Source organism: Telmatherina bonti (genome assembly GCF_933228915.1).
Source record: "Telmatherina bonti genome assembly, chromosome: 12".
NCBI classification, from domain to species: Eukaryota; Metazoa; Chordata; class Actinopteri; order Atheriniformes; family Telmatherinidae; genus Telmatherina; species Telmatherina bonti.
The window spans coordinates 23,299,218-23,421,113 of record NC_136610.1 but is presented as its reverse complement, the minus strand read 5'-3'; the positions used below and the strand labels follow the sequence as shown (position 1 = coordinate 23,421,113).

Here is a 121,896-nt window from a genome sequence, read left to right as displayed (position 1 = left end):
GACGTGTGAAGCGTGTTTCTTTTTTCCCCCCTTACTTAAAAACAAAAAACAAAAAACGGAACATGTGCGTTTTGAGAAATTCCGGTGCGGTTTTACAATGAAACTAACAGTCACACACACAGGCTGTAGAGGAAGAGATAGCGCGGTGGAGGGAGGGGAAGGGCCACTGACATGTCAAACTGCTTCACTTGACACAAGATGGATACTCGCTCTTTGATTTACAGAAAAAAAAACACAGTCTTGACAAGTTTTTGTAATTAGTTGTCCACTGCAGTGTTCCGCAGCTCTCGTAACTCAACAATGGACTCCAACATTAAGGAGATAATAGAGGAATTCATGGGAAGTGCGCTGGCACAGTGGGTATGTCATTTATCATTTGTCACGTTGAGTTTGAAAGTCATTTCTAGAAGCAAAATGACGGGTGTAAAACATGTAAAAGTGATGTAAAAAACTAGGTAGACTCCGCCCTTGGTTAGTGTACATAAACAGCACATTGGCCTGTTGTTTATATTGAGTAATACTTATATATTTTAGTGCGTAAAATATAAAATATTTAATGAATATAAAAGTAAGAGTCGAATAAATGATTTAAAAAGGCCCTGATCTGCCTTCTTGCTACTGTGCAGAGAGAGGCAAACACTACTTCTCCTTTTGGCAGCTTCCCTTGCCTCTTCATGACCAGCTTAGCCTTCACACTTCCGTGTCCTTGGGCTGATTTGAATAGGAAAATAACACAAACTTATCTTCAGTGCGTTGGAGAAAATATAGTCTTCCTGAAATCACTTGAGGATTTGTTGGATCTGTAAGTGAATTTCCGGCTGGCATTTCCACATGTGAAGCTTCAGAGGATTTCAACCCCTCTGGTCGTTGAGCAGCATTTAAGATAACCTATATTGTGATCCTGAGCTGAACCTTGTGCAAATGTTCTCATTGGTTGTTGTCCTCTTCCAATAAACATTTCTGTGAGAAGCCAGGATGCCCAAAGCTGGAAGTTGCTTATTATTTGCTTAAAGGCACTGAGATGAGAGTTTCTGCCCTGGTTCTTGTGTGTTATATCCATCTCTAACTCCCTGTCACACCAGGGCTGGAGCTGCTCAGTCTTACCTGAGTCTGCGTGTTAGAAACATTGCAGTTTTTAGAAAGGTGCAGGTGGGGGGAAAACCTCATTATATTGCAGTTTGCTTTGGCACAGCTTGTCTTAGCTGAGAGAGACCTTGGCTCCAGCTCTGCTTGGCTGCCTGTCACTGTGAAGTGCTTCCCAGTGTGAGAGCACAGATCCCACCTGTTCGGACAGGTGCACCAACTCAAGTGGCTTCCTGTGTAAAACTGTTTACCCCATACCATCTCATTCGTTGTCCTGCTCTTTCTGTTTCTATTTTCTGTACCCATGTCTCCCTTTCCTTGCTTTTGATCAATCTCCCCTGGTCTCTTGCAGGCTCAGCTGTTTGAGAATATGGTGGAGAGTGAGGATGGAGTCCAGCTCTACAGCCAGTACATGGAAGTGAACTCAGTGTCCCAGGGTGCCCGAGACCGTTACATGAGACTAACCAATGGGATTTTCCTCAATCAGGTCATGAGGATCATGTAAGATTAATAAAGATTTTCTTGCTTCATTGCCTTGCAGCTATGGACAGGCTGCAGTAACAAGTGAGCACAATGAGAAGAAATAAAAGCGAGTTTGATCAACTTTTTTCACTTATTAAAAATACTAAAAAATATTTTTAAAAGCAAGCAATTCAATCCAGCACTTCAATGCAAAAATTAACCATAGATTTTAATTATTATTGTCGTAATACGTTAATAACACCACAACATATTTTTAGTTCAACTCTAAGGTACTTTTTTGAATGAAAACCTTTAAAAGGCATTAAGACAGAACACCCTGGTAAATAGATTAGGTGTTAATAAAACTGTACTATCCATGGCAGTGATTGCTGCCAACCAGGCCACGTTATACCCATGAACACATTTTACATTTGACAGCAAGCGCAGAGAAAACACCTATTTATTTGAATGAAAATTTCTGATTGGTCCCCATTTAGACTTTAGAGTTTGGTAAAGTGATAAAAACCAAGATCGTTCTGGAAATTTAGGAGGTTTTACAAACATGAATTTGTTATTTGTAATAAGACATGTAAAAACTAGCTTGCATTTAGATTGGGGAAGGATTATTGCAGTCCTCTTTGTAACAGATAGCTAAGATAAAAGAGGGCAACAATGAATGGTGTCTAAAGGGAGGGAAGGTTATTGTCTTTAAAATGCAGCCCTGTTGTTGGGAATGTCAACACCAGGCTTCACACACTTGATCTTGGATTTCAGTGACACCATTTTAGCTGAGTTAATATACCATCAGTGATGTTATTGTTTGTATTTCAGTTTTTATGGAGACAAAACAACAAAACATACTGGTGGAAATAAAGCTTAAAATAAACTGAAATGACACTTGAAACCCCTTAGAATTATAGTGCTTTAAATTATTGTTGCCTTCCTTGTTAGTTGATGATACAGATGCAGAATATTCAACACAGATGTCAAGGATTAGTGTAAAATAGTCTGAACCTTGAGAACAACAAAGAAGTACTTACTATGCAAAGCTATAGAGGTGTCATTTGTTTTTGTCTTTTTTTTTTTGGTTTCACAAACAGAGGAAGCTCACTCTTCTTCTGTGTGTGTTGTAATTCAAGTTGTCCTGTTCTCTGTTTTGGCATGGGTTTGTTTTATACATGTGATCCCAGTCATGCAGTCAGCAAACTCATGGACTGTCCTCGAGTGAATAATAGTTCACTTTAAGCTGAAGTGACTCCTATATAACAGCGACAATAACAGGGTCAAGCATACTCTGCTTCTCCTGACACACTGAGGTCCACAGCTTGCTCCAAAGGCTCAAATTAGGTGTTGCATTGCTTTTGGACTTCTACTCTAGTGTTGCACCTGGTAGTTTTGTAAAGGTTGTAAACTGCTTACTGGTGCTTAGGTGTAGTGCCACTGCAGCCATGAAGACACACATAGTCAGTTAACATATTGTCAAAGCAAACTGGAAGTTTTAATATTCAGCCTGCCGATGTAATTTCTTGGAATAGATGGTCATGGCCACAACAAATACGCGGCAGGTGTAATAAGTATCAATATTTTACTGTGACTGGCCAAATGTTAGAAACACTCTGCTGGATCCAGTCCTGTGAAAATGTTCATACCTGTAACATGCATTTAAAAAACAAACAAACCCCAATAATAACGTTTTGTACGGATTAAAGAGTCTGTCACATATAGAAATACCTGTCTTATAAATGATCCCTGCATGTGTATATTTCTTATTAACTAATGTTTACAACCTGAAACACTAAACCAAGATGGTAGACACACTCATTATCACAGGCTGCTGCTCTCTTATTCCCTGTGCCACCGCGCAGCCTCGGAGTTGCAAGCATGGCAGCAGAATCTTAATGTTCTTTCCTCACATAAAATGTGATGTAACATTTATCACGCTCCCTTTCATAACCTCCTATTGTTCTGCAGTTTGTGTGGAAAGATTGCCTTTGTGTATGACACACTAATTTCTAGTAAATCATGAAATACATTCTTTGCACATATGCCATCTTGTTAGTCATTTATAGTGAATTTCTTATCCTCAGGAGAAAGAATTTTCTTTGCTATCAGACGAGACAAGATCTCAGTATTTGCCGAGCAGCTGGTTAATTTGGTCTGGCCTAAGCCATGCTATTTTAGCAAATAATGGCATGTGGACTCTCGCTGCCTGCCTCTCGGACTCATTAAGATTTTATTCACTTTCTGCTTAAATAAACTGTTGCATAAGATTTTTTCATCTGCAGAGACAGGGTGCTGGTGCTGTTTGATCAAGTTGCGGTTGACACCTCACAATGTTTTGGTTTTTTTTTTCTTCTGTGTTTGCCCAGAGATCCAAACCCCAAGGTGGAGCGGCTGTATGACAGCGAGAAAGATGACCACATGCTGCGAGTCCAGAACTTCTCTATTTTAAATCGACACCTCAGAGCCTTCTACCAGGTAGGGGGCTTTCCTCTGGGGGTGAAGGAAGAGATTAAACTGTTAGATTGAATCATCAGGAGGGAAATCAAGATGATTTGCAGTGAGTCAACAGAGCATTCCATGAATGTCAGGAATAAATGAATGACAACAGTACCAATGTATTCTACTTTTCCACTTTACTTTGAGACAGCAATGATTGTTGACTGCCTCAGATGAAACCCTGTGATCACACACGAACAGTTATTTTAATTTCATGACATTTTAATTTGATTAAGGAAAAGTAAACAACCTACCCATCAATAATATCGTTTGGTTATAAGTAATAGGCTGTACAGTATATCAGATCATTTGTGATTGCCAGTTTGTAAGAAAGTAAATTGCATGACTATATGTAACATGAAAAATATCAGTGGAAGTGGCAAACCTCATAGGATTGTCATTCAGCTTTGTTCCCCCTCAGTCCCGCAGGGCTTTATGTATTACAGCTCATCGTTTGGTTTTATAGCCAGCAGCTTCACTGCGCTGCTTCACCTTCAGCACTCTCATCAACCCGTTTCCAGCTGAAGCTGGCAGCTGATTTCATTTGCAAAGCCTTTGATTAACCGAGTGTACAATTCACTACCTTTCCAGCTTCAAAGAAAATGCAGACAAAGTTAGAAAAACTGTGAACACAGTGAAACATTCACTGCTGCTAAATATTTCCTTAGGAGTTAGGTTGTTACCCAAACATTTCTTGATGTGAAAGTCATTTTTGACTGATATTTCTTTTTGACTAATTCTCCAAAGCTACTGAATCTTATGGTTCCCTATTATTACATGCACACAAGCTTTATGGTCAATGTGCTGCAAGATTGCAAGAAGCTAAAGTTTTTGAGTTTTCTGTTAATTTTAATTTTCATGAATTTATACAAAAGACTTGTGGAAGACTAGCTATTAATTAATTATTTTGTCATTGCTTTGCAAAGAACACCTTCTAGATACATAGATATTGATAATAAAACTAAATGAAAGAAGAACAATACTTTATCAGTTCCTTGAGGAAAATTATAGATATAAAAGTATATAAGGAATCAATAATAACAAAATTAGTATAGTTCTGAACCTCTGGTGGAAGGTGTAAGCCATAATTTCTTTTCAGTAACAGTTAAACTATTCACATTCATGGGTGACATGATACGGTATGGACGGTCACTTTGCAGACAAGGTTTCATGGGGCTGTTGTTTGCCTGTTTAATTTGTGATGATGACGATGATAATGATGATGATGATGATGATGATGATGATGATGAGCATTATTATTGTTATTATTACCTTAAATACTTTGTCTTTAGTAGTCTTGACTGAGCTCCTCCAGCTGTCTTGAATAACCGTAATCACCTCAATGGTATATACAGCTAGTGCATAAACATTGCAATCAATTTTTTGACAGACAGAAATAGCAGCGGAAAGGTTTTATAGAAATGCTGAAATATCCTTCTAAAACATAACTTCTGGCCACACCACATGGTGAGAAAGAGGGAGTGACAGAGGAAGGAAGAAGAAGCCATTGCGTAGCTTTAAGGTGCTAAAAACAGAGAACAAGATGAAGCTTAACTATCAGTCACAACATGAATATTTTGCCCGGGGATATTGTATAAAGTTTGCAGTGTATGTGAGGGGGTGACAGAGAATTTGCACGAAAGAGATGAAAACACAGAACATTTCCATCCTCAGCAGACATGCCCCTGCTTATTATCAGGCAAATAGGGTGAGGAAAAAGTGGAGGAGTTGTAAGCTGAGTTTTCTTTGCTGAGGCTGTGGTTAAAGGCTAGAGAATAAAAAAAATCTCTCAAATACTTCTCAGTATCATGCATTTCATAACATGTGTGGTAGGCGCCTGTGGCATTTGAGGAAATGACACAATTCTTTCCCCGGAGGAGGATTCCAAAGCCTCTGTTCTCAGCATAGAAAGCATCAGAGAGCACAAGTCAGGTGGACTGAACATGCACCACTTAACATGTCACAAAGCATAAGAACACGAGTCTACAAGGATTCACTTCCTAATTTTCAGTGAGTCACTAATGTGCCTTGAAAGCTCACAGCCTCAGAAGACACTGGCAGTAACTGGAAATCTCATATCAGTCACACCAGAGTTTCACCAGGTGTACTCAGAATTAGCTCCACTCTTATCCTGGATGTTTAGTTCAACATAGACCACAGTTTTACTTCCCACTCATGCAGTTTTGCTGTGTATATATTAATGAAAGTGTGTGCAACTCAAAGGCACAATGAGCTACAGTTAAGTAACAGAAACAGTGTGTACCACAGGAAAGCTTCATTTTCTCTGCTGTGATCTCAGCTTCTCAGATGCAGCAGCTGAGCTAAATGAAGATGATCAGGTGTGAAGATGTGATCAAATTATATTTACTGTCAAAGCGTAATTTAAAATTAGTCTGAAAGTTATTTGCTGAATTCTTTGGTAGTTTTTTTTTATTCAGTACTATTGGACTTGTTCTGTTCAATTTTATACTGAAACACTGCCTGGTATTCTCCTCTCCTGTTTTTAAAAAATGTCCCATTTTTGGAATCCATGTAAAGCCTATAATGCCACTCATCCACAAAGTTACACTCTAACCTTCTGCAAATGGGATTTTAAATGTTAATGTCACCTGACTTTTGATTTGTTGGCCCTTTAAAGGTCCCTGTCCTCAGTAAACCATGAAACATTTGAAGGTGGTTGAACACTCAATAAATTATTTTTAAAGTAATCTGGTTCATTCAAGAGCAAAAGGAAACAGAAAATATAATAAGAAAAGAAAAAACAAGTGGGTGAAGTGAAAGCAAGTCCTGAGAAAATGATGCACAAAGAAGAATTTTGGAAAAGATAATGTGTCAGATGGCTTTTAGTTTTCTCCACAAATGCTGCCAGCAGCCTGATTGATATATTCCTTCCAAATTCAGGACGGTTGTATAGATTGTTCTTCCTCTTCTTTTCTCAGATTCACAAAAGCACTAAATGTTTTTCATTCCTTCCTTTTCCTGTAAGTAAGGAGAAGGAAATGGTATTTACAGGGATGTTCACCATGGTAACAAGTTCACTTTTACAGCTGTCTGTAGGTTGACGTTTGATTTTACAACTGCTGTCCTAACCACTTCTAAACTAGCCTGGAGATGACATATAATTCTAATGTGCATTGCTCATATTACTGTCTTATGTATTTTGGTGGGTTATATTACCGTATGAGATGATGATGTATAAATTATAGTGCAGGAAAGATTGGAGCAAACATGACCCTGTACTGTATGTGTATCTTGGCTGTACTGCCAGACAGGGAGTGTTCGATGCAGGGCATTAACATGCCAACAACAACAACAACAAGCTATATAATTTTCAGTCTGTGTAATCTTCAGTCTATTTGGCATCAAGAACCATGAGCTGCTCAATGACTATGTCATAGCAGCAGGGGCTATTATCTAGTGTGCCCTGAAGGAGCAGAAATTTAAGGTTGGCTGCACATGCCAGTTGCTGAAAAAAGTCCTTTTTTCTTGGTACACTGCCTTGCCTGCTGGACAGTTTATAAATTACAGTAAGCAACTGAAAGAGAGCTGTAATTGTAACTTGCTACTACACTCTTGTGAGTTTGTGTTGATGGACTGCAGAAGGATATGAACAGAAGTCCAGAGCAGTTGGGAAAGGAGCTAGCCAACATCAATGTGTGGCTTCTTGACAAAAATATTTCTAATTAACATAAAGGCTCTTATGGTGTGTCCTGAGTTTTTAACCAAATAAAGTAATAAGTAATATGAAGCTCACCTGCTACACTTCTGCTGGACTAGACGGGAATGTTGGAGGAGCCCAGCTCTGCAGATCCATATGATAAATACTTGCTTATTGCCAGAGAGGCCAGGTTTTTGGATGGAGAATGTCTGAGACGTCTGCAGTCCTGCTTGATTCAGTGTCATCTAAGAGTGCCAGGAGATTTGTCCAAGAGCTCAAAGCACAATTTACAACTTGCTGAAACAAGCTGACCAGTGTTGGACCTTCTGCTCGTCCTGAAACTCCCCATTTACTCTAAAATATGTTAGAAGGGTTATAGAACTGAATCACATAAGAAGCATCCACAATTCAGGGTTTATTCTGCCTCTGATAAAGGTGAAACGTTTAATGGCTTCAGCAAGGATTGTTTTTTCAAAGCCCTCATTTTACTTTCACTTCATGCATGCTCAGGATGGGGGATTGGATCGAAGTCAAGATTCAATGCAATCTGTTGGTTTCTCTTTGCTAGGCAATTTATCATGAATTGGCTTAAATTGCTGTGTCTGTAAAGTCCCCTGAGATGACACTGTTGTGAAGTGGTGTTATACAAATATGGCTGAATTGAATTGAATTGAATTGAATTGAATTGAATTGAATTAAATTGGATCAGAAATGAACAAACACCAAAAAGCTTTTTCTGAAGCTTCAGATGTGATCATACAGTGATTTCTGAAAAGTTATGGTAATTACCTTGATTTGAGACTGAAATATGCTGTGGCCTGAACAACGGCCACAGTCCTGCAAAGGTTAGGAGTTTCCCTGCTGCAACACAACTGACTCAAATCATTGCGTAAGTAGTAGATTTTCGTGTCCTTTACATTGGAAGACCATAACCACTGTTATCTTTTTCGGTCAGTTTGTGGCAAACTACAGAAATCCTAAACAGCCAACATCATCTGTGTGTCAGGTGTACTGCAGCAGGGAAACTCCTGACACTTGCAGGACTGCAGCCCTAGCAGACTGGTGTTGCTAAACCCTTTATAATATAATATATGTCATGATCTAATAGACACAGGAATCTCAGTAAACATAATTATCTATTTTTGTTATGCAGTATGTTTTTACTTACAAATCCGGAGAGAAAAAAAGGAAAAAAAAAAGAAAGAAAGAAAGAAAGAAATAATGAAAGAAAGAAAAAGAAAGAAAGAAAGAAGGAAAGAAAGCATCAGACTCCACGGTGCTACTTGGAAGCAGGACTGCATGGTTTGTTGCCTGTAGTAGGTTCTGATTGTGGATGACGTCTGTAGTGATCTTTGTGACTCTGTTAATGTGTCTGGATTACTGTCCCATTACCCACATTACCAACATGTTTTGGCCACAGGGGAAACGACCAAAACGCTTCAATGATTTTATTGCAGGTGTCATCCATCTAATCTGTTTTCTTTGTTTCGATTAAATCAAGAGAATGCTGAAATTTAAGATACCGTATTATATTAAATCCAATTTGTGCAAAGCTTCATTCACCTTGAAGACTAAACAAATAAACTCTTATCAGTCACCTCATCTTTTGTATACACAACAAACTGCAGCAGGGTGGTGGAAAGTTTTGCTGTTATTGCTCATCCAGTCTCACTGTGGGTAAATGACAGCAGAGACTAGATCTTTGTACTTAACTCTTTCCATTCATTTTTTTTTTGTACCGCAGGAAGACCTGCAGCAGCTAATATTGATGCCGCTTCCAAATGTTGCCATACTGGGGCAGGACCCCCTAACAGGTACAAGATAACATGATCGTATCAGCGGCAGGCAAGAAAAACTGATTATACTTTATGCACGAGTCCATATCTTGGCTATCTGTGAAGCACATTAAGGTGATAATGATAAGGAGGCTGGCGACAGGGGGTGGAGATGATGACGATAATGATGATGATGACAGTTATTCCTGTGTCCTCAGAGGCAGCTGTGGAAGAGCTTAGGCGACTGCTGCTGCTATTACTGGGGTGTGCAGTGCAGGTGATCACACACACACGCGCACACACAGGGTGATTATACCAAGACCAATAAATAACAATACTGCTTTTATGTAACTTGTGTATAAAATAAAACAAATTTCCCTTATATAAACCTTTTTGTGATGCTTCAGACAAGTCGATTAAATTATTTCTCCTTATATCTTCGCAATGAAAAACAGTATGATGAAAAATCCTAAATTTTAGAGTTGTTTATTTTAAATGTTTCAGTAATAAAAAAAATTTTCAGGAAAAATGTTGAAAAAACTAAAACAGATGAAAGAAATGAAAGGGCGCATAGTTGTCTTTTTCTCGTAAAAACCTTAAACTTGCGGCGGGGGGACAACCATTCCCAGGCCAACCAAAAGATATAATCCCTCCATTGTGTCCTTCGGTCTCCCCCGGGGTCTCCTCCCGTAGGGACGTGTTCGTGACACCTCATCAGGGAGGCATCCAGGAGGCATCCCGACCAGATGCCCGAGCCACCTCAACTGGCTCCTCTCGATGCGGAGGAGCAGTGGCTCTACTCTGAGCTTCTCTGAATGGCCGAGCTTCTCACCCTATCTCTAAGGGAGAACCTGGCCACCCTGCGGAGGAAACTCATTTCAGCTGCCTGTTTGCCAGATCTTGTTCTTTCGGTCGCGACCCACAGCTCATGACCATAGGTGAGGGTAGGAACGTAGATCGACTGGTAAATCGAGAGCTTTGCTTTTTGGCTCAGTTCCTTCTTCACCTTGACAGACAAGCACAGAGTCTCATCACTGCAGACGCCGCACCGATCCGCCTGTCGATCTGACGCTCCATCCTTCTCTCTCTTGTGAACAAGACTGCAAGATATTTAAACTCCTCCACTTGAGGCAGGACTTCACTCCCAACCAGGAGAGGGCAATCCACCCTATTCCGGCTGAGGACCATGGTCTCAGATTCGGAGGTGCTGATTCTCATCCCAGCCCCTTATAGCTGAATAATCATGTAGATATGGCTTCAGAAGATGAATTACGTGTGGACCCTCAACTAACTACAAGATCCTGAACACCTTGGAAGAGGTTTTCACTAAATACTGTTGCATTTTATTTAGCTTTTTAGCTGCATTCATTTTTCTTTTAGTCCTAGTCTTGTTTGACTGCATAGACGGTTCAAATACGATGATGCTAACTCCCTCCTTACACACTGCTGTTTTTGATTTTCATTTGAAATGAGTGAATAAAAAAAGGCGAATGGAAGTTATATGAATGATGTTTATATATATATATATATATATATATATATATATATATATATATATATATATATATATATATATATATATATATATATATATAGACCCTAAATGGGTTTCCTTCCCATTTAATATTTTTTGTTTCAGCTTTTTAAAAATTTGTTTTCACTGTGCTTTATTAGTGGATGGAAGTAGATTGCACCGGCTGTAATTTACATTTTATATTTATTATTAACTTAGTTTGTTTGTTTTGTTTTGTTAATTGGCCTGTATGTTTATATTTTATCCACCTAGATTTGAAAGAACCAGAGTTTCAGTTCTCTGTTTGTCCTCTACATGCTGCAGAGTTGACAATAAAGCAGACTTTGACTTTGTAAAACAGCTACTGTTGGAAACTGTCGTGAACAGACCAGAAGATTTTGGCATCTTCTGGTTTAAGAGACATCTGATGTTTTTTTTCTTTTCAAATTGCCATTGTGCTGTCATGTACCATTTAGTGAGGATTTAAATCCATCTGACTTTTTTGTTGAAAATTCCTGATAAAGTGCTGCACAAAAAGTTCTGTCATCTCCACAAAGGAACTCTGGATCTTATTCATTATTTTGATGTATTCATTTTTTACTTTAAATAAATTAACTCTACTTTGCAAAACTCTGTTTTGCTTTGTCATAAATGAGAATTTTGAGTAGTTTGATAAAAAGAAGCAAATTGTATCCAATTTTAGATTTGTTAAAAAAAACAACAAACTAAAGAGAAAGAAATTTGTTACTCTGTCAGTTCATAGAGCGGCAGCATATCTTTCTCATATCAAGCTAATTGAATATTTACATCTTCATATAAGATTTAGTATATTAGCCTCTGAACTTTACATTATTGGGTTTGTATATTTTGATCTATTATGAATATAAACACAGACTTAACCCCCTTTTCAACCTCCTGCAGTGTGAGAGGAAGGAAACGTTTATTCAACAGATCCAGTCTCTGCACATTGAGACCCAGGCAGCCATCGCCAGCTGTATTCAGCAGGTATGTGCAGAATTAATTAAATCAGGCCCCTCCCTTACATATAAAAAGCTTTAACTGAAGGATATACTGTCCTCAGGAGACATTTACAAGAATATCTTAGTTTCCAAGACTTTCCTAAATGTCGGCCTGTAGGCAGAGAGTGAAACTATTATTGCTACTATTGGTGCTTCAAGTAAGTATGAAAATGAGCTTCTTATGATTCTGCTGGCAGCCTTGTCAGGACCTCTGGGTACCCCATGTTGATGAATACCCCACCCTTTATGTCCACCTCTCCACCTCCACCTCTGTCACATCATCATCTTTCTTTCATCTCTTCGCTGTCTCTCTCTGCGGTCCTGTCCAATAAGTCATGAATGCCAAATCTCACTCTTTTGAAAATACACCCACCCCATGAATAACTGCCAGCATTACAAAAGCAGCATGTTGCATACCGGTGTGGCTTATTTTCACCAACAATGTGTTGCCCACTGACTTTTTTTATGCCAAGTTCCACAGTGTAATAAATCAAAGAGGTACTCTTCTTGCGAGGATGGATGCACCTCCTGCTTCCTGTTCATATGGTTTCCACCTGAGGACATTTCAGACCTGTCAACATGATCATTAGTTTTGCATGCATTAGTCGGGCATTTTTGGACATATTCCCTAGACGGGAATGTGAAGATATTTTTTGTTTGCATTCCAGACAAGTGCTTGATATTCATAGAGTGATCGCACTGTCTGGATTGTGTGTCCCCAGATCTGCCGTTTGTGTCAGATTAACATTGATTTTATCATAAAAACGGAAGAAATTGTCCTCGCTGCAGGTTACTCAGGATCCTCGTGTGGTACTGCCGCTTCAATGGGAGGAGCTGATGGAGGCCGAAGGTGCAGACTTACAGCTTGTCTTCAGCTCCATGGCCAAACAGATCCAAGCCTTGCTGGCACAGAGAGACTCACAGCTGGAGGTATGCATGCACACCCTTCAAGGAATACTTAGTTGCTTTTTGGCCAAGACCTATGTGAGTACATTCAGGTTTTGGTGCCAACTTCTATTTGCATGTAATTGAGGTGACATGCATATAATCAAAATATCAAAAATAAGTAGCTATAATATTTGTGTATTATTCAAAACAGTCTTAACAAAAACAGAAAAGAAAGAAACATCATGCATGCTTTGAATTGACAGATCACTGGTTTAGTGCCCTTAAATATGGGATTACCAGTTCTTACCCTTTTCATTTCTATAAACAGCTGAAGTGCCCTTGAGCAGGGCACCCAACACTCCCACTGCTCCATGCAGAAAGATCAGCAGCTCCACAAATCTGGAGTATTTTATCCCTCTTGTTAACCTCTTAAGTCTTAATTTATTTTAATTGATATAAAAGCAAAATATACACAATAAAAATCTAAGGGAATAACAAATACTATTAAAAGGCTGGAATAAGAGAAAATATAATTAAATATTAAATGCATGAATAACTGCATAAATCAATATATATATATATATATATATATATATATATATATATATATATATATATATATATATATATATATATATATATATATATATATATATATACCCCAGGTTGATTTTCTACCACATACTACATCTACAGCCAGATGGAGGATAGTATGACTCATACAGGAATGGAAATGACGAAAAATGACAAGAAAATTCACCTTAAATACAGTAATATTATACTCAGCTCTGCAACAGCAAAGCCTTACTATTTAAAGATACAAACGTTAGGATATCCATACATGAGCAGCCATTTTTGTAATAAATATCTATAAGTTATCAACTCCTATTTTTTTTCATGTTGATTGTATGATGATATACTGGTCACATTAATTTGAGGTGTAAATAAAATATCTCTCTCTCGCTGTATGTTTTAAATACCCAAAAAGCTTCCAAGTAATTTCTAAGGAGAGGTCTTATTCTATGCCTGTTTTTCTTCTCCACATCTTCTATTATGCCTTTCTCTTTGTCCCCCTGTCACATCCATGCTCATCTGTTTCCTCCTTCCCAGAGGATAGCTGAGCTGTGTCGGGAGCGGGAAGGCCAAGTTGATCCAATGACAGGCCCCGTGGGTGGCCACAATGAAGAGCCGCCTCAAGGTCTGACGCTCCAGCTGGCAGACAGCAAGGCCAAGGTCCGCCGTCTCAAGCAACAACTGTGAGTGTGTGTGTGTGTGTGTGTGTATGAGCCATAAAAAAAAGAAAAACACCAGGAAAACCTCTTCAGATTTTTTGTGATAAAGGTCGACATGAATTGTAGAAAATATAATCACACTTTGCAATGTACAAATATGAATTGAAATTTTGCAACGAGGCAGGAAAATTTCAGGTATTTGATTAAAAAATCCATTTAACATGTCAAATGTTTAATAGTGTATTTATTTCTGTCAAACATTATCTGCTGTATTGTACTCTCAAACACAAAGACAAAATAAGAAAGATTGTTAAAAACAATGCATTTGCAGTGCTGATGATTGCATGTTGTTTTAGGGAAGATAAAGGCGATCAGATATTGGATTACATGCAGGAGATACAGACCATGGAGGATCAACTGAAGAAGCTTCAAAAAGAGGTAACCATCCTTTTGGAAATCCACAGAATGGCTATATAATGGACAAAATATGCGTAACTCAGCAACTATTATAGCTCATTCACATTACATCTAAAAATGATAAAAGAGTAGTATCAGCACAAAACACTTTATCTGCCAAAAGTTGGGTTCCTTTTAGGTAATGTGTTCAGTAACAATTAGATGACACACACTGGAGCCCGATGAGTAACAGCAGTGCTTTAAAGTCTTTCTCACTTAAATGTGATTTGTTAAGCATGTCATGCTCAAAACACACTACAGGCATAAATACACACATCCAATAAACCACAACTTTAAAATTCCCTTCCCAGTTTTTTTAAGATCTTGACGTCTGAGTCCATCCTGTGATGTTTGAAAGTGGGGCATTGGTAGTGGGTGTTTTCAAAGTGACCTAAGTTGTTTGGATTTATTCTGCTGGATACTGAATTAGGATTTTGGGAGGTTGGAAACATGGTCAAAACCTTGCACTCTTTGTAGCCTTGCTCAGAGGGAGCTATTATTTCAGTATGGCAGCATGTGCGTAGTCTTCCTGGGGAAGCCTGCTTCTGTCAAAGGATGCTGATACCATGTAAGTCTACAGAAAATTTTGGGAGAGTACTACATATGAGAGTAACAGCCACAATAATGCTGAGTCTAGGGAGCCATTAAGAAGATGATCATTGTTATTCACCTGTCAGTGGTTTAAATGTTGAGCAGGTCATGATGCCTCCACACCTGACTCATTCAGTGTCATTTACTTATGAAAGTATCTACAACTGTACTGAATATAAGGATTGGGGGAGTGAAATTGAAGTCACATACAATTAGTCTGTTCAAGATTCTACAAATGTTTTAGAACTTTTGACATCGTTTTGGAAATTGTTGGACGCCTTCCCCCACCTCCACACACTCACACGCACACAAAGACAGTTCCTCAGGTGGCCTTGCATTGAAAACAGGAATGATTTATCTCACTGCATTGGTTTAGGAGCACTTCCAGAAATCATTGTCTGTGGGTGGTTTGTGTCACCATCTCCAAATGCAGGTTAATGATTTATTATGTAAAGAAAAAGACTATTTATGAACCTGCCTCAGAAACATTATCACTTTCTCTTTTTCTTTGAGCCAAAACCCATTTAAAATGGATTGAGGCAAAGTAGAAGACAGTTCTGTAGTCAGACAGCCGTCGTAAAAATCTGTAATTGTGTTTAGAAATGATGAGCAGTGCTTGTTGGAATGGAGATACATTAATGCTGGTAAACACATCTGGAAAGGCTCCACAACAGCTGAAAGGTACACAAATGTTTTAGAGCACTATGTGCTCCCATTCAGAAGAGGGAAGGCCTTGCATATTCCTGAAAAACAATCCTAAAGAGCATACTGCATCCATTATAATAGCATGGCTTCGTAGAAGAGGAGTCCAGGAACTGAACCGGGCTGCCGGCAGTCCTGACCTTTAACCAAGTGAAAACATTGCATCAAGAAATAGAAAAATTGACAAAAAAAACCCAACCAGAACTGTTAACATCTTGTTTTTAATGACAGTCCTTTGTACAAGAGGGCAGAATGACATAATACCAGAACAGAAGATGTTTGCACACACTGGGAGCACCAAACAGCACACATTGCCAAATATATTAAAATTGCTGGGAGAAACGAGTAATCATTGACATCTACATAAATCACAACTTAAATTGGAAACAGAACATAAGAATTAGAACATAAGAAAGACATGAGAACAGCACTGTCTTCTTTCGAGCTTCTGCTAATTTCTCTATTTTAAGCAAACCACACAAAGAAGACGTCATATGAAAGCAGAGGATCTTCTGATTACGAGGATGTCTAACTCCCCACTGAGTGATAAGAGCTCTGAGCTAGCAGCCAAAGAGTGACGAACAAAAAAATGACAAAATTATAAAGAATGTTTCACTGTTTCTGTTTTGAGGTCAAAAGTTTTATTCCACTTTAAAAAGACGCTGCAAATGTGTTTTCTAATGACTTTATTTAAAATGAATTGGGAGAGTACATTAAGGTTCACTGGGAGTTTTGTAGTGAAGTATTTACTCATGCTATTGTACAAATTATCTCTGGTTTCGGGGTTCTCATGGTGTTTTTAAGTGAAGTTTGGTGCTACTGACGATGGATGGCAGTATTGATAACCAGCATTTGCTGATGGGTTTCTGAGATATTTATGTATGAAACACTTCTATTAAAATGTGTGTAAAACTACTCAGGTTCACTTTTTAGCATCTACTTTTTCACAGTTCTTCATCAAAAATTACTTTAATAATAAAATGAGCTGTCATCCACTAGTTTTTAATGCAAGTATTTTTTATGGAGATGACCATTTAGATTTTTTTCCTGTGTTCCAAGGGAATTTATGCCAACACAGTAACACATATCTTGACTCTGACACTTCTGCACTAATCTCACATGTGTCAGTTCTCTTTTGAGACCAACAATATGTATACAGCCCTGGTAGTTGTGAAAATATACTAATTTTATTTCATTTTTGGTATACAATATCAGAAAGGAAGTTGAAAATAACAAAGACAAAGTTTGAATCCGCTTTTAGACAAGAAAGGGACAACGTTTCTTTCTCAAAGTGCAGAAACTGATCTCTTTAGTTTTTATGTGTTAAAAAAACCACAATATTATTATGTTTACCACTGTATTACACAGTAGTAAACATAATTCCTTCCTGACATTTTTAGATGAGTTACCATGAGACAATACATTACATAGAAACTAAAAATGTCTCATTTTCAGCATTTGATTTGTTTTCGATGTTGTGTTGTAAATGAAACACAGATTTAAGAATTTTGTCAATAATTGCATTTTCTTTTTTTTCTTTTCTTTTTTTTTAAACACCCAACATGTTTGGAAGTAGTTGTATTTTGATCAGTAATTTAAATGAAGATACATGAATAATGCTTCATCTGAACCTAGTAAAAATAACTTTAGAAAATCAGCTCAAAAGGAAGACGCTGAAGAAGATGCTGTCATTTTCTTTCCTCCACTGTGAGGACATTTTAACACTATACACTCTCAGGTTTTCTTCTCATATCCTACATTGTCAACATTTGCTTTATAGCCCATCCAAGATTGGCTAAATGTTTTTCTACCTCACACTCTCTGATGTATATGTGTGTGTGTGTGTGCGCGCATGTACGTGTGTGCCTGTGCCTGTGCCTGCAGAACCGCTCTCTGCAGGGTGAAGTAAGGGGCATGCGAGCATTGCGAGATGAGCTGGACTGTGCCCGAGAGCGAGCTGCACGGACCGAGCAGCTCCAGACTGAGCTTCAGAGCTGTAAACACAGATTGCGAAGCCTGGAGCTCACACGCACTCAGCTCAAGGTGCATACACACTCAAACTTGCAAGTACACAAGGGTATTTATTTCTTTAAGACAAAAAACTAGCTGCACAGCCATGCGTATAAACATTTCATTCATTCATTCATTCATTTTCTAAACTGCTTAATCCATTCAGGGTCGCGGGGACATATAATGTTAAAATATGTGTGTTTAATATTCTTAAAAACAAGAACACAAACTGTACAAAGCAAAGGTTTCTGATGAATATTACCAGAGAAAATCAGAAGATTCCTTTTAAAATCTGAGTAGCTATTATTGTTGCAGAAAGAAGCACCACTTAATCTTAAAAGCCATATTATCCCCTCTCACAGCCCTGAGCGCTTCAATCACAAATTAGTAAGAACATTTCAAAGCTGGAGAACGATGTTATATTGTGTGATGTCATCTGGATTTACTGCTCGGAGCTGCTTCGGAGATGAGGAGCAGAGTACACCCTCAGTTATTGGAACTTTAAACTCCCATAATTACGTTTTTTCTGAAATAGTTTAACTGTTCCAAGGCAGAAAATGTGCTCATATCCTTGTAAAACACCAAACAGTGTCCTCTCTGTCACCTTGTATAGCTTTTTTTTTTCATTTCCCTTTAACAAAATGTCCCTGCGACAAAGTAAGTTACAAGATTAATTTTTTCCCTTATTTGCGTTTTGAGAATTCCTATAAATTACCGGTGAACTTGTGTTAAAGCCAGAGGAGCCATGGTTGAATGTTAAGTTGGCATGATCACCCGGAAGACACTTCGTAAGGGTCTATTAAAGTTTTTTTTTCTTTTAATTTGTTTGCTTTTGTTTTGGGCAGCTTTTGTACTCAGCAAGTAATATAAGTAGTGTATGAGGGGGCCAAAAGCAGCCAATCAGAGACAGAGTTTGCATTAGCAAACTATTTCAGCTTGTCTAATCTGGTTGTTACTCTGCCATTCTTTGTTAGAAAAGTTGTGTTTTCGAATACCAACAAGAGCTAGCGCAGTATTATATTATCATGACTGGTAGTTAAAAATGGTCATAACTCTCAAAGAAACAGAGAACTGTTTAAGTGGTGGGGTTAAGAATAGGACGGATTGGTATGGCGTCACGACAATGTTAGTCTCGTTGCTTGCAGTGTACGTAAAGAACTCTGTGAAATACAGATAAATGAATAATATTTCCTCAGAAATGACTAGAAATGTTTCACTTTAATTATGATTGACTGAACAACTTGACATTGTCATGTGGCTTTCCCCCTGCAGGAGCAGCAGCAGCTGTGTGCAGCACTACAGGAGACTAAAACTCTTCTGGAGGAACAGCTGGCGGATGCACGGGCACGCTGCTCTTCGCTACGGGAACTGGAGAGGGACAATCTTATATTACGTCAGAGAATTATGGATGTGGAAGCGGTTGGTTATGCAGATTTTACATGCACATTTCTTTTCAAAGAGTTGCATTTATATGTTTTTTTTAAGTGTGTGCATGTTGTCATGGTGTCAGCCATGTTCTTGTAATGTGTCTGTAAGTAGATTATAGTCTTCCAGTGGATGAGAACAGAACCTGTTTTGGAGCTGCATTTCTCTGGAATGAATGAATTGTATAATGTCGGGTGTGTTTTGTGTAGGAGCGAGACACCGAGAGGCAGCGGGTTGATGAACTCTTGGAGATGAACATGAACCTCGAGGCAGACTTACGGCACAGCAGCACCAGCAACGCATCAGTTGGCGCGATTCACCAGGAATTCCTCCAATCAGAACTGAACTTTGATGAAGAGCTGAGTGAAGTGATTGGTTAGAAGACCTGCTTCTCTGCACCTTCTCATTTTATAGGTTTTATTTTACTAACAAGAGGAAATCAGTTGAGGTAGAACTTGCTCACAGGGTGTACAGGTTTACATGCTTGATCTTTTTCTTCATTAGTTTCCTTCCTTCAGTCTCCATCTTGATTTATCTCTTGTCTTGCTTTCTTTTATTTCTCTTGCGTTCTTCCTCAGATCAAAAGCCATTGAGCGTGGAAGTGGGTGAGGCTTCGACGCTGAGGCTGTTGGGAGCTGAGCAAGAGAACGCTGAGCTGAGAAGACGATTGGAGGAACTGCAAGCTCAACAGGAGGTTAGGATTCAGAGTTTGAAGGTTTTTTTTAAATTGTAAAAGTAATCAAAAATGGTGCAATTTTTCCCCTTTAAAAGGTTGAAGGTCAGATAGGATTATACTGCAAACTCTGGTATAAAAGAAATGACAATGCAAATGTAAATCATGCTATAAGATGACACTAGAGAACCCGCATGATCTGAAAATATGGGATTTCTAAGAATTGTACATCAAACAAAAACAAACAAAAACACAGGACTTAATCATAACCATTTCCTCTCATTGCAGGCTGATTCCCCAGATGCAAAGGATGAGCTGGCCTGCCTGGAGATGGAGCACCAAAACACACTCAGGGAGGTAAGCAGAGAAAATGTCATGGCAGATGATTGTTATGTGCCTCATTTCAAAAGATGTCATTGTAACGCTTTTTTTTCTTTTGTTCTTTTTGTTTTTTATGTTTGCCCAACACCCAAGTATATACAAGTTTTATTGGTTTCACTTTGTGAAAAGTGAGAAATTAAAAAACTTTATAAGGTGATGATATGTCAACAATGTGTGTTCAGCAATCACCAGCTGCATGTTAGGTTTACAAAAAGTACTTTGAGAATATGCAGGAATTACTGCTTCTTTGATTTACATAATAAAATGTTTCAGAGCTTAAATGACTAAAACTTAAACAAAATTGCAGTTAAAGCCCAATTAAATATTAGTATTTTAGTGGTTCAGCATTAGAACTCCCACAGACGCTATATACCTGAAAGAATCATGCGATTTTTATTTCTTTTTATTAAATTTTGAGATTAGGTTAAAACATATTAAAATGAATTTTTGATGCCTACATTAAAATTGCTTTGCAATATGACAAAAAATCCTCTTCTTAATCTAGAAGTCTGCATTTCTGCAGCTGATGGTTTCCATAAAGTAAGCTCATTTAAATATTTATATTTGATGTAATTTTTAGTTTAAAAAAGTGCTGAAATTGGACATATTTTGGGCGTTCAAACTCTGATATTGGGTTTTTATTTGCAAAGTACGACTAATATCTTATGGCTGTCATGTGATGGGGATTTCTGTGATTGCTCTGGAAAATGCCATGGAGAGAAATATTTCACTTCTGTTCATGTGTACACAGCTCAAGATGGATTAAAGGAAAGCCATACTAATGCAGTAAATAGCTGAAGTGTTTGAGTTAAACTTCCAGTGTTCAGTCATACACTTCCAGTTGTACACTAGTTGGTGGCTACGCTGTTGCCTGGAATTTGTTACCTGAGTTGATCTGCACCTAGAATACTGTAAACCTAGAATACCCTGCCTCTCGCCCAATGAATCCTGACATAGGTTCCAGTTTCCCACAACTCAGAATTGGAATAAGCAGCTAAGAAAATGGATGGATGGAAATGTAGAATATTGATTCATTATCTATACCAATTAGTCCAATTAAAGGTCGCAGGGAAGATGGAGCCTATCCCAGCAATCATCAGGCAAGTCGCCAGTCCGTCGCAGGCCCAACACAGAGGGACAAGCAACCATTCATGCTCACATTCATTTGTAGGGAGAAGTTAGATGACCAGTTAACCTAGCATGCATGTTTTTGGACGGTGGGAGGAAGCTGGAGTGCCCAGGGAGAACATGCAAACTCTGCACAGAAAGACCAAGGTTCAAACCTCCCCCCAGCTGAGGCTTGACCCAGTGACCTTCTTGCTGGGAGGCCACAGTGCTAACCACTGCACCGCCGTGCAGCCCAAGAAAATCTAGATTATTTTTTTAACAAGGTTTTGGTCGTAAATACCATGAGTAACTAGAAAAACACTCAAGAGAGCGCAGACCTTCGCCAAGCAGCTCATTTCCACTAATACTGAAAAGAATCCTTTTAAAAATCCCTGTGTCCACAATTCCTTCCAGATCATTTCCTAAATTTAATACAATCTTAAGTTTTACAAAGATCCATTCTCATAGGAAAAATAAATCACAAAAACTAGGTTTTGCATAAAGTTGCAAACAGACAGAAACTTGGTGGCGGTAATTATTATACAGTCACACAAATGAATATTTTGACAGAGACAGAAATTTCTTGCCACTGTGCACCACCACAATAGAGCTGAATTGAAGCAGTCACGATTTATTTTATCTTAATCATTTATTCAAAAAGTGTAACAAAAAGTTGCAGCTATTGATACATTTATAAAAACTGTTTGAACTATAAGTGAAAAGTGACACTTCAAGAACATCTTGATTGCTGCATTTCAGATCTATTGTGTGGCCGCACAAAGGCAAAGTAATAAAAATTCAATCACTGTCCAAATACAGAATACCCATTAGTTGCAGCCCTGCTCATGAATTAGCAGAATATAAAAATATATACCTAATAAATGTACTCTTTGTAATACTAACTGATAGTTCCCTTCCCTTGTGTACAAAGTTACTATGTTAATAAGCTGTAACTCACTTTGCTGCATAATATTATTTCCACAGCAGCCACATTAGCTGTATTGGATCAATAATGGCTAACTTGAAAGTGGATAAAAATCTATTATAATATGAATTTATAACAGTTCCCTCCTGTATATTGTTTGAATCTATTTATTCTCTGTGTTACACCACTATGTCATATTTTCTTTTTTTTTTATTGATTTCATGTAGATTTAAAACATTTTCAGTCTGAACTGTTTGGATTTTTCTGCGTTTGTTGATTTTTTTCCCCACTTCTATTTTACTTGTTTGTATTAAAGCTGGGCGCAGTTTGGGAAAATAACAAGCTTTCTTATTTGACACTCCTTCAAATTCATTCATTCTCTGTATATGTTGTGACCAAAAATAGGAAACAAAAATGAGCAAAGAAAAAAACCTTTAAATTTCTCTCCCATGACACTTTTCAGTTTCAAAACTTGAAGATGGAAAATGCCACTCTAAAGCAACAACTGGAAAAGCTGCTGAGTAAACTTCAACATCTAGAACCCAAGAGGAAGGAGGAAGGTGTCAATAAGTCAAGTCAAAAGGAGGAGGAGAAGATGGTGAGAGGAGTCCAGGGTTCAGAGTCCTGCAGGGGGGAAGGGGAAGGAAGGGTGAGGCTGATGGAAGAGAGGGAGAAAAGAGGAGAAATCATTGGGACACAGAGGGAAGCAGGAGTGGGCGAGGAGGGCTTCCATGTCCTTGGAGGAAAAGAAGAACAGTGTGATGAGGAGATCCAGATCATAAGGAGGGGAGAAGCAGAGGGAGGGCAGAGAGAAAGGGAGAAACAGGAGAAAGAAGGTGAACCAAAGAAAGAACAGACTGCAGTGACCACAAGTTCAGAGATCCCAAAGCCTCACATAGAGGATAACACCAAAGACACAACTACACACCTGGCTGTGCGCTCCCTGTCTGGTCCTGATGTGGAGCTCCTGACAAAGCAGCTCCGTGATGTTCAGGAAGAGGCTGATCGACAGGCAAAACTGGCCCAGGATCTGCATTTAAAGCTGGGAGAGCAAAGCAGGAAAACATGGGAGGCTGAGCAGAAGCTGGTGCTTGTGGAGGCTGAGCTGCAGCACCTGAAGAGAGCAGCAGAGAGTCTGCTGGAGGCTCGCAGGCAGATAGAGGTATGGATGGGTGGGTAGAGTGGGGAAATTTCTAAACATTTATTATATAGACACATACGTGGTGCAAACATTACAATACTGAATATTACAAATATATTGTACTACGTGACAAACCGGAAAAGTAAGACTAGAGTAAGTGACTAGAAGAAAACCAGAAGCTTGGCATATTTACCGCCACAGCACTTATGCTCAGTTGTTGTTTTCCAGTAATTTTTTATTTTTAGGGAAAATCAAAGTACCTGTAGAGATGTAGAGTTACTGCTAATCTGTTTTCTGCTTTAGTAAGGGATGTACAATATGACGTTCATTGAAGATGGGCAGCACCACAACCTAATGCGCTTTCCACTGTTTTCCCCATAGGTTCTTCAGTCGGAGGGCCTGGTCATGGAGGAAGAGCTTTGTCGCCTGCGAAGCCAAGTTGAGCTTCACAGGATACAGACTACAGTCATCACCACCCTGGAAGGAGAGCGGGCTGCACTAGAGAGAGACAGGGACACGCTGCGCAGCACAGTAGACACCCTGCGTGCTGCCCAGCGCAAGGTTGGAAACTATATAGACACAAACAAAATATTTCCACAGATATGGCAGATGTTACTTTGAGAAGTTAGAAGACGAGCAGATACAAAATGCCAACCAATGAAAGGAAGCAGTCTGTCCAGTTATGGTATAATCGCTCTAAACAATGACATTACACAGGGGTTCCACTCGTCAGATGGATTTCTCTCCACATCTGTAAAAACTAATTAAGTTACTGTGAGGAAAAAATGTCCAGCAGGAGGTAGACTTGACAGCATTAAGTGAAACCGATTTCTGCACATAAAACATTATTACACACCTTGTATTGAGCAAACTGGTCTGATTTGATCTTCAATATTCAGAGAAGAAACTCATTCCACTCAGATCCAGTTTAAAGCTTCAGTCAGGCTTATTTAGGACATTTCCTTCAGAGTACTGTTGAAAAGTTTCATGGAAAAAAAGTCACATTTTCTTCTTTTTTTTTCTTTGTTTCTTTTTTTTTTAAAATCATAAATCTACTTTTTAATAGCATGAAGTCATAGTGAATGTTATGTTTAATGTGCTATTTGCAGTAAAATTCCAGGATATAAGAGAAATTGCAAGCTAAGAAAAAGAGCACTGCTTTGTCAGCATTACAGAAATATCATAAAAGTGGTTCATGAATACCTTCTCCACAGTAAGAGCTGTGTTGTCACAATGAGTGGTGGTGGAGGTGTGAACCCAAATGCAGGACTGGAGGCAGGAATGCTGAATCTAAATGTTTAATCCAAAAGACTTGACACAGGAATGCAGGAAGCTAACAAAAGGAACCAGCAATGAGGAACAGAAACCAAGGGGTATGAATCCACAGGAACAAAATGACACACAGATGAAGTGAACAAACTAAACAAGACCAGGTGAACTGATAAACAGGGAACCAGACGTGAGGGAACTAAACAAGGGAAACTACAAACAGGAAATCAGAACTAAGATAGAAAACAAAAGACCAAAACTACGATTACAAAACACACATCATGACATGTGTAAGAGCCTTGCTGTGATCTTCTGGTATTCTCTGAGACAACCTGCCTCTCTTCAGAAAGAGAAGGTTCAAACTTTACTGTGGATGTTGCATCTGAACACATAATTATTAAACATAATTTAAATTTACTGAAAAGTAGCAAAGTAAATATATTTAGTCATTTAAGGGAAATTTATGTTTCAGATGCTTCAAGTAGTTTTTATTTCAGTACTTTTAGTGTTTTAACTATTTAATTGAGCTCTGTGTATTAACAATGGAAAACAGAACTGCAGCAGGAAACAGTTCACAATAATAACGGACAACAGCCGTCAAAACATACATGAACTTCAACAAAATTCTCTGATAATCTGTGTTCACTGTTGTTGAATCCCTAAAGTAAGTCAAGTCAATTGTCCGAATGTCTCAAGTCAGCTGTCAAAACAATTTTAGTTTTTTATTTTTTATTTTTTTTTATTTTAAGTCACTCACTCTCAGGCAGGACGAGAAAGTATCTAAGGTGCACCCTTAATTTGGTTTACAATGGGTGTTGTATGTGTCCCAGGAGGTGGATCTTGGATAAGAAGAAAGGTAAGGTTGTCGTCTCATGGCGATGACTTGGACAAATTGTCCAATACTTTGAGGAACTACAAGGTGTACCATCAGAATTAACATCCATGAAAGGCGCTAGCCATTCCACGTCTTTCTGGGTTTTTGTGCGAGAAACAATCTCTTCTTATCTGTATGCTAGAATAATTCTGTTTATAGCTGCCACTGTTTTTCTTCATTAACTGCAGCTCAAGACCACATCCTTCACAAAATGGTGAACTATAGGATTACATGTAATAGATCAAGTCAGATTAAGAATGTCTTCCGTCTTCTGAAAAGAACAATTATTTTAAAGGGAGAAAATGAGGAATAAACCCAGACAGGGATTACAGACGGTTGGTGCACATTTTTACAACATGAGGTTACAGGATTTAAATTCTACTAATTTCACTTCATAATAAAGAGAAGCTGTACTGTCTCATTAGAAGCTCATTTTATGGGCTTAATGCTGAGCAAAGTCATTTACAACGCTGTTCAGGTCCAAGATGCTGCTTCATTTGTGGAGCAAGCAGCCAAGCCACCACTAGCCTCCAGTGGGACATAAGGTTTTGCTTGGGTTGCCTGGCTTTTAGGATAAAACTTATCTAATTTGGTCTTTGCAACTTCGTCATCATCCTGCTCTTTTCTATCTTTGTTTTGTTGCCCTCTGCTGTTTTGTGTTCCTTGTCCCATACCTGCCACTCAGCGTTACCTTTCCAGCCTGCCTCGAGCTGCAGAGGCAACTAACCATTGGCTAAGTCCTACAATGATGTGGTGAGCCAATCAAAGTGTATATAACCATCTTCATACACTCGTTCTCTTCATGTTTGCTCATCGGAACACTTTAGATGACTCCAGATTTGTTCTGCTATCAGGTTTTTTTGTGCTTTTGAGATAAACAAAAAAGGTAAAACGGTGTGCATAAAGTCAAGATTTCTAAAAATTTGTCCAGTAGTTTCTGTTAAGTTTGCTGAAATACCAAGAGACAGGCAGATGCTGGCAAAAACGCAACCTCTCCCACCTCCTTGGTCAAGGTAGTAAAATTCTGCAGAAAAGAGAGAAAAAAAAAAAACTTAAATCAGGAAGTTAAATTCCACCGAGTTACAGTTTGGTGTCACTTTGGTCCGTAACTGAATTCATATCACTTTTACATCAGCAAAGTCCCAGATAAAATCTGATAAAAAGGTACTTTTTATGCTTTATGTCAGAGACAGAAAAAAATATATATTTGAGTTGAACTTTGGATCCTGATCTGAAGAACGAGAAGCAAACTCAGAACTTGTGGTGATTACTTCTCTGGCTGTTAGATGAAACATGAACTAAACTTCACTTCTTTAAGCTTCAGGGGTGAGTAAAAGTCCAAGCAGAAAATAACATCTCATCCTAACTACCCCTGATGAGAAGGTCTGCTGAACTTCTCTCTGATAAAACAAAACTAAAGAAGTTGTACTGATCTAGTCAGTTCATGCAGAAAACTCGTGGCATTCGCAGTTTTTGTGTGTAGACTGATCAAAAGTAATGTTTCATTCAGTGTGTCTCTGCAAATTTAAGTATGCATATCCTTTATATCTGACACAAAATATGACGACTATGTCCATGTTATAAAGCTCTTCTTACCACGGCTTTTGCACCACCTGTAGTCCAAAATAATTAAATTACCTGGCAGGGAACCGGGACCACTGTTCCACTGGAGGGGTGGAGTTGTTCTTCAGGAGCTGGGGTTGGCCCTTCAGTTCCAGTGAAAGGAACTCTGAATGGTTCAGTGTGCAAAAAGATTTTGGACAATTCCCTGTTCCTAACTTTATGAGACCAGTTTGGGGATAGTTCCTACTTGTTCCAACATCTCTGCACACCAGGACTCAAAGCGAGGTCCATAAAGACATGGATGAGTGAGTTTGGTGTGTAAGAACTGGTCTGGCCTGTGCAAGGTCCTGATAGTCATAGAAAGGATAGTCATAATTTGTCATAATTTGTCATAATTTGTCATAATCACCCCACGTCTTCTTGTTCAACATCAGTGTCTGACCTCACAATTGTGCTTTCTGGATAAATGGTTAAAAAAAATCCCATAAACACATTCCTAAACCTTGTGGAAAATCTTCCCTGAAAACTTGAAGCTTCAAAGGGCTTTTGTAATAATAATAAAACATATGTTGGACTTAACCTTGCAGTATACTTGAGCACTTTTAAACTAAAATATTGAGAGTTTCTTTGAAAACAAAAAAAAGCAAAAAATTTTCTTGTTTAAAACAAGCTTGTTTGCTTGTTTACTTTAGTGAAATATCAGAATTGTCATGTATCACCTTGCATAGGATAAATAGTTGGGTTTTCCCCAAAAGCTAAAGCTAAAAACTAAAATCTACTTATGCTTTATAATGAATTTGGTGGTGAGACCCAACCACACTAAAATTTTTATGTATGAGTTTAGCAGCAGCTTCACTCTAAATCACTTTACTGTTAGGAAACACAGTGAAGGCTTGCTCAAGGACTTTAAACAAAGGTTTAAACTTTTGACTTTCTAGTTGGTGGATGATGAGCCACAGAATAATCCATTTGGTGTAAAAACAGTCTTGAATGTACCTGCCATCCGCAGATAAAAACATTTTAAATTGTCACTTTTGTGAAGTAGCCTCGAGGATGTTTTTTTTTCCAGACATGCATCATGCAAGACATGAACTGTTTTCTGCTCCTCCTGGAAGTTGTGTCAGTGCGGCTTGACGTCACGGATTAAGAAACTTGTATTATTTTATTTGCTTTGTGTGAGTTACACCAGTTAACACAATCTCTTCCTCTTTTGCCAGAGTGACCAGTTAGAGCTCACCACCCAGACTCTCAGAGCAGAAGTGGAACGTCTGGGGCGCAGTTTGGAGACTTCCCGTCATCGGGAAGACCAGCTGGAGGTAGAGCTCCGTGAAGCCATCCTTGAAGCTGAATCGCTGACAAGGGCACGAGACCAGGCGCTGCTGGAGGCTTTACGGCTGGAGCAGGAGAAAGAGGCGTGCCAGTCGGAGCTGGATGGCCAACGGAAGGAGGGGCGACAGAGAGAGAGGGAGGCTGCAAGGTTCAGGCAGCAGCTGGAGAGCACAACCTTGGCTCTGGAGCACAGCAACCAGAGAGCTTGTGCTCTGGATGCTGAACACAGGTGCACACACACACACACACACACACACACACACACACACACACACACACACACACACACACACACACATTCAACTTCAATCACACAATTAACTTTACAAAGCACCAAAGAGACCTTTTTGATTGTGCCACACATTTATCTGTGATGTCAAGCCTGTCTTCGGTCAACCTTTGTCTAATCTGGGTTTCTGTCTCTATTTGGTGTGTATTTGTAGACGTGTGTGTCAGCAGCTGTCTGAGTCCAAGGATCTCTGTACTCAGCTGCAGGACCTGGAGAAAAATCTCAGGACTCGGCTAAGCTTCATGGAGGAAAGTAAACAGCAGCTGCAGGATCAGTATGCAGAGGCCAAAGCCAAGATTAGCTCACTGTCCCAGGTGTGCATGTGTGACAGAGACATGGTGATTTCTGAATATGTAACACTGCTACATTGTACACAGTGCAGGGCAACTTTTGACCCTCACAGAAGAAATGATATCTGTTTGCATGACATACATTCATGTTAAAGTGGAACTATAATGTGCATTTCAGGCTAATTTATTTTTATTTCTGAGACCAGGAGGGCTGTGATTGATCAAGTTATTGCCACAAATCACTTTATTTACTTCAGACCAACCCTCTCCGTAGGCTGTCAGATCAGCCTGCGGGCAAAACGAGTGGATTGAGACCCTTCTGCATTAAGCCCCGCCTCCCGCCACTGCACTACATCGGGAGCGCGCACCGCACCTGCTTTCACCGTCATTGTAACGTCTCATAAACAGAAGGATTAGGCTAATATGAACTCAATAAAAAAAAAACAAAATACAATGTCAACACATAGCATACAGCCCTACATGTTGGAACCTGAATCAGACCCTGAAAATGAAGTGGAAAACAGCAACCCACAGCAACGAATGCAGCAGGATGTCTCTCTTTGGTAAACTCATCAGCCATCGTTGGAAATAACTTTATCCCACGTTTTCCACCCACCTGATGTATTTGTACATGTCCTTGTTAACCAGTAGAAGGTAACCAATCACCGAACATTTATCCCCCGGGACGTCACAAGGATTTCGAAGTAGAAAAAACTCTCTAAAACAACGCGTTTTTCGTCGCCATGGAAACCGAACGGAGAGAGTGCTGGAACTCAAACTCAAACTCAAACATGCGTTTAGGTGATAAAAAACAGTGCCGGTCACATGTCTGATGAGGATTCAACACTGTAACATTGTAGAAAGCTCAGAAAACTAAAAATACCATAATAGCACCCCTTTAAATAACAAGTAGAGAGCAGAAGATTATGTCACTTTAAAAGGTGAAATATTACAAACAATGCAAACTTCCACTAAAGATGTACAACATTTAGTTATCCGATTTCAGAGTCAAATATTTCAGTGACTTACAGAACTATCAAAAATCCCATAATGGAATAATGGCAAAAACCACAGTCTAAATTAGGGGTGGGCAACTCTGGTTTTCCAGAGCAACAAGTGTTATGTGTTTACCTGCTGCAACAGATCTGATCTAAATCAATGAGTAATTAGCAGACTAGGGTAGAGTTTCATGTCAAGCTCTGCACAAATGTACTAATTAAAGGGGATCTATTATGCTATTTCTAGTTTTCTGATTTACCTAGTGTTGAATACTCATCAGACATATAGGCGGCGCCATTTTTTTTCATCTAAACACATGCTTGAGTTTTCCAGAACTCTCTACTTTGGTTTCCATGGCGACAGAAACGATTGGTTTTAGAGAGTTTTTCCTTCTTCAGAATTTTAGTGACGTCCTGGGGGAGGGGACTCAGTGATTGGTCATCTTCTCTAGGTTGTGCACATTCACAAGAAGAAAACAACACCCACCTTCACTGCTCAGGATAACTACTCCTTGCAGTTGACCAATCAGACGCAGCTCGCCGCGAGACATGGCTTTCTCTGTTCACTTGTTTTTGCAGAGGCTGATCTGAGAGGATCAATACAAAATCAATGAAGGGGTTTGTGAAAAATGCTTGATTATCTCTTGCCCTTCTGGATTAACATGTTAAAATAAATTAGACTGAAATGTGCATAATAGAGCCACTTTAAATGGGATGTGAGTCAGGTGTGTTGCAGCAGGGAAACTCCCAACACATGCAGGATTGTGACTCAGAAGTATTGAAGTTGCCCCCCCCCCCGGCCTTGAGGATTTAGACGTCTTTCTACAAGCAATCCAGAAATGCTCTATATGTAAAAGATGCAATTACAGCTATGGTTAAAATAATTTTTTTATCCTGCACTGGACTGCATTGCCAAACAAACTAAATTAAACATCTGATCTGAGATTTCATGATTGTGTAGACATTATGATTGTTTAACCCAAATATTAATCTATGTAGGCTTTTGCCTCCATTTCCTTGTTTCTTATCAGGATCTGTCCAATGAGCAGGCCTGCTCTCAGAAGCTGGCTACTGAAATTGAGCATCTGGGACAGAAGATCCAAAGATCTGAAGCTGAACTCAAAGCAGCCACAGATTCTCTTGACCACTCGCAGTCTCAAATTGAGAACCTCTCGCAGTGCCTCAAGAAAAGTGAATCTCTTCTCCATTTAGAGAAGAGGAGAGGAAGCTCGGAGGTGAAAGCTACATCTAATTTAAATTCAGAATCATCCCACGCACAGAAGCCGTCACCTCTGGATCAAAGCCCTGAAACTGGCAAAGATTGTGGCCTTTCCATGACCTCCCACCATACTGTGGGAGAGACAGAGAGGCAGCTGAGTGAGAGGGTGACAGAGCTGGAGAAAGAGGTGTGTCTTTGTGTTTGACTGTATTTCTATGAATGATATGTGTAAAAGGTTAATTTGTATTATGTTGAAATTGTTGTTCTGGAGATGCTTGGCAGCTATCAGCTCGCACAGGGTCACTTCCCCCAAGTGTGGTGTTTTATTTCCAGAACTCCTGTTTTATCGCTGTTAATCAGTTTTAAAATGTCACCTCAGCTACTGTTAATCTTCCTTATCTCCTTTGCTGCTCTCCTGCTGCAACTCATGCGGTTCCTCTCCACCTCAAAAACACACTTTAACTTGCACATCAAGCTGCAAGGGGTAGCTGCATCACTGCCAAGGTCAGGAATGTTATTCAGAGCAATTCGCCATGCTTTGTTGTTGTAAATAGAGGAAAATGAACTCTTAGTTGGTGCTAATCTAAAAATAATACAACATTTAAATCAATTGAATTGGCTAAAGCTATTTACTAAGTAAAGTACAGTAGTATAGTATTTGATTTAAAAAAAAAAAGATTTTCTAAAATGCAACAAAAATGAGTATTTAACAATGAAATTTGAACAAATTTCATTGAAGAACAAGTCCACTGCCTGTCTATCTGAAACAACACTTTTTTCCACAATAGTGTTTCCACAGAAAACTGAAATTTAGCTTCTCTTTTGAGTTGTACCATTTCTGTAGCAGTAGATTGTGTTGAGTGAAAATTATTGTAGCTATTCCTGAGCAAAGCTGGCCGTATGGATCATGGTTGTATTTTTAAGAAGCTGAGGATTTGGTCACACACACCTTTAAGCATTGGTCTTTAAATATCAGATGGCTTTAAATACAAGCTAAAGTTCTTTTAAAGTTTTCCACTGAGGATTTATTATTTTTAAATCTTTGATTTCTCTGATAAAGTTTGACTTCGAGTGGTGAGTCCTGACCGTTCCTCGTTCAGAAGGGCAAAGTCTGGTAAATGCTCTTTTTATACAACCTGCCTCAAAATGCACCAAAGCAGATCCTCAAATAACCTGAAGGTTGGCGTGTTGAAAACCACTTCACCACAGTCGCTTCTTGGGCATCCACCTTGCCTCTGGCGTTGGCAACACTGCATGAATGTTTAGAGATGGTTGAGTTTATTTGTGGCTGCTATATTTGTCAACTTATCACACATGTAGTTTACTAATGTATGAATGGAGAATGATTTGATGAAAAGTACCAAATAAATACGTCTAGTTTTGATAACCCCAAATCAAATCTTTCAGGAGTATATTACTGTATATATAACATATTCTCAACATGGATTTATACTTATGCAGCATCTGCATATGTGAGGGTTGGGTTGCTGATGCAGATTAAAATGTGCTTTTGCACTTGAGCAGAGCATTACGGTGTTGTATTGCAGTGTCTCTTCTGCAGGTATTGCACAAACTCAGCAAAAAGCTCCAGAAATCTGGAGCCGACCAATTCCAGATAATCATGCTACAAGCAGACGTGTACTGAGTCTGGAAGAGGTGTGTGCAGATGCAGCACATAAGACAGTGACACAATAACAGACCTCCCGCAAACGCCGCACAAGTATACATCCAGAAGCAATTTTTAGTGCTTTTTTTCTTTTTCAGCAAAGTGGCCCACTTCATCAGAATGTCAGGTGACATGGCTGAAGGTTGCCTCCAAACTCCCAGCTGGGGGTTAACCCTACCTCCAGCTATGTATGTCTGGGTAATCAGGCAAACAATCTAATTTTGTTTAAAAAAAATTCACAAATGTTCCCAAAATTTGTGTCTGCTTGCTTGTTTTTTTTTTTTTTTGTGCCTGTTTTGAAGATATAATGTGTATCCCAGATAAAATATTGAAGAAACTCTCAGAGATTAAAGTAATTATTACAGATTGTTATGTCTACTGCAGGTGTATTTGTCTTTTCCTGTCTTAGTTTCTGATGCTAGGGCGCCTACAACTTGTGCTGAATTACAACTACAAATGGAAGTTCCTGACTTGATTCTCATCCAGGCCTTTCTGTGTGATGATTACATGTCCTCCCCATGCGTTCATCATTGTGTTCTGTTTTAGTACTGCAGCTTCCCGTATACTGAAAACAAATTATATATTTAAAGATTTTCACCAGTGATGAGGATTTAATATTGAAAAACTTAATTGTCATGTATGTTTTCAGATGAAGTGGTATGAAATTCTCTACTGAAATCAACATACTCCAGACAATCACGACAGCATACGTACAGAAAGTGCAGTTTCTTTAAGACTCTCTATCTAAATTTTAATGTATTTTACTAAAAGTTTTACCAGTGGAGGAATAACAAAGACCCTGTTGTAAATAATAGTCTGAATAAAAGTTTTCTCACAATAACACCCCATATCGCCATCACGGTTCATTTTAGCCTGCATTGGTTGGCACAAGCTCCTCACGTTAATGTGGCAACACTGCAGCTCTCACTCAATAAATCTGTTAAATTTATTCCAATATATTTATGTCCCTACCAACAATTCAGACCTTAAAAATACATAAGAATATAACCATAGTTTTAGATAATCAGAATTTCCTTTAAGGAAAATTGTGACATTGCATTATTTTCATCACAAGGGACAATGATGTTTAAAAAAAAAAAAAAAAAAAGAAAGTACAAGTGAAAAAGGGTAGAAACCCTTGTGTAATATTCAGTCTGCAGTGTGCTGGTATGAAACATGAAAGAATCTATGTTTAAAAAAGGGCTGTCGCACACCAAAACGTGAGTCGCAGACTCTCCAGATGATGCACACATGTTTAGTAGGTGTGTTGCTGCTCTGCCAGTACTTACAAAAATGCTAATTTAAAGTTGTGGTGTAGTGGGGGCAGGCCTGTATTAGGATCTGCTGCATCAAGTCAACTTGGGGAAAAATAACTCAGATTTTATATCCTCAGCCATTTTCAGGAGAAATTTCCATTCTATTTCAAACAATACCTAATCAACGTATTCCTTGATTTGTCTGGGTGGATTGCACAGTCAAGTGTCTATAATATATATGCAGATTTGCTAGATATAAAAGCCTGTGCAAAGATCATACTGAGACTGTTAGCATATATTTTTAATATTTACATTATCTTTAATGCATAATGAATTTAATCTCTGTAGTTATCAGTTGGTATAATTATCACTTACATACCTCTCAAAGTGCTACGTGATGGGGAGCACAATGAAAGGTCAGCTTCTTTTCTTTTCCTTTCATTTCATTCTTCGGGTCTGATAGTTGTCATGGTCTTGTTAGTTGTTACTTTTGTTCTTTTTTATTTGGTGTCTCCTTTTGTACACCTACGTTGAAGCCCCCCCCTTTTTATGTATATACATCTACAAAATAGAAAATCTCATTACTTTTTTATTTAATTTGTATATTATGCATTTGTACATCAAATGGAAGTGAATGAAAATCAAGTTGTCCTCCGAAGAGGGGGTGGTGGGTTTAAAAAAAAAAAAAAAAAGAAAGGTCGGCTGCAGATTCAGAGTGTGAACACAAGTCATCCCATGATGATTCATCTGCTTACATGACTGTCAGTATGAAAACTAAAAGAGAAATTTCTCTCCCCTATCAGAGAGCAATGGCGGTTGCAGGGCAGGAGGCTTTGCTGATGAAGTTGTCTCAGTCCCAGGAGGCTTGTGAGCACCTGAAGGAGCAGCTGGAGGCTCTGCGTCGACATTCCCTCAGCCTGCAGGACTCCTGCACCAGTCTGCAATCACTCAACACCCAGCTTCAGGTGAGCTAACACACAGACTACTTGTGGAGGATCAGTTTTTGGGGACAAGGTAAATAAAGCTGAAGTTTCTGTGAAGCTTGTTTTAAATTCTATCTGTGCCCTTTACTCAAAATTATACACCCATGCTCAGGTGGAGCAAGCATCACTCTCCTCCCAGCAAGCAGCTTTGGTGGCGCGCTGCAGCAAGAGTGAGGCCCGGTGTGCTACCCTGGAGGCTGAATCCAAGGTGTGGGCACGGGAACGTGAGGAGTCAGTGGCCAGGATGGAGGCTCTGAGGCGAGACCATGAGCGGATGACAGCTCTGCAGCAGCAGCAGGAGGTGGAGCTGGAGGAGCTGCTGGACAAACATTCTCAACTAAGGAGCAACAACCGGAGCCTGGAGGGTCAACACAGGGAACTGGAGGGCAGGTACAAACACACTCTCACTGCATGAAATGAGACCAGAAATGTGACATATTTGCTTTTAATCTTTTTTTTTTAAATCACTAAATTCAATTTGAACTTTCCTAAAACTATTAAACATGAAATAATTAAGAAAGAATCTGCTTAAAAACACAGAGCTCATACATTTAAATCTTTTGTTGAGATGAATTTTGTGTTTTCATTTTCAAGGTACAAGGAGCTGCTGGATGGTAAAACCCAGCTGGAAGAGAAAGAGCGAGAGATGAAAGCAGAGCGAGAGAAGATGGAGAGAGAGGCCCAGAGGAGGTTAGAGAGGGAACAAATGCTAGAGAGGCTGAAAGAAGACTACGAGAGGTAACTGCTTCAGACAGCTTCTACGGCATCACGTTCATGAGATCTGATCACCCTGTCATGGCACTCGTGTTCATTTGAATGCAGAGAGCAGCAGCAGTAATGCCCCTGTATGAAGCACAGCGAACAACAACATGGGAATTGATCTGAATGCAAATGTTCTCTGTAATGCACTGAATGCTTTTTGGCCCTGATGAAGGACCTTTAGGTTGAGCATGGAAGAGACACTCCATAAAACACGTAAAATCTAGAAGCAAGAGACAATTTTTCATCCATGCATTTAAGCCTCAAACCAGGCTTACTTAGCATAAGTATAAAAAGTATAAAAGTAATTTCTAAATCTACTTCCTCTCAAAGGTCAACAGTACAAGTATACAGTATAATTATAACCATCACTATCATGAGATTTATATTCAATGTAACTGGATTATGATGTGATGTTTCTGACAATTTCTGTCAGGCTTTTAAGGTGAGAACAGAGTGGCCTCTTTCACTGATTTTCCAATAACATCAAACCAAAAAATATCACATAAAAAAGATACACATGCATTTATAGAATCCATACAGAGATAACAGCTCCTTGACTCAGCTAGCCCCGGGTTCAAAGCCAGGCCTCACATCTTTCTCTGCGATCTCTTAACTCCTTTTTGTGTCATGTTAGAATTATAATAGAAGGCCAAATTAAAAAAGCATGTTTTTATATCAGCCCTGTGCAATGTAACAGCTCACCTGAAAAATGGTAATTAACCCAGGTAACACCACATATGATGATGTGTAGATTATTATTCCTCAGGAGTTTTAAACTTAACCTAAACAACATTTCATATGTTGTCGCCATAGTGATGAACCTACACAGAATTATCACCTTAGTCTTTGTGGTACGTTTCATGAAGCATCTGATGCCTAAAGCAACACAAAAGTATACTAAAGGCAATAATTACTCAAATGGCGGCTTGAGGCTGGTTTCAAGTCATTTTTCCAAGATTACAGCAGAAAAGATCATTTAGATTTTTTTATACAAGAGGATTTTGCTCAATATAGCTATTTTTACAATTTCAGCAAAGCACTTTTTTGTTAATTTGCCTGCTTGACTTGTATTAATGATGCATGAATTCATAATTTTATTATTACTGTATAATTTTGCATAAGCTTATATTAGATGCTTTATCATTTTCTTATGGGATAAAAATAGCGTTTTTCCTTAATTCAAGTATTTGTTAGTTATTGTCTAGCTATATTTGAATTAATGATGTTGTGTAATAATGTAATACAAGCTGTTTTAAGACAGCAGTTTCTAAACTGTGACTCAAAGCACTTCACAGGACACGTAACATTGACTGTATATGTTGGTGCTGCAGGCTGCAGGCCCAGCAGAAGGAGTGGTTGGCATCACAGGCGGAGTTGCTGGCTCAGGGCTCAGTACTTAAGTTGGAACTAAGTGCCTCCCAGCTGGAGAAAACTCGACTGGAAGGGGAGCTGAGCGCCCTGAGAGAAACCAACCAGAGTCTAGATCTCAGCAACGCCAGGCTCACCAGCCAATACCAGGTAACAAGACCCAGACATGCAAACTCACGCAGAAATGCAGCCCTCACACATTTAGTAGCTGTCAGTTGACCAGGCGTAGTTTCACTTGATTTCACATTTCCCACCGGAGACACTCGGATGCATTACCCGCTTAAAATACAGTGTGATTTATCTGGAATTTATTGCAGGTTTAAAGTTTACAGGTTGCAGTTTTTATTTTACACAGGAATGTCTGTGAAGAACATCTGTCACATCATCAGGAGGAGAAGCTGGATAATGTGATACTGGAGCCTGTTTCAGCCTGACATTTCAGACAGACTCCACATATTAGTTCAAACAAAAATGAATACAGAGTAGCTCATAAGAGGAAATAGCATCTTTTGCCCTCTAACCAGCTGTAGTCCTCTGTGTATTATCTTATACAAACACTGACGGTTTCAAAAAATTAATTTGCTAATTCAACTGACTTCCCAGCAAAAGCATTAGCTCTGTTTGGTTGACAGAGCTAAACATGTCAACCAAACATGTTTAGCTCTGCTGCTTCTTCCAGCTGATCACAAAACTGTCCGTTAGTGGCCTGATGCCATAAAAATGTTTTTTTTGTTTTTTTTAAAAATGAGCTAATTCCTGTTTATTCAATAATTTAATAAAGCAGTTGTAAAATTCTTCATATTTCAGGGTTTTAAGGTAGAATTTTGCAAAATTATGGCTGAAAGTACAGCCTCTATTTCCATGAAGTTGTGCAAAACAGAAATAAAAACATAATACAATCCCCGGCAAATCTTTATATCCAATTGAATACATTACAAAGACAAGATATTTAATGTTGAAACTCATTCTTTCATTCATTTTCTGAACCGCTTAGTCCAATTAAAGGTCACAGGGAAGCTGAAACCTATCCCAGCAATCATCAGGCAAGAGGCGGGGTACACACTGGACACCCCGCCAGTCCATCACAGGGCTAACAGTGAGGGACAAACGATTAATCTTGTATTTGATCACCATCAGTGATCAATTAACCTAACATGCATGTCTTTGAACAGTGGGAGGAGACTGGAGCGCCCAGAGAAACTACCCACCAAAGTCCTAAAACGGATTTGCAATCATTGTATTTGGTTTTTATTTGCATTTTACAAATCGCTCTGAATTGAGTTTGTAGATTAATTTATCACTCTTTAACTTCTCACGATGCAGTTTTATTTCTTCATTTTAAACTTTATTTTGGGATTTATTATAGTATTTGTTGTGCTTACAGTATATCAGTCAGTGCTGCAGATTTTTGACCTCTTGCTTTACAGGTGTCTAAAGTTTTTATGAAACAAGAGTGTTACCAGTACCCCGACAGTTCAGTCCTCAGCAGCTCATCTGATCTCTTCATACCTGAGGTCACATTCTGTGCTGCTGCCTGCCTGCTTTTCAGCTAAACTTGAACCAATCTGTGCAGAAATCTTTCATGTTTTCTTCATCCTTCAACGTTTGCTTTTCTGTCTTTGTCCAAGACTGGCTTTCATGAGAGTGCATAGAGTTGCAACTGACCCAGGCGCCAAATTATGAAAGGAATCCATCGATTTTTTTTATTTCAAAACCAAAATGTTACGTCAGGTTTCCTACATAGTTGCACAACTCTTGTATCAAATTTTGTCGTACCAATCTCATGAAGAAATAATCTGTTAGCATTTACCCTGATGATTATGTTGACAGCGACACTGCTGATGGTATTTTTCTGTTCCTACAAAACAAAATCTTGTTAACTGATAAAAATCAGTGTGTTCCGCAGCGAGTGTTGGAGTATTTGGTTCAGCTTTGGCTTCTGTGAGAAAACCTGGTACTGACAGACAGTTCTCATCTATGTTTTGCAGAGCAATATGATACTAAGGAATTGGATGATTTTTATTTAAAGGTTTTCTTGTTACTGTAGTGAAAGAAATGTTCTTTAAGCTTTAATTGCCTTTAAATTGTGGTTACATAATACTGCTGGTTGAGATGCAAATATAGTGTATTTTCATTCCTGACAAAGCACCAGGAGCACTTATAAAATTTCTGATTCATATATTTGCAGCAAATGTATGGTAATAATTTGCGTCTTAACTAATGAGCAGCTTATTCAAATGTAAACAAATAGTGTATGTAGGCATGAACACGTGAGATATGTTTTAATTATATACCGATTAAAATGTTGTTTTTCATGTTTTCTTTTTGTAATTATATAATATGCAAGACTTATTGATTAAATCAAAGCTCTGCCGCATCTGTCAACAGGTCTTCATGTTCTGTGTTAACTGTCTAGAAAATGTTGAGTAAACTGATCTTACGTCGTTATTCATTTCATTACATTAATGGTTTTGTTTGCAGCTCTTGAGCCAGCTGAAGGGAAACATGGAGGAGGAGAACCGACACTTGGCGGAGCAGAATCAGGCTCTTCTGAAGGAGAACCGGGCCTTGCTGGAGCAAAGCTTGGAGCGCCGTGACCAGCACTATTCACAGCAGAAGGAGTACCAGTGAGGACACATATATACAAATTTCTTAGCAGAATATCAATAATGCAAGCCATAATCACAGAGAAACACGTTTACATTAAATAAGAAATCCAGTTTCTTAATGATAAAACAATGTACCCATAGAGAGAAGCTGACTTCTGCTTTTATGTGTGAACAATCTGGTCTCATAGCAAGTGCTTAGAGAGATTTAGACTTAAAAAATGATTTTACAGCCCAGCAGCACTCGACAGTCACCGATTTGACAGACTGAGTAGCAGGAGACTAACCCAGAGATTGTTCCTACAATCTAATAACACAATTTTTTTTGTCATATACTTTTTGTTTACCTTATTTTACAGCTTGAAAAAAAAAAACACACTTAAAAGACTCTTTTCTTTTTTAACTGCTTAGGATTTATTACAGATTAGAATACCAGTAAGTGTCGCAGCATTCACAGAAATCAATTTGCATCTCTTTTCCTTTCTGTCATTACACTTAACAAGAAAGAAAGTAAATCAGACCACGAGAAGATCGTTATTTTGGAAGACCTTAAATCAAGACAGACATACTGGAAGCAATGCAATAAAGCACAGAGGTCGCTGAGAAAACATGGATGAGGGAGTGAGATCATTTTTGCGGCTGAGTTACCAAAGTACGTAGCAACAAGATGAGCCACAAGAGGAGGGAGAACGAGGAGCAGGTGAATGTCGGCATCAGGTGACTGAGACCAGGGAGGAAGTCTGTGGATCTAGTTAAGGGAGAAGAGCAATTGGGAGATGTTTAAAAAGAAATGCCTGAACCTCGGGGAAATAAGAAGCAGCTGCGAAGAAAAAATTAAGCAGCTGAAAATAAATTTTTTGATTAAAAGTGAATTGCAGACTAAAAAGGGCAGAAAAGAGGAATTCATTAGGTTGTAAGAAGAATTAATAAGTAAATGTTAGTTGTGCTATATGCTATGGTTGCAGATGATTGAAACAGATATGCTCCTACGTTTGATACTAGTATTAAGCAGTTTTAATGTAGACGTGACTCTTTAAAGATTTTGTAATGTCCCTTTTAAAAAGAAGAATCTCCAAATGTTTCAAAGATACTTTTCTGACAGTTTGATTCAGTGTAGTTCGGATCAAACTTGATTTGAACAGGTAGGGTTGTCTCCTTCCTGCTGGTAAATGCAGCAGTACTGGGATATAATATTTAAACGTGGTGTTTTTAAAAAAACATTTTTCCATTGATTACTGTTGAGAGCAAAAGTGCTGAAATGGAGCCAAACTCAAGACTGTAAGCTCTTTTAATCTTTGATGATTTCTCTCCAAATTTGAACTGATCCATCTTTTCTCATCTGAAATATTTGATGAGGTAAAATGTGGGGATGGGAACACATTAATATTCCTCGCATTGCCTAATAGTTTAACTGCATCACAGCCAGAGGAGGCTCCTTTGTATTTAGCTAAATCAGTCCAGTTAATTTATGATTCCATGTAAAAATGAAAAACTGAAAATGCACCAAAATCCCCTCATTTCTACTCTTTCAGATTAACTGCTGTTGCAAAGCATTTAAAGGTTTAGTACACGTTGCAGAATTATTGTTCTTCTTATTACTTTTTTTTTTTTTTTTAGCAAAGAAGTCTTACTGGAATATTTTAAGGAAAAAAAAGTTGTTAATCTGATAAAAAAAAAAAAGAGGAAAATCTGAATTGTGTCATAGGCTTTAAAAAATCAATGAAAAGATTTTCATATACCTCTATACTGGTATATCACATAAGTTTGATATTGCAGACATACTTAAAGCATCTAATAAAGGAGGAGTTCAAATAAAAAATTTAAAAAAAGAGAAAGGGCATAGGGCCACTTTGCTAACATTTATAAATAGCTAAAAATAAAAATAGTAATATATCACCTTTTAGGTCTGCCCCAGTGTTACTCTTACAGCAGATTCTACTCTCTTGTTGCACACAATATTATTTTATATAAATTAACGACCCTTTTTACAACAGTTGCTAACTTGTTTTGGTCAGGACCAAAGTGGTGGGCTGATAGAACAAACGTCCACATCTCTACAACTAGCAGGATGCTGTCATGACTGCACACGTTTGATATAAAATGCTGCTTATCTATACAAACCCCTCTGATCTACGTGTCAGTCAGGATTTACCAAACGGTGTGTGCATTGTTTTTATTGTCTGAGCACACAAGCTGCTTTCCAGCGATGTCCTGCTTAGATCTGTGTGCACTGCAGCTAAAACTCTGCTCACCACCAGCCTTCTGACATCAACACTTCTCTGATATACATTTGTTGAAAAGGATTCCTGTTCAAACGTTACAATCGGCTTCATTTCTCAGTTGTGAGGTTATTTCTGAATCACACACCTGCAGCCATGTTTCTTAGAATAATCCCATTACCACAAACTGATAATGTCTGCATGAGGTGAATCAAACTGAATGGAGAGCTTCTGCTTTCTTGTGTCAGCAACAGAAGCGGCTGTCTCTGATTCTTCATGTGCTTTCCGTCAGGGAGAAGCTGAGCGAGCTCCGGCGAGAGAAGCAGAAGTTGGTGGAGAAGATTATGGATCAATACAGAGTCCTTGAGCCCAACATGCAGCCTCCAGCCAGCAAGGCCAAGTACTCTTTTCAGCTATATTTACAGCTACACATGTAACGCAGCTAACCTTCATGCACACATGCAAGACAAAAAGGCTGTTTGAAAGTGAATCATCATTAACTTTGAAATGTTTTCGGAGATGATAGCAATCAGATGTTACTGAAGAGCAAAATCAGACAAATAATGCCAAACAAGATCATTCTGAGATGTCCTTCCTTCACCAAAGAATAAAAACATCCTTGGATCCAGATCTGACTCTGGATCCACATCAGAAGTTGTTTACCCAGAAACTAGGACACAGCTCACCTCTTCAGCTGATAAGTTTGGATCATCTTGCTTCCAAGCAAATAAAAAGCTGTACTAACCGCATGATCATCTTGCTTGATTTAACTCAGTTTTTGAATAATTGGAATAAAAATCCTGTTTTTTGCCGCTGTCTGAAAAACTTTACCAGAACAGATCTTTTACGTTTTATTTTGTGCAACTTGCATCTTTGATCACTAAAAGGAAGGCGTAATGTTAATAAAAATGACATATAAAATCAAATGAAATGCAGCTTTTAAAGTAGTGAAATTTCTAATATTTTATAATCAGTTCAACCATAAATTATTTAAAAAGCTTCAGACATTTTTTTAATAAGCATGTAAATGTAAGGTTTGTTTCTTTTTTAGGTCATGGATGAAGGCGACGTTTTAGCCGTCATATTCACATACAAAGAGGAGGCAGAATATTGGAAACAGCTCCAAAGATAATGACATTAGATTTTATTTAATGCAGCAATGAACTCAGTCTTAAAATATGTACAGTAATCACTTCTTTTACTTGGGAATCGTAAAGTCACACTTTACTGCCAAAGTGTTTAATTAGTTTTTGATTAAATAAATTGTTTAAAAACTCAAAACAATTAAGTTCAGGTTGTTAAAAAGTAATTTAAAACAGCTTCTAAATGTTGTTTCAAACAAAGTCACTCCCCCCCAACCACTTCCCCATAGGCTACGGTTACAGTCCAGGTAAAAGTATCTCATATTTGATTTTTTTTTCTACCCCCTCGACACACTTCTTGTATTCAATATTTAACGTTACGATTTAAAACTCCAGGCAGCTTTCACATGTGGCACTGAATCACATGCATGACTTTCAAAGTAACTTTAGTCTGACTGGTCACGTTGCGCTTCATCTGAATGTTATGTCACTGAAGTGAAACATACATCACAATCCCGCATGGGAGGTAGGTGGGCTATAGACTGTTCACACTGCAGTCTGGTGGTGGTTGCATTGGAATTATAATGTAAACAACCATTCAATAAAATTGTATCCAAGCAAAAAAAAAAAAATCAGAATTAAGCATCAATACACACAGCCTGAATGTAGCCTAAGTGAAAAGCAAAGAAAAATGTATGGTTAAAAAAAAAAAATGCCTGTGTTCGTGTATAAAGGACCTGAAATTGCGACGGCACAATTTATGGGCAACACACTGTTGGATAGAAGTCTGATGGTGGTCATATTTGATTTATAATCTGAACAACTTTGGGGAAAAAAATTGGATCTCTGAATGTAGCCATAGACTCCCAAATGCCCTGGGACTGTATCAGTCTCCTTCTGAAAGAACATTTCCATGACACTTCACCTGGAAAGCATCCAAAACAGATTCACAAACAACTTGAGCAGGATCTCTCTGAGCTCCTTCTGGATGACTGAGCTCCTCATCTATCTCGAAGGCTGAGCCCAGACACCCTTCAGACAAAGCTCATTTTCTCATGCTCCTATGTCTTAAAGTGACCACTACTTTGATAAAACACAGTTAGACTGCAACGAGTTGAAGTTTTAATAGCTGGTTTCACCAAGTGAATACCAAAAAGTTACCTTGATTTAACATTTTAGTAGAGGTTTTATCTGCTTAAAAGACAATAACCTTGAATACATGCTCTGAGACTGGTGGGAAAAATAAAAGTATAAATGATTTATCAAACTTAAGGAAAACATCTCTGCCAAAGTCAGTGCAGTCGTTTGCTGATCACAAACAAACTGAATACTTTCTTTCACTTTGCTCCAACTATCCAAAAATGTTGTTTAGTACTTTTTGTGTAGTAATGATTTAGTAAAAAGAGCACATCAGCAGCTGGGCTCCTGTTTTGGCTGGGCGGTAAACGCTACATGACACTGACATTTGGCATCCGACCAGTTTCAGGAAAACTAGGCTTTTTACAAGATGTGCATGAGTGTGCAAGCAGATGCTCAACCCTCTGTAAAACATGCCCGTCTCCTGTGTCCTCTCAGAAAATCTAACTGGATTGCAGACAGAATGAAGAAGCTAATCAAACCCAAAGGAGGAAGAGAGGGGCGCGCCATCTTCACTGCCGCAGGCAGCGTGGAAAACCTGGCCGACGGCGCTGAATTTACATCAGACACGCACACACCTAACCCTGGTGAGACTGCACACACACACACATACAGAACCCAACACAATAACGCTCATTCTCATAAACACACAAACATCAGGCGACTGGTTTTCACAAAGATATGCTCACATGCTCACCCCATCAAGCGAGGCTACAGGCATGCATACAAATCATCTCATGACTACCAAGTGTGGTCGGCATTGATACGGCTCCCTTCTGCTTAGATCTCTCCCTGTAAAAAGCCAGGACTTATTGAAGCTGACATTCTCCGCTAACCACATGTTGAAAGCAAAAGATTTGTGAGACTTCATTCACTTTTAATGCATTTGCTGACTGTGTCAGACAGAAATACCCCTGCAGACATTTTGAAAGCTGTGAAGTAAGCCCTAACCTGCGTTTGTGATGATTGTTTCTCTCTGTTTAACATAGAATTATTGTAACACAATAAATTTCATGTTCTGTTATCGCCTTTAAAACTCTGATTTGTTAAATTTCTTTTACTTGTCAAGAAGACTGCTGGTTTTTCTTCAGTGGATGTCAGAGACTATACAAATAGAAGAACTGAAGAAAGTCAGGAAAGACATTCCTTCCGAATTTAATTCCTTCCTGTTTTATATTTTTTGGAGTCATTTAACACTGAAACTAAACTGATTTATGGCTGATCAAAGTCTCACATTAGCTGGGTTTGGATTATTGTTGTGGTTTAAAAATAATCTGAAAACATTTTATTTTATAGAAAAAAATAATTTGGCATCACATTTATTTTTTTCCCCCACAAACTAATAATTATTTCTTAACCATGTTGTCGGCACATTCACACTTTTTTTTTTTTATGATCATGGGTATAATGATGACTTATATTTGAAATCCCATGCCGTACAAGATAAAAAGGAAGAAAAGCCCTGCTCCCGGTGAGCCCTGAATTTATTGAAACTATGTCTAACTCAGCATGAAGCCTGAATAAAAAGGTGCTGCCATTTCATTTTCTGAGTTTCATGTCTGAAATGTGGTAAAATCAGCAGTGTTACTGCTGGTTATTTGTGCAGGAGTTTTCTGTAGCATTGTAAGTCTTTATAAGCTTGTCACAAAAGAAACCCTGCTCTCTGATGATGAACACAATTAAAAGTAAAAGCAGTAATGACCCAGTCCCCGCTCCTCCATGCATATCTAGTCCAGCTGTGTTAGTGTAGTTCAGGCCTTTTTTTCACACTAATGGACTCTTGTTGACAGCCATTAGAAAGTGGTTTTCCCAGACCTTATATCATAGTGTACTTGGAAAAGTACAAAAACGGAAAAAGTACAACATTTTTACAACATATATTTAAAGACCCGGACCCAGTCACATACACAACTCATATTGCTGAAGACGAAGTGTCTCATTAAATATGAAATAACCAGGTTAATGTCATATAAAAGTATGCACCCCCCCACCTTCACATATTGGTGGATTTGAAGTGTCATCATGATTTCAAAAGTAACATTTTCTACAAGCTATGGCAACATTGCAGTGACAAATGTCTCCAGTCTAGTCAGTCTGGAAGCTTTTTCTCACCCCGTCAACACACTTCTAGGATTTCAACTTAGAGGTGAAAGGCTCTCCCCCCAAATCCTCTGATTTTCAACAAGATGCTTCTTGCTGAAGAAACACCTCTCCCATTCTAACTGGTGCCCATCCAAACTTCTTTAGACTTATGATGGTGGCAAATTAAATCCACATATCGATCATGGATGAAAGTAATTATCCTGTGTCTGGTTCTGTCATTGCAACCTCAGGTCTGTTCAGTGTCATCTAAATTTACACCCTACTCTGCTGGAATCCAGTAAAATGTCATTGCATACTGTTTTCCCAGTTTCAATATTCATTGTTTTTTGTTACTCTTGTAGTTTTTTCTGTAAATAAATCAGGTTGATTTGTTCTCTCTGTGGGCACACATTGAGAAGTATTTAAGAGAAAGAGGAAATGCAAACTCTAGATAATGACCCAGTGATTGCTAACCTATGATATTCCACTGACTCTGTATAAACATGGGATTTAAGAAGTAATGTCTCAACCCCAAATTGATATAAAAACTTTTTCAGACCCCCGCAGTGCTCCAGTTTCTCCTTCTCCTTTGAGAAAAGCTCCATCGCAGACTGAGCAGGACGTTTCCATTCCCGGGACTCCAGCCATGCGGTCTGGCTCCGGGGGCCGTCGCAAGCTGGGCTCCCGACACGGATGGGGGCTTGGTTTGGCCAGAGGAGGCTCTGGAGTGTCCCAATCTTTTAGTCCTGGTGACCAGAAGACACATCCTCGCCAGCGTCTTCGCTCCAGCCAGAACACCACGGCTGTTGTCTGGGAAGGTGCAGGGAGTGAGACGAATGCACCGCAGGATGCTGATGCATCGCTGGCCAGTCAGGAAAGAGTTGAGGAGGATGAAAAGAGAGGTGAGGAGGAGGAAGAGGAATGAGTAAAATATACAAGTAAAATGTTTTATTTGAAAAGGCTAAATGAATGTCCTATCTATGTCCATATTTGTATAGCTTCTGTGGGATGAGATGATAATTTAGACTTTGAAGTAACTGTGGTCATCTGCAGGATGAACAAAAATGAAAGAACCGATCCAGTAATTTTAATAAAACCTGCACGTACTTATTAGACTGTGATTTTCTCTGTTTTCCAGACAATCAAAACTCCAGTGACGACACCACGACAGTCCAAAGCACGAGCACAGACTCGTCTCAGTTGCACTGAAACAACCCCACCAAACTTGTTTGATGCATATATGCATTTCTGAATATTTTAAATAAAACATCCATGTAGTATTTTTGAATATTTTAAATAAATAAATTCTTCAGTAAGATGAAGTAATTAATTCAATACAGCTTTATTTGTATAGCTCCACTTCACAACAATGTTGTCACAGGGTACTTTACAGACACATAATTTCAAGCCAATTCATACGTGGCCTATAATAGAAACCAACTGATTGCCTTGAATGATGACTTTGATACAATCCCCCATCCTGAGCATGCACATGGCGGCAGTGGGAAGGAAAAAACTCCCTTTTAACAGGAAGAAAACCTATGGCAGAACCTGGCTCAGAGAGGGCAGCCATCTGCCTTGACTGGTCGGGGTGGAGACGACAAGAAAGACAGATCAACATGTAAAACTGCACTAATTTAGGAAAACGTCTCAGTGCATCAGGTGACTCCATGACTGATAATTAGCAAACTTCACTAACATTGTCTCTCAATCAATACATACATACTTGAAAACCATTTTCTAACAGAGCTAGTGTCCTGTCAGAAAGTAATCTGGATCCACATCGTGCAGGGTTTTTGTGCATGCTTCTTGAAATATGTCCTGGTTGTGAAAATGATGAAAAGAGAATACATAAGATGAGATAGGATTAGATGAGATGAGATGAGACTATTTGTTACAACTGGAATAAAGAATAAGATAATAGAAACGATTAATAAATTTCATATACAGAAAACAGAATTCTAGGGAATAAACATTACAAATTATATTTAAAATAAACTCAAGACAAAAGCGTCCAGCATTCATCTTACATTCTGTTTCTCCTCTGACCTCTCCCCAGTCACTCAAAATATTAGTCTGAATGTGTCTCTTGTCTTATTCATTTTTCTGTCACTTTCTCTCTTTCTTCTCCTTCCTTCCTTCAATAACATCCTATTCTGTTTCTTTGCTGAATCAGCCATGTTGCGTGTCCAAAACAACCAGCGCTGATATCTAGTTGGTGCGTGTGATGTGTCACTGTAAGGCAAAACACAGCTGCCATGTGATGCCTTGGGAAGGAGAAAAAATATCGTGAAGTGCAGTTTCTCAGTCGCAGGACATTTGCAGGCCAATGACATGTCCAGAAATGTGCATAACAAATTTTAGAAGTGCAATGTTCTCTTCTTATCTTAAGATTAGAAATTGATGTTGTAATCCTTTTAGACATCACATAGGAATGTATACCTGGAGACGTATATAGAAGGTTAAGTGTCAAACAGAATTAGTGATCCATGATGCATGATTATTAATTAGGAGAACTTGTGGTGAGAGTGATGGACTGGTGACCCGTCCACGGTGTATCCTGCCTCTCCTCCAGTGTTTGCTGGGTTAGGCTCCAGCTTCTCCTCAACCTTTAAGTGGACTAAGCGGTTCAGAAAATGACTGATTGTGGTGAGAGTTGTTGTGAGAGAGTCAAGAGTTGTATGTGAGAAGCAAACCCTAACTGAGAGCAAAGCCCATCACACTGAACATGTTTGTCAAACAGTTGTAGTCAAAATGACTTAAACCATTCTTACTCTCACACTAATTAAAACATTAAGAGCAATGTGTGGTTTAATAAGTTCTCCTAAACTTCAAAATGCAGAAAGAGATGGAAGAGATTACTCCACTAATCTTCCAGATGTCGTTACCATTTGATAACTGATTTATGTCGACCCAGAGTTGCCTTTTTCCTTATTCCTCTTTATTAGTAGTTTCATATGCAAAGCTATCTTTAATCAAACTGTTGCACAATCATAAGAAAAAAACCCAAACAATCATAAGAATTGCAGCATCATTACTGTGTTGTGTTGTTGTGAGTGTTGCGGATGGACACTGTTTAATTTTGTGAGTTGTAATTGAGTGCGCCTGTGGGAAGTTACAAGATTAGGGCCTCTACTGGCCAAAAGTGACTCGGTATCCCGTTTAAGATTTCATAGTCATTTTCTGTTCTACAGTCATTTATCAGACGCTTTTCTATCAAGCAACTTGAATCTGAGAGTGAAAACAATACAAGCAAGAAAAGAAATAGTAGGGGACATTATAGATAAATGCTGGTTTGACTGCAGCAAGTCCAGCTGGACGCAGGTGTTGCCATGTAGTGCTAGAAGTAGTGCAATTTGCTTTGTTTGTTATTCCCTTTCCTTGTTGCAATAGTTCCTTTGTAAAAAATACGAGAAGCAATGGATCCCACAATATTGTCTTGGGCGCAGCACAAAGAGCTGGAGAAATCCCTTCAACACAAATAGAAGAGGTAAACTAGTGTGGAAATGCTCCTTGAAGAGCCGAGTCTTTAGCTTGCCTTTGAAAGTAGATAAGGACTCTGTGGATCGGACACAGATTGGATGTCGACCATGTGCATCCACATCCCACACGGTGGAGTGTTATTTATTAATTCATCAACATAATTCACTAATATATTCAATTTATGTTTTTTATATGTACTTTGTCTGACTTTTAAACCCCCCCAGCTGATAGTTAAACAGCAGCTCTGCAGAGAGTGTGTAACATTTTAATTACACATGCATTGAGAGAGTATTCAGGAATGACAGAGTAGATTTCATGTGGTACATCATATATAACACACATGGAGCTCAGCTGTGGAGAAAAGTGGAGCAAAGCTGGAAGAACTAAAAGCCCTCATATGCAAATTTCATTTGAGCATTACACTTCATCCCGTCTCCTATAAACCTTTAACTGGAAATCTTCTTGCTGGTTTTTTGGATGACCTTCTGTAAGAGTGTAAGCGTAAAAAACAAAAACAGGTCAGATTGCAGCAGGAAAACAATGATAAACAACTTTTAAAAACCCAGATCTAGCATGAGTACAGCCGGATAACAAGGAAAAACCTCTCTATCTGGCTCAGAATGGCTGACAATCTCTTTTCATTTCAGGGTTTCTGTGTAGCCATTGATCTAATTGGAAATGATCTGAACCAGTGCTTTAATTTTATCTCCGTTCACTGTTGCACCAAATGGTGTCAGTGTAGAGCCAGCCAGGTCTCTGTCAACAGACAGACAGACGGACGGATGAAGAGGGAGGAATTAGCATGCAGCTTTCCAAATGAGCAGACCTGAGAATTCATCATGAAACTAAAAGTGCCCTCTTACAAAACAAGCAGCTTCTGCCTCCCAGATTAGGACGAGGATACATCAGCATATCCGGCTGCCTTTTTTTTTTTCTTTTTGAGTGTATTTGAGTGCAGAGGGATAAAAGCTGGCCGAAGCTCTCTCTCCAGCCAGCCCTCCCTAAACACACATCCTGAATAAGGATTTGCAAATGACAAATGGATCACTAATACAATTCATGAATTATGTAGTTGTCATGGTGACATTAATCAAAAAACAGGCTCCTTCTCTCGGCTCCGAAAATTGTGTTTGTGGAATTGAGATGCATGACGGGAGCTGCACACCGAGCAGCCTGAGTGAATGCAGGGCAAAGCGAAAGCAAGATATTGGTTCTGCCAGTCACTCAGAGGCTTATTATGAGTGCAATTCAACAATCACACACCCTCCGGCACACAGACAGCGCCCACAGACAAAACGAGAAGTGTGAATCTATAAATTCTCACCAGTGGAGCCTTGTTCAAGTGTTTGCTGGATATTTTTCTCAATTTATACACCACCATGTGTTGTCAACAAAGTCTTGAAGAGGGAACGCTAAAACATGAGGATAAAAACATGAATAAATGGAAATCTTGCTTATTTATCACTTTTTTTTTTGTCTCCTGATAAAAAAAAAAAAACAATAATTTTTAAAGGAAAGCTCCATCTAAGCCAGAATAACAAACAGAACTAACACAAAATCTGAAAAGCCCTACAAAGAAAAATGGTGTGCAGGAAATGAGTGATTAAGTGTTACCTCCAGCTCTGATTCTTAAAGCCTGAGTGATGGATGGATGCCTTGGCTGACATCATGGTTGGATCTCTAGAGCCTGCTCAGCTGTTCAATAATTGAGCACCTGAGGGGCGTCAAACTATCAGAGAAAATCACTTTTTCAAACCTCCTTTTTCATGCTTTTGGCCTTCCTCTGCCACTAAAGACCTTTCTCCTTCGTAAGAGTTTTTCAGTTCCCCTTTTCATGGTGAAGGCGTCTCACTATTTTCCTGACTAAGTTGACTCACTGCACCTCTGTGGCTAACATGTCTCCCTTCCTCACCCTCCGCTTCCTTTTTACCTCCAGTTCTGGCCTGAGCTATCAAATTTTAAACACTATGTCTCGCTAAAGAGTCTCCAGTGACCAAAAACCTCGCTTGAACCACTTAGTCTTCTAACTGAACGGGATAAGCATCCTAAATACTTGGAGGTGCATTAGGCTTTTGTTTGTGAGCCTCTGAGGTGAATGTTTGAATCCAAATCAAAATCAGGCTCTTTTTTTTTTTTATTTTCCTTGGCTTAAGACTGTGGTTTGGCTGATTTAGAGACACCAAACACCACCTAAACATCACTTTGGGTTAATATAAAGTTATAACTCCTGGATTGTTGTTCGGCATTTTCTCCCTGCTGAAGCTCCTGATTGGACACGCAACGAAAGAGAGCAGAAAGGTGATATTGGATTAAGAAGTGGTGGTGTAACTCAATTAATATTTTGCTCTTGGCAACAGAAATCAGGGAGGGGATCATTGAAAGAGAACATAATGCAGCTCAGTGGAGAAATAACAAGTAAGACGAGTGCATGCACACACTGGGAGACTGACCCCGCAACCTTTCCTTCTCACAAAACTGTCAGAATCTCTGTGCTTTCACCGGGCTTTTACTCAATGAGGTTAACTCAAAGGTGAGTCTGTTCATCTATAACTTTCCCCCATCGGCCTCCATCCATCTCGCTGTCTTCCTCTTTACCTCCTACTCCCCCTCGCCTTTATTTTATCCTCCTACTCCACTTTAGCCGGTTCATTCAGGATCCTTTCTCCTCTCCTTACAGTTTGTCCCAGCTATTCCTCCCCCTCCTCCTCCTCCCCATGCACTCCCTTTCTCTCCCCTAGTGTATTAAGGGGCTTTGACGCTCTCAGTAAAAGCTGATTTATTCTCTGGATGGTATCGATCGGTTTCTGCATTAAAGATTATAATTCATTACCCCGGCCCCTTTTAATACATTAAACACTCAAAATAAAAATAAAACACACCCACTGACTAACACACTCATACGCGCACACACCAGACTTTTGGTGTCCCAGAGTGCAGAAAACACTGTCGAGACATCCCTTCTGTTGTCCTTTGGGTCCCAGAGCTCCACCTGACTGTGAGTAGGCAAGTGTTACTCATGTCGTAGGGACCTAAATCAGTTCATACAGTCTCATAAAGCAATTCCGCCTCATGCAAATGGCGGGATTTCTAAAATAAAGGTATGCCCTAAGGACTGGTCTAAATAAGCCATGTTGGTTGTGGTTAGCCACCAGAAAATGAATGCAATTCAGTGCCATGGAAACATGACTGTACATGTCTGTGTCACAGACTCAGAAATAAGAGATACACTCAGAGGGAAGACACCACACAGGTATGTGTTTTTGTTGTCTGATATGTATAACAGGTATACACATTGTTGTAAACATCACATGGTCTCTGATGTCAGAGGCAGAAATAGATCTTTTGGTACTGCAAATACTCACCCAAATCCACCAGTTGGCAGGAAATTCATCTGCATTATCTATGCTGAGAGGTCATTTGTTGACTCCCTGGTTCCAGGTTTTACATAATGTGAACATGTTCTGTTTTTATGTTTCAGAGAGAATCTCGGTCAGACAAAATTAGATATATGAAAAGGCAGTATGCACTAAACTCTCAAGATATATCACACAAAGCAAGTCCGAGTGAACACAGACATTTCATGGTAATTAGCTGATTAATAAGAAATCCAAATTATTTAGATGATCTTGCGACTGTTACTCACAAGCCACCAGCTGGTTCACATAAATAATTCAACAAAATATTGAGCATATTGGCATGAAATTTGTTGCAGACTTTTGTGTGTGTATAATAAATTATACCAATAAGACAACTTCTAAACTATTAGATCCTGCCTATACAACAGTTAAATAATTCATTTTGCTTTGAATGTAATAATTTAGTCGCAAGTGGCACAGGAGCCCATGGCTCCCAAAATGTAATCCTGTTGTTGACTTAATGCGAAGTCTATCTGATCTATTAGGTTCAAGATCCATTGTCAATATGCAACACCAGTGTAACAGAACTATGGACTGTGATCCTGATCCTGTTGGTCTATTCACAAAAACCCATGCAAGGATAAAACTGTCAAGTCAGAAAGTGAATGCTGAAGCAGGGTTGAGAGAATGAGTTCAGCTCGCAGCGTGAGAAAAGGAGCTGCTGGTCTGTGTGTGACGCTGTCTTAGCATTTAAGTAAAAAGGCACGTTTTAACAGCACAAAATGCTGCAGTTAGAAGATTTCAGAAAGCAACAATGTAAACATGATGCCCCCCTCATTGTATGCATTAAGTTTGTGGAGGTAATTATGAACACAGTTTTGAAGTTCTAGCTTCTCTCTGACACGGTATGAAGAACGCACCATCAATTAAAGCTGGTTTCACAGTGTCAGCAAGACTGTTTGCAGAAAACAAATGAGAACTTCTACAATGATATGAATCTGAGCCAGTCCAAGGCACAAGTGAATCAGTTGCTTGAGGCCCCCATGCCACCCCCCACCTCCTACAAGTGAACTTATAATTTCAACATATCTTGATTTTTTATTATGGATGAATAAAATGAAAATACACATGGAAACTAAATTCTATACAATTTTCATCCCGATTGCATGCCAAATAATACAAGTTTAATCATTTTCTGTTGCAGGCTGCCACCTTTGTCATATGATGCAGATAGTTTTCTGCACTGCTTTAGAAGTCTGAAGCTCATTAATGTAAGCTGCCAAGGACAAATCAGATATGTTTTCAAGCTAGTTTGTGGTGGAAGATTGTATGTTTTGCACTAATTAGACTGGTTAACTTGTTTACTCTAAATATTTGCTTATATTTCCATTACTTTCTATACAAGCTAAAAATGCCTCCTTAATACAGCACTTCTAAAAATAAAAAGTGAAAATTAATTTGCATAATTAATTTCTCTGCAGATGCGAACGCCAGTAAGGTTAAAAACTAAACTGGTATGATGTAATCCCACTTTGAATAATGCAAATGAATAGATGTGTTATTTTCACAATGTATGAAATGATCATGTACCAGGAATAGTTGTGTACCAGTCCAGCTATGGCAGATTCTGCTTGGGACCACTTAAAGGATCAGACTGGCTCATTAATGACAACTAAACCCCAAACAGGTTGTCAATAAAACCAGTCAGACTTCCAAAGAAAAAAAACACTTTCAGCCCTATAGTAGCTGAAAGACAAATCAGCTCCATGCTGACCGCAAGAAACCAACCAGTTCCACAATGAAGATGTTCAGAATAACTCTTTTTTTTTTTTTTTTTTACCTCATGAGGAAAGTTGACATTTTTTGACTGGCTTTTATTTGAAGGCAGTGATGTAGTGGCAATGACATCAGTAAGCCTTCAGTGATACAGCTTTTTAAGCCTCCTCCACGTTGAGTATTACAGATGGAAATTCCTGCATGTTGTCCCAGTATAAGCCCAGTATTTATTTATGCATACTAAAACTGACATCCATGGTAAAAACATGGTGATTCCTTCCATACAACTGAAGTTAAGGATTTGTGCACTGCTTACGTACACTCCCCTGTTTGTCGATAATCTGGTCTCTGTGGGATAGTAAGGGTTTAAGAAGCACCATGTGTCCCTTATTGATTTTAGCCCAAATGGCCACACCAATTCCCTGCACAAAACAAGATTGCCCTTCCCCACTGTCTTGACTGATTGATTTTGTATCTAGGTTGTAAGGGCTTGAGGAGCAATCCCTCTGATTTTGCCTCCTTGCTCTGTCACTCTGATGGACAATTTCCCTCTCCATCCTTACCTCTCACTGTCTCTCTGCTTTCTCCTTCCATTAAAGGACTCTTCTACCTCTAAGCTCTAACTTCTCTCGGTCCAGTCCCCCCCAGCCCCCGCTCTTTCTCCTCCCGCCCCTAGTTCCATGCCTCCATCTCCCGCTTCTGCTTCTCTTTCCCTCTGACAGGCTTTCAGACAGTAAATCAGAGACATTGATCCAGCACAGCGCCCAAGTGTCCTGGATTCTGCTAAAGAGCCATTTTCATTTCACAAGCAGTTTACAGGCCTCGCTACCCCCCCACCATTCCCTCACCCCACCAGTAAACATCGTTCTCCTCCCTCTTCTCTCGCTCCCTCCATCATGCCCTCATCCATACACATCACACACATCCCCTGACTGCAGGATCCTCATCGTCTCTGAGTGCTGGCCGCTGCTGCCCATTTGCAATTTTCTTAGAGGAGAAAAGCCTTCAAAGTCTTGAAATGTTTCACTAATACTGAATGCAAACAAACACACAAGTGAATACCATACCACAACTGTTTCACAAGCAGGGCCCCACCAGTTACTGTGACCGGCTGTAACGCGGCCTGACTTCAGCATGAGCAGTAATCTTCTGTCATCAGTCTGATCGCAGCACAGTGAGCAGCTGAGTACTTTGTAGATTTAAACATGAACCTGGTAGGTGTTTAAAAGGTAGCTTCTCCTGTTCAAAGTTTTATTACTTGGAAGCAGTGCGAAAAACAAGCAGCAAAGATGAACTGTTGATTTCCATGATTAATACAAATCATACAATGTAAATACCAGACGTTTATCTATCAATTCTGGAGGAATAGTTACAGAATCCTTTTTATTTTACTATCGTTACAAGATTGTAAAGTTATTTTTTAATGGAGTTCGGTTAATGTCTACATTCAAGTATCTGTTATTTATTCATCAAGCTGCGAGTAAATGTTTGTGTGATCTGAGAATCATCTTCCTCTCTCAGTGGATTACTCATAATGCAGTTTGAGCTTCATCTAAGACAAATATAAACAGAGCGAAACCGTCTGAATTGACGGAAAACTCACAAGCAGTTGTACTTCTGTCCAACTGAGTTATCACTCACTGTCTAAATTAGTAAGATGGTGTGAACCTTTGAACTCGGTCTCATGCATTACCTCCTTCAGCTGCGAAGACCTTCATTAAATGTGCTGCCAGCGAGACTTGCATAATGATGTGGAGGAATTTCGGATGATTCCTCTCTACAAAAACTGTTTTAGTATATTATTATTTCTGAGATGAGTTTTGTAAACAGTCTTCTTAAGGACATGAATAAACAAAGCAATGATCTTCTAAGCTTCAGGATGTTGAGCCGCAGCCCTGACTTTCCTCTGTTTAAATCTTTCATGAAGATTTTAAATTTATGCTCCTCTTGTTGTCTGCAAAGTGTTCAAAAACAGCCAGATCATGATGTTACCACCACAAGGTTCTGCAGTGGGGTGGAAGTGTTGGCAGCAAAATCCTACAAATGAAACTTTCCTCTCTGCCATTTGCTCATATCTTTGAATATAACTTCTTATTCCATCCCTGTAAAGTATTGCAGCCTCGAGTGACTTAAAAAAAAAAAAACATTTCATATCAGCTCTCCAAATAGCTGGCATCAGTCGATTGTTCAACAAACCACAAAGTCTTTGTAAGCTGAAAGGATTTGATTTTTAATTAGAATGAGAGTAAACAATTTCCCCAGGTTTGTTCTCCTGTGTTCCACATCACAGATGCCCAGTACGGACAAAAAGATGCTGTTCTGTTCCTGAACCATACTCGATTGCATTTAAACTGCACAGTAAAAATAGACCGTGGGCTGAACTGCAGAGTGAGCAGTATGCAAACTCTTTCAAAACACAGATGACTGTTGACTCTTAAACCTCATTACACTATTTCAGGTCCACTGTCTTCACTAAAGAGACAGTGTGGTGGAAGATGAGTCACTAGTTGAATACAATGTGAGAAATGAAGCATATTTTTATACTGAAGGAGCACTTTTATGTGAAATATTCTTTTCTTCTTTGCAGCATCTGAATGATTTTTTGTGATGAATACAAGCGTAAACAGAGTCGTTACTTGGACTGTCATAAACTGAATTAATATTATCTCAAATTTATTATTTTAAGTACAGCTGCCATTTTGGAAAGGGATTGAGTTTTTCTTAAAGATCACTTATTTACAATATAAATAAACTCAGGTGACTTGCTTGTTTTCTAATGATGCACCATCACATTGCTAACATTAACGCTGATGTCACACACCTGCAGCAGTGTTTATAACTGTGGTTAAGTGTGATGAAGTATTTACAGTTGTGCTCATATTTATTCATACCCTTTCATTAAAGAAGGAAAAAAAACAGCTGCCTGTAAAACAAGCTGAAATTGACTAAAGTAATAATAAATAAAAATTTGTTGAAAATCATTACCTTATTTTCTAAATCTTCATTCTAATTCTTCGCTCAATAGAAATATTTTTTTTAAAAAACGAACAAATAAGAGAATTTATTACATATTACATCACTCATAAACTAATATTTTGTTGAACAATCCTTTAATGTTTCCGCTACAGTCAGGTGTTTTCTGTTCCTCTCAGTCAGACTTCTGCATCCGTTGACAGGTATTTTCTCCCACTGTTCAACAGAAAAGTGCTCTAATTTGTCCAGGACCAATTTGTTTATTTCTTGTTTCTTCAACTCAACTTAATGAAAAAACAGTGTCTTATATTACTAAATTCTATTTTCGCCAATTTTATTTATTGTTCCTTTTTTTAAGTCTCCAGTTATTTGAGTGACTGTTGTAAATTTAGCCTTTTCTTTAAGTATGAATACATATGAGCACAACTGTATGCTGAAAATGGTCATTTATGTTGTTGATTATCTTTCTTCATTAAGGATGACGCAGAAGAAATAAATACATCAACCTGCTCTTTTTACAAAGTGAGTTCAAAGCTTAGCTTTTTGGAAAGGTAGGATAACCCGAACTCTAATATCTTGAGTCGTAAGTGACAACTGTAGATTTCTATGCTTGTATACTACAGGTTCGTTTAGGCATTTAAGCATTATGTTGCATGCAGAAAAATGTTAACAATGCTAAATCTACACACACACACACACACATACATATATATATATATATATATATATATATATATATATACATATATGTCAGGTATATATATATGTGTATATATATATATATATATATATATATATATATATATATATATATATATATATATATATATATATATATATATATATATACATATATTCATGAGTACACAGCAGAATTCAGTCCAACGGCATCCCCTTATGTGGTCGCAGCTTACAAGCTTGTTCTCTGCAAGGTCACACTTACAGAAATCGGCTCTCTAAGTGCATTTAACCCTCAAAGCATTGAGAGTGAACATGCAGCTATTTATTTATCTTAGCAGGACCATTGTTTATATTAACAATAACCTGTATAAAAACCATAAAAATACTTTAAATGATATTTATTATTTGCTTATGATGGTTTCTCCTATTCTCATAGCCGCGGTATTTTAATTGTGCAGTCAGATATTTTTGAAGGTTGTATTTGCTGTAATATCAGGCATGACCATAAATTAATCTCATTATGATTGAGTCACATCATTGACTGATTCACAAGGTTCTTAAATTGTATTACACATAGCAGAAGACACTGGCAGCTGCTGAGAAAACATGGAAAATATCATGACAAGTAGCAGGGACCACACCTCCTGTGCTGTGTTGTCTGATGACTGTGGGAGAGGGGGGAGCAATCATTTCTGTGAGAAAGCATGAGGGCAGTAAGAGATGTATGCTTGCTGGCTGGTCATCTGGTCACTTTCCTCTCCAGCAGTCATTTGCCAAGGCGCACAGCCATTGCTGAGTTTACAGTTTCATTCATCCCCTACCTGTGTTCCAGCATGAATGAAAGGTAGATAGAATTGTAAGTGGTAGTCAGACATGAATGATGGGAAATCTGGTGGAAGTCAGGTTCAGACTTTCTTTGCAGTTTTCTGTTCGTATGTGTGCTTCACAGCAGGAAAGTCTCCATGAAAGAAGCACGCGCACTGTTGGAAATACTCAAGTCTAATTAAAGGTCGCACACCAGGCAATGCTGCAAACAGTATGCTGAGGACATTAGCTGTTTGCGCCTACAGCATGCTGAACTGATGGATGAGGCTACCTGACAAATCCTAATGGTTGTTTTTTTCTTTATATCAGTCCAGTTGTGAAAACATTCAAGGCATTGATGAATACATGGAAAGCACACCACAGGCCAGCAGTATAGAACATGAAGCAATAAAGCATGTGCACTGACTCTACATGATACATGTTACAATCTGGTTCTTCTGAAATTAATATTACAAAATAATGAATTTGTAAAAAGGTTTGGAGTTGAATAAGCAGTGCATGAAGTACTTTTTATTACACAAAAAATCTTCTAGAAGAAACTAAATTTCACTCCCATACATATTGGCTCACAGCAAAATTATTTTAGCTTTTCTTTTGTCTGCTTATTTACCTATTTGTTTATCTATACTAGTTTCTATCCTACAGATGTGTCTTCCATGGTGTTGTTATTGCTACATATTTTTGTTAGTTAGCATGCTAATGCAGAGCCCTGCAGCGGGCTGTGGAGCGGCAGGTACTCAGAGTTTAAAAAGGACACATGGAGCACAAATCTAAATAAAACTAAAAAGAAACTGACCTTACAATTTAACTGGCTAAATTGCAGCAACCCATATTCATAAAGAATGTAACATGGAATAACAGCATACCAAGTCATCGTCCACACCTCGTATCTTTGGAGCAGTGCAGTGTGCAGCCTCAATCAGCTCCTTTCGCATTAGTTTTACCATTCTCTACGAGGCATCTCTGATTGATGAACTACAATCCAATGTACATAAATCACACATACACATAAATGGGGTAAAGTACACCTCCTAAAGAAGTGGGTCATTTCTCAATCTATCTAGAAATCATATTTTTAAATGTGCTCCTATTCTGTTTGATGCTCCACTTTGCATAAGACAATGAGGTTCAAAGTTATGTTTTATATTTATCCCTATCATATTTTATGTGTAAATTCTATGTTTAAATGAGAAGTTGAGTAAATCTAAATTCAAATATTTCCAGATTATTTTGTGTTTATACTGTAAAAGTAAATAATGATGTAAATATGTATGTACTTTTTGCATAGTTTAGGTGAAATAACTCATCACAGGCCTCATTGCCTCTAGAAACAGAAAACACAGCAACAAGACCGCAACATACAGTAAAATGATACATCTCTGTAATGCACTTTTGTCCATCACAAAATAAGCATACGATGAGCCCAGTGCTAGACTACAGTGCTTTTAGGCTTAACAATAGAGGATGCAAGCCAAACCCACTGCTCTGAAACAGAACATGAACACTTTTTTTCAAGGAAAAGGTTGTTTGCCTGGTAAACATTAGTACTGATATACATCAAAGACAGACAACTTGAAACTGGCAAAAAAGTGACACTTTTAGCACTGGGCTCTAAATATAGAAACAAAAAGAAGCCTGACATACTTTTCCCCTCAGCACACTGTGGGGTTAAGTAGCGGATATAACTTAGGAGGAGTGTGTCCAGAGTCAGACATGCACGCACACACATGGGATGCTCACTTCACTTGGTCAGTCATCTTGTAAGAATACGCCATGCACAAGCAAATACTGCTGTAAAACCTACACACCATCAGCTGTTTCCTCCCTCCTGCGTTTTCTAGACTACCTTATAGCTGCTTCGCTGCAGGGCACGTCAGGGCAGTGGGTTCTTGTCTATGTGGATCAAGTGACCTACTGAAGGGAGATCTAAATGTTATTTTGGGCAAAAAAAAACAACCATTCAAACAACACACCCATACAAAAAAAAAATAAATAAAATTGTGGACAAAAGGGCACTAAGGGGCAGGCGCTCCATCATCCCCAACCCTCCTTCTGCATGTGTCAGTGCATATGTCCTGATAATGTCAATGGATTATAACTTGAATTGTTTGACATATAGCTTTTTCTGTTATTTTTCTGGTACCTGTCTCTCTATATGTTTTTTGTTGTTGTTTTAATGTTGTTTTTAAATTGTGCAGCACTTTGGTAAATGTCTATTGCTTTAAATGTGCTTATAAATAAACTTGACTAATGTCATGATTTTTGCAAGTTATCTGAATTATTTCTTCATATTCTGGGTTCTGAATGGTTTTTAAAAAGTAAATATTACATACTGTAGCTTTTAATAGCATCAATAGATTTTACAGTGCACTTACAGTTCTCATATCTTTGAGTTACCTGAATCAAATAAAAATTGTATTAGTACTGGGTTAGCAGCCATTTTCCAGCATCCTGACTGTGGTATTTTCAGTTAATTTTTCTGTGAACTGACAGGTCTGAGACGATGCTGTATGCCAAATGGATAATTATTGATTTTTATCCTTATCTGCTTATCTGTGTGCAGTTAGTGCAGAGGAGAGGCATGGCTTTACAGTTTTATTTCATGTCTAACAGAATAAAGTCTCAGAGATTACTCAGAAATGTGCATCACAGATTCTTGTTAACTCTCTCTGAAAAACCATTATGTCGTGGCAGAATCTTTACACAGGGAGTCTTTATCAAATCAAAGTAAAAAAAAAAAAAAAAAATTAGGATTACAGTAAATAAGCCACAAGTGTTACCTCTTCATCAACTCAGAGGCCAGCTATGTCCAAATTCCTTACAATTGTTCATCAGTGTGCTTTCCTTCATCTCCTTCTGCATTATATAAATCAAATTGTAAAGAGGCCTGTCGTGACATTATACTATTTTAAATGAGGATATGTCTAGACTTTGAATGCAAGACGTTATTATTGTTTGATTAGAGCTCTGACGAAACCAGAGGACCAGAGTGCAAGTACTGATGAGGATAGAAGCAGCTTTTGGTGTTACAAAGCCAGTCGGTAAAATACCAGTCCAGATATTCACACTGATTAGTTTCTGCTTCATCTCACTTTGCAATCAAATATCTTTGTGATATTTGTCCTGTGGCCCAGTGCATGAGCACAACCGTAACACGTCGCACTTTACACTGCATGCACTATTATTATGCCAATTCTGTTCCTCAGGATTAATTTCACTGTTGAAGAAATACAGCGTCCTCAGCTAATCCAAAGGATCACTCATCTGTAACTTTGGTTGTTAAAAAGCAAAGTGAGCTTTGTCCTTCTGATGGGAAAATATGAAGGGGTACAATTATTAAGCAACTAATTCAGCTACTTAGAGTTGGAACTAAATTAATTACAAAATGGATTATAATAACTCATATTTATAACTAAGTGCACCTTGGTTTCATGTCATAAGCTTTCTGTTCACAGAACATCTGTTTGTTGCTGGACTCATAACCAAACTTTTTCACTGTGACTGAATGTCAGGTTTAAGAATCTTCCACAAGTCTTCTGGGATCTAAAATCTTTGTTGGCAATGCCAAATACTTCATATTCCACCACCATTTGATACAATCACTAAATGCCGTTCCTTGACCCGATCATGATTCTTCCTCTTTCACAAATATACTGTCTCTGAACACATGTGCTTCTGGATGGTCATTTTAGACTTCACTTCTGGTTGTCCTGAATGATAAACAGCTCCTGCAAGGTTGAGGTAGAATTTCTCTTAGTTTTTTTTCTCTTAATGTGTGTGTTTGAGTGTCACAAACCAACAGCTAAGCTTTAAAAAAGAGTGCTGCATCCACTTAAATGGTAATTTACAGTAATTGACTTTTGTCAGTTAAATTTTGCTTTTTAGGCTCATTTATTTTGAGCTAATGAAACATTCGAATAATTATGCACACCTACATAAAATGTGTCAACAACTTTGGACTCTTCATCATTGAACTATACTTTAAATCCAATAAGCAATTTATGAACTGAAGCTAAGAAAATATGCACAGAGATAATAAGGCAAAAATAGTCACTTTTTTTAATAGATGCAATGTACAAGATGAACATGTTGCAGCGGTGCTGTCAGTTTGATCAGTGATCAGTCGACACAGGTAGGGAGATTATGTGTATGATATATCGTTCTGACTACTTAAAAAGTAAAAATCTTCACAGTGTTTCAGTCTAGCCTGAGGAACTAAATATGTTTGACATTAAAGGCTGATGTTCTTTAAATAAAACTTCAGAGTCTGATGAAATATTACCAGCTGGGAATGACATTTTTTGTACATGGACTGATAAAATCTTTGAGCAGACTATAGCAGTCTCCTGCAGAAAGACACTGATTCTACACAGCAAACTGCAAAACAGAGATTTTAATGATTTGTTGTCCTTTCTAACAGAAAGGACAACAAAGATCACACAAAGATAAGTTTAAAAGGACTGGACAATGAAGGTATAACAGTGAAGATGTGATCGGATGCAGACTGCTTGATTACAGAAGCACTGAAAGCAGAATGTAACTGCAGAGTTTAGTTTTGGGGAGGTGTCGGGATGTTTCAGGTCAATATGTATAAACGTCATAACAAGTAACTTAAAGATTTGGCTTACAAGACTGGGATGAAGTTTACATTATATCATCACTTAACTTTCCTCTTTCTTTTGGAAAATTTATGAAAGATTCCACCTTAAATAATGAAATAATTCAACAGGCATGATTGTGCAATGTCATTCCCAACTTGTCACATATTGCTCCTTGCTCAAGAGCTCGTCATGTTAGTTCCCACTGTACATGAAAAGACTTGTTGGGAAAGACCCCAGCTTCCCCACAAACCTTAACTAGAACAAGTGGTTAAGAGAGACAATAAGTGAATGGATGGATGGATGGATGGATGTCCACTGGTGCATATTGTTAGCCCTTTCTGTGGTGGTAAATGAAGCAACATCAACACAAACGCAGTGCTGAGTTATCAGCCATTAACATGGACCATAAAAACCCATCTTGTGGGCAGGACATGACATGTTATACAGCATCTAAATGCTACGATTCTTGAAATTTAAATGAAGTCCACCATACAGGTTACAGCAATGACTGCAGATTCAATGAGTTACTTTTTAGTTTTGACCCACTGTAAATGCAATTTATGTTTAAAGACATACTCTAGTCAGTCGCAGATGATACGGCAAGAAAATCAATGCTGTTACACCAGCAGGGGTCCAGTAAAAGCAGTCCATGAAACTACGTGGTCCACAACAAGTCATTCAGCCATAAAATTGCAGGATTTTACGGCCAAAGAGAGAGGGGGGGGGGAAGGCAATTTTGTGAACCTTTTCAAGCCTTATTGTAGCTCACTTATTTCTTTTTTTATTTTGTTTGTCCTTATTCTTGCTCTACTACTTTATTATTTTGTAAGTGATTAAAACTATGTTCTTAAAGTAAACAATATTTATATAACAATAATGGTAATAATAATAAATTAAATTGTACAATAAAGCACAGTGCAAGTTAATGCAAAAGTTTCCCTGCTCAGGAAAACCTCAGAGGACCTCTAAAGTTCCCTTTGTTGACCTTCCAAAGTTGAACTTGCCAATAAATAGATGATTTAATCTCGCTGGGCCACAGGCAAAAATTCACAGGTCCTCCAACCACCACCCAACATCTTTCTATTACAATGTCATATACTTACAATAACATGTTAATATAATTTAAGGAGGCTTTTTGGTTCAAACTGATACTGGCTACTGTCCACATCAAACAACGTATGGTGTACCATCTAAATCTAAATATATATTATATTTCAAACCAGTCCTAACCCAAAGCAAGTTAGGAAGTGAAATGCTATGAAAACATTCAGCCTAGATATGAAAGTCTCCTGTATTGTAAAAAAGCTAAAAATCCCCAAAAAACATCCACAGCTGAAAAAGAAGTTAAATCTTTTTAAGTTTCTGTTCTCAAATTTATTCTTTACTAAGCAGAATAAGTCTTAATCATGATGAAACCAGTGGGAATATCATTGACATTGAGCCTTATGTAGCTGACATTGTTATTTTGGTTTAATGATCAGTTTTCAGCTAAAGATTACAAACACAATCAATTTGAGCAACAGGATGCTGGTGTAAACAGCTTATGGTTAAACAGACAGTAGAGTAATAGGTTGAATAAACAGCAAAATACAGGCAGCAACTCAACAGTCGATTTTAAATAAGCAAAATCAGGTGTTCAGCATGGTTAACCTTTTTTAGAGGAAGGCTGCAGCATGTCCCATCCCTCCTGTCAGGTCATCTCTTTATTCTTTATTTCATCAGCAGCAAATGTTACTTGGGGAATAATCTAATCGATGACGATGCAGCTGTCAGGTTGCACATATTTTATCAAGATAAAGACTTTAATGTAAAGCACTTCTTTGCTTTATAAAAGTGCTCGGTCGATAAATCTTTATATTTACTCGTCTGCTGCACAAACTCAGTTTTGTGTCACCTTGTGCAACAGCTGACATTTTGTACCATTATCTGCATATAAATAATCTTTTCAAACTCTGCCCAAGCATGCCTAAACACAACGAACAGCTGAGACACAACACAATGACAACCAAATCAAGATAGTTTGCTGCAGTAAAAACAACCGCAAATGACCAGATTTACCACATTTCACATACAAACAGCTTTCAGCAGAATCTGAATGAGAAAGGAAGCACAGCGCATGAGCCAGCAAAACATAACATGCAAGCAATTTGGCTTATTATTTGTGGAAAGGAAGCAAAAAGGGACAAAAGCAAATAGAAATATGATCTACTGTTAAAGCATGTTGCCGAGACAGAACCCCATTAATCCTCTTTAGTCTGCTGCAACTTTCATCAACTAGAAGGATTTTTCAGTAAGAAATGCTGGAGAGTTCACTGTTATCTCATATTAGATAATAAATAAGAACACAGATGCATCTATAACCACTTTCACACAAGCGTTTGCAACTGGAAGTACTGAAATTATGCACAGGCACACACAGGTGTGCTGCTGGGCCGTGGGCGGTGAGTAATTTCTCGGACCAACAGGATTATCAGTGTATGTTCTGGAAGATGGCAGGGAATCAGCCTTCAAGTTACCGAAACATTTAGCGTTAATTGGTCTTCATCTGTCATCTCAAACAGAGCTGAGGACTGTTTGAGTCCATGAGAGAAGGGAAAGAGAGAGCGATTACTGACGGGACAGTGATGAAAACTGGTCGCAAGATAATGAGTCTCGTTGTCTTTTCATCCTCTCATCCCGCGTGTCTCTTGCTCTCATTATTCAGAGTGACTGGTTGGAGAGAAGCTTCACAGTCTGCTGCTTATTAAAAAACCCAGAGCGCTTCTAGATGAGTTCATCAGCCTCTCCATCCCTCTTTTCCCTCCATCCTTCCATCTCACCGCCGGCACTGCATCCTCTCATCCCTTTATCCCCTCCTCTTTCCCTCCCCCTCTCTCAGTTTGAATTCCGACATCCTTCCTCTCTCTGACTCTTTATCCCTCACTCTTCCATCTGTTTATTTTTCCACCATCCTGTAGAGTGAAGCAACAAGACAGAGAAACGAGGATGAGGAGGAGGAAGAAGACACTGAGCCCCAGACAGGCAGCAAATCAAAGAGCTGAAGAGAGGAAAAGACAATCCCCTTTGTGACAGATGAGGCTTTTATATAAAAATGGGGCCTTCTCCCAATTTCCTGTTGATATTCTTTGTAGCTCATTTCTTCCCTTACAACTGCTCTTTTCCTTGGGCCCAACTCTCCGCCCCTCCCCCTGTGCGTCTGCACCACCGTGGCAGATTGTTTGGAATCAATAAAGATGGTTGTTGGCAGAGGAAAGTCGTGGGGCGGGACGGTGCCTTGCTAAACGCTCATTTCACTTCACACAAATCACCACCTGCCGACATGCGACGGCCGCATCCTGCAACAATTAAAAACTCATACAAATGAGCTGTAGGGAGAAGCATAATGGTGCTTGCATTAATGTACATATGGTGGATTCTGCCAGGCGGAGGTAGCTTCACACAGCACAGAAAGGAAATGGAGGAAGGAGGGTTGATTGGACTGAAAACGAACAGGTTTTGTATCCGTCTATAAGAAATAAGCCTGAAAGCTGATATTGCTGGCAGATAGGACAGGAAGACTTGGTTTTACTTTAATCATATTTAATGAAAAATTAATTACGGCTTTAGGTTCTAAGTACAAAAATATGCCGACGCTAAAACCAGAAAAAGCAGTTTTCCTTAAAGCAACAAAGACACTCGTACCAAACTAATCCTGACCTACTACAAGTGTGTGGTTGGTGTGTGTCTCAGCAGGTATCCCACCATCTTGTTGCGTTATTTTTTTCTGTCTTGTTTTACTGCACTCTGGATATTTGTCAGCTGCAGTCTTTGAGCAGACAGCAGCTACCTGCAGCACTCAGGTGGGAGACATATAAACTCACAGCGCCAGCTCAGACTGCTGTCTCCTCTATCCTGTTAGCATCTGACACATATGTTCAGGCTTCCTCAGCAGTTGGTAACTCCATATTATATCCAGCAATAACACATGGACAGGTGGAGGTGTGGATTTGTGCTTTAGAAACAAGTGGAAAGTATATTTCTGCAAACAGACAGGGTTCTCTGTGGGTCCTCCAGCTTCCTCCCACCAACAAAAAACATACAAAAAAACCAGACAAAACTGGCATGTCTAAATTCTTTCTAGGAGTGATGGTGGGTGTAAATAGTTGTTTGTGTTTCTGTGTTGGCCCTGTGATGGACTGACGACCTGACCAGGGTGTACCCTGCCTCCCGCCTAGTAGCTATCAGTTCCCCAGCACTGAGATAAGCAGGTGTAGAAAATGAATAGCTCGCTGGCAGCAAGGAATACTTACATCACATAACAACAATTAGTATTCGACAAATTATTATTTTTAACATCCTTGTCTGTTTCCGACCAGATTCTCACAAGTGCTACATCTCCATTAAACGCTTTTCACAAAAAAACTCCCATTGGTCAAAACAGATGTCAATCCACCTGGTTCTGATTTCTGGTGTGTCTGGTTCTGATAGAGGTTTCTCTCTGATAAAAACATGTTTACCACCCACCAGCCTGTACATGTGCAGGACAGGGGGCTGAATCGAGGAACAGATTTAATGTGATGACAGGACTGTCACATCACAGCAAGAAGATTTCTGGTTTTGGGTTTCTTTGTGAAGTTTGTATGTTCTTTCAAGCATGGCTTCTTCCCACAATCCAAGTTGTTAGATTAATCAGTGTTTCTAAATTATGTCAATAGGAGTGAGAGTGAGTATAAGTGGTTGTTTGTTTCTGTTAGAGTTGTGGTGGACGACCTGTCCAGGGTGTACCCTGTGATTGAAAACATCATCCTCATTTTTATCCAGCAGCTGATGTCTCACAGCCACACTATAGAATGTCACCAGAGCCGGATTAAAAGTGCCCAGGTCCCTGGGCCCAGAATGTTCCAGGGGCCCCCTTCCCCACCGCAACATTGTGAAAATTGTGAATGATACACTGTGAAACATCATTTTTAACATCTGGACACTGTGGTGTAACTATCTGGCTTTTATATACATTTTGTTATATGTCCAAACTGCTGGTGTTTTCCCTACGTGGGGCCCAAGTGGACGTGGTTCCCTGGGCCTGTGCCCATACGACCCATTGGATAATCCGGCCTTGAATGTCACTCAACTTTCATGACTGTTACAGTCCTACTTGCTAATCATGTAAGAGGCAGGACAGAAAAGTGCTGGGAGCAGAGTGAGACTGTTTCACATCTGAAAGCGACCTTCAGTTTGTCGCCTACTTTAACATCTCAACACTGATGCTGCATTACTGAATTCTTTTCAGAACCTCAGTTTTATTACAGAATGCTTGCAAACATTCTGATTAGTGGCCAAGTTGGCTTCTATAAGAGTATTTTTAGCTAAATGTGATGTGTGTAAAATGTGTAAACTTTCAGGATTCATAGCTTCACTTTTCTGTTTCTTAACATTTCACTACATCCAGTCATATTTGTGTTTTTTAGGGCATCAAATGTTTTTAGTGGCTTGAACACTCACAGATGTTCAAGTTAATTACGCCATATGCACCAATGCTGCCACATGTCCTTTGATCTGTGCACTAATAAAAAGCCTCGTGGTCTTCTTTTTAAAAAACAAGAAGTCAGATTGTAATTTGTGAGACCTCCAGAAAGTGTTTCACTTCATCACATCATAAATGAGCTCGGACCCAGAGAGCACATCAGTGAATCTGGATCTTGTTTATGTTTTTTTTTTTTTTTTAGCATTTCCACAGAAGACTTTTAACTTGCATTTCTGGGTGAAGGAACCAACCGACACTCTCACAGAGAAATGCTTCGCAGCTGCTGCAGTGATTTTAATTGACAATTATATCTGATTTTAATGAAGAGCTGCCTTAGAGCCTGAAGATCTCATCTGCTCAAAATCAGTTTTCAACCTTTGCCTAAACTTTCTGACATTCAAGGTGAGCAGATATTATTCAAGACAAATTTATTGTATTTATTTTATTTTTAATTGGATTTAAGGCTTGAATGACTTAAATAACAACCCAAACTGAAGACTGAGCTGTGCAGCAGTTTTATTTTCTATATTTTGACTTAAAGATATAAATTATATTAAGTAAATTTTTATCAGTGTAGTATCTTTTGAAAAAAATGTGTTTTCTTTTTCTGTATAAACTAGGGATGCTAAGATACTAACATAAAGTAAAATATCAAAGTTGTAACTAGCCCATTATTGTTCTTGCTTGACTAAACTATATATTTGCTTTGCTCCAGTCTAAGTCTCCTCTGCATACAGATGTAAGTGAACAAAGAAGCAAATATTCTTGTGAAGTGTTCCCTAGTGCCCCCTCAACTCATTGACTCACATCACATCCAGAGAAATAATCACTTCTTACACAAGAGGCCGTTGAGATTTGTTTTAATAAGCTTTTGTCATGTTTCTCACACACATTGGAATCCGAACATCAGCACACTAAAGCATGCAGGACACGTAATTCATGGGAGGTTGTAAGCTTGATGTAACGCTACCGATCACAGGTTTAGTGCAGCTTATGGTTCAGACGAGTCCATTTTTCATGAAAGCTGTCAACATCATTTCACATCCTCATCACAACATCTCTCTTAACCTCAACCAGAAGTGGGGAATGCAAAGAAACTAAACATCTGCAGGAAAGTCAGTGTGCACTTCAAAAAAAGCAATCAACCATTTATAGCTTATCTTCTTACTGAAGAAGGTTCTGATCTGCCTCAACAGCGAAGAGGGGGAGGAATCTGGATGTCGCGTGTAGCGGTGTGTATCCACAGCAACCAAGTCTGACAGTTACGCTCTCTCACAGCTTACTCTTGATGGTGGCCTCTGTGGGATGAGACAGAGAAAAATGGAAACATAAAACAAGTGGAGAGGAGATTTTACCTTGATCACGGAGCTGTTAATAGCATTTTGGCATTTTGAGCGTCTGTTTGGTTCAGACGGAGCTGTTAGCAAGGATTAGTCACTCACGGTTCAAAATGGTTAAGGACACACTCAAAACATGCAGACACACGTGTGCACTCATCAAACAGCCAGCCTGTGCAGGCTATGCCAGGTGTTGGAGACACATTAGGTTTATGGTGGAGACTTGGAGGCCTGCCTGCAGCAGCTCTGTCACACAGACAGACAGTTCCGGTTCATCTACCAGCCAAGCACCACTACTGCTCGCTCACTGCTGCTACAAAATCTGCTGCACATCCATTAGAGAAGAAAGATGCCAACAGCTTTTTAAAGAGACAAGCCTGCATATTTGGAAAATAATTTCCTCAGTTCACTGCCACAGTGTGAAGATGCAAAAGTTCTGATTTCATGCTTCAGGTGTAGACTTGATGCTGAGGCGCACTTTGACAGCTAAGCGTGTCTACTGGAAGTTTATTTCCTCAAAAAACTCAGAAAACAGATGTTTTAACTGAGAAGCAGACAGTCAGTATCAACTAATATCATCCGTCAGTCTTAACGCAGGCTTAATTGATAATCTGTAAACAGGAAAATATCTTCTGAGCTCTAAACATCGTAGCAAAAACAGGTCAAATGCTTTCATTTTAGTCTTTCTCTTTTAGTATGCAAACAGCTGAGGGAAGTATACATGGGATAAATGTGTGGAATGTTACACACGATCAATCTGAACACCATTCTCCTGCATGAACTACTTCTTAACCCTTTATAGGGCACTCAATGAAATACCTTGAAATGAGAAATTTTAACCTAAAATTGTCCTTCTGGTATGTACCAAGACCTCCATTATGTTGTCACATTAACATTAAAAAAAAAAAAGTTTCATGCTGAATATGTAAGAAAACGAAGTGATCAAAAACAGTCACTTGCCCCAGAAAGGGTTAAACAAGAAAATTGTAGGATAAAAATGTACATGCATCACTTTTACTTCAAACAACACACATGTTATTTTTCAAAGGCAGTAAAGTCTGATAAAATGATGAGGAAATCTAGTGAAACAGAGTTCAATATAAACCAAACAAGCCAATTTCACAGAGCTTGGATTTAATATTACTGAAGTAATGTCTTACCTTTTAATTTTTTTACGAGTATTTATACACATGCATCATTTCAACATCTATAAAATGTTAGAAACTTTATTACAAACTTCAGCAAAAATAAATGTTAACTCTTTTAAAGTGTCTGTTTGAATTGTTTGGTTGACTTTATTAAAATTGTGTAGCTGTGTCTCATTATGCAAACTCTAGAACCGTAAAAGGGTCTTACGAACCTTTTTGTAATCTTAACATTTATTTTCCAGTATGCCATTGGCCTCTGAACTTTGTTTTTCTTCATTACATTCAGTTTGTTTTCATTCAGTAGTTTTTTCTATTATAGTCAGAAGGCCCCAAAGCAAAAAGTCATTTCCTTTTTCTACTTTTATAAAAAAAAAAAAACATCTGAATTTAGCTTTCTGTGAGTCGGTCAAACTTGTTGTCTGTCCTTATGGCCAAGCCTGAAAACTTGTTTTTTTTTTTGTGTGGATGACTGAGGCTAAGGTGGAGGCACATCTTAATACATTTACTAAAAAGTAAGTGTATATGCATATTTCTTCATTGGCATGTTTTATTTGAGGATCTACACACAAGTATAAACTTGAACGGCTGTCATTGGGAGCTGTTTGTTTCCAGAATTAGGTTCCAGTTTGGTAACAGGTAGACAGAACAGAGTGTTTTTATCAATGGCCTTTTTTCCACACTTTTTTCCCCAAATTTTGTCCTAAATTAAAAACCACTTGATAATGATTGGAAGAGCATTTATTCAGTGGAGTTTTTGACTGATGTCAGAGTTTCTCAGCGGTCACACACTGAAAACTAACCTCCTTTACACAACTGCTTTTTACCTTGAGGCCAAACAGAAATGAGCTGCTGCCATGTTTCCAGCTTTACTTTACAAATAATTACTTTTTTAGTTTCTGACTGTTTGTGGTGCAGGAGGCTGCATGTTACACACTGAAGGAGGAAAGCTGATGTTGCTCACTGAATTTCTTACCATATTGGCTAAACTCATATTGAGCCAAAGTGGTTCCAGCTGAAGACAAATATAAAAAATGGGACATAAATTATGTATATATATATATATATATATACACACACACACACACAAACAATCAAAAAGACTAAATTAAATATCTATGCACCACAACTCTTGCATGTGGCACTGAAGAGCAGAGTGTGCATAAGGGACTACTTTTTGCAGAGCATTAATACAGATGGCTATAAAGTGAATCTGCACCACAGGATATGTTGGAGTGACCAAAAATAAACTTGCATCCTCACATTAAACTGTGTGTCAGTGTGATGTGGACACATCTACTTAGTCACCATCACATTTTTATCTACAGAGAGACTTTTTTTTTTTTTTTGAAGGGTACAAGTGCATCACAGTTGGAAATCTCATTATTTTTAGCCATTGATCTTTCCTGAGGTTTGAGACGAAATAAAAGAGAAACCCCTTCTGGTGGAATCGGTCCACAAAATGAATCTTCACACTGTGAACTTTCTCAAATGATGAACAGACCGCTTCTCTCTTCTCTTACTCTAACTCCTTATCAGTTTAAGGCATATATGTAATGCAAATCATCACTTTATGGCATGGCATCCATGTGGTCTTGAACTATGAGGCAGAATACATATCAGTATTATGCAGAGTGAAATATTCAAACGCCAGAATAACTTGTCTGCAGTGGAAACCATGAATCATCTCCTCTTCATTTAAAATCAGACTCCATTTCTGCTTTAGATTGCTAGTTAAGTTTCCCATTGTTGATCATTTTAGCTTTTTTATTCAAACTAATTTCAGTTCAGTTTTATGATTTGGCAACTGGGAATGTATAGGACCAGTTCATACTGTAGTACAGTAAGAGTTTTAAAGCTGCCAGTTCTAATACATGTTATAGAGCATACTATAAACATGAGAGATCATGATATATAACAAGCAGAAAGCATGAGACTTTTGAAACCTCACTTTGAAATAGTTTTAGAGAAAGGCTGAATTTGATTTATAGCAGCGGTAAAAGCAAGGCACTAGGGGTTAAGGCTGTTGTTGTAATACCAGCACTTAATTTGAATAATTGAGGGAATGAATAATCATGCTTAGGAACCACATTGCTTAGCAATGTAACACGATAAATCACAAGCATAATCAAAATAAATGTGAGAAGTCATCACGTCGCAGAGTAAGCTGACATGACTTCCCATAAAAGTGACGATATTTACTAACTTTAGTCAACCCAACAGATCAATCTGCAGTGCCAGCATCATACTTGCCTTTTAGCTTATTTTTAAGGAGGAGTCAGACGGTACTCGCACAGCAAAGACAGAACCTCCTTGGTATTTTTTTCATTCAAATCAGACACTTTTCACTTAAGTTAGACTTTGCAGCCGCACGTTCACGAACTCAGCATTATGCATAGTTTACACAGAGATTAGGGCTGCCTATCTAACAAAGAAACTGAATGTAGTTAAGCATGGGGCAAACACCACACTGTTACCTGAACAACAAACTGCCGCCACTGGTCAGGCTACAGGGATGGATGAAGAAGAATACAGAATCAAAAAAGATCTTTTAAATCACACTTGGAAAGTATTCATTCATTCATCATCCTTAACCACTTAGTCCAACAAAGGGTTGCAGGGAAGCTGGAGCCTATTCCAGCAGTCTTCGGGCGAAAGGCGGGGTACACCCTGGACAGCTCTCCAGTCCATCGCAGAGCCACACAGAGACAACCACTCATACTCACTCCAATGGGCAATTTCAGAGTAACCAATTAACCTAACATGCATGTCTTTGGATGGTGGGAGGAAGCTGGAGTACCCGGAGAGAACCCACACATACACAGAAAGAACATGCAAACTCCACACAGAACAGCCACTGTCCAAGCCCCGCCCTAGCAGAGGATTGAACCAGCAACTTTCTTGCTGTGAGGCCACTGTGCTAACCACTATCCCACCGTGCAGAAAAGAAAGAAAAGAAAAAGACGTTGGCTTTCTTTATTCTTGAGATCCTACGGTCCGGAATAAAAGTATTGTCACCCCTCCTTCATTTATATATTGCCATGGAAACAGGAATATGTCTAATGATTTACCAAAATTCATGCAAAGCTAAATGTAAATACAGTATATAAGGCTATGACAGAATTTGTACAATTCTATTGAGCTTGAAAGTCAATATTTGATTTATTCTTAGACAATCTGTCCCTACTTAGACAATTGTCCTGATCTCTGTCAATAACTGCTTCAATAATGTTGAGGTCAGAAACCTCGGATTCATCACAGCTTTAAGGGGATTCCTGTTGCTGCTGATTTTCAGTCCATTTGTAGTGTCATTTGGCATATGAGCTTTCTCATTGTTTTCCTTCCTTATTCCTTATGCTGACCATTACTGACAATGCTTCAGTGAACAGTAGTCATCTGAAGAACCATTTGCATATCAAATTTTTGATACGGGGCCTGAAATGATACTCTGATACTCTGTTAATGGTAAATGGACTTGTACTTCTATAGCGCTTTTCTAGTCATGCAGACCACTCAAAGCGCTTTACACTACTTGTCAATTTAGAACACACTCATACCCCGATAGGCACATCGGGGGTAGCTTGGGTTTCAGTGTCTTCCTAGGACACTTCCTAGGACACTTCGGCCTGTTAGGGGAAGCCTGGAATCGATCCCCCAACTTTCCAGTTGAAGGACAACTGCTCTTCCTCCTGAGCTACAGCTGCCCTTAATCAGCTTGTTGGCACACACAAGCCATGTCTGTCAAGCTGTGTAATCTTTGCCATGTTTTGTAGATGAAACTAAAGAAAATCATGTCTTTTGAAAGGTGTTTTTAACAAAGTATCTGAAGATACCATTTACAGGTTCCTATAGGTTTTCAAAAGTTAGATTTAAAACTTCATAAGAATTTTAAAACCAATAAAAGAATTTAAGGCCCATTTCATGGTAAAAATGAATGACTCCAAGAATTTGGAAAATGCATGTATTTACATCAGCAGTGACTGATTATTACACTAACCTGAATGTGTAAAGTGTAAGAGTTTGCTTCACTTAAACAGCTTGATCACAAAAACATGTTATCACAACACAGGTCCCACTACAATCACATGGATATAATGTCAATGGTGTTTAACATCTGTGACACTTTGGCTCTGAGTGTTGTGCAACACTAAAGCCTTGATCCTCAACGTTCCCAGTTTGATGTTCTTCGTGCACAAGGTGCATTGACCTGTAAATGGGTTCAACTGGGTCAAGAGGGACCCATTATCTAGCCATGTAATGTTCAATTGACATTTTTCCATTTTACTCATCAGATATAATTTTCAAGTCTCTTTCAGGTAGCTTTCTTTTGCACATAAAACGGTTTACGTGGGTTGAGTTAAATGTTCCCCAATCATATCGCCTCACAATCTCAGAGACAGTTGGTTCCAAATTTCAATATAGTTTAAAGGTATTAAATGTAGATTTGTAAATTTGAGACTTTTTAAGACCCTGCAGGAACCCTGATTTAAAAAGTGTTATTTTCTAAATTATTTGCAAAGCACTGGACCCGTCTGTGACGGCTACGCCTTAACAACTTTCTTTTATTTTTGTCTATAGGTAGGTAGGTGTGCTATGGATGGCTCCTTTTCATCAGAGCACCTGGTCTGAATGCACCTATGCTATTAAAGTTTTGTTTCCTGCATCTCTCGCTTTCTCTCTCAGATTGTTTTTTTGTTTTTATCCAGACACTAACAACCATTTGACACCACTGACTTCCACTTCTACATGATGCACACACTTATTTTCTGTTTCAGAGGACTATTTTTTTTAATAAATATATTTTTGTAGTAGACAGCTTGTCCTTCTCTCATTTTTGTCATGGCCTCCCACGCGGGCCACAACACCTTCTGAGGAAGACTGCAGATGTAGTCGGAACATGTCAACGTAACAAACAACTTTCTGACAATGTTTTTCTGATATTCATGACAAAAAAGGGAATTGGTAAGATGAGCAGATAATATGAACCTGATCTGATTCCACTACACTGGTTGATCTTTTGACTTAGGTATCATATCTATGATTAAATGATTCATAGTTCAGTGTTAAGAAGCTGAAAGAACTAAAACACACATTCTACTAGAAATGGACTGAAAAAAAAGTGAAAAAGCAGCCAAAGTCCAAAACAGACTTCATCAGACCTTTCAGAGATACAACTTAAAACATTTTAGTCTAACTCTTTAAAAGCAATATACTCAGAACGGAGGGTGGCTCAAAAGTTTTGCATAGTGCTTTGGTAATAATAAATTATTTCAATAAGTAGAAAATGCAGGCTTGTGTGTCACTAAATAAATACAGTAATGATCTCCTCCTTTACAACAGAATCCTGACATTTATTTAAATATAATCCCCCTTCATAGTTTGCATTCAGTTCAGTGTTAACTCTGTGTCACAGTTCCTGCTGCGTTGAGCAAAATAACTCAATCAAACAGAATAATAAGATAGTTTTTCACTTTGTGTTCTTTGGTTGAGGCTGTGTAACTATTTATGTGATTTTTGTCAGTTTTATCTCTGAATGAGCCAACGAGTGTTTGGGCTTCACTGACATGAGGAAAAAAAGTCATAAACATACGTGGTCCAGGACTCTGTGTGTGTGTGTGTGTGTGTGTGCATGGATTAAAGCAGATGTTTACTCAATCTAATTAAAGACATTTAAAAGGCTATATTTACACATTTTTGCATGTTTATCGGCCTCCTGCATGTGTCAAGTGCTTAACGTGGAAATAACACAGTGGATGATGAGAGTTTTTAACACACCACTGTATGTGTTAACAGTGTGTACGTATTTGAATGAGCTGAGCTGTAATTGCTGTATACAGGCATGTGTGTGAATGATGTGTGTGTTTATGAGAAGACAGCTCACCCGCAGGGAAGTAGAGAGGGAGGTTCTGTAGATACAGCTCCTTGTCCTTTGGCAAGAACACGCAGAAGATGACTCTGTCCAGCTGACACACACATACACATACATTAACAGAGATACAAAATGGCCTTTATTACATGCATATGCAGTTATTGTGAATTAATCAACTGCAGGAGGGAACAATGTGGTTGAGATTATGCACCAGCAATACCAGAAGAATGCAGCTAATGCATCAGTCCATTACTACACTATTAGCTCCCCATTATGATCATTCCACGACAAAGTGCTTATTACCCTGCATGCTGGGCACACAGTGCTGGAAATGAGAGGAAAAGTGTGTGAGACAGAAACAGAGGGCAGGGAGAGGCTTTTTTGGTACTCCTCTTGCATAAATCTGAGTGTGTGTGGATGTGCACAGTAGAGAAAACACACATACATTTTCAGAGATACAAACATAGCCTGTATGTGTGCTTGCTCCTAAGTGTTACGCATTGTGTTTATGTGTGTGAAACATTCATTCAGTCATTAATTTTCCTAACCGCTTAGTCCAATGAAGGGAAGCTGGTGTGTGAAACACTAGTTGACAAATCAGTCCACCACCATTAACACACGTGGATAAAGTACACACACGACCATAAACACAACAGCTTAAGAATTATGTCGGCCCAGTTTTTTTGATTACACTAAAATCTTAAAGTTGTGAGTTCCTGTCTACCCCGGTTCAGCTGTTGTTCTCTGCTTTGGTGCATCTGAACACACAGTTGGATGTTAAACATCTGCACATTTAAAGATTAAAGCTACTTCCCAACGGTAAAACTATGTTCTATAATGGTTTTGAGTTCATTTTCATAAGCAAGGCGTTTCAATGTCTGGCCAAGCTGTTCTGCCTGGTGAGGGACTTCAAGTCTTGTTGCTTTCAAAGACAGTATTTTCAGCAGCCTGATAGCCTGCGGCCCACGGCTTTCAGTCCAGGCTCGCTACACAATTACCATCACTCACCAGGATTTGCATGCATGCTAAAAGGTAATATATGGAAATGTGGGGTAACTAACTACATCCCCTGGGCTAAGGTGTAAGAATCTAACCTCTGTACCAAAGTGCCTCCACTGGCAGCAGGAAACAGTAACATCAGGAAACTAATTCTTATATTGCTGCAACATGGAGCCTGGAGATGCTGCAGCTAACAATAACATCAAGTGGTGGTAATGGTTCTCTAAGGAATGCCCTTCTTTAATGGAAGCACATTAGACAACTTGTAAATATTCCCTTCTCAAACGGAAAATCTAAAATACTTTGTACTTACTGACCTATTACCGAAAGTAATCCGGTGCCAGAAAAATTTACACACATTGATTACTTACTATACTCTATTGCAGATATGCATGAGGCAAACTCCGAGTGTCATGACTTTTTGTTCTCCATTTTTCCACATAGGGTCACATACCACACATTTTGCATTTACTCATCTTTTACTCTTTTATTCAAAGAACTTTCAAGGAGGAGTGACTTTCATCTTGGGTTATAGTAAAACACTGTAATATAACTGTGTAACTATTAATACTAAATTTATTCAAATGAAACAGCACAAGAAGAACAGATTAGTGAGTGCAAATTACGTGAAAGTTGAGTTATGATAGGTGGTAACTTTTTAAATTACTGTTGAAAGAGAAAATTGTACAAGTTCTCATAGCATTTGACAGCTCATTACTTCACCCTGGAGCCAAAGATTACTAGCTTAAAAGACAATCTAACAAAAACGTTTGTTTAGCTGCTGTTCTGTATCTTACAGTTGTACCAGTTTGCCAAGTTGAAACTGACAAATTTCTCATTTTCTCGGGACTTAATGTTGATCTTTACTTGAGATCTGAAATGCTGAAAACTACGTACACCTCAACTCAAAATGCTGACTAACCCATTTTGCAATTTGCTCCTAAACCTTCTGAAGTGCAGCGTGTTACGCTTTTACAAAATTACAAACATTAGAGCGAAATCCCCCTTAACCACCCCTCCACACCAACAAACACGTCTGGATCCAGTAGGTAAGAAACTAATGGATTTGGAAATTTTCCCCACTGGAATTACCACTAACAATCTCCCTCTCCTCCCAGAGGTTCCTGAACACCCTGCTCATCCATTTTGCTTAATTTTCTTTAAATAAACTCTGTTTTGTTCTCTGGATCGTCTGCATCTGAGTCTTTTACCAGACAGCTGGGCCTAACCGTAACACTGCATGGTTCTTTAGTAAAACAGAAAGAAACATTAACATGTGCTGCCAAGTAGCTTAATACAGCTAAATATGAGAATTCTTTCTAAAGGTATTACTTCTATATTAGCCCATCAGTAGGCAGAAATATTTGGAGTTACTGATTACATAAAAAAGAGCTTTAAAGTCACTTTAGTAGACAGACTCCCATCTCTCTCTAAATGGGAGGTTTAAGGTCCCCTTGGAGGTGAACTGCGTATTTCCAGTTTGGCATACTGTGGTTGGTTTAAAATTTGGATCCGTCATGGAAGCGAATGGTTGATTAGCACATGCTAAACTGCTCCCCTTATTGTTTTTTGTCTGTACTGTTTCAGCCCCTAAGTGGGTGGAATATCTACATGGCTTAAAGCCGCCACATTTGTTTGATTTCTTTGCACTAATAGTGTTGCTTTTATTGTGGAATAATCTGTTTTTTCTTTATTTAAAAAGGCTGATGCTCCAGTAGAGCCTGTTAATGGTTTCTGCCTGTTGTTTGAGAAGGTAACAGTGCATCATGTCATTTTTGTTTTAAAGATTATTTGTTTATAATCAATTCTGTGATCCTGGGGGAATATTTTAACTTTTCCCATCCTTTACCACACATGCTCTCAAAATTTGGACCTAAGGATTTACTTAACAGAGCAGCCAAAATGGTTAGTGTACTGGTGAAACTGCACATAGTCTTAAGGCCATTTACCCCCATGGGCCGGCCACACTCGCATCATTAGCTCTGTGCAAATAAAGATGTCTGCAGCAAAATAGCGGATCTCTCAATCAGGTTAAAGAGACCAGATAACTAAAGCTAAAACTGGTACGACTCCCATTAGCTGCTCAATGTCACTGAAATGTCCGTTATCTTGTAAATAAAAAAGCATAGTGGTACATAAGCAACTAAATTAATGCGCACACAGGGACATGGATTATTTGGATGAGGTTCTTTCAGCTCGCCCACTAACCGGTGACACCTTGCTAGTCTATGCAGTACAAGGAGCAACTTCATTGAAGAGACTTGTTTTTTGCAAGCTGTATCTTCTACTGTTGCATTACCCATGCCTGCATATGCTGACGCCAACAAGTCTGCCAAGGACATCTTCAAAGGCCTGGTAAAGCTTGATGTCGAGACATTTCAGCTGGTGGATTGTATCTGAAAACATCTGGATCCTCTAAGACTGATACCAACAGAGCTGCCGGCAGCTTAGAAAGTACGTACAAGCGGGCATAATATGGCTCAACCTTCTCCAAAATCCACAGCGCCATTGTTGTTGGTTATGAGGGATAGCTTGCTGTTTACTAAATTAACTTTGACACTTCCAAATCCAAAATGACCCAAAGCAACTTTGCAACTGGGTTCAAAACAGGACACTTTCAGCTACATATCTAATGTCAATGATGGAGCTGAGTTTGGTGGGTCTATTTACTAGACGGTGAATGACAACATAAGTACCACGCTGGAAACAAATTATGATGTTGTCCTTAGGATCGCCTTTTTATCACTTGATTTCAGAAATCAATCAATCTTTGAGATTCCAGTCAACTTGGCATGGACTGCTGGTAGCAAAGCACCAAGGAATATAAGAAAAATGTCTGTCCAACTCAAACTGGTGGCAGATACATCTTGGAGAGATGGAATCAAAGGCTACATCAACAAACAAAAGTACCATTCATGTTGATGCTTTTGTCACTGGTAAATTCCACCTTTTTGTTACTTTTTACATTGTAGCTGCAGGAATCAGGAGATGGTTGTTAGCACATTATTTATAAATCCTGTCATTGTTCCTTTTTATCACTGCCATAATAATTTGATCAATACAATCCCTTGGTTTGTCAGCAACTCTGTGTGGCTTCATTGTGATAATGCCAGATTCTTTTCTTTGTGAAAACATTGTGGATTTGTGTGGTGAGTGTTGTAATACTTTTTTCTTTGATTTAATTTTCTTTTCTTTATTCATGATAATCTGATATTTTCCTGCAATTTAATGCCATTCCTACTTCATACCATCTAAAATACTTAAAATGTGTTGTTTTTCTCATTTTTAAATACTGCTGCAACCTTTCTCCATATCTTCAGAAGGACACTTATGTTGTGGTTTGTGTTGACGATTAAAGTTTGGGATTTTCTGGAGCAACTACACACGACCTTTCCTTAAACTTGGCAGTTTTAGGGTCTCTCAAAGATGAATCTGTAAGTCTGAGAGACACCTGCAGTCATAGTCGACTAATCAAGAATTAGTCTGTGTTATTTCTGTGATAACAGACAACAAGGAGGCACACAAGTTACTTACAGTAATGTCAATGACTCCACCTAGAACCTGCTTTGCTGTTCTGGGTGGAGTCAGAGCCAACAGGAAGTCATGGAGGTACATAATGTACCTGATCTAGACAGACAACAGCTCGAGGTTGCTGATTTGATCCCTGGTTTTCCTCGTCCATATGCTGGAGTGCTCTTGGAAAAGAAGTTCACTTTTCCACCCACTGTGCTCACTGTGTGTGCTTGATAAAGAAAAATGCTTAAAAAAAAAATGCAGTGTGTGTAACTGGGTGACTTAGTCTTGGAGTGAAAAGGATTGGAAGTGATGAATAGCAGCAGACCAAACAAGAAGATATGTAAAGAGTTAACTGAACTTACATACATTAAATCTGAAGAAATATCAGAATTGCTTGTTGAACACAGATTCATACAGACGTGGCTGTGATGATAACAGTAATCAGTCAGCTATGTCTTCTCCCTTGTTGAATGTCTTTAGCAATGCCAATTTTCCATGATTCAGGCAAGTCTGCCGCTGTAACCCCGAAGAGGGCAGCTATACCTGATAGAATGATAGAACTTCCCCAGTACGATTCCCAGCCCATCCATGTTTCGACAAGTATTCTGGTAAAACACTAAACTGGAGATCCTATGTCCTGGTAGCCGATGGCCAGTGTCCTGCAGGTTTTAGAAGTTTCCCTGCTGCACCAGATGTGATTCAGACTAAGTGCAGGGCTGGATGTGAAGCTCTGCATAAGTCTGTAAATTATCCCCTGATTTCAAACAAGTGTGTTGCAGCAGAGAAACTTCAAAAACCTGCCGGACACCGGCCCTCGAGGACTAGGACCAAGGATCCCGGTACTAAACCTTACACTGCTCCCGATGCATTTATGCTTGGTGCCCATGAAATAGGAGGAGTCTCTTAAACACTTCTTGTTTGGTGTGAGACTCATTAGCTGGATTTTTTCATATCATTACATACAATTAGGATTAGGTTTAGAGGTAGATTCGAGCCAATCACATCTAATTAGTGAGAAACAACCGCTTTGACTGAGGAATGGCCATACTGTCTCCTGCAGAGACTCTTTACTACTCCATGTGGATTAAGAAAGATTATTAATTACAACAATAAGGAATCAAATAAAAAGGACAAAAAGTTACAATACCAGTATTAGTGGGCAGTGCTCTGGGCAACTGAGAGGATTTCATTTGTTAATAAAGATTATGATATGATCTGAAAGTATCAGGATATCTGCAAAATGAACAGTTTTGTATAAACTTCCTGGAAGAAAAAAACTCATTTAGAAAAATATAACAACTATAAAACTCACGAGCAGCCTTGGGTGGAACATTTTTGCAATAATTTTGTTGCTGTTTCACAAATAAATGATTAATTTCTTCTATTACAGAGCGTTGGCACATTGCCTCGTGTCTGGAGTCCATTTTGTGTCCTACTGTGTCTATAATTTCCAATTCATTTTCTATATTACAGCATTGCAAGCCAGACAAGGCCTGACCAAACACGCTGTAAAACAACATAAACAGAGAGGGTTCAATTAAAGGCAAACTCCCATTTCCTCTGGTGAATGCTGCTACTTAATATGCATGCCTGAAAACCCTCACAATCTTAATCATTTACAATATTTTTTTGTGCTTAATGAACACAGTAGAGGTACATGTGGGCAGAATATAAAGAAGTGCCTCGACGGTCTGACTTTGTGGTCTTGCATCAAACATCAAGGCTTGTTGTCATCTGTGGTGAGACATGTAATGTTTTATGTGTATTTGTTGTGCTCACAGAAGGCTGATGGCATCAGTTGACTGGTATTGCTACAAAGCCTCTCGAGACGCACTAACAAAAACATTGACAACACCCTCTGTTAGAGGAGATTCGTACGGAGACAGAGTGATAGGAAAAAGGAGTGGGAGGAGATCAGTAACGTTAAAAAAAAAAAAGGAAGCAGGGAGGTGAACTCAGAGCATGCAAACAACTGATTGGAAAGTTTCCGCTCTCCTCCAATCATCCCCATCTCTCCCGCCATCCTTCTCTGCTCCTCATCTATTCCATGATTTTGTCTTTTCTTCTCTCGTTATTTCTCTGGGGAAAAATGTGTGTGCATATGTGTTTGTATGTGTGTGCGCTTTTTGTGTTAGTCCCGCAAGGAGCCAATTAAAGCGCAGACTTGGCCATGAGCAGGAGAGCCAGAGCTTGGGAGAGCGTGCTTAAACATATTTGTGTGTCATTGTGTGTTTTCTCAATGCACCTTTTCCTCACGCTCACCAGAAAACAAAAACAACAGCTGTGAAAGAAATAATACCTGGAGGAAATGGTAGGGGAAAAATTGCCAATCATGCAGACACAAACACACTCACAAGCACACACAGATATAGATGCTCACCTTGTCAGGATGGGCATCAAGAAACTCCCTCACAGTTGCCAACACTTCGTGCACAGCCTGTTCCGATGGATAACCTACACAAACACACAACATCAAAAATGTCCACACGATTTGCCAGAACAGCTGCGGTGACAGATCTGTGTTTTTATGTGAGTCTCACTCTTCTGCTGTGTGTTTCCAGACAGGTGTGTGTGTTTCTCCTTCCTCTACTCTAACACTTAAAGCTCTGTGTTTTCTCACTTTGTTTCATCTCAACCCATCTAAGCCGGCGAGATGCCATCACAACACACTTGTTGGTTACAAGGAGACAGATGGAGAAGGACTGCAGTGCTTCTTGTCAGTTGCTGAACCCTTTCTCTTCTGGAAATGCTCTGAAAAGGCATCCTTTGCGTAAAATGCTGAGTTCAAACACAAACAGCGCGATCATCCAGACATTGTTCTGTACATCATAAAAGCTGAGTGCGTTACCAGACAAATACAAGAGGACGCAAATTTACACTGAAGGAATTTTTGTTAGGATGACTGATATTTTATTTAAGTATCTACGTCCATGCATTAAATATTTCAGAACCAGTCATGGGCTTGTTTTCACTCAGCGTTGTGCGAATGTGAGCTGGATCCAGATCTGGTCATACCACACTTCTGGTAACATTTATATGTATTTGACTGTAGAATGACCTAGTGTTGAAATGATTGCCCTCCAATGATTATCTGGACCCAGATCTGGATAAAGTATTTATTTTATTCAGTGTGTCAGAGGTACACAGGCATAAACTCCTTTAGTTCGGGGTTTTGAGTGACATTTTACATTTCCTGTTAATAGGAACAAGATGTTACATTACACGATAAAAACTGCCTCTCATATAGTTCTTTGTTAAAATATTTCACCCAACTCACAAAACTCTTTAAAAATAGTCCTCACAGTTGCATAGAAACAGGAAATTACATTAACTAGGGACTTGTCCACTAACACACCACACACCATCTTCCTGCTGTATGTAAAATAACATCGATTCCTGTTTTCCTGTGTTTTGTTTATTGCTGTTGCATTGTGCATCTCTTTCACGGTATGATGTTGACTAAATCAATGAATAAAAAAAAAGGATGCTGTAATTTGCCCTCATTCGACAATGAAAACAATGAAAAAATTAAGACTGAGTTTAATTTATCTCTAAGCAGCTGCTGCTTTTCCATAAAGAAAAAACAGCAGCTGCATGAGCTGGGCTGACTGACCAAAGAGGAACGTGCATGAAGCTTTCCCTGCGCTTGTCCACGCTGTTAAATGACTGCTTCAGTCTGCTGAAACCAAAAGTTCAGCTTTTTAGGAAACACTGGAGACATATAGCTGTGCATGTTTGAGTCTTGGTTGATGACTCTCTTGTACTGCCTTGTACCGTTTACTATGTGAATAAATCCTCTCGCTGGGTTTCATCTGCAGGATCCGGCAGTGACCAGCTTTTGCATTTGCGAATCATCATATAATTAAATCTAAGATTTTAGGTAAAAACACTGAAGAATAAGAACGTGAAAACGGCTTTCGAGAGACAGCAAGAACATTTACAAGAACCAAACAAAAAAACAAAAAAACAATCCTTAAAGGGGTTTTGGTGACCTATATTTTGTGTACCTTGTGTGTGTAGTAAGATCCAAACTATTGTTTTTTGTTTTTTTTGCCACATACAAATTTGATTCACATTCTTTCGTTTCCAATTGCATTTCCGAAGAGGCAAAAGCTGCTTATGTGGGCTAAGATTACGTAACTTTTCATTACACTCCAAAAATCCTGACCTATAAAACTCCAAAGAGGAAATAAATGGGATGACGATGAGAAACAGGTGCAACAGGAAACAGAAGACAAACCAAGTTAATCAGGACTTTGTTCTTTTCCCCATGCTGCAGAGGTGTGAACAAGTGGTCCTCCCACCAGAACCAACCCAGGATGTGTTTAGGCTTTGTCCTTTTCCCCTCTTCTCTGCCAGCATGAAAGGGATTACAGTCAATCTGACACAATCTCCAACCTAATCTATATTAATCTGCCGGTCATAATCCAAGGCGTTAATCTGAGAACCACCTCCAGGTTGGAGGATATAATGTGGCGAGTGGCACAGATTTGCTTCGCATTCTGGTTAAACAGACAGCAACAGAAACAAGCATGTGATGGAGAACTCAACCGAGAAACGAAGCACTAAAATATGATCACAAAAATGGACGAAAATGTCATACATTTGCTCTTATCTGAGGAGGAAACACACACACACACACACACACACACACACACACACACACACACACACACACACACACAGATACTGACCGTAGATTCCAGTAGAGATGCAAGGGAAGGCCTGCAAAGCACAGAAAAAAATTAACCAGTTGTTCATAGTCTGTTGCTGTGAGAGCAAAACAGTGAGAGCACATATAGACACACTCACACACCCACACACAGACACATTTGCATGTTAAACTCTTATGAGGTCAGTCCCTGACATTATGAATTATTGAAGCTCTTACCCTGACTGTAATTATAAATGCTTTCAGACTGAAGGAATCACTTCATAGTTCCTGCAACCGCTGGAGTAGTTTCCCTCTTCTTGTAGTTTATAAAACTGCTTTTATAAGGTTGTTTTTAGCTCCCACACTAGAGTAAGATCTGACCCATTAAGAGCCATCAGTGAAGTAGCTCTAAAGTGTTTGAGCAAAACAACATAATACTGAACATGGTCCAGATGGTGTGTGTCTATAGTGATAGGCTAAACGTTGGGACAGCTGAGATCTCTTTGGGCCCTGTGAGTTTTGTTTTTGTTTACTTGAATATATATTTTGCATTGATGGCCTCAAATTGGAGACAGCTGGCCAGGGTCTCCATACACTATAAAGGTCCTTTCCTGGGTGGAGCCTGTCCCATCTAATCTCGAGGGTCTGGCCCTTTAACTTGTTATAACTTGTTATCTTTTTTGTTCAGCATTTATGTTGTTTCAGTTGGTTAATAAAATAAGTTTCCTACATCAGTTCTCTCACATCTTTCCTCATTTTTTACGAGGCGACCAGAACAACACACAAGTGTAATATAAAAACTCAGCTGGAACAAGTGAACATCTTTAAGCTGACCTGCTTAAAACAGAGGAATGGAGCAACAGTGGTGCCGTCATTTTATTGAGCCTATGTGATGGAGACATTACAAGAGGACTTTCACTCACCTACCAGCTGCTGACTGGCCTTAAGTCTTTAAAAAAATGGAAAGAAAAGTCCAGTTTCTTTAATATATGGTTAATTTTTAGCCTTTTAACAAAATTTAACAAAAGATTGTGTTAATTTTTTTTTTCAGCTGGGATATTTACCACTTATTATCATGCAATATATGAAAACTCTTCTAGTGCCATTTCCTGTTTGATGGTATGGATTAGGGGACAAAAGACAAGACATAAAATTATACCTGATATTGCATAAACTGTGTGTATCAGATAAGATATGTTTGGCTTTATAGGGTTAATACTTTGCTTTCCAAAGTGCTTTGTAAAAGCTTAAAACAGTAAAGCCAAGCATGACGTCTATTATAAAACAGGAAATGATTACACTTTTTGAGCCTTGGAAGCTTTGCAGGCAAACTACGAAACAGAATTACCAAGTTTGTTTGGTTTTTTTTTTTTTACAAGTAATAATCTCCTCTCATGTGTATCATTTTGTTCGGAATTTTTTTAATAGCAGCATCAACAATAGTTTTTTTTTCCCCAAAAAGTTTAATTGCCTGAATAATATAGAAAATGAACTTACAGATTACTGCATGTAAGCCATTATACTATTCTTTTTTAATTTCACATGTTTTTTTTTCTTTATTTGGTGCATAAAACTGTGTCAAAATAATAAGTTCAACAATACATAATCATAATTACAGCTGAATCAACAAAGCATTATAATGATGGGGCAAAGAACCTGATGTGCAGAATATATATAGATTTGTATTTTCTTTGCTCTTTTGGCTTGAGGTGTTTCTTTTCTTTTTTTGGACAATGACTGGGTATTTTTCAAATGGCAAAACTATCCCTGTCCCCCAATAGTAAAGTATCCTTTACTCGCCTTTGTTTCAAAACATTCCTTGATCCATGCGGCGACCTGGGTTATGTTGCTAACAGACAAAAAGCCAAAAAGCAATGCTGCCAACTACATGACATCTGTCTGGATGGAAGTAATAATAATTTAAATATTGTGGATGTTCTTAGGATCTCTATTTTCAGAGACGCTACACAAACTCCACAGAGAAGACGAATAGTGTCATGCTGGTTAAGCACAGAAAGCTGCATAAAATTGGATTTTCACTGTGCTGCAATGAGTTTCCCAAACACAACAGGTTAAAAAAAAACTATTGGTAAACAGATGTTTACACAACAACATATTATAAAAATGTCTATTCTCAAGATTACCAGTAAGAGCCAGTCACCTGCAGCTCCACAGGTTTTCTTTCACCTGGATGTTCACAGGTGGTTGTTGTGGAGCCTGAACTGTAGTATCCAGATTCTGTATCCTTCTAATTCCTCTCTCAGCTTTCAGATGTCTATTTTCATTGATGGACATTTTTCATGTTAACATTCGTCATTTCCAAAATCGGCTGCCTTAAAAGTAAATATTTTTCTTCTCCTCCTTTGCCTAATTCTTAAGTTTAACTTACTTCTGAATTTGGCTGAGTTTTTGTGAAATAAATGATAAAACTGCTTAAGAGGTTTTCCATATCATGTTATATTTACATCTCTTAAGGACAGTGAAAGAAATGTGTGCTTTCTTTTTACTTAATTTTAAACACATTCAATTTTTTTCATCCATTTCTTCCAGGCTACAAATGAATGTTTTCAGAAACCTCTTATTACTTACCACTTATTTCTAGTTGACCAAAGCAAACACGAGGCTGTAGCTGTCAAAAACTAGCCACATTAAAAAAGATTAATCCAAAGCCAGGTTTTTTTCACTAGATTTTCTCTCTTAGTGAGAAATCTTATAAAAAGATACCAGCATGAGTCAAACAGAGGGGTTTTCCGACTCAGTGTATTAAATGCATCAGCTGGATCCTGGAACATGTGTTTCCTTATCACTTAGCTTGCAGCTGCTTTAAAAGTATGACCAGCGGGAGAAGTAGCAAAGAGCCCCAACTTCTTCCATTTTCATAAGAGCATTGTATAGTCTTGTTTAAAAGTATTGTTTTAAATTAGATTTGACAAATCTTTCCAGTATTTCCAGGATCTTAGGTGACATTTAATATTAACGTCACGGTAAAATCTGAGACTGATGAAGTGGAGCTACAAGTAGATGAATGAATATATCTATTAAATCCAATTACAAACACAACATGTATTCTGTTCTGTTCATTAAAACTAAACTATACCAGTAATGATGAAAATTACTGAGATGTGACAACCCAACACACACTTAATGCATTAAACCATTTCAACACAGACATTTGTAAGGGTAAAATCTGCTTGTAGCTTCAAATCAATAAGATCCATGTTTGGTAGAAAAACAGCTACTGGTCCCGATGTGAGGCAAGCCACCAGGAACACGGCAGGTTCTCAGCCTGCTGTCTAACATAGCTGCCCAGGCAGATGTGAGGATGCCCTCTTCTCTCCTGCTTTGCTCATTTATCGTGACTGCTGAGATTTCACAAACAGTGAAGGTCCCTGAAGACTGAATATAAACAGCTTAATTTAGAGCTCGGGCACTGACTGCTGCAATTGTAGGTTTAATAAGACAAACAAACAAAACAATACGCGAATTCACTTCTAGAAAACCTGAAAAAGCTGGTTTCCTTCTATTACAGCACTGCTCTGTTACTTTGGTGTTTTTCTTTGACTCTAACATTTTGTTCTCAGTGAAACTTCCGCCTGGTGAGTTTTTATAAACTCAACACTGCTACCTCTTTTTTCTCTTCCCCAGTCTATCTCAGCATGACTGCGGTTTCCTTTGAAAAAAGAAATCTGCATGCCCCCAATCTTTTCTACTAAGCTCAAGCTTTCTTGTAACCATAAAATTTTGTCAATCAGTCATGACTGCAGTGCTTCTTTCTTTCCTCTCATCAATGCATCTTTTTCTGTGGGTCAGTTTTCCATGATTCCCTTCATTTTAGCCAGACTTGTCAAACAGCCATGCCCCTCTCTCCTCCATCCCTGTTTGTCCACAGCTTCCATAAACTGTTCAGGTTCATTTTGTCTGTCCGTTCTCACCACAGAACGAGCAGCATTTTCAGCAGCAGTTTGCAGGCTGTTCTTGTAGCATGACCTCAGAGCTCTCCTCTCCTCCTCCCCGACTCCTCCATGTGCAATTGGTCCCACAGTGTGGATCACATCTGCAGAGATGGATGAGAAGACACAGTTCATGACGCAGAGTTAGAGGTACAAAGCTGTGTAACCATATTTTATAATGGAACCAATGTCTTTCCTTTTAATTATAAAAACTACATTGTTGACTTTTAATTTAAAAAAAAAAAAAAAAAAAATCCTTTAAAGCATGCTTTAAATTCTGGTTTCCCGAATGTTGTTTGTCACTGCTTACCTTCTGTGCTAAAATGCATAAATATACATGGCTCTCCTATTAACACAAGCTAAAAATACTCAGATTTGTTCTGATTTGATCTCATCTTATCTATTATAAAAGCACACATGAACAAGTCTTTATGTTTGCTGGATTAATTCTGATTATGTGACATATGGAAGCTGAAAATCCTATTTATATCATAAATACTATTAACAAAAATAAATAAATAAATACTACCAAGAAAAGTTGGATTTTACTGGAAAGCTCCAACAGATCTAAAAGATGTTACACATAAGCCAAAATCCCTTGTTTAGTGTCGCTTAACCCAAGCAGAGCAAAGGTCTGGGTGAACACTAAAAAATGACAAAAGACTGACCTCCTATCATCTTTTTCCAAGAATTTTTTTTAGAATCATGAATTTAAATAAAAATAACAGGACAAGTACTGAGGAAATTATACCCGAGTGTCCAGGATAAGATTAGAAATATACTTTTACATCTCGGTTGATTATATAAAAAAGAAAAAAGATAGAAAAAGGCTCTAAAGGGATAGATAGTGTTATCAGTGGCTGCTCACTCTCACTTTCCTGTCCTCATATTTGTCACAACCACAGTTAGAAAGATTAGATTAAAATAGTCAAACGTTGCAGGTGGAAAGAACTGTGCATAGACGATAACACAGGAAACACTGGACCTCCTTCCTTCAGTGTTTAGAGAATTTAAACAGCTCTTGTCATGGCTGCTACTTGCATATTTCTGGGTTGTTTCACTCTGTTGGAAATGCTGGGCAGAAACAGACAATCAGACAGGACCCACAGTGCTTGTCATATCACCAACTCTGCAGCTGCAATACATTCACAGGACAAGAATTTGTCCACAAGAGCAGAGGGTCAAAAACAACAATGGTGGCAATGAGCAACTGCAAGCAAGGTGCTTAACAGCCCACACAAAATAAATTGTATTGTGGAAATTCAGATTAAAGTCTTTGAAGAGTGAAGAGAAACAAAACCCCTCAATTTCCCAAAGTAACAGCAGGCAAAAAATAATCCAAACCAGGAAACAAAAACAAGCTATATGTAAAGGCAAATGTGCCACTGCCAGTCTCATCTCAGCCTGACATGGACACACAACATGTTGTTTCAAATGTTGCACCACTCTGGAGTCAGAAGAATCCTGGTAGATGTGATCAAACATTTTGATACCTTTGATATGTAGGATCTTTGTACTAACATACATAAAACAGGAGTAAATAATCAAACAGTGACTCAGGACCTCTACAAGCATCATCCAGATTGGGTAGAATAATGTACTTTCCTGTTACAAAGAAAGTTTTTTCTTCTGTTTTTTACACTTTAATGTGTAAAAAAACAGAATGGAGAGTGTTGCTGTTATATGTGTGTTTTAACACACTCTGCCAGTCACTTTGCCTGATTGAACTCTGTGATAAAGACATTCTGTTCTAATAAAATATTCACCACTAACAGAACAATCTCTGCATCCTGAAGGCTGCAAAGCTGCATGGCGTTCCTGTGGCATATGGGGGCAGTCCAGGATGTCATTCTGTATGTGATTTACAGGTTTGGATTGTGCAACTTTGTTTAATTTTTTTTATTTTGCCATCAGTCTTTTTAGCCATGAAACATTGAACAACCAAACTTCATAAAATTCCCAGCCTAACATGTGAAACTGTCCACTTCTGAAGAAAAGCATGAACACAGAAAACTCCTAATCTGGAGTAATCAGCATCTCTTAATCTGCAACAACGCCTCTGTCTTTTTATGACAAACTATTCTACCACTGTGTTCAGTTTCTGATCATCTGCAAGAGAATCGGTCTTTGTCTCCTCCTTTCCAGGAAAAAAGAACACACTTGTAAAAAAAAAAAAAAAAACAGGCCTTCACATTTGTGCTGGAGGTCAGCTTTTCCTTGTAAGCATATTAAGTGAAAGGCAGGCAGTGTTTTTTATATTTCACAAGGATATGGTTCTGATTTAACAGACTGACTTTGATCATCAGAAAAACATACAAATCTAAGTGACTGAATAAAAAGTGAATGAATTCAAGTATACTGAGCTAAAGACGAGGCTGAGTCAGGAACACAGAGGGCTGCCATTGAGATGCTTCAACTGGCCTGAACAGCTGTATACAGACATCACCACACATTCTGATGAGACACAGCAGGCTGCTCTCGGTGTGAATCCCATCGCTGTCATAAAACCTGGCTAAACCACTGCTCATGAAAACACACACAAAAAAGAAAAAAGTTACATGCTGATATATTTTTTTTAAACATTATATGGAAAAACAATGATAGTTTTCAGCCAAAGATCAACCTCAGGAGGGTTTTCTCTTTGACAAGTCTAAAATAAATCATCAACTTACTTCTAGACAGCTGACATCTGATCTGTTACTCTCTCTTTTTTGTTTTTTTAAGAAATAAAGGGCAACACGATCAGTCAGTCCAAGAAAAACGATCTTATTCTGTTTGACATAACAGGAGAAACTGGCTCCTCTTTCTCTCCCCCAAACTCTATGATGCAATAAACAGACAAGGGAAAAGAGCTTGGCTCATCAGATGTCAGCATAATTTGACTATGGTATTAAATATATGATGTGGACTTGAGACAAACGCAGTGGTTAAAATGAGCTGCAGTTGACTCAGTTTCCGTTTGGTTTTAATCATAGACCGTATATGAAAGATGGACGGAGCCTCCAGCGGTGAAAAGTGAAGCCTATGCTGAAGTGCCAAAAATTGCAGTTCTCCTCTCATCCACTAGGGGCTGGCTCCAAAACAGAGCAAATCCCCATAGACTCCCATGTTAAAAAACTTAACAGCAGAAATAAACATGTTCACAGCCTGGTACAAAAAAACATTTTATGTTTAATAAATCAAGTTTACTTTCATGACAACTGTGGGGGGGGGAGTGATTTTTTTCCTAACTCCTCCATTTAGAACTAATTTTAGCTCACCACCTAACCAGCTCACCTCCGTTAGCTGGTTAGCTCCTGTTAGCTCCTGTTAGCTCTTAGCTACAGGCAGGTTGGCGTTCGCTAGATGTCAATCATCCACAACACACTGACAGCCCCCCTCTCAACTCTAACTCCTTGACCATTTTTGTATTTTCTGGGATAGTCGACATGCGTGACATTGCCAAGATGGCGATGGTAGAAACCTCCCACCGAGCTTCAGTCAGCTCTTCTGAAACCTATGGGTGACGTCACGGAGGCTACGTCCATCTTTTTACAGTCTATGGTTTTAATAGAAAGTCAATTGCTTGATTTGTTTTCTCTACATTTCTTGTTTTAGTCTTCCTGTCTTGGCATTAATAATATGTCTAAAACACATCTCTGTCCATCAAATTATTTTGAAAAATTTTTATTTTCATGAAAATATTCCCCTGACCTCAAAAGAAATCTTATGTATAACCTAGACCATTTTTTAATATGCACACCATCTATGAATATGTAAATCAGCCCATCCTTTATCTCCGACAGCTCCCTAGCTGCAGCTGTCTCAGCTGGGTTAACACACTCGACCCCCTTGCTTCAGTTATACGGCTTATCTGTGATATTATGATCAGGTTTCAATATCATAACCGATCTGATGATGTCATCGGCTCTGACAAGTCCCACTTTACGTTTGCAGCAATGATTCTTTAGAGTTGTTTGATAAAAATGTTTGCCAGCTGAATTTGTGTGACTGTTTTCATTACGCTGAAACTTAGAAGGTGGAGACGCTCAGCTGTAATGTAGACTACTTGGTTTTTTTTAAACTCATGACATGTTTCCTGTAGAAGAAAATATGTTGTGGCACTAATGTTTGTAACTTGAAAAGTAATTTAAAGGAGTGTTTGAAAACTGCATTTTTTTCCTTATTTTTGTTGTAACATTATGTAAGTCTTTCTACATTTAAAATAAAACAACTCCCTTTAAAGGATAAAAGTACTGCTCTGCACACACATCTGTTCATACTAATATTCTCTTTTACAGGTATTTTAGTCTTGTATCATTCCTACGTTTGACACCAACTTGTAAAATAGGTAGATTCCTGTAAGATTTCTCAGATATAAATTATCAAAACAGTCACCATGTCACAATACAAGCAATCCGACTGTAGTCGAACACGAGCGTTTGAACCAATCCGTGTCCTAGTTAGATAGCTTGATGCACAGGAGAGTGCACTTAAATAAAAATGTTATTGTCAGTTGTTTGGTCACATTTAGAGCAAAGTGTTGTCAGAGCTGATAAAAGCTTGAAATCGTTTATGGCTTTCTTTCAATCCTTCGCTCTATGCCACATCCCAGTTTAAACCCTGCAGACACACAGATCTTAGGAGAGAGAATTTTGAGAGTAGATGACAAACACAAAGCTGAGACCTGAGTAACATCACTGAAATGAATCCTGCATATAAGTTTAATATTTAATTTCTCTTTGATTTTTTTTTCTCTTAAGAGCTACATTTATAAATCAGAGACAAAAACGTACGTTAACATTATAAACTGGGATTCAGTTGAGATGAGAGGAAGGCAGTTTCTCAGGAGATTATTACAGGAAGTCAGCCTAAAATAAAAGAATAAAAACCTCATACACAGAGATCTGCAGCGTCTTGGAAAAACACCCAAAGACAAGATATGAACTTGAATTTTCCTTTCCTCTGGGAAGTATCTGGTACTGTTCTGAAATGCTCTGTAGTTTGCTCGATTTGCCTCACACCTTTGTCAAAAAGCACCCGGTTTTAAACTTTATTTAGGTCACAAACTGTACCTCCAATAATTACATGTTAGAAACCATTTGTCCTTCATCTTCTGTGGTTTGGCAAAGCTGCATAAAAAGATACTTGATGCTTGAGATTCAAATATATGTTTCTAGTTTCAATTCTTCCATTAAAGGTCAGCATCTGAATGGAGTAATTTGGGGTAGATGTGCTTTATAAACACAAGGGACACAAAGTAAGCAGCAGCATGTTGACTAAGTCATTCGGGTTGATGGAAATACTTCTCCTTGTGGCCGCCATGCTGAGGAAACAGCAGCTTTACATAGCAGAAGCATGAGCCACTGAGGTTGCTGATGAAGGGAAGACAGGTACTACTGGGGAAAAACACACTTCTGCCTTTGAGCTGTTTGCCAGTGACAAGTGATATCCAGTTAGAGAGAAAGAGAGAGAGAGTTGCTATGGCAACATTTATCACTGACTGCTGGAAAGAGATCTGCGCCCATCTCGGCCCAGTTTGTTTGTTTATGGCTGATACCGGTAGTTTTGCTCTGTGTTTTACATAAACTGACGCAGACATTGTACATATGCCGGCAAAATCAATAAATACAGTGATGATGTAAGTAACAGGAATAATATATTACAGTAAACATCTACATTTAAGGTCAGGGACTTGGAGCAGGATGAGTGACTCAGAGCGGTACCTCCAGATCCAGCTGTGGGATTTAATCAAACTGTTTGGTTTTCACAGAGAAGCATCTTTATGAGACAGGTCAGCCAAGGGGAAAGTTATGTAGCCTGAAAGCAGAGATGATCTACGCTGAAGCTTGGTCATGCTGACAAAGTTATACAAAGTTATACAAAGTTAGAACCAACGTAAAATCTTCATTTCTATTAAAGTCACTTAACTATCAAAGAATTTCTCTTTTGCACTTTGGCCTCCAGGTTTGACAGCAGCTTCTGGGACCTGAATGTTGCTAAGACCCAGACGATGTGTTTGAGAGACAGCAAGAGGAGGGGGCACAGGGCCCATGCTCACCTTCATGCCAATCAGCATGAAGGGCCAGGATGTGAACCAAGTCACTCATTTCAATTGTCTTGGAACAATAGTGGATGATCAGCAGCCAGCGCACTTTGACCACGGTCTACAAATCATTAACTCAGAGTGCTTTAGCAAATAATTTGGTGTCGCAGTTTGAAAACCTTTCAGTGAAACAAAAGAGGAAACTGGTGCAAATTGTTAATCAGGCAAGTAAAAAACAAGCAAGGAGGCAAGAGCTGTCTCTTCATTCTGCTGCCATCAGGACACACACTGATACTGGATACACATCTCTTTTAAATGTTAGAATATTTCTGCCTCGCTGCTTTTTAAAAAAAATTTTTTTATTCGTGGTTATTCACTGTCTGTATTTATCTTTTTTATCATCTTTCATGTTTTTGTGTTGTACAGTTTCCAGATGCAAAGACAAATTTCTATTCTCAGCATCAGCTGGATCATAAACAAGTCTTTTTACTTCTTTTTTTTTTTTCAGAAAAGAAACATAATAATAAAGGATTCTGAGTTTTACTTTCTTGTAAAGTCTTGAGCCTGCAGCCTGATGAGTATTTATTTTTACACATTTCACATAATTTTCTTTTGTTACATTTACTGAACTCACACATCAGTTTAGGTGAAACATCAGCTTTTCTCTGTATGGACGTCTCAGTGCTTCCGTTGTCATAGGTGTGTTCTTAAAAGGCTGCAGGCTAAAAACAATTCAGCATTCAGTGAACTGTAGCTTGATCAGTTTGTTTATTTTTATTTTTGCAGATGATTCTCCAAAACACTAACAAGATCTCTGGGAAAATACATAACCTAAATCTTCCTTTGAGTCACGTTCTCTGAATTATTAGGCTTTATACACATGTCGGCGTGATATTAGTCTGGGTTTAGATAATCAGCTGTTTTCACACATCATTGCAATTTTTGATAGTATTAACTTCTTGTCTGTTCAAGATGCACCCTGCCTCTTAGTCGACAACAACTGGGATAGTCCCAGCGGCTATCAAGCGAAGTCCTGCTTTGTCCACTTCGTACATAGCAATAGAAGTGCTGCATGAGTGTGTATGAATGGGTGAATGTGGCATGTTGGGTAAAAGTGTTTTGAGTTGTCAATATATGACAAAAAATCACGATGTAAGTACAATGTTATGACAGAAGTTAATTATATGTGTTCATGTGCACTTGTTTGCACAGACGATAATAAGTATAAGGATTCATGCATGTCTGTCTGCTCAGAACTGGAGGCCTGACCTCACTTTTGAAAGGTTCAAGCAAAAACTAATTTGTAGTGAAAAAATGTATTTCTAAATGCGAAATATGAAGAGTGTAATGATAAGTAAAATGAAGAAAAACATTAAAACAACCGTGTGTCATGGAAAAAGTCAGACTGCAAAGCACAGAGGAGGCCCTGCAGAAGGTGTTTAAATCCAACCCTCTGTGGACTAGAGGCCATTAGGCAGAAAGATTCGACACAGTGTTGGGACTGAAATTTGATCTTGTGATCTTATTTCAGAATCACACATTGATAACTGAAGCATGAAATGTGCTCCTCTGGCCATTTCTCCAATACCTTCTACAAGCTTATTTGTTGTTAGAAATTGTTGTAGTTGTATGTATCGACATGGAAATTCTGCCAGCTAACCACAATCAATGGAGGACATTTGGTTTGTGATGTTGGACCTCCTCATTACACAGCAGCTGTGGAACAGAGCTCAGTCTGACCAAAACTATTGCAAGCTGGGGTTTTTTTGGTTTGGTTTTTTTGTTTGTTTGTTTGTTTTTGTTTTTTAATAACCAAGTATTTGAAATGCAAAGCTGAAAGACAAAAACTCTTGGGAAATATGTTGACTTAAATCTCAACCTCAATCTAAAAACCACTCTGTTAAATCCCCTTTGGGACAACATCAATTCTGCCCATCGTTTCTGAGAAACTACCCACTGCTTAGTATCTGTCCACCTGAAGCTGTGAAGACAACATTTACTGCTAGTTGATATGCAATTTTAATGAATTAAAATAGACAACTGTGTAAAAAAACAACAACAAACAAACAAAAAACATTTTATCTGGTAATTTACACATGCTGAAAACCTGAAAGATTCCAATGACTGAAATGTGAGAAACTAAACATTTGACATATTAAAAATAAAAAATGACTAAACGGACTGTAAAAAAAATCCCAGTGACTGAGTTACTATTGAGACTTAAAACATTTTCTAACAAACTGAAACCTAATGATTTAGTTCAGTTTTCCTTTTCATATCTGAATATTTTAAAAGTACCTACTGTGACCTTGAATGGTAAAAGATTAGAGAAGATTTCTGTAGTTCATGCTCAGAGGTCAGAGGTCAGCACAGTTATGTTTCCCAGACAGTTTTATCAGCTTCAACTTCTGCATGTTTCCTTTATGTTCATGAAAGAAAAGGAAAAAAAATTCTCCACATCAACTGACTTTAAGTTGCAGTATAATTTAGCGTGGGGGGCCTGTCCCATTTCAGAGACAATACAGGATAATCTTATAAATATGTTAGAAAACATTTGACTATTAACAAAACCAGTGAAAACCAAGCAAAAAAACTGATTTTCACCTGATTGATATTAAAACTTCCTGTAGCTTTGTTTTGGTCTTGACCAACTCCTCAGTAAAGACCTTCATGTTTTTACTGAGGAGTAAAACCTCTGACCACTTGCTCGCACCGAGGAGCAGGTCAAATGACTCCATGTGTCTCTATTCATCAGTGATAGACAAAACCCTCACATGAACATGCTTATTTTCTCACTTTTTCTGGTGCAATGGTGCCATCATGAAGACCTGATGCATCACGTCGAGTTAGAAAAGCTGAAGTAAACAAATTAAAAAGTTATATGAGTGCCCCCCCCTGTGTTTTGTTGCACTTTCTTTATGTAAGACATGTTTCATGACAATAAGTAAATAAATAAATATAATGATCTAATGAAACTGATCAGAGAGAAGCAGTTGAAGTGCAAAACAACAAACTGAAATGGCCTAAAATGCTTAAGCAACCATTGCTATATGGTTTGTAATAATCTAACATTTATAACAAACGCAAAGCTACAAAGTATAGTTAAGCATGTACGCTGCAGTATGTGTCAGGTTTGTTCTATTTACTTGAGTGGTTGTTAACTATGTGAGACTAAGGCGCCCTTCCAGAAAGATATCTAAAACTTAAACAGCAGCAACAACAACCTCCTGAACCCTGAAAACATGGCAGCGTTTTGAAGAATAGAAACTAGTGGAGGGTAACATAATAAAAACTTGAGGACAACGACATCAATTACAAAACCCTCAGATAACAGAAAGGAGAAGCTTTAAATGTGCTCGTGTGCCTTTGGCTTTTATGGGTCAACATAATCCTGAGAAGTGTCCTGTGCTCAGCACCACATTTTTCCTTTCTCTACCCTTTTGTTTTGACATGCTTAACACCACATTCTTCCTCCAATCACAAAACAGACGAGGAAGAAAATTTTGCAACAGCAACTTATGAAAAAGCAATGCTCTGTTGCCTCAGTGTTACCCTGAAACCAGATGTGTGCTGATAAAAGTCTAAGGCGCTTCTTTAGATTTAAAGAAACATGTCTGAACAATGTGGCAGTCTATCAAACTTCTCATTGATGAAGAAGAGTAAAGTCCCAAAGAAATCACTTAGCTTTTGAATACGAACCCACAAAGAAAGAATACTAAGTGATACTGTCAAAACCTGTTTGATAATGATACTCCTATTAGACATCAATATCTCCTATAGCCCAGGTTATCAAATGTTTATGCCTCATAACATCCTTCATGCTGCATGAACCATGAGGAAGATATCCTGTAGATTGACAGAAGAGATGTTTATTGATGGCTTCTTCAGTTCAGTGGTTTAAAAAGTCTCCAATTCAGTTTTTCCAGGCTGTTGTAATGAAACATGTTAATGTCCGAAGAGCTCATGTTAGTGACAAATCACTGCCACAGATTCTCTGCAGCAACGATCGGCTGAAATGTGTCATGGTGCCAATTTAGACAAACATCTTTAATCTGTAATGGGAAGCTCTCCCTTGATGACCCTGATAACTTCGACCAATCTCTCCTCTCAATCCACACTCCAAATGTCAGCTCAGAGTCCAGGCTGATGTTCAGTCCATGGTAATTCTCCACCAGACTCTGCTAGCACCATTTCCAATTAAACACCTGCTGTAGTGGCACATCATCAACAACACACTCTCAATCAGACCATGATGTGCTGCGAGAGTTGCAAAAATTGACACTTTAACTATTTTAACAATTAATTGGATCCATTTCTTAAAAGTAAGTGTCTAAACATCTGAGAGGAACAGAAACACATTAGCAGTAATCAAATATATCTGTGAAGACTTCATGACATTACTGATGTTAAGGTTGATTTTTGTGCTAGTCATGATTACAGTTCTGCAAACAGTGGAAGTTACTTTACATTCAGAAAATACTGCATTAATGTCTGTAATAAAAAGTTAAAAACTATATGACTGTTCATTTCCTCCAGAGCGAATCATCTGCTTCCATTGAACCTTTCCTCAGCATCGTCTTCTCACACACAAACTAACCTTATGACCTGCTCTAAATCTCATTTTTTATTTTTCTCTCTGTCGCTGTAAGTCCAAATATCAGCATTAGATATATATTCACAATCTGTCCTTTCTGCATGCCCAAATTATATCAGTCTGACATTGTCTCCAAAATATCCAACATGCTGACCCTCAAGTAAAAGTTTTGTTAAATTACTGATGTCAAAGAAAATTAAATCTTTGTTAATTCTTAGAAAACTTAATGTCTATTTAAGTAAGAGCAACAAGGCACGGCGGGTTGTGAAAGATTAAAAATGAATTCATAGCATGAAGAGAAATTCTCTGGGACAGATGAATTCTCAGCTCATTAGAGACAAAAATGAAAAAAGATAACCTCACATCCTCCCTGTTTTAGCTTCTTCTCACTGGCTCCCTGAAAGTGTTACAATTGATTTTAAGATTACTTATCGATCACTGGCCAACTCTGCTCAAAGCTGAAAACTGAAGGGAAACAAGGTGTCTACATTTACATCACCCGAGGCGAAGCCAAGCCCGATGTAAACAGATTTTTATTTCCTTTAACATTTACTTTAACATCATTTTTTAAACTTAAATAACTGCATCATGTTTAATATTTGTCATTTTTAATAATTGTGATTTAAATTTGCCACGCTGTGACTGAATTATCCTTTAAATGTAATTGTTGAATTGTTTTGTAAAACACTGAAGCATTTAGACGGTAAATTCAGACAAAAATACTTGTTTCAAACTGCTAATTTAAGAGCTGACAAAACAGTGAATCACTACAGTGATTCATCGCTCAGTAGGCAGTTTATAGTCTACAAAAAGGCAACAGATGACTGTTTAAATACCGGCAGAAAGCAATCTGAACATCCATATGAACTGAAATACACAGAAGCTCAAACACTAACACACACACACACACACACACACACACACACACGTTTAACATCCGGTCAGCACTGCAGTCATGCATAAAGAAGTGGAGAAACACAAAGGTGCACAATGAAATATCATAATCCCACAGTTTGGAAAATATTTGTTCTCCGAGTGTTTATCCAGGAGTCGCGCCGTTGTTTATGTTGTCATATTTGTGTTTACTCTCCACTCGGTCTGCATTACGCCAGGAGTCAAGTAGGCAAGAGTGTGTGCTGAGGAATTGTTTCGCAGTGTTAATGCATCAACAGTGACCAGGTTCACAACTCAGCTCAGTGTGTGTGTGTAAAAATAAATGTGAGGTTTTGGATTGACATTTAGCAGATGACATGCAGATGAATGACCAGCAACTGACCCATCGTTGAACTGAACCAGCACAATACACACACACACACACACACACACACACACACACACACACACACACACACACACACACACACACACACACACACACACACACACACACACACACACACACAGTTGCTTACAAAACCCATTCCAGCTGAGGCTGAGTCTGTAATTGCCACGGCGATTTTTCCTCATTGCAGAACCAATCATCTGTTTTATTCATCTGCTGCCTCTTTTCTCCTCCATCCATCCTTCTGTTGTCCTTTTTTGTCACCCTCCTCCTCTCTGTTTTACCATTACCTCATCCAGTCATCCCACCTTCACCTTCTCCTCCTTAGTTTTCTCCTTTTTTCTCCTCTCCTTTACTCCACCTCACATCTTTCCCTCTTTTCTTCTGTAATTTTTCCCGCCTTTGTCTGCGTCACCCTTCTGTTATCATCTTAACCTCTTTACCACTATATTCTTGTTTCTTCCTTCCTCCCTTTTATTAGAAATTCTCCTCACCCCACTTTTCCAGCAGTCCTCCTCTCCCTCTCTCTTTCGCTCTCCCTCCGTCACCTGAGGTAGACAGTTCTGTCAGGAGTCGGCCTTATTTACTGCCTCTCTTCACTCCTGTTTACATTATCGATCGGCAGGGTTGCTTTAGTTCCACCATACATCAACATCCCCCTCCTCCTTGTCCTCCTCTTCCTCCTTCTCCCCACCCCAGTATTATGGCTACTGGCTCACATTACCCTGAAACACAGACAGGGTGGGAAAGATGGGAGGAGGGTGGGAAGCTAGCAGAGCATGTTAGGATGTTTTAGGGTTTTATGCTTGAAGGAGACAGTGTGTAGGATAGTGTGAGAGAGCAGGTGAGGAGAAGTGTTAAAAGGATGAGTCTTCTGAAAGTGAGTGTGGCTGACAGTAAATGTGTCCGTGTGTTACGTATTTGATATGCTGAAAACATACACAGTTGCCACATGTGACTGTGCAGTGATGTTATTTACCTTCAGTAACAGATGAGGGATTCTGCATCTACTTTCTGTCATTCTAAAAATATTTGGACACCAAAACATTAGAAACATTTGTATTCAAATGCTGCAGTCATTCACCTAGAATCTATTTTCCACACAACTGTGGGTCTTAGCTGCAGATGTGTTGAGTTCAGCCTCGGAGGTCGTCTGCACTGCGCGGTTGTGTTCAAAGCTCATGTTAAACAAAAGTAGTGAGAGAAAATATCACATTCTGGAAGTAATAACGTGTTTGAAGGACAGCTGCCTGAAGGAAAGTGCAGCTTCTCTTCTGAAAAGTAGGAAATCATGCTGGAGTAGATGGAACCCAAGTAGACCAATCAAATGACACATCAGAACAGGTTTTTACAAACTGATGTAATTTTCCAGTCCTGATCTGTTTCTTGATTAATGAGGAGAAAACCACAGACCAGCTCCTTCATGCTGATTTTGCACAAACACTTTTACTGCATAGCAAAACAGCAACGATCACAGCAACAGATGCAAACAGTGCAAAAATACTGTTAGAGTGTAATGGAAAAGCGTTGCCATCTTGCTAAAGGTTGATTATTTTTTAGTTGTTGTAATATCAACAAGAAGACACTGACTGACATCCTAAGGTGTCAGCACATGATAAAAGAACAAATTAGCATATTCTGTGCAGGAATGTCAGCTAGTAATGTGAATTAATTGTGCTTATTACTTTGTTGCTGGCCCATCGTGTTTTTTGTCTATTGTTATACACACGTGCTTTTCTTTTACTTTAGCAATGAAAAATTATTTCTAAAAAGCCTGAACAGCAAATTTGATTAGATCTTTGCTTTGTGTGATGACTGAGCAAAGCTACAGTCAGGTGACATGGATGTCATACATGAAGTTGTCACTGCGGACATTGGGAGGGCAGGCTAGCTGGTGTGGATGTATCCTGAAAGAAGATTTTCTCACTTTTCTTTGTTGCTCTGAGCCAAAGCAAACGTTTACTGTATAACATCAGTTCCAATATATTTGGGATTGTGAGTATAACCTAAAAAATAACAATTAAAAATAATGATTTGCAAATTATTTTTATATATTCTATATATTCAATGGAATACACCCCAAAGACAGATACTTACTGTTTTAACTGATTAACTTTTTTTGCATATTGTCACTCATTTTGAATTTGATACCTGCAACACATTTAAAAAAAAAAAAAAAAAAGTGGGACAGAGGCAACAAAAAACTGGGAAAGTTGAGGAAAACACGTGTTTCTGCACATTTTTAAACATCAGTTGAAGCGGATTCAGCAGGTTCATTGGAAACAGGTGTGTGTCTAAAATGAGCATCCCCAAAAGGTTCAGTTGTTCCCCAGCAAGGATGTGGCAAGGTCCATCCCTTTGTGAACAACTGCATGAGCAAACAGAGGCAGTTTAAGAATGTTTCTCAACATACAGTTGTAAAGAATTAGGGATTTCATCATCTAAGTCCATAATATCGTCATAAGATTCAGAGAATCTGGACAAATCCAACACTGAGATGCCATGACTTTCGATGCATTAAAAACCTCCCTCACTGTATAAAGGATATTACCAGATGGGCTCATCTACAAAAGCAAGTTAAAACTCTACCATGCAAAGCAAAAGCCATGCATCAACAACACCCAGAAACGCTGTCTGCTTCTTTGGGCCTGAGCTTATCTGAGATGGACTGATGCAAAGTGGAAAATTGTGCTGTGGTCTGATGAGTCCTCGTTTCAAATTGTTTTAGAAAATCATGGACGTTGTGTCCTCCTGGCCAAAGAGGTAAAAGTATATCTGGATTATTATGAGCGCAAAGATCAAATGCCAACATCTGTGATGGTATGGGGGTGTGTTTGTGCCCATGGCATGTGTAACTTGCACATCAATGAAAGCCCCATCAATGCTGACAGGTACATACAGGTTTTGGAGAAACATGTTCTGCATCCAAGTGAAGTCTTTTTGCCTTTTTCAGGTGATGTCTCTGCTTATTTCACCAAGATAATGCCAAGCCACGTTCTGCATGTGTTACAGCAGCGTGGCTTCATAGTTAAAGACGTGTCTCCCGCTGAAAACCTGTGGTGTATTATATATAAGTGGAAAGTACAACAGCAGCGATCCCAGACTGTTGAGCAACTGAAGTTGTACAATCAAGCAAGAAGCGGAAGGAACTCCAAATAAAAATGAGGGAATACTTGCAAAAACAACTTTAGTTTGACCATTAAATATCTAGTCTCTGTAGTGTATTCAGTTGAATACAGGTTTTGCAAAGCATTTGCAAATCACAGAATTCAGGGTTTATTTACATTTTATACGGCGCCCCAGTTTCATTGTTATTGGGGTTGTATATTCAGCAATTCACACTGGCATGAATACATATAGAGTTATCACAAAAAAACCCTGAAAGAATAAGCTTTCACCCGGGTTGGACAGCTTCTCTAACTCATGTTTTGTTGACAGAACTTACAAACTTCCTTAGCATGGCTTATGGTGGTATTACAATAAACTTTTTGTATGTTTAATTCACGGCTTACCACAGCAAATAATTTGCCTCCATCTAACCCTATCATCTGTGTCTTCTTACACCAAGTCCGTGTCCTCATCACTGCATCCATAAGCTCGTTGGTCTTCTTTTAGGCCCTCCAGCATGGTAGCTTATACCTTAGCATCTTTCTACTGATATATTCACTATGCTCAAACCATCTTAGTCTGGCCTCTCTAACTTCTCTCCAAAACACACAACTTTAATATTTAGGCACAGAATCAGCGCTTAAGAAAACTGGCCTGTGGCTAACTTCATATTCATAAAGTTAGTCACAATCCAGCAAAGCACAGCATGATATTAATGAAGTAGTTCTAATTCTAGTATAAAGTATTAATCATTAAAGAAAAAACAAGCTCGGATAAATACAGTGGGTGAAAATGGTTTCTTTTGCATTTGAATGGATTAGAACTTGAAATAAAAGCACTTAGCACAATATTTAATTCATCTGGCATCCAAAACTATCGCTAATCTTTTCCTTTAATTCAGAATGTACAATGCTCCTTTGCTCAGTGAGAGCTGATGTCCTTTGTGGTTTTATCTTGTTTTCCGCTTGAGAATCCCGAAGTGCTTATCAGATCAATTAGAATACGACACTAAGAAGCTTCTTTCATCAACGTGTTAAAACACAAATCGGCCTGACCTAATTATAAAACAAAAGCGCGTTTCTAACAGGCAGCACAGAGACACTTTTATGAAACATACTGCTTTTCTCGTTTTATTAAGGTCTGGCCACACCAGATGATCGTTTTGCTTCAGCAGGAATAAACAGACCCAACAACATGAGTCTGAGAAGAAGCACAGACAGGTGGACAAGGACAAGAAGAGTTACTAAATAAGGAGGAAATAACAAAATAAATTTTGCATGTGTTTTGCAAATTCACTCTGCACACAGGGAGGGTGAGATTGTATGAGGGGATGTGTGCAGTGCATTTGATGTGTGTGTGTGTGTGTGCCGCCCCTCTTTCATGAGTGGGCGTTGAAGTGGCATAAGCTTTAAGACAACGTGACAAAGTGCCATCCGGTGACATCCGCTTCACTTTTTGTCTGCCGTTCCAGCTTTTTTCCTTTTTGTTGTCATCACTTCTCTTTCTAGCTCTGTCCGCCCCTGCCTTCCCTCCCCCTTCTCGTCCAAAGGGCCCCCGCCATTCTTACCTGGGAGGCCACGAGTCACTGCTCCTGCTTTTCATACTCAACGGCCATCCCCTTCTCCTTCCTCCGCCTCCACTCTCTCCTCTCATACCTCCATCTGTCCCCTGCCTTTCTTTATCTGCCTTTAAAGCAGGAGGCAGGAAAAAGGCTAGCTGCTCCTTTGTGAGCTCAGCCTCAGTTTGTGCTCAGCCAAGCAGACACAGCTCTTAAATCCAGGGCCAGGCTTTGGTACAAAAGGAAGGCTTGAATCTTGTAGAGGCCCCTGCGGTTCTCCATATCTCTTTGCACCTTTCTATGAAGAATATAGAGAGGGGCGGTAATTCTAAATAGCAGGACAAGAGTGGACGGAAGAGGGTGGAACAAGATGCAGATGCTTAAAGGAGCAGCACTAAAGTCATTCTTTACTTGTTCTCACTCCCACTCTTCAACTCCATTTCCCTGAGCCAAGCAACATTGGAGGTTTTTTTTTTTTATCCCATTCTTTCCTTCAAGGCAAGTGAATTAACTGAATGAATTAACACCAGAGCTGCTGCTGCTGCGATCATCATCATCACACTCCTCCTCATCAGCAGCAGCAGTTTTGATAAAGCTTTTTAACACCTATAAGGCTCGCACTGCTGATGTTAAGGCAGGAAGAAGCAAAGATGTTCACAACCTTGTCAAAATATGAAAAAAAAAAATAGCTCAACTAGCAAAGTATCACAGTCTGAGTGCTACAGTCTTTAGCCCAAAGCCTTGTCAAGTCTCTTGGCACTACTAAAGAAACCTCACTGCCGACGATGAACAGTGGAGAAGGGGGAGGAGGTGAGATGGGGAGGACAAGGAGAGGCAGGAAGACGACTGGAGTGAGATACAGGGGAGATAGAAGAGACAAATTTAGGAGTGAGGAAGAGGGGGAAAAGAGGGAAGGAGTGAAAAGATATATAGGTGCGGAAGAAGATGAGAAGAACAAGGGCAAACAAGGTGTTTAAGCTGCTGAACATGATCGGCAGAAGCACTTTGTCTTCAAATGCATACATGACAAGAAAGAGCGACAGGGTGAGAGGCAAAGAAAAGAGATGGAGATCTTAGAGATGAAGATACAGAGTCCAGGAGAGCTGCAGTGAGGATTTTAATTAGTGGTAATTGGCCACCAAGGGAACAGAAACTGGGAGACGGTAGGCATGGAGAGGGAGAGAGGGAGAGAGGGAGAGAGAGAGAGAGAGAGACAAGCACAACAGGCAGTTTTTGACAGACTGATATCTATGCTGATTTGTGCCTCTCCATTTCCCGCAGCACTTTTTCTTTAGGCCTTTCCAGCTCTATCTTCTCTTCCCTCCATCTTTTTTCACTTCCAACTGTGTGAGTCACATTTTCCCCAACTGTATATTTCATTCTCACCAAACAGAAGAGAATTCATGCACACTGTACCGTATGACAAATAAGACAACAAAAAAACGTGTCAAATACTGAAACAGTGAAGAGCTTTGTTTACTGACAAAAGGGATTTGAGATGTTCAGAAAATGATGAGTGTAAATATCAGCTTTAGTTCGAATGCATCAGCGAAAGTTTACTCTTTCATAAATCAAAAAGGTTGCAAGTTTTGCCCACTACTCGAATAAAAAACTAATTTAATCTTATAGAGGACATATTGTAAACATTTTAATCAGTAAATGTTGATCTCATGTGTTCAAAAATGTAATTTCTGGCTTCCACTCACATTGTTCAGTGTATTTTGACTCTGCTACTATGTACCAGCTGGTCCTTTCATCTGCAGTAGGAATGCAAGCAGAAAAGGGTAGTGGCCGATGGGAACAATGCAACACATTCATTTAATGGCAGCGTAGCTACCATACGCCTGGGTGAGAGATTTTTAAGACTTATAACTTTCTAAGTGATAATTTTACATGTAAATAAAGCCACAATTACACCACAGCTGCTGTTTTCATCTGTGTAGATGGAGATTTTGTCAAATTCACTGGTGGTTATAAAGTCGTGGCCGTAACTCTGCAGAGGTTTGGAAAAAGCTCACAAGTGACAGTTGGTTAGCAGTATTGTCCTAATGGGCCACATTTGTGTCGCCATTTTATACCTGTTATGTTGTCTGATAACAGCAAGAGAAAATACGTGAAAATGCCTTTATGGGAACTGTGCAGTATTAAACAGATGACAAGAAGCCTCTTGAATGTGGAAAGCAGGGAACAAAAAAGGAAACATGAGCAACCCACATCGAATCCCTGCTTTGAAACCAGTCTTAAAGTTTCCAGTTTCTAGCTGTTCCTCAGCATTATAATTTCAGCAAACATGTGGTCTGTGCACTCATGACCACAGCCAGTGCAATGTTAGCCTCTACAGCCACACAGTGTGAAGATGCCTCTGCTATTTTGGGGAAATTGCATAAAAAAATATTAGTAACTCCCTGGTTTTTAGTTACTTCCGGTAGATGCCTGCAGCATTTCACTGTAATGCTGGAGCAATGAGAGGATTTGCTTAGATATTACAAAGCAAGCTGAAGCCGCTCTGGCTAATTCTTTGCTCTTTCAGCAGCAGCAGCTTGTTTTTATTTTGTGCAAAGACCCACATCGTACCAGCTGCTTGGCACCCAACAGCAGAAAGACAGGTACAGATTAGCTGACAAGCACAGCGGGGCACTTTGCTCATTTATAGACAGACATTTCTATCTGCAGTCTTTTTAGCCTGAAAGCAGAGCTTGGCAGAAGAGCATTGGTTTTAGATTCTTCACAACTTCACATGAATGCTAATGCTGCTCTACACCTACTGGAAGTTTAAATAAGCAACTGCTTAAAACCTGTTAACAACTCAGAAGGTGATACAGTGTTGATTTTACAGCTTGTTTCCCTTTCCATTGACAAGTGGCCCAGAAATAAGTCGTTAAGGGTTTACAGGATTTGAAAAGTTGTGAGATGAAAAGACTTTCTCAGACTTTAGTAATCTGCTCCATCAGTCATGATAACAAGATGCACTCAACAGAGATCGCAAAGATAAAAGAAAATTGCAGAAGTTGTGTGTTGAGATTTATGTTTAATAAAAAAGAAACTGACATCAGCCATCGCTTTAAACTCCGGTCACCTGGAGTTTTGTATGATTTCCCACATGGTCCACCTGTTAAATCTTTACAATAAATAATCCATAAAATCATAACTAATCAACTTTTACAATGTGTTGCAAATTCAGAGAAGCAGCCTCTGCAACAGCAAAAGTAAATGTAGAACTGATAGAAAAACACGTTACACTCTCGATTGTTGTGGCTTGTTTTTTTTTTAATCAATGACTTTAATAAACGACACTTTATATTCAAGGTTTTCACATTTCTAAATGGTTGGTGTTGGGACCAAGATAAGTCCTTGTACTTCAGCATATAAAGCCCAAGGTTTCTCCTTCTGCTTTACAATTTTAAAAAGGTAAATAATCCCCATAAACAGCCCGGAAATTGAGTTATCAAAGATGTTTGTATTGATATTACTTCAGCACACTGGCGCTTTTGTTGGATGTGAATAATGATGGTAGTTCTGACCTCACATTGTCAATTGTTCTCTTTCAGTCACACAAGATGAATCCTTCCACAGCTTCTTCCCCCGGTGATGTATCTCAGTCTGTTTAACAGGGGAGCAGGAATGGCTGGGGAACAGGTTTAGCAGGGTTATATCTTTCCTTATCGGTACACAGGTGAGCTCCGGTGCATTTCGTTGTCCAGACAACACATTGGCCAATGCTCCCTTGCCGAGCAACTGTAAAACACACACAAGGGCACACCTGCACATGTGCATCTTGCAGCAGCTATGAAGCTCAGAATTTTGTGTAAACAGCCTCAAACAATTTCATTCTGACTGAAGTAAATTCATACCGCCTTTTTATTTTGGATTAAATGTTTTATGACAGAACTTCACTGAAATTTTCCAGCTGTCATTTGCCAGCATCCCAGCGCTATATGCAACTCTTGCTAAACAGCCTCAGCACTGTGCCAAACGCTGTGGGTGTTGCTAGGTTACGATATTGGGATGCTGCTGGCTAAGTGGCTGCAGGATGACCGATGGACAGTCTGCATGGAGAGCTGACAGCAGGTCCTCTGGACCATTTGGCAACTTGTGAGTCAGATGCTCTTGAAATCACACATCTGGTGGCAAGCCTATATAAATCAAGATCAAAGTGCTGGCTTTGAGATTGGACCCGCATCTCAACCTCTCTGCCTCGCTCCTGTCGAGTTTCATTTCATTTCTCGCCCTCTTTCGCGGCATTGCTCTGCCTCCGTAGTCCTCTGCCGGCTTTGTTATCCCTCCTTTGCTTTCCCTCTCTTGTTGCTGTCTTGACTTTTCCTCCCTCCCGCTGAGAGGTAATTAAACCCTGTTGTGAGTGTTTAAGCACTGAAGCAGGCAGATGTTAAATAATTCTCAGGACTTTATATTTTGTCTGGGAGGAGAGAACCAGTCTCCGTACCACATGCTGCGTAATGGCCATGCACACATGAATGCATCACAGGAAGCTTCATGCACACCAGCTCACAGTTAGTCAGTGAGTCAGAAAGCTGTCAGTCACACAGATCTCATGCTGACAGAGTTACAGGTAATAGAGTGATCGGACCTGACAGGCTGCTCTCACTGTCTACACTGATACACAGCACTGCATATTGTACACATACCGTGAACATGCAAGGCACTGGACCGCATGTAAACGAGACAAAAAACAAACTTGGACAGTTACATATAAATATACCACATAATGACATGAGATATACTCACATAAATTACAGCTAAACCCTCAAAGTTAAACAAGTTAACAAAGCATAACAGAAAATGTTAGAACTCGTCTTCCCCCAGTTTCCTCTCATCTCTCCTGTCCCCCACATAGCTTCGTTTATTTCTTCCACTCTCACATGCCCCGCTTTATCTATCTTTTCTACTTGTGCTCTCCATTCTGCCTTGAGCATGCCTTTATCAGTGCTTCTCTCTGCTTTTTTTCTGCTCTCTGCCACTGTGAACTTAAATTCTCTGTGAAACCAGAAGGTGTTTTACACAGTGTGTGTTGCTTTAATCTGTTTCTCGCACACACCGCACGCAAACTTGGCTAGCCTTGGCCTCAACCAGTGTTGAATCAAGTGATGTCATTACTTCAGGCACTTATCAGATTTAGTGCTGTTTTCTGGAGTCAAATGATTTGTACAATTTCCTTTTATATATTCTTTAAGGCCACAAAGGGACTGTCATGAAAAGTCTTAAGAATTCCCTCTTAATAAACCATCTCGGACTAAAAACTGAAAAAAAAAAAAGTCAACAGTATGTTTTATTCTTTTGGTAATTTTTTATATGTATTTCGTTGTATTGGACACCATTACACTTTGAAGCAGAGCCAAAATGACAAAGTCAAATAAACCAGCAGTTTTCCTTAAAGTGTGGTCATGGTAGAAGTGGAACAAAAAGCAGCCAAGCCAAGGAGGGTGCAAGAGCACCTGCCAGCTCAGCCAGATATATGCATGATGCCATCCCACAGCAAAGTGTGACCAGGCTGGTGACCAGAATGAAGAGGAGGTGGCAGGCTGCAGGGGCTGAATACGGATAGTCCACACACTAATGAGCTTCCTGACAGTTTAAAATAAATCAAGTGTAAAAATGGAAAAAAAAAAGGTGTTTTTTTTTCCACATTACTGTATGAGAGTGCAATTATCCAATCCATCAAGCAACTCAAAACAGGAGTTAATACCAACAGGAGAATACTGCAGGTAATTTGGGTGCATTATTTGGTGGAACTACACACATTTGGCTGTGGTGCTCATTCCATGGAAGTGCAATCCTCACTAATTACATCTCATTGTTAAGGTGAATCAGGCTTGCAACCATAAAGCAACATAACTTTCCTACTTTAAAACTCTAAAAACTGCTTCCTATTGCCTCTGAGAGCAGAGAGGCACAGTGGTGTGGTCGCCCATTTGACCCTTCAAAATAAGCCACTGGTACTACACAGGCCCCTTCCACATATGTGCATGGGTTTTTTAATGAAGACACCTAGTAAATGTTTCTTCATATATATATATGTATATATATGTATATATATATATATATATATGTATATATATGTATATATATATATATATATGTATATATATGTATATATATATATATATATGTATATATATGTATATATATATATATATATATATATATATATATATATATATATATATATATAAATATAAATATAAATATATATACATATATATACTTTTTTTTCCCTTCTTTTTTTGACAGTGAAATGTACAGTGGCCGACGGGTGCAAACGTGCTTCATATAGAAAAACAGATGCATGAGGAATAGAAATGCAAGCTGGAAACGCTGCATGTATAGAAGAGCGCTGCAAATCCAAAAACATAATGCTAAAACAAAAAAAAAAAAAACTGTGCTGCATATAAAGAAACAAACTCTTAATAGATAAAAGCGCTGCATAAATGACAACAGCTGTTACAAGAAAATGCTGCATATTCAGTCTCACAACAGAAGTGCTACGGTGAGTTTCTACCTGAGAGACAAACAAAGGGAACACAAACAGGGGTTCTGTAGTTTGTGCGTGGGAGAAGAACTACTTTACGTAGGATTGCCACCCTACAGTCTATGGCTGCTACCCGTCCAGTAAAATACGCAATCGCCCTTTAATTGACAGACAAACGTTGCAACCCAGATTGAACCAATACGGGACGCACTTTGTACATATTTTCATAATTTTCCGACAGCCTACACACATCAGTCACGCACATCAACAATCAATCTAAAAAAGAAACACAGAAAATACAACAACCAGTAAAATTGTTTTTTCAGGTAGAATCTGCGCAGGTCACAGCCACCGCCCCTCATTATTTTATTGGTGTTAAACTGTAAAGATAACATGACTTCCCTTCAAGTCATGAGACTGGCAGCAAACAAATACAGTCCAAAAGGTATGGATTAAACAATGAGGAGCTGCATTTCACGGCACGACGCAGCGTCCCACCCATAGACTGTATATAGAAAGATGGACGGAGCCTCTGTGACGTCACCCATGGGTTTCTGAAAAGCTGAATTGAAGCTCGGTGGGCGGTTCCTACCCATGCCATCTTGGCAGGGGCATGTGTGTCGTCTCGCCCTGAAAACACAAATATGGGCAAAGAGGTGGAGCTGAGAGCGGGGCTGTGAGCATCATGGTAGATGATTGACATCTAGTGAACTCTGAGTTCCCTGTAGCTAAGAGCAAACCGAGCTAACCCGGAGATAACAGGAGCTAACCAGCTAACTGAGGTAAGCGGTATAAAGCTAGTCACATTGTTAACCGGCTAAAAAACACAATTGGTAAAGTGATTTAATTTCGAGTGAAGTATGCCTTTTTAACATGGTAGTCTATGGGGATTTGCTCTGTTTTGCAACAAGCAAAACAGAGCAAGGGGGAACAAGGAAGGGGGAACTGCAGTTTAATGCACTTTCGCATAGGCTTTACTTTAAACTGCCAGAGGTTGCTGCTTGGTCCCACTATGGTCCCACATGGGAAACATATGTTAACAAATGGTTTTGTTTTTGTTTTGTTTCACAAAATATGCTTAAGTATAGGAACTATTTTATGTTGGCCTCGATAATTGGCCTCAAGCTATTGTGAGTTTCTCTCATTCACCTGTCAAAAGTCAGTTGATTAACACGTTGCTATGGTAACACCCATAATAGATTGATAGGACAGTAATTTAACTTGCCCAACTAATAGTGACTCTTGCTTGAACACTGCTTGGATATGCTCCAGCTCCCCCGTGACCCTTAATTGGAATAAGTGGTTTGGATAAGAATGAATAAACTATTAGTGACCAAAGTAGAAATTATATGAATTTGTCCTCCCACTCTTCCCTTCGAACCGCATGCAGGTGAAGTGACACCCGTGCACTAACTTACCACAGATTTTGTGTTCCCTTTGTTTGTCTCTGAGGTAGAAACTCACCGGAGTTGTGAGACTGAATATGCAGCGTTTTCTTGTTGCGGCTGTCTTTGTTTATGCAGCACTTTTCTGTGTTTGCAGTTTGTTTCTTTATATGCAACGCGTTTTTGTTTTTGTTTTTTTTGTATAACGTTTTTTGGATTTGCAGCGCTCTTCCATACATGCAGCGTTTCCCGCTTGCATTTCTATTCCTACATGCACCTGTTTTTCTACATGAAGTGCATTTGCACCCTTTGGTCACCATAGGAATGCCACCTAATAATTACATGTCATTTGTATTGTTTGAAATGATAATCAGGGAGAGTGATTATGTGAGCATTCACACACTGTTGTTAAAATGGAAAAGAAAAATGATTTCCCCAACAGGAAATAGCATGTTGAGCTGTTACGGTTTGTGTGTAGAAAGAGAAAATATTCTTTCTGCATTTAGACAGTGAAATGTCTATATTGCGCTTTAAAAAAAAAGTATCATTGAAGCCATTAAGCCCTGAGTTTTCTCTTAAAAATCAACAGTGCAGATTGCTTTTTTTCAGCAGCACTGTACATCATTGTCACCCTTTCCCACACATTCACACCTGGAAGCAGTCCAGCAGAACTACACTAAGCAGCCTCACCGGAGATGCTGGAAGTTAAATAAAACACTGTCACACTTTATACTCACACTTTGCTGGGAGGCCGTAGCCACAGGTGATCTTGGCTTCTCCTGTCTCACAGCCATGGAGGGAGGCACACTCCTGTTTCAGAATGGGACCAGCAGCTCGGTGGATGGCTCCGTCCACTAGAAGGAGACGACGGGAGATTTAGGGAGCTGGCCTACTTACATGAATCCCTTGAAGTCTGACTGCTTACAGGAGCTGAAATGTTTGAAGTGTAGAGGACCCACTGACTGGAGTCAGTGATAAATGGACCTGGAACGTCGGCATTTGTTTAAATGGCTGAATCTCAAGTCGTCTGCAGGTTGCTACACAAGTCAAAGCATCTGCTGCTCTGCAATTTAATGACAGCTCAGACTGTCAGTCCCTTTAATGGATTTCAAGGATACTGCCTTAGTTAATTACTTGATTTAATGTGTTATTAAGGACTCATCTGATTTGACTTTTTGGTCAATTAGTCTTAATTAATTATTTATTCATAAATCTACTTAATATTCTTAAATGTGTATCCATCTTTGATCCCCACCACATCTAAAGACCGTGACTGTGTTCATTTCCAGTTGGGCAATGTTGCTTTAAAAGCAATTTAATGGCTGTGCCAATTATAGTTTCAGTTTGAATTCATATCCACTGCAGCCAGATACATCTCCTGATAGTTCATATTCTTGATCTCTACGGCTTTATCACAATAACTCTCAAAATGATGGACCAAAGAAACATCCAGGATTTGACATATTCTAAATGGTACAAAATAGGTATGTAATTTGATTGGCAAATGGTCAGAGAGACTGTGCCAAGGAGTTTCAGAGATATTACCTGAAAAACTGTATGTAATATAAACTACTAGAATGTATGCATGTATATAAAGCTATAAAACTGCAACCTTTGTAAAACAGTTTTGTAATATTTTAAAATCAATGCAATGATGTTTTTAGTGCATGTTCAGGTGAGATTAGAAATTATGTACTCAAACATGGAGGGATGCTGCTGATTAAAAGTTGTCTTTATAGAATCTAACCACACCAAGACACCTTGAAAATGAAGATATAATTAAGTAGTTTTGTCTCTTTTTATTAATCAATCAAAAAGATTTATCAACAAAACTTTATTTATGCAAAAGCATCTCAAATATGTGTGTGTGTGTGTGTATATATATATATATATATATATATATATATATATATATATATATATATATATATATATATATATGTATACACTACTCAAAAAGTTAGGGATATTTGGCTTTCAGGTGAAATTTATGGAAAATGCAATATGTTCATGCTACAGTGATATAATATCATAAAAGTAAGACATTTAAGTAGAAGGATGCACTACTGATTTCCTCATCTCAAAAAATTCATTCAACACAAAAGGTAACAACAATGGTAGTTACACCACAACAAAAAATTTGAACGTCTCAATATCTCGTCATGTACTCTTGAGCATCAATTACAGCTTGACAACGACGTCTCATGCTGTTCACAAGGCAACTTATTGCCTGCTGAGGCATGGCATCGCACTCTTCTTGAAGGGCAGCCCTCAGGTCATTGAGGTTCTGGGGTGCAGGGTTTCGAGCCTCTACACGACGGCTCAGCTGATCCCACAGGTTTTCAATGGGATTCAGGTCTGGAGAGAGTGCAGGCCATTCCATTTGAGGTACACCAGTCTCCAACAGCCGTTCCCTGATGATGCGGCCTCGATGAGCAGGAGCATTGTCGTCCATGAAGATGAAATTAGGCCTGTGCTGTTCATGTAGGGGCACAATCACTGGATTAATGATGTTATTCAGGTAGTATGGGCTTGTCACTGTACCATTCACAAAGTGTAGGGCAGTTCTGTACCAAGTGGACACCCCTGCCCACACTGTAACACCGCCACCACCAAAAGCTCGCCTGGTGACAACAGTGGCTGATGCATAGCGCTCTCCCTGACGTCTCCAACATCGTTGCCGGCCATCATTTCTGCTCAGTGTGAATCGACTTTCATCAGAGAACAGCACTGAGGCCCACTGGTTCCTCGTCCAGCGTAAATGCTCCCTGGCCCATGCAAGACGATGATGCCTGTGCCTGGTGGTGTGGTCAGGTACCCGTGCAGGTCGTCTAGCACGCAGACCACGCTGATGTAAACGGTTTCGAATGGTCTGACGTGACACTTGGGTGCCTCTCACCTCTCTTAAACGTGCCTGGAGTTGAGTGGCATTCATCATCCGGTTTCTCAGGGCAGTGTTCACAATGTAGCGGTCATCAGCACGGGATGTGGCCAAAGGACGTCCACTTCTAGGCCTTTCTGTGACTCTTCCAGTCTCTCCATATCTCTGTTGCAACCTGCTGATGACACTCTGTGACACTCCAAGCTCAGTGGCCACTTCTGTCTGAGAACGTCCTGTTTGAAGTATCGCAATGGCAAGGGACTGTTGTTCCATTGTTTGGTGTCGTCTTGGTCTCTTGATGTCAAAATGTGAACAGCATGATGAGGACAACTGTTTAAACACCAGCTCTAATTGAACCAGGACATTTATTGGTCAATTCAAGGATCACACACCTGCCGTGATTTTTGCCGTTAAGCTCCTTGTTAGAGAACAGCAACTTGTGCAAAATTTTTTGAAACATTTAACAGTTGGACATTTAAAATCTTAGAGAAGATCACATTAAGTTCACCTGTACAGGTTTGAATGCATTTTAGGCTTGTTGTGAAATTTCACCCACAAGCTGAATATCCCTAACTTTTTGTGAATAGTGTATATATAAACCTCACATACTTAAGTATAAATCATTTGAGTTCATTAACACACACCTGATCATACTCCTTTTCTCACACACACATTATCACACACATCTGCGCAGCACACATATAGAGCCCACCTCCACTCGATGTACATGCATAAGCTCCAATTTCAATTTTGTCTCTTTAACTCAACATCAGCCTAAAAAACATAACTGGATATAAACATCAACATGTGAATCACCATTTGCCTTCGTGCTGAGGTGAGGAAAAGATATCATGGGGATTGGTCCACACTAGGAGACACCTCACCAAGGACACAGATGTGTCACCATGGGAACCACTCAGATTAGGGCAGGCAGGAGTCCACACCCCAGCCAGGGATGCAGTGCAGGACTCTGTCAACCAGCCTGAGTGAAATAATCTCCACCGCAATCACCCCACAGACCAAGTAGGCAAAGCTCCTGATGTGGAGGATCCCCAAGAGGAAAACACTGGGGTTAAAATGTAAAAACATTAAAATAAAAATAAAATTAAGAAAAAATAATTGAACTCAACTCAACTTCATTTATAAAGCCTTCTAAAACAAACACTGTCAACAAACAAAAGTGCTATAGATGGTAGGACAAAGTAACACAAGAAAATACAATAATTAAGAGGGAAATAAATAATATTATAAAATAATTGTTTGTTGTTCATTCATTCATTCATTTTTCTAACCGCTTAATCCAATTCAGGGACGCAGGCAAGCTGGAGCCTATCCCAGCAGTCTTTATGCGAAAGGCAGGGTAAACCCTGGACAGCTCGCCAGTCCATCGCAGTGTTTGTTGTTTTAAAAAAAAAAAACAGTTTAAAAACAATCAACAATTTTAAAAGAATAAACAGATTAGAATAAATAAAACCAAATAAAACCAAAAAGGAAAAAGAAGGCCCAAGACTATTGAGACATTTCTAAACAAATAAAAGAACATTAAAATCAGGAATAATTGCAGATTTAGAACTCTTATATGGGAGACAAATGGTGTCTGATGACACTACATTTGTATGCTTTGTTTTGACTTACATTTCGATTGACTGAATCGTTTCAAATTTGACACTTAAATTACTTGTATTTAAGGGCCCTGATTAAAGCAAGACCAGTTTTAATCACAGATACTGTGTCTGTTGTAAATCAAACTGCTCACCTGTGGGTAAAGTCCAGGTTAACAGAAAAAATGTGAAAATACCCCAAAAACAAACTGTGTATAAGCATTTGTGGTGTAACTCATCACATAAAACAGGATAAGCAACTAGAAGTAAGACTGGAGACAACTAACAACTACAGCCAGTGGAGGTGATTTTTCTTTTTGCCCTATTTGGCAGAGTAACTCTTCAGTTTCACATTGGAAAGGATACAACTAGAACCAACTCTGCCCAGATAGCAAAAAGTGTTTGATCCAAAATGACCTAAAAGTGCACCTTTGTTTGGCCCAAATTTGGCCTTACGGCATCGACTGAGTGTGAGTGTAGCTGCCAAAATTCAGCTACATGTTGCCCATGAGGAAATTATAAGGCAAGGTTCCCTTATTAGGACCAATTTTGTCCCTCAAAATATTTATCGTAAGACCAAAAACTGACATCTGGACCACATGTGGCCCACAGAACAGTTGTCACTGCGGTAACCGAGTCATAAGTGCTAAAAATATCCCAGATTTGCCCAAAACATATCCTATATCTGGGAAAAATGTGAGTTTCAAAGAAAACTGGCCAAAAAGAGTTGATAACTCTACAAAAATATCCCTGTTGAATTCTTAAGATAGCTACCAGACTGAAAAGGTAACAGAAGTTAAAATGCTGTTTTTGTCACATCCTTACGATGTTTGAGGCCAAAATATTTGACGTGCAAGGTGTACAGTTTTATATATTTATTTATTTTAATTTAGACATGATGATTGTCTGCTGTGTTTTCTTACAGAAGTCAAAAGATGTTTTGCTTTTCTTTACGTGTTGAAGCCGATTGTCCTCTTGTAGTCCTTTTTTGTTTGTGCTTTTTTCCATCTTTGTCTCATTTTTTCTTCTGTTTATGCTCCATTCTTTCTAACTACCAGCATTAGCCAGCATTAAGCCTGTTACACTCCACTCCACGAGACGCAAGAACTGAGTTCTTGTTCTTGAGGCTGCAAGAACAAGAAAAAACATCTTGTTCGTCAGTTCCATACATACTGCACGAGAAGCACAGCTGCAGCGGGGAGGGATCACTGCTGGGGGGGATGTCTGCTTTTATGCGCGATGAACCCGGTTGTTACCTCCGCCGAGGAGATTGTTTTCCCTGGCGTCTTTTTGCACAAGATAACTTAAAAGGTTACGGATGGATTTTTATAAATATTTCAAGAGTTGTTGCAAATGTAAAAATGAAGAACTGGTTAAATTTTGGTGGTGATCCGGATCACCGTTTGGATCCAGGATTTTTTTTAAAAGGATTCTTTAACATTGTGCTTGGTGGAGGTTTCTGCTCTCCGCTCTGTTTTTCTAGTTTCATATTTAACGAGCAACTTCGTCCACGGCAGGGCGGGTTGTGCACCCAGCTGGGTCCGAGTGTTTTAATGCTACATGTAAAAATGTTCGTACTTTCTCACCCCCTCGATCAGCTGTTTTATCAAAACAATCCGTTTTGCCGGCAACAGTAAAAACGCGGAAGCAGCAACTCCGCTTCATGCTTTCTCCGTGTTAACGACACACATCTCCAATGTCCGACCAGTCACACGATATTTCTCGCAGCCCTTCAAGAAAAAAGTTCTGCCAGCCCGGTATGTCAAGAACTGTCCTCAAAT

General features: G+C 38.9%; 2 protein-coding genes across 5 annotated transcripts in view; one reads left to right on the top strand and one right to left on the bottom strand.

Moving 5' to 3' along the window:
- Positions 1 to 297: 297 nt before the first annotated feature.
- ccdc88b (coiled-coil domain containing 88B) lies at positions 298 to 47,741 on the top strand (the record flags this gene model as incomplete). Its single annotated transcript, XM_079250097.1, has 28 exons — positions 298 to 360; positions 1,436 to 1,584; positions 3,915 to 4,023; positions 9,447 to 9,516; positions 9,696 to 9,754; positions 11,912 to 11,995; positions 12,799 to 12,939; positions 14,008 to 14,153; positions 14,486 to 14,567; positions 17,763 to 17,921; positions 19,161 to 19,307; positions 19,523 to 19,688; positions 19,892 to 20,007; positions 20,275 to 20,343; positions 22,863 to 23,561; positions 23,922 to 24,101; positions 28,464 to 28,804; positions 29,019 to 29,178; positions 31,184 to 31,558; positions 35,097 to 35,258; positions 35,389 to 35,666; positions 35,871 to 36,014; positions 37,370 to 37,556; positions 39,888 to 40,033; positions 42,524 to 42,631; positions 44,889 to 45,037; positions 47,090 to 47,434; positions 47,671 to 47,741. The coding sequence occupies exons 1-28, from the start codon at positions 301 to 303 to the stop codon at positions 47,739 to 47,741; spliced, it is 4,902 nt and encodes a 1,633-aa protein (XP_079106223.1). The 5' UTR covers positions 298 to 300.
- A 22,841-nt stretch (positions 47,742 to 70,582) lies between these two features.
- macrod1 (mono-ADP ribosylhydrolase 1) overlaps positions 70,583 to 121,896 on the bottom strand; it is a 139,954-nt gene continuing 88,640 nt past the window's right edge. Inside the window, exons 5-12 of one of the 4 annotated variants that reach the window (XR_013771533.1) lie at positions 116,371 to 116,487; positions 91,180 to 91,301; positions 87,288 to 87,318; positions 84,974 to 85,047; positions 78,091 to 78,172; positions 74,687 to 74,716; positions 73,186 to 73,224; positions 70,583 to 71,025 (exon numbers count right to left, since the gene is read on the bottom strand). Coding sequence is in view for 3 of the 4 variants with exons in the window: in XM_079250611.1 (XP_079106737.1) it covers positions 71,000 to 71,025; positions 78,091 to 78,172; positions 84,974 to 85,047; positions 87,288 to 87,318; positions 91,180 to 91,301; positions 116,371 to 116,487 (452 nt within the window). In the remaining variant the exon portion in view is untranslated. Of the gene's footprint in view, positions 71,026 to 73,185; positions 73,225 to 74,686; positions 74,717 to 78,090; positions 78,173 to 84,973; positions 85,048 to 87,287; positions 87,319 to 91,179; positions 91,302 to 111,122; positions 111,500 to 116,370; positions 116,488 to 121,896 lie in introns of those variants that run through there. The other 3 variants (XM_079250612.1, XM_079250611.1, XM_079250613.1) reach the window with 3 other exon arrangements.